At 42.1% G+C, this 142,985-nt stretch overlaps 11 protein-coding genes across 16 annotated transcripts in view; 8 read left to right on the top strand and 3 right to left on the bottom strand.

The window, feature by feature from the left end:
• The window catches only part of grb10a (growth factor receptor-bound protein 10a), a 148,868-nt gene extending 145,182 nt beyond the window's left edge, over positions 1–3,686 (top strand). For both annotated transcript variants that reach the window (XM_063185220.1, XM_063185221.1), the window contains 4 exons: positions 282–348; positions 668–755; positions 1,600–1,693; positions 2,006–3,686. In XM_063185220.1, the coding sequence (XP_063041290.1) occupies positions 282–348; positions 668–755; positions 1,600–1,693; positions 2,006–2,152 (396 nt within the window). In that variant the 3' untranslated portion in view covers positions 2,153–3,686. The remainder of the gene's footprint in view (positions 1–281; positions 349–667; positions 756–1,599; positions 1,694–2,005) is intronic.
• A 7,836-nt stretch (positions 3,687–11,522) lies between these two features.
• On the bottom strand, positions 11,523–14,991 carry LOC134435670 (uncharacterized). The gene is made up of 4 exons (XM_063184705.1): positions 14,878–14,991; positions 11,946–14,349; positions 11,768–11,828; positions 11,523–11,668 (listed from the first exon to the last, which is right to left on the bottom strand). Exons 2-4 carry the CDS (start codon positions 14,340–14,342, stop codon positions 11,562–11,564), a joined length of 2,565 nt encoding a protein of 854 aa, XP_063040775.1. The 5' UTR covers positions 14,343–14,349; positions 14,878–14,991; the 3' UTR covers positions 11,523–11,561.
• A 6,619-nt stretch (positions 14,992–21,610) lies between these two features.
• LOC134435668 (ladderlectin-like) lies at positions 21,611–24,012 on the top strand. Of its 2 annotated transcripts, XM_063184703.1 has the most exons (7): positions 21,611–21,749; positions 21,983–22,030; positions 22,274–22,318; positions 22,508–22,602; positions 22,864–22,998; positions 23,301–23,409; positions 23,731–24,012. In XM_063184703.1, the coding sequence occupies exons 1-7, from the start codon at positions 21,689–21,691 to the stop codon at positions 23,793–23,795; spliced, it is 558 nt and encodes a 185-aa protein (XP_063040773.1). In that variant the 5' UTR covers positions 21,611–21,688; the 3' UTR covers positions 23,796–24,012. The 2 variants fall into 2 exon arrangements, with proteins under 2 accessions (XP_063040773.1, XP_063040774.1); XM_063184704.1 differs by lacking the exon at positions 23,731–24,012 and having other exon boundaries at positions 23,237–23,386.
• Positions 24,013–44,880: 20,868 nt separating this feature from the next.
• LOC134435667 (ladderlectin-like) lies at positions 44,881–48,897 on the top strand. Its single transcript, XM_063184702.1, has 8 exons — positions 44,881–44,915; positions 45,162–45,226; positions 45,554–45,604; positions 47,422–47,472; positions 47,610–47,707; positions 47,932–48,066; positions 48,403–48,514; positions 48,757–48,897. Exons 1-8 carry the CDS (start codon positions 44,899–44,901, stop codon positions 48,825–48,827), a joined length of 600 nt encoding a protein of 199 aa, XP_063040772.1. The 5' UTR covers positions 44,881–44,898; the 3' UTR covers positions 48,828–48,897.
• A 4,182-nt stretch (positions 48,898–53,079) lies between these two features.
• Positions 53,080–57,234, top strand: LOC134435666 (galactose-specific lectin nattectin-like). The gene is made up of 8 exons (XM_063184701.1): positions 53,080–53,180; positions 53,364–53,414; positions 53,712–53,756; positions 53,976–54,026; positions 54,136–54,233; positions 54,349–54,483; positions 55,322–55,427; positions 56,866–57,234. The coding sequence occupies exons 1-8, from the start codon at positions 53,135–53,137 to the stop codon at positions 56,934–56,936; spliced, it is 603 nt and encodes a 200-aa protein (XP_063040771.1). The 5' UTR covers positions 53,080–53,134; the 3' UTR covers positions 56,937–57,234.
• Positions 57,235–59,439: 2,205 nt separating this feature from the next.
• Positions 59,440–66,438, top strand: LOC134436780 (ladderlectin-like). The gene is made up of 5 exons (XM_063186130.1): positions 59,440–59,524; positions 60,830–60,927; positions 61,085–61,219; positions 65,838–65,946; positions 66,074–66,438. Exons 1-5 carry the CDS (start codon positions 59,440–59,442, stop codon positions 66,142–66,144), a joined length of 498 nt encoding a protein of 165 aa, XP_063042200.1. The 3' UTR covers positions 66,145–66,438.
• A 3,282-nt stretch (positions 66,439–69,720) lies between these two features.
• On the bottom strand, positions 69,721–110,882 carry rfx5 (regulatory factor X, 5). 2 transcript variants are annotated; one of them, XM_063185217.1, is made up of 11 exons: positions 110,862–110,882; positions 108,231–108,412; positions 106,677–106,710; positions 106,401–106,483; positions 87,145–87,261; positions 85,674–85,790; positions 85,071–85,149; positions 84,181–84,379; positions 83,814–83,902; positions 77,755–78,007; positions 69,721–76,839 (listed from the first exon to the last, which is right to left on the bottom strand). In XM_063185217.1, the coding sequence occupies exons 2-11, from the start codon at positions 108,353–108,355 to the stop codon at positions 75,686–75,688; spliced, it is 2,250 nt and encodes a 749-aa protein (XP_063041287.1). In that variant the 5' UTR covers positions 108,356–108,412; positions 110,862–110,882; the 3' UTR covers positions 69,721–75,685. The 2 variants fall into 2 exon arrangements, with proteins under 2 accessions (XP_063041287.1, XP_063041288.1); XM_063185218.1 differs by having other exon boundaries at positions 69,721–76,836.
• LOC134436160 (probable ATP-dependent DNA helicase RecS) lies at positions 98,369–101,652 on the top strand. Its single transcript, XM_063185219.1, has 3 exons — positions 98,369–98,846; positions 99,158–99,237; positions 100,044–101,652. The coding sequence occupies exons 1-3, from the start codon at positions 98,371–98,373 to the stop codon at positions 101,216–101,218; spliced, it is 1,731 nt and encodes a 576-aa protein (XP_063041289.1). The 5' UTR covers positions 98,369–98,370; the 3' UTR covers positions 101,219–101,652.
• A 3,406-nt stretch (positions 110,883–114,288) lies between the features above and the next one.
• psmb4 (proteasome 20S subunit beta 4) lies at positions 114,289–118,478 on the top strand. The gene is made up of 7 exons (XM_063185216.1): positions 114,289–114,442; positions 115,535–115,741; positions 116,133–116,279; positions 117,030–117,111; positions 117,463–117,579; positions 117,951–118,039; positions 118,300–118,478. The coding sequence occupies exons 1-7, from the start codon at positions 114,321–114,323 to the stop codon at positions 118,310–118,312; spliced, it is 777 nt and encodes a 258-aa protein (XP_063041286.1). The 5' UTR covers positions 114,289–114,320; the 3' UTR covers positions 118,313–118,478.
• A 754-nt stretch (positions 118,479–119,232) lies between these two features.
• Positions 119,233–133,039, bottom strand: pogza (pogo transposable element derived with ZNF domain a). Of its 2 annotated transcripts, none has more exons than XM_063185211.1 (16): positions 132,925–133,039; positions 132,400–132,481; positions 131,690–131,998; positions 129,951–130,460; positions 129,636–129,724; positions 128,488–128,948; positions 127,429–127,580; positions 126,709–126,809; positions 126,119–126,265; positions 125,414–125,548; positions 124,325–124,695; positions 123,370–123,510; positions 123,066–123,131; positions 122,736–122,848; positions 121,720–121,747; positions 119,233–121,612 (listed from the first exon to the last, which is right to left on the bottom strand). In XM_063185211.1, the coding sequence occupies exons 1-16, from the start codon at positions 133,021–133,023 to the stop codon at positions 120,112–120,114; spliced, it is 4,305 nt and encodes a 1,434-aa protein (XP_063041281.1). In that variant the 5' UTR covers positions 133,024–133,039; the 3' UTR covers positions 119,233–120,111. The 2 variants fall into 2 exon arrangements, with proteins under 2 accessions (XP_063041281.1, XP_063041282.1); XM_063185212.1 differs by having other exon boundaries at positions 121,720–121,744.
• A 5,949-nt stretch (positions 133,040–138,988) lies between these two features.
• zgc:153441 (retinol-DH_like_SDR_c domain-containing protein) overlaps positions 138,989–142,985 on the top strand; it is a 6,123-nt gene continuing 2,126 nt past the window's right edge. For both annotated transcript variants that reach the window (XM_063185213.1, XM_063185214.1), the window contains exons 1-5: positions 138,989–139,227; positions 140,306–140,440; positions 140,774–140,965; positions 141,589–141,750; positions 142,221–142,340. In XM_063185213.1, the coding sequence (XP_063041283.1) occupies positions 139,134–139,227; positions 140,306–140,440; positions 140,774–140,965; positions 141,589–141,750; positions 142,221–142,340 (703 nt within the window). In that variant the 5' untranslated portion in view covers positions 138,989–139,133. The remainder of the gene's footprint in view (positions 139,228–140,305; positions 140,441–140,773; positions 140,966–141,588; positions 141,751–142,220; positions 142,341–142,985) is intronic.

Below are 142,985 nucleotides of genomic sequence, written 5' to 3'. Positions count from 1 at the left end.
ACACACACACACACACAGAGTCATAGACACCCACACAAAACACACACACACACAGAGTCATAGACACACACACACGCATTGTTGTAGACACGGACACAAAACACATTTTTACACACACACACACACATATACACACAGACAAATACACACGCACACACACATACACACACACACACTGAGACACACACACACACAAAATACCTTCCTGTACATACACACGCACGCACATATTTACATTGATATCCTTCTTTATTTTGTGGTGTGTCTTCTTTTGTTTGCAGAAGCGGAGTCAGAGGATGAATGTCTTAGGAAGTCCCAGCCCCCTTCACCCTTCCTCATTAAGCTCAGGTACCTCTCCAGCATCCACACTGCTTAGAATGTGTGTGTGTGTGTGTGTGTGTGTGTGTGTGTGTGTGTGTGTGTGTGTGTGTGTGTGTGTGTGTGTGTGTGTGTGTGTGTGTGTGTGTGTGTGTGTGTGTGTGTGTGTGTTTGAGTGTGGGTGTGTTTGAGTGTGGGTGTGTTTGAGTGTGGGTGTGTGTGTTCATCTCAGCCGTGTGTCTGAGTGCGTTTTTTTTTTTTAGCACATATGGTTTAAGTTGGCATTATTGTTTGCACATGTCTGTATATCATGTAATTTGTGTGCGTGCGTGCATGTGTGTGTGTGCAGTAATCCACCGGACCCAGCTGTGGTTCCACGGCCGCATCATGAGGGACGAATCCCACAAGATGATCATGCAGCAGGGCCAAGTGGACGGGTAGGTCTACCCCCCTACACATACACACTAGCCAGAGAGACTGGAGAAGATCTTATGATACTCTTACGCTACATGCATGCACACCAACGGCGCGGACAGCCACAGTACGTCCACAGAACGTGTCCGTTATCAGTCAGAAACGGTTAGAATGCATGAAAACAAATCATGCCTTGCACACAGGAACCCGGTGTAAGAGCAGCGCATGACCGTCCTGACCGGACTTGTCCGCGTTGCTCCTTGAAAATAGAACTCAAGTCTATTTTCCTTCACGGACGTCCGCGTTCAATGCGCGGCTCCCATTGAAAATGAATGGCTGCTGCCCGCGGATAGAACGTGGACGTTGACTGTGCAGTGTGAAAGGCAGCCCGCGAACCTCTCGGACTCGCACTGCTCACAGAGACGTTAAAGAAAGGTGCCGTCCCTGTGTGCATGTACCGTACCATACTCTCTGCACTAGCTATGCAGTGTAGAGGCAGCAGGGTCAAGTGGACAGGTAGGTCTTAAAACACTAAATGAATCCCACACTGCTCTCCCCCCTCAGATCCCTACCAGGAGACTCATTTGACATTGCGCAACGACAACTACATGTGCAGCAGTGTATTCATGGCTGGAAATGTTGCATGCCGGTGGCCTTGTTCTCTAGCTTCATTGTACAGGGAGATGTATTAAGTCTTGAGTCTTCATCGTTCATAATGACACCAAGAAGCCGGAGATTAACTCATGGTGCTTTTTGTTTCTTTGTTACTCCTCTCTTCTCTTCTCTTCTCTTCTCTTCTCTTCTCTTCTCTTCTCTTCTCTTCTCTTCTCTTCTCTTCTCTTCTCTTCTCTTCTCTTCTCTTCTCAGGTTGTTCCTGATACGAGACAGTCAGAGCAATCCCAAAGCTTTCGTTCTCACACTGTGCCATCACCAGAAAATCAAACATTTCCAGATCTTACCTGTGAGTCCTTTTTTTGATTGACTGTTTCTAGTAGTAGTGGTAGTGGTACTAGTCGTCATAATTATTAGAACTAGCATTAGTTGTAATGGTAGTAGTAAGTAGTGTTTCTACTTTACCTGGCTGTGTTACTGCCAATGAATGTAAAATTTGTTTATATCATCTATCTCTTTCTGCCCATTTCTCCTTATTTTGTTCTCCTCTTTCACCATCTCGGTCTCCATCTTTTCTCTCTTTTTCTCACTGTCGTTCTTTTTTTCGCCTCTTTCTCCACATCTCTCTCTCTCTCCCTCTCTCTCTCTCTCTCCACTCCAGTTTGAAGAGGACGGCCAGATCTTCTTCAGCCTTGACGACGGTGCCACCAAGTTCAGTGACCTGATCCACCTGGTGGAGTTCTACCAGCTCAACAGAGGCGTGCTGCCGTGCAAACTCAAGCACCCCTGCACCGTGGTGGCCTTATGACCCGCACACACACCCCACCCTGTGCTCTCTCCCCCGTGTAGCCCCCGCCACGATCACCCACGTCTCACCTCTCTTTACCTCCCCTCGTGACCTTTGAACCCCCCTTTGCATAAACAGACAGGCAGACCGACAGGACAGCCACGCTACGCCACACCACACCACACCACGCACGGCTCCCCGACGCCTTGGTGATCTTCCACCTCCACATAACCTCCCTGACTGCAAATGATACTAATCCCAGGCCAACGCTTAGCCTGGTAGGCCAAAATGCAGCCCAGCCCAGTCCAGCCCAGCCCAGGCCAACGCTTAACCCTGTGGGCCAACATGCAGCCCAGCACAGGCCAACGCTTAGACCAGGGGACAGGATTCCTGTCTATTATAGACACACACATACTCTCGCGGACATACACTCACTGATTGACACTCACACACACACACACACACACACACACCATAGATGGAGCCTTCATGGATGAGGTGTGTGTCTTTCCCAACCATCCTTCCCTCTCTTCCAACCACCCTCCTTCTCCTCCATCCATTGCTCGGACACATGGTTCATCCTCCTCTTCATCCTGGACACTGTGCCGCCCCCACCCCTAGGACATCAGATCCTGACCCCAGGACATCAGATCTGGACCCCAGGACATCAGGTCTGGACCCCAGGACATCAGGTCTGGACCCCAGGACCCCCCAGGTCACCAGATCCCCGATAGGAACCCCACAGTCACTCTGGCTGTCTGTCTGTCTTTTATCATCATCAGCCTGGATTGGACCTTCTACACCATACATTTTTTTTGTTCGTTTATTTTTTGTTTTCTGTGTTTGTTTGTTTATTTTTGTTTAAATTTTTCACTTGTAAAGTGTTGCTTTACTTGACGACATTTTATTTTATTTACAGTTCGTTACATAGCTGAACTATATTTACATATATATTAAAAAATTATATATATAAATATATATATATACGGTATATATATATTTTTTGCACTCCAGAGTTGACAACAGGTTTTCCCCACTCGACAGAAAAACACTGTGCTCTCGTCACTCCCCCTCCTCTTCCTCCTCCTCCTCCTCTCCCTCCTCAGGTTCTTCTGCCTGAGGCGTTTTTGGGCGAGAGCTGATGTGAAGATTGATGATTGAACAAACGTTTCCCCCAAAACAGTAACAGCTGAGAGGGGTAAAGAGAAAAATGTAAAATCTTTATATCCCCACTCCCCCTTAGCAGAGGTTTGATTCCCTTCTTCAGAAAGTCATTAGAAACCTCTGCCACAAAATTGATTTGATCTGGCCAGCTCTGAATCAGCCAATCGTAATGATTGAATACTCAAGGCAAGGTAGAGTAGACTTACTGTAGTTGTTACTCAGTGGAGTTCCATGCGTGCTGGAAGGAAGTTGTTGTAGGGGTTTGAAGCGTCTGTACTGGGCATCAGAGGCCTCTGCCCCTGAGAGGGCATCTTTGGAAGTGCAGATGGGAAGTGGAGAGACTGATCTTGTTATGCAGGGAGGGGGGAAGGGGTGCCAGATATCAAGATGGGGCCAGGGGGCTGTTGGCATAAGGAGTGATGTTGGAGTTTGGAGTTTGAGGATGAGGCTGAAACAAGACGGGCTAATACAGGATGGATTGGTGTGCTTTGGTGCGTGCGTGCACTTGCGTACGTGTGTGTGTCTGTGTGTGCGTATTAAGGAATGGCCATTGGCTTGAGTGAACTCAGGTGTTGGTTACTGTGTGAGATCCACACACAACAGGGGACACGGTGGCTACTCATAACACACACACAGACACACACACACACAAACACACACTGACAAACCCATCTTATATTCTGCCCCCTAATATACACATGCTGTACACTACTACACACGCACACAGACACGCATACACATGAAGATATACACACTTTGTACCTCCAAACACATACCACAACAGCAACTAGAAACTCACATCAGTTGCCTTTGGGCTACGCAGAGGGGAATAGGAAGGTGTAGAAGGGGTGGAGACCTGGTGCAAAAGAAGAGGAGAGGTCAGGGGATGGAGCCAGAGAGATAAATACACAGTAAGGAAGCCTTGAAAGAGTGTGAAAGAGAGTGAGAGTGTGTGAGAGAGAGAGTGAGAGTGTGTGAGAGAGAGAGAGAGAGAGAGAGAATCTGTGCGTTCAGGTTTTTAAGGGGCAGGGGTATGGGGCTGGGGGTGGTAAAGATAAGAGCCGTCTCTTCTTTTCTCTGCAGTGTTGAAACCTGCTCTCCCTTGAACAACAACAACAAACCCATCCAGTAAGACTCTATATCTTTAAGTATGTGAAGCTATGGAAAAATAAAGATGTAGAAGTATCTAACACTGTATTTTAGATGGGAAATCACTATGTACAGGGTGGGGGATAACCCCCTCATCCCACCGCAGATCATGATGATGATTGGTTGAGTTGACTGATTGATAGATTGATTGATTGATTGCTTTTTTTCTCTTTGTGCATATTCTTTGTTTTCCAGTGCTCTGATTCAGTGTGCATATTGAGTTATCTGTTTTTTTTGTTTGTATGTATGTCACAAAAAAATACATTTTTTAAGAGTATATTACAGTATTAAATTAAGCTTATTTTTAGCTTCTGAAACTGGACTAACAGCATGTCTCTGTATCAGATTCATGGGATCCCTTCATGAGGAAAAAAAAACTATGTCTGGATTTATAAGCTCAAACGGTTTATCTTTTTAAAGACTTCATGAAAGAAGATTGTGATGTGGCCAGAACTCTAAGCTGAAACCCAGTCAAGCCTTGAAGCTCTCTCTCTCTCTCTCTGCCCTGTGCTTAACTCCCTCCTGCCACACACACACACACACACAACAGTACACTACGCGCTGCACACTTGTAAAAGCTTTCTATGTCAGGGCGGTGTAGACCTGGTCCAGAGGGGTCCCGCTGCTTTCAGGTGTCTATTGGCAGGCCCCTCGTGCACATTAGCAAGCCCCAACCAACCGCCCCCTCAGAAGAACCCTGATCTCAGGAATGTCCAGCTCTGGCCCCAAGCGAGGGCCAAATGTGGCCCACATTGTCATTACATTAGGCCCACAAGATGATTTCAAATGTGTATGACAGTTGGCCCATATATACATCATTGATATATATATATATATATATATATATATATATCGTAATATGACTTGAAAACACGTTTGTTTGTGTGTTACGGAAATTCTGGGTGGTCCTAGGTTGCAGCCACATTGGCACTACCATATCACTACCATATCACCAATCAGCATGTGTTGGTGAAATTTGCCGACCTTTTAAGTATTGTGTTCGTGTATGCACAATTTTAGTCCTTTTTTTAATCAATTTTGAGTTGGCCCACAACTGAACTGCCAGATTTCCACTCTGGCCCTCAGTCAGTTTGAGTTTGACAGCCCAGCTGTAACTGCACAAACACAGTGCAACGAGCTACAGCTACAAAACCACCTCAAGTCATTGATTTTGTATTGAGCAGGCACAATACATTTAGCCGGATTAAATCAACACTTTGAGAGTAGCAGCAAATACGCTCCATAAAGGGTTGCTTTTCATCAAGTTATGTTTGAGTGTTGCGTTACACATTACATTACACTCAGCTGACACTTTTGTCCAAAGTGATTTAGTTCTTTACAGGGTATTGGTTACAGTCCCTGGAGCAGGATGGGGTTAGGTGCCTTTCTCAAGGGCACCTCAGCAGGGAGAGGAATGGTGGGATTTTTGAACCTGCAACCCTCTGATCTCAAACCCATCTCGTTAATCGTCAGGCCATGACTGCCCATGAGTGTTATTTTAACAGAGTTGAATTCAACACTGTCCTACACATTTGGGAGTGTGATTTGGTTCCACTCTGTAGGGGTTGAATTGGGTTTGGGGGTGGGTGACTGAGAGTAGGTGGTTGTGTTGATGGCATGGTGGTATTGCTGGGTGGGTGGGGGTGTGGGTGCTGGGGAGTTGGTGTGTGGTTGTGGGGGTATTGCTGGGTGTGGGAGGAGGGTGTGAGGGCCTGCGGGTGGGTGTGTTGAGGGCCTTAGTTGGGGCATAGAGGGGGTTCTCTGCTGCCCATGACGTGAATGTATATCAGCTGCTCAGGGGGTCCATGAGGGACTGTCGGATGCTACGCCACACTATACGCTGGTCTTCTGATCAGACTTGTGGTAGTCCAGGACCCGCACTTAACTCAAGTGTCTTAGAAACAAAAGAAAAAGCTACGTGCCGGACTTAAGTGCCCCCCCCCACCCACCCCTCCTTTTCTTCTTTCTCTCTCTCTATATATATATATCTCTCTCTCACTCTCGCTCGCTCTCTCACGTGGGCACCTGGACCACTGCTTTTCAGACAGACTTTTGTGATGTAGGTGGGAAGAGAGGGGGGGAGGGGGTGTTTGTCATCAATGCAACGCCACTCAAGACCAGACCAGCTCCACAGGTGCCACCTAGTGCAATAGTGCTCAGAGGCAAAGTGCAGTAACTACATATTTTCTCAAATTGAGTTTAGACTGAAAATGGTCTTCATTACATATCCTTTCTTTTGTGACAAAGCCTTATGATCCAAATGTGTCTCCTTTTAGAAATAATGCTATGTCAAATTTGCTGTAAGTACAATATCCAACCTAATACCAAGGCTTTGAAGGCATTCATCTCAATTTCAATGTTTGCATAGTTACTGCACTTTGCCTTTGTAGGGCCAAGCTGAGAGTAGAACACTTATCATCCTCCTTACTGGCTTTCTGTCAACAGACACTTACACACACGCACACACAGTTCGTTTCTCCCTCATTACCATCTCCACTACTGTGCGGAAGGCATGTCTTATTTATAGTATTATACTGAGTAAGTATACTATACTATACTATGCTGAGTATGCATACTATAAGTAGTTTGAGTACAATGCCAAGCCTGCGTGTGGATCACTCAACACCACCCCTTCCCCCCCCCTCCCCTTCCCCCCCCCCCTCATAACTTAGCTGCCAAGGTTTACTCACACTAGAAACCAGCTTTGGATTCCTTGAGGAAAAAGAAGAAAAAATACACATACACACACACAAAAGAATTTGGAGAGGACAAAAGAACATGGTGTATCAGGGAAAACTACATGACCGTTCATTTGTTGTTTTTTATTTTTGTTTTTGTTTTTTTGTTTTTTTTTCCTCAAACAAAAAGAAAAAGAAACCGCTCCTGTGTGCAGCACGCTTTGCTTGGTTTGGTAAATGGCTGACTGGTTTTCCCAATCACTAGTATCACTCTCGGGTATTTTTGTACAAATAAGGGACTGATATATTCTGTTTTATTGTAAGTAGAATAAAAAAACATTGATATAAACACTAACATGACATTCTGCTGTTGTCATTTTTCTCCAATTATGAGCGCAGCGCAGATACATGCACAGACCATTCTGGTTTCAAACGGAATATTCCCAGTATTTGGTTTAAAACGAGTCACGGAATATTCCTTTTACAAGTGTGGAGCAGCATTCTGTAACTGGATTGTTGCACAAATACGGCCACATTCAGAACGAATGAAGACTATACATGACCACCATGCTGTTTAAAATCGAAATATTCCTCACTCTCTTCCTTCTCTAACTTATTACAATTTACACGTATTTACATCTACATCTCCAGTAACAATTGGATATGCACTCCAGCTGCTGCTTCATTTGGGTATCACCTCAACAATAAAGACAGTTGTCCACTCCCACACACACCTGCACGTGTGTTAGCTACCAATGTCACTAACTGTCAACCAGCTTATCTCTGCCAGGTAACTGCCTGATTGTGATAATTCACTAATACCTTTATTATGGTAATATACTTTTTACAGTATGTGTGATTTTAAGGAAGTAGGTGACCTAGTTTATCCAGACATGGTTCATGCAGAGCTTCTCTCATGGTGCATCTTATTATTTATTGTGTCTTTTATCTCATTATTTGACATAATTGATGTAATATATGAAGAAAAGGGCGTAGAGCTTAAAATGAAACATGGTAGGGAGGGATAGAGCCCTTATGTGGGGCTGTATTAGTGCTGCTGGTGTTTGAGAACTGTTTTTATTAATATACGGATGTAGGCTATTGGTCCACAAATTGCAAAGATATCACCATCACTCCATGCCTTTCATTGGCTATGTTTACATGAGACATTTAATTCAGAATTAACTCACTTTAATTCTGAATAAAGCTTAATTCCGCTTTGAAAACATCAGTAAACACTTCACAATTCGGAATTTAAAAAAATATGTTAAAGTAGGTAAATGTACGATGTCTCATTGTATTCACGCAATAATAATTAATACAAATAAAAATAATTATCTCATAATTATGAGAACCTAATGATATCTGCATTGACTTATGGCATATCATACCACTTTCTTTACTAGATATAGCATGTAGGTTGGTCAGTGGAGCACTGGTGGCTTTGGTCGACATGCCACCTGTGGTAGCGTTAAGTGAACTGTGACAGCAAAACCCACATCGGGCAATTGGTGGATTTTAGTTGGCAATCCGTGCTGCTAGAGCGCGAGATTTTCTGTAGTGTCCAAGCGGTGGTATGGATGTCATCCTAGCACCACTGGAGGACCACTTATCACTTGGAGGCAGCAAACAATATATGATATGAATCAAAAGAACAACACGGTAAGCTAGATGGCTTGAAATGGCTTCATTTTCTTTAAAAACATTCTCTTCATATTTTCTGTTATGGCATATGTTGTTGTTTGTTAGTTTCTGACTGTATGTTAGCTAAATTGGTTTGTTTATGGATGGTTATTAGAGTCCGAATTACAGCCAGTGAGCTCATACTCATAATCAATGATTTTATTAACCAATACAACTTGTCAAACTGTTTGGATGTTCACAATATGGTTGCGCATCCAAGCAGAGTTATTCTTACTAAGCTAACATACAATCAGAAACTAACTAAACTAACTACACAATATTATTAAACATATTATCTCTTAATTTTGAGATAATTATCTCATAATTATGAGATAACCTGGTGAAATGTTTATTATTGAGTGAATGTAATGAGCCATCGTATAAATGTGGGTAATTCTGTTGCCATGATAATGACTGGCTGGTAAGGCTGGTAAGTCAAGGACAAGGCTGGTAAGGTTGGTAGTATTGATAATTATAGACCAATAGCCCTTGCCAGCATTATCTCAAAAGTTTTGAAAGTTTAATTCTTGACAAATAAGTTTCCACCACTGATAATCAGTTTGGCTTTAAGCCCAAACATAGCACCGACCAATGTATCTATGCACTGAAAGAGGTTGTTGAGGCATATAGAAGTCAGGGCTCTACTATGCTCCAAGGCGTTTGACCGCATTAATCATTTTAAATTGTTCAATAAACTTTTAAAACACCTTTTCATGTTAATAATGGGGTACGGCAGGGGGGAATTTGATCTCCAGCCTTATTTAATGCCTACATGGATGACCTATCATGGCAGTTAGGGACATGCCAAACAGGTTGTATGGTTGGCGAAATGCTGATTAATCACTCATCCAGGTGGCTGTGGCTGAAGCGGAGTGATCGTTGGCAAAGCCAGGCGGGCAGAGAGGAAGGGAGCTGGTTCTACTATCAAGCCCCACTGAAAACACAATGATGTTAACAGGTCCTTGCCGTGCAGCTCTGCCCCAATGGAAGACATCTGAGGGGAGCGACTTCAATGCTAGCCACCCCACAGAGGGAGCAGGACTCAACTTCTGCCAGGTGTGGTGGCTGCGTAATACTCTACCGTTTAAAGACACTCCACTACTATTATGATATGAAGCTAGGGCATTGGACAGGGGCCAGCGATTCAATTCTTTTCTATATGTAAGAATGCCCCCTGATATGATTCGATTTGATTAAATCACTGGCTGATACATCGATGCATCGATACATTTCGATTATTATTTTCACCCCTAGTCGACTGATTCAGGGGTTGTACGTCAACAGGGCCTTAGAGGGCTTGCGTATGCCTCTTTTCCACTTCCCGTTTTCTGGTCGGGCTACAGCTCAACACAGCCCTACTCAGCCGCCACTTTTTGCTCTTCGATTGAGCTGTGTCGTGCCCAATCGAAAAGCAAATCGTGGTGGCCGAGTCCCGCTGTGTCGAGCTGTAGGCCTTTCAGAAAACTGACAGCGGAAAAGAGGCAATACGGTAGTCGTCGGTCCATAATGCATAAGTGCCCTGGCCTAAGGCATGAAATATATTTCAAATATTCGATACAATTTTCAAAAGCAAACTAAGAAACTTGAGTGCCATTTAAAAATTCACTAACTTAACAGAGAATATTGGTTTTTTTTTCATCATCTGTCTCAGTATGAAATCTGAATTGTTTTGCTTCAAAGGCACAAGACAATCAATGTGTGTTTTATTGGTTTTATTGATATTTATGGGTTGATTTTTTTATTTTTATTTTTATTTTTTTATTGTGTTTAGTGTGTGTGTGTGTGTGTGTGTGTGTGTGTGTGTGTGTGTGTGTGTGTGTGTGTGTGTGTGTGTGTGTGTGTGTGTCACACTCAGAAATAAAGGTACAGAACTCGTCGCTGTGGCAGTACCCTCAAGCGGGGTACCATTGCATTGCTTGGGTGGTATCCCAAAAAAGAGGTTGATTCAATTTGTTGTAACATCGACCGATGTTGAGGCCAGGTTCTGATTCACAGATTGATTGGGATGGGGCTGCTTGTTGCCGGCCAGAGAATCACAAGTATTTCAGTCCTTCACCATTTCATCACTTTTGGTGTGACATTGTGTGTACAGACAAACCTTAGATCATCCCAAACAAGTTAAATGAAAGAAAGGTAATCATATGAAGAGCTCTTTTCCAAAACGCTATATCCACCATTTTTGACTTTTTGCATTTTAATGTTGGAGTTGACTGTTAAGAAGTCCTATCATCCATATGTGAATTGTTGCCATTCAAATGTTTTGAGAACATACTTTTAAACCTCTTTAAAAATGAGTTTTGCAATGCATTTCAATGGAATGCCCAACACAAAAATGTCAATTTCCCAACATTCTATAAAATGGATATATCTAATTTTGGAAAAGAGCTCTTCATATTGAATTAACAAATGTGCTTGACGTTAAACGTACATGATTAAATCTCCTGGAAATAATTTGCACAAATTTCTTAGGTTGATCCAACAAATCCTTGTATACATTTGATTTCTTTCAATGTCCACATCCGCATGCAGACAGCAATGCACTGCGTACTTTGCAACATCGGTCGCCGTAGCAAGAAATTGAATGCACCTCTTTGTTTGAGGTACCACCCAAGCGACACAATGGTACCCCCCTTGAGGGTACTGCCACAGCGACGAGTTCTATACCTTTATTTCTGTGTGTGTGTGTGTGTGTGTGTGTGTGTGTGTGTGTGTGTGTGTGTGTGTGTGTGTGTGTGTGTGTGTGTGTGGTTCAGGATTCAGGATTCCTCTGAGCATTTGAAGCAGCTCGTGAACCATCCGATGAACATTGAGCGCTGACGAGGCTTCTGGACAAGCACAGCTGCATCAGCGTTATTGCTCTTCTCTGTTGAAGAAGGGCAAACATCAGTACATCAATCAAGGGCATCAACAATACAGGCACCAACATGAAAAACAAAATGGTAAAATATTAGATGACACCTACTTGTGTCAGGAGGAATGACAGCAGAGGGAGCCACTCTGTTCTTGCTGTGTCTCTTTAGGATCTGGAGAAGGAAAACACACACGATTAGTATGCCTGGTAACTGCTGCCATTAAAAACAATATTGACAGAGTTACTTGTCAATGAATAAATGAATGAGTAACTTATAATGTTCATTAACCTTGAAGCTGAACCACCTCCTGCGTGTCTTGCTGCCTGTACTCCCTGCCTGAGGCTCAGGTGAGGGTGGGACACCAGGGGCTGATGGAGCACCTGGGGCTGATGGAATGGCTGTCACTTCCGCATCACATTGGCTCAGCAGCTCTTTGGTCAATGCTGACATCAAGAGATCATCAAATGAAGAATCCTTAATCTCGGAGACGGAGATTCTGGACGTAGCAACATCTCGATTAGCATTCCATTCCACCAGTGAGGGAAGGTAGGGCTGCAGCATTCCCTTGATGGCCTGCTCAGTGAAAGAGCACACTTCCTGAGTGGCACTCGATGCCTTCTGGGGAGCCGCCTTTGGACTCTCTGACCCAGGGGTACCTCTTCCATCCACAGTAGTGGGGGTTGGGCTTCTCTCCTCCTGAACAGCCTGAATTTGATGCACAAGGTCCTTGGCAATGTTGTTGATATTGTCTCTGCATAGGAGTCTCTCCAGTGTCCTTGCCATACAGGTCAGGTCACGGGATTCACTTGTATATTCTGCGGCCATAGGGTACTGGGTAGGTGCATCGGCGGAGTGAGATGGCTGCTGTGCCACAGATTTTTTTAGGTTTCCAAGAGCACTTTTTAGCTTGAGGAAAATCTCCCTCCCAGGTCTTCTTGGGGTGATTTCAGATGGAATCACTGTAACTTCCGCATCACATTGGCTCAGCAGCTCTTTGGTTAATGCTGACATTAATAGGTCATCAAATGAAGAATCCTTAGCATCGGCTGGTTTCTGCAGGATAGCCTTGGGTCCAAAGTTCTTCAGCAGGAGTGTGTTCAGGGTGTGGTAGAGTGTCTGCAGTTTGATGTTATTCTGATACTCCTTGAAGTCCAGATTGCCTGACGCGTTGGTGAACTCACGCAAGAGTTGTTCCAGTAGCTTCCTTGTTTCCGTTTTAGCATTCTCAGGCCCGGTCTGCTGATCTTGCATCTTGGTCAGCAGACGCAGCAACAGTGATGTGACCAGACAGCCATTGTCATTGGTGACCCCAGGATGCTTGGCTACCTGACAACTGCAGTCAGGCTTATCCAGTCCAAGCAGTGATTTCTCTGCAGAATGGTTGGCTGGTGTGCTTCCGATCCCGGAGACAAAGATTCCAGTCGTAGCAACATCTCGAACATTCCATTCCACCAGCGGGAGAAGGTAGGGCAGCAGCATTTCCTTGATGGCCTGCTCGATGAAAGAGCACACTTCCTGAGTGGCACTCTGTGTCTTCTGGGGAGCCGTCTTTGGACTCTCAGACCCAGGGGTACCTCTTCCATCCACAGAAGTAATGGGGATTGGACTTCTCTCCTGCTGAACTGCCTGAATTTGATCCACAAGGCCCTTGGCAATGTTGTTGATATTGTCTCTGGAAAGGAGTCTCTCCAGTGTCCTTGCCATACAGGTCAGGTCATGGGATTCACTTGTATATTCTGCCGCCATAGGGCACTGGGCAGGTGCATCGGCGTAGTGAGATGGCTGCTGTGCCACAGATTTTTGCAGGTTTCCATGAGCACTTTTTAGCTTGAGGAAAATCTCCCTCCCAGGTCTTCTTGGGGTGATTTCAGATGGAATCGCTGTAACTTCCGCATCACATTGGCTCAGCAGCTCTTTGGTTAATGCTGACATCAATAGGTCATCAAATGAAGCGTCCTTAGCATCGGCTGGTTTCTGCAGGATAGCCTTGGGTCCAAAGTTCTTCAGCAGGAGTGTGTTCAGGGTGTGGTAGAGTGTCTGCAGTTTGATGTTATTCTGATACTCCTTGAAGTCCAGGGTGCCTGACGCATTGGTGAACTCACGCAAGAGTTGTTCCGGTAGCTTCTGAGTTTTCATTTTAGCATTCTCAGGTCCGGTCTGCTGATCTTGCATCTTGGTCAGCAGACGCAGCAACAGTGATGTGACCAGACAGCCATTGTCATTGGTGTCCCCAGGATGCTTGGCTACCTGACAACTGCAGTCAGGCTTATCCAGTCCAAGCAGTGATTTCTCTGCAGAATGGTTGGCTGGTGTGCTTCCGATCCCGGAGACGGAGATTCCAGTCGTAGCAACATCTCGAAAATTCCATTCCACCAGCTGGAGAAGGTAGGGCAGTAGCATTCCCTTGATGGCCTGCTCGGTGAGAGAGCACACTTCCTGAGTGGCACTCAGTGTCTTTGAACTGTCAGACCTAGGGGTACGTCTTCCATCCACAGTTGTGGCACTTGGGCTTCTCTCCTGCCGAACAGCCTGAATTTGATCCACAAGGCCCCTGGCAATGTTGTTGATATTGTCTCTGGAAAGGAGTCTCTCCAGTGTCCTTGCCATACAGGTCAGGTCATGGCATTCACTTGTATATTCTGCCACCATAGGTGCATCAGCTGAGTGAGATGGCTGCCATGCCATCCACTCTCTGCAGAAAAAGACAAGACATTACTGTATTAACATTATCTTTTGTAAAAACCTTTTAAAAATAACTTTAATGTTATGTCAACCTTTTAATATGATCTTCGCCTCGCCTTCACCTCCGCCAAGGTCAGGGCCATAAACAGACATTTTCAAATACCGAGGTCAAATACTGCGTGCTGAACTGCATACTGTACATTTAGAATGCTTCAAACACTTCAGTCAATCTCTTAAGTTTGTTTTCATTAATCACCTTGAGGATAAATGGGGTGGCGTATATAGACTGAATTCATCACTGTTGATCATATATCGGTTTTCATCAATAGATACATTTAACATGAATGAAAAAATACTGAGGACATGACCTCTGTGTCCTCAATGGTAGTTACAGCCATGGCCAAGACAGCTCAGATCGTCACCAAAAAAATAATCAGCTAGATCCTTCCATTTTCCAGAATAACATTCATGTATTTTCTGAAGTAATTACACAGTAATATGGAATGTGCCGTATCTTCATGATGAAAAAAAACCTTACTTGTCAGAGAGGTTTAGGATATATTCCTGTAGATCAGCGAAAGAGGGCTCCTCCTGAGACAGGCCTGGAGCAGGCCCTGGCCTTGAGCCATCAGAGGATCCTGATGAGCTAGGGTCAGGCCCAGGATGACCTTCAGAGGATCCTGATGAGCTAGGGTCAGGCCCAGGATGACCTTCAGAGGATCCTGATGAGCTAGGGTCAGGCCCAGGGGGACCTTCAGAGGATCCTGATGAGCTAGGGTCAGGCCCAGGGGGACCTTCAGAGGATCCTGATGAGCTAGGGTCAGGCCCAGGGGGACCTTCAGAGGGTCCTGATGAGCTAGGGTCAGGCCCAGGATGACCTTCAGAGGATCCTGATGAGCTAGGGTCAGGCCCAGGATGACCTTCAGAGGGTCCTGATGAGCTAGGGTCAGGCCCAGGGGGACCTTCAGAGGGTCCTGATGGGTCAGGGTCAGGCCCAGGGGGGCCTTCAGAGTCTACAAAAACAACAAGCACATTTCTTTAAAATTCAACTTTCAATTCATTTTTATAGACATTTTTAGTAGTATTTCCCAAGTTTAAGCTGCCCATTATCTTTACCATGAATATTTACCACTTTTCATACATTAATACGTTTGTTTGCAGTTTATCATTCCGAGTATGATTGGGATATTGAAGTATCCCAAAGTTATGTTTGAGCATACAGTATAAACACCTTTTCCCGACTTCAGTATCCAAGTTAAGCTCTTATTTAGGATTTGAGAAATTGGGATATGCTAGGTGGAGTATTCAGAAAGAAACCGGGATATTGGCGCATGGAAAACACCTTATCCCAGCTAGCAAGGCTTCCCATAGAACACTGTTGCTGGTATCCAGGCTACATGCATTTGAGGAGAATTCTATAACGGCCAAGAATGTAAAAAGGGATAGGCCTATAAATAGCACTTTGTACTTATATGGTGAGAACATATCCCCTTGGGGACAATAAAAGTCTATCTATCTATCTAAAGTCTATCTATCTTATATAAAGACCTTATCTAAGCCTCCTATTCAGGATACTGAATTCCATATAAACGGCAACGCACTCATTTTTTTGTTTATACTGTATGAGTTTAAAAAATGATCACAAAATGTTTGCATAATAGTCTGTCGCACACATTCTAGTCAGTCAAACTTACTTTAAAAATCTAATACTGCTGACATCTTCCAATGATCACTTCCTAATTAGAATCTTAATTGGATGTATTTTGTTCAGATTGGGGTGTTTGTACAATCCGATTAACTAGTTATTCCAATTTTAATATGATCAAAAAGGTCCACGTAAACATAGGTACTGACAACCTGTAACAACCAATAGGGGTGGCCCAAGCAACTACATTACATTACATTGCTGTACATTGCACTTAGCTGACGCTTTCATTTTATTCAAAGCGACTTAGTTATTTTTATATTTTTTTTTCAGGGTATTGGTTACAGTCTCTGGAGCAATGTGGGGTTAGGTGTCTTGTTCAAGGGCACTTCAGTCATGGATGGAGATGTAGGGAGAGGTTAGGGGGGATTTGAACCTGCAACCCCTAGATTGAAAGACCAACTCTCTAACCACTAGGCCACAGCTGCCCAGTAGGCAACCAATGTAATTGCCATAGCAAGCATCTTAGCAACCTTAGCAAAACTTGACTGAAAAAATAATTGTAGGATTTGGTCCAAATAGTGAATATTAGTTTATTAGGTCTACTTGTATAAATAAAACAGGCCTATTACAAATATTAAGGGAAATGTCACATTTGTGAATGGAAAGCACATGTTTTGAAAATAGGCTAAATAACTTAAATTACACACTGGACCTTTGAAATCTAATTAAAAAAAGGAGTTCATTGTGAAAATTTAAATATGAAATACAGGTATATAGACCTATCGAATGAATTAAATTCAAGTACTGACCTTTCTTCATCTTCTGTGAGAAATGTTGTTATTGTAAAGCACTGACATCTGTTACAGAAAGAATAATATTTTATCAATAAAATAATGCAGACAATGTGATTTGACTGCACTAGGCTATCACAAGCTGAAATACATTTGCAGGCCACTACATTCTACTTTAATCATGGAGCTAAATGATGTCATAAGTGATGCCATAACATCGCCATAACAACCTGATTTAGGATTTTTCACAGTCCCTCCCAAACAATCATCAACATTCTAAAGGTGTCTGTTACTGTACCTACCAAAGATTCTCTGTTCTCAGAGCCATACAGAGGGTAGAGTCGGGCAATCTCCGCCGTGTGCTTAGGCCGACTTCCTCTTTAGCAAAATTAGCTGTTTTAGCTTCTCAGTACTGCTCAGCGTTGCGAATGTTAGTTCCTAGCAGTGGGCGTAGCACATAGCAAATGCAATGCAGGGAATATGACAAGACTTGCTGTTCATAGTAATAACTTCAGATAAACATCACAGATGGTAAACTTTTCTGATTATCACCACCGAGACAGTTGTTGGTTTACATATTTGTGGTGATTACCCCGCAGTATAGTTCGTTAGTCCTTATTTTTGGCTGTTAATGTGGTGGTTCTATGTTGAGTCTATGGAAAGACAGCCGCTTTAGGAACACCCTTATCTCGCTGAAAGGCGGAGCTGCCATTTAATTCCTGGTCCTCCAATTGCGTAACTCTACCCTCTGTATGGCTCTGTCTGTTCTAAAAAGCTGGTGACGTCAACAATAGGATGGAATGTTTCACCAACCAAGTACTTCTGGTCTCCTAAAAAGGCGTGGCCAAACTGTCAATCATCGAACACCAGCGCAGAATCAACCAATCACGTTTCCTAAATTCATTTGCTACGCTGGCGCCGGGAGAACTCCGGTCAGAGAAACAGCCAGGCAACGTTTAACAGCAGCATCACGCACTATTTTACAAAACCGACCGCCCTGGGCAACTTAATATGATAACTTTATGTTGCCGTGGTCTCTGCACTAAATCAAAATGCGTTTGATATTTTAGATGGCATAGACGTGAGAAATACAGCCACTGTGAACAAAATCAAGTGCCTGCAGACAGAGCCACCTGATTCATGCAAGGTTGAACGACATGACAAGACGGCACAATGATTAAAACTTGTGTGGCTGGCTTAGGTTTTTTTTTTTAATTTTTTTTAATTGTAACCTATGTCCAACCAAATTATTTAGGCTACATTCACTATGAAAGACGTGCTGCTTGAGTTTATACATGACCTCGTGTATAATTTTAAATTAAATGTAATCAAGTTCATGCAATCGTGGTCATGACTTCGTATGAAATATAGCCTATTGTGCTACACAACTACACGGACGTTTTTTTGTGTTCATATCGTGCTTAGAAAGGAGAGGATCATAACTGGACCACACTGAAGTCTGCACTGGAGACAGAGCCGACATATAGGCCTAGGCTGATGCAGAAGCATGACGTGCTTCAGATAGCCTAAACAGACAATTAGGTTATTTAAATCCATGATGTCTAGCAGCGCGTAATGTAACCATATTCACCTACAATCCTCAGCTGTCATTATTCCCGTCTATGGCATGTTGTTCTAGACACATTTGTGCGTTCATATCGTGCCTTCAGAGGATCCAAGTGCACGGAACTGTAGGCCTACCAAATTTTGACTAAAACATTGCGCTGCACATGCATGTCTAAAAATCGCTCAATAGCCTGATAAAAACCGAGAATATCCAGAGAGCGGCTATGCAGTGCCAAACTCGAACATTTGGAGAGAGAACCTACAGCTATCAAACTCGTATCATGCATCTCGTTAGTGCATCGTTGAGCCTATCCTCTATTTTCTCATGTCAAGATTCACGGTTTTTAATCCAATATTTGCGGGATAGTACAGGATTTTTGTTCTTTCTGCTGCGCTGAAGGTGAAAGTTTTGGCTCTTGCGTCTGTTAACTTAGCGTCTCGAAGGACATAGGCCTATTGGAGGCTGCTGGTGAGGCTCAGTTGCAGAAGTAGTATAGCCTAGTTCAGATACACCGCGTTGTTCCGTGTGGTGCGTCTCCAGTTGAATAACTTAGAAGGTGAGAAAGTGGATCGCACTTCTGGTTCTTCTTTTCATCTTTTTATTTTTTACATAGCAGCAGAAGTGGAGACACTGACGAAGGCAGCAGCCAAAACGTTTGTCTACACTCTTGCTGCTATGTAAAAAAAAAGAAGAAGAAGAAGAAAAGAAGAACCCGAGTGCGATCCACTTTCTCACCTTTATTCAACTGGAGACGCACCACAGGGAAGAGCGCGGTGTATCTGAACTAGGCTACTAATACAATATTTGCGAAATTAATAGGCTAATGTCCGAGTTAACCAGCCATCTCTGCTAACTTTTGCCCTGCCTGGCGCAGCCTGCATTTCGTTTAACAGTTGATTGGATGATGCTGACGTGTCGTGCAAGACAGACTGCTGCAAAGAGTAGCCTATTGAATGAAGTCGATAAAGCAGTAGCCCAATGTATGCATTTGCCATCCAACTGTTGTCATTTATTTGCAGTCATGGTATTGTGTCTCACTAGATTTAGGCTATAAACCCGTGGACAGACTGGGAAGCGGCGAAAACAGGCTACTTATGGACAGCACTGAAACGGAAACGTGCAGAAATGAACATCAAGCTTTTAATAATTTGTCGAAATTAGGCTACTAGCCCATTTCACAACAGACGTGCAAAGTAGACGTGAACTAGGGCCTACGATGTAACAACAAAACAACAAAACAAAAATAAACGTCAATTAATGCAGGGCTCCTTATCAACCGCTCCTGTTTTCACGCAAAGCAAATATTCTGCACCGCTTGTCAATCATTCTTGGCATTCCATGGCAGTGGCTCGCACTAGACGGGACACGCGTCAAACAAAGTCGATTTTCTCTGTGAAAAAATAATTCTGAGATGTCATTTAAATTTTCAGAATGTAAAGAAGGCATGTGGCTCGCAAGATATACAATTTTTAAATCCATCGCTCCGCCCATGAATTAAGGCATTGGTCGTATCCGTGGAAAAGTCAGATTCGCCCATAGGCGCCCATTATAAAAGTCTCCTATCAGGTCTCCTAAAGGGGCGTGGCCGACGTCATAAGTGAAACAGGAAGGAACGTCGAGTTGGCCGTCTCTGCATTAAGAACGTCTCTGGTACCTACTACCTAGGCCTACACACTGTTCTATAGATTGATCAGTTAGAAATGTTGCAATTTTCCATTTACATAAACTCATAATATAACCTGCTTGTAAGTAAGATATTTAGTTAGTTCAGTGTGTGTGTGTGTGTGTGTGTGTGTGTGTGTGTGTGTGTGTGTGTGTGTGTGTGTGTGTGTGTGTGTGTGTGTGTGCGCATAAGCCACAAGCATACTAATAGCATCGTCTCTGCGGAAATAATGATAATAATAATAATAATACATTTTATTTTGAGCGCCTTTCAAAATACCCAAGGACACTTTACAATCAAAAACAAATAGCCTACATAACAATAGGGAAAGTATAACAGAGCTTCAGTGAATTAACAATAGGATAGTAATGAGAGTAATTAAAATGCAAAAATAAAAATAAAAAGTACAATAAAAATAAATGTTTTAAAATAACAAAGTAGAATGCAAATTGAAAATAAAATAAAAATGAGGGGGAAAAAAATAAAATAGATAAAATAAGTAAAATAGAAAATAAACTGATAATTAAAATGAAGTGGAGGTGCCTGTCAGTGAAATTGAAAAGCAGAAGTGAAAAGGTGTGTCTTTAGCTGAGATTTGAAAGTGGACAGTGAAGAACACTGTCGAAGTGACAGTGGGAGAGAATTCCAGAGGTTGGGGCCAACAACACGAAATGCCCTGTCGCCCATGGTGTGCAGGTGTGTGGAGGGAACTGTAAGGAGGAGTGAAATGCAGTCTAGTTTGTGGTTGTTGCTGTATAAAATGTGTATAGGCCTATATAATTGTGTGATGTATTTCTTAATTATATGTGTATTGCATTGCCTCTTGTGGGCCTTGAACCTGTAATAAATTTTATATAGGGCCTATATACTGTATGTAAATACACACCTATGGCCACTGCTGATTTTCTGAAGATGTGAGAGAGTGATTTGGTGGTTAAGTATGACACCTGATCTGAACTTTTTGCACCATTGTAATTTCACAGAAAAAGAAAAATATGTTATTTAAGTTGTATTATTAAATTATTAGGCTAGGTTTTGAGTATAATTATAGCAGTGGTTCTGAACCAGCGGTGTGCCAGAGATTCCAGGGGGTGCATAGAATTTTGTTTGTGTTAAGGTTGAGACCAAAATTCTATAGCGAACATTATAATAAGGCCAAATTAAAACCAAACTAGAACATGTTTTGGTCCCCATGTAAAGTCATTAAGGCATAGACCAGCCAAATGAATCGGGCTCCATGTTGACATGATGTGGATAAGATAGAATATTCCATTGGGTTAATTCCTGTAAATGAGGTGTGTGTGTGTCTGTGTGTGTGTGTGTGTGTGTGTGTGTGTGTGTGTGTGTGTGTGTGTGTGTGTGTGTGTGTGTGTGTGTGAGCGTGCGTGCGTGCGTGTGTGTGTCGGTGGGGAGAGGGGGGGGTTGCTTCCCCATTACAGGTAATATTTAAACGTATCAGTTTTTTTTTCTGTAAAAGAATGATAACACTTATCTGCAAAGCAGTCTGAAGTCTTGATTTTCTGTATAAAAGTACTTGGCTTCATAGTAAGTGGGTGTAGTTTGAAATCCTTGAGATTATGTTTGTTTTTCAGAGCATTTACTTCCTCCCTACTGCAATATAAATGATGCTCCTGACTGCCTCATCACTCTAATACAGTGATTTACGCATGAGACAGCAACATGAAGACTATGACGACCCTCATCCTGCTTCTCTCCCTGGGTTTCCTGTGTTCTGCCACAGGTACATTCATCGTTGTATTAGTTGTAAATTCTGTATGGCCTGCAAAAAATATCTATTTTATCTTATTTTCCAAGAAAATGTTAATGTATGTCAGCCGATGTACTGTATGCCTATTGGAATTGATTCATTTGGATGTACAATTTTGAATTAATGAGGGATCTTAAGTTGTATTTTGTAAAATGTAAAATGTGTTACAATGTGATGATTTAACCACAATATGATTTTCATTCCAGAACTTATCCATTCTGACAATATTACAAATGATTCTTCCTTCAGTGAAGGTAAGAATGGGTTCAGTTGCTTCCGCCAGCTTCTGCAATGTGGTTTAGTATCCAAATGCATATTGCAGTGTACAGTGTGCAGTCATGCTGTACACATACTGTAAAACTCCATTGTAATTGATACACGTGAGCATTTTAACATACATTTGCGCAAAAATTGACAACAAAATTCTAACTTTTGTTGATTTTTGTTAATAAATTGCTATTATGCTTCTGACTCACTGAACATGATTCTTATTCAAGAATTCCAGTCCATGAATATGACAGATGATTCTTCCTTCAGTGATGGTAAAAAATTACATAATCATCAATGCCATTTTTTAGACTTTTGTGTTAGGCCTACATGACATAGTTGTTGCAGTTTTTAAAAACAAGGCCTTGTACTATTCAACTCAAAGAAAACCAGAGCCGCCTTCATTGCAGAAGGTAATATTGATAATTCTGCCATTTTACCTGTTCTAACTCCTTCATCAACAGTGAACTCAAGAGCACTCTGCCCTGGTGGATGGAGGCAGTTTAATGGACGCTGCTATAGTTTTATCAGCACTGCAAGAACATGGGCAGAAGCAGAGGTAAGCTAGGATCACATATACAACTTGTAGGCTGACATTGTGCACAATCCTCGGCGCGGAATGTTCTTTTATGCTGTTTACTTATTCATTGGCCAGAGATAAGGAAGGCCATTAGGTCAGGCGAGCTCATTTTTTTCAAAGGATCACAATTAAACCTTGCCATAATCACATGAATGGCTGTCAGCAAACAAAAAATAAAGATAATAATTGAAAAGTTCAATTGATGTCATATTTGTCAATGTATTCATTTATTTTCTCAAGCGCTTCTGTTTACTACTGGGTGGCAATCTGGCGTCTGTGCACAGCGTTGCAGAGTACCACTACATCCAAGGACTCATAGTGACACACACACATGGTTCACCTCGCACTTGGCTTGGTGGAACAGATGCCCAGCAGGTAAGGATTATGATTGAAAATAGAGACTAAAAGTACTACTACTTTATTAAAAGGGAGCAAAAACTACTGTTTGGAACCAACAGGCTAACATGAAAACATAGTCTGACATAACACCTTTGGAAAAGCTGGAGATGGTGTAAATTGGTTTAAATTGCCTAGAGGTATGTCTAGTTTAAAAAGCTACTAAATATAGGCCTATTATTAGACTACCCTCTGATGCATGTATGATTTTCAATAGGTCTCGCATAATGATTCACCAGCAGGTAGCAGTGATGAGATGTGACCTGCTTTTCTTCTGTTAGAATGGAATCTGGTTTTGGAGTGATGGATCCAGATTTACGTTCCATCTTTGGAACCCAGGTGAACCCAATAACTTAAATAATGAAGCCTGTCTACAAATGAACCATGGAGGTTAGTCACCACATGATGTTTACACTTATAATAATAACACATTGATATGGCATTTTCAAATAATGTTTATTGATTGATTCATTGATTGATTTTATTTATTGACATTGTACAAAACATTAAAAGGGTATTCAAATAAATGAGTCAATAAATATGTCTTGAAAACCTAACATGTCAAATGGATAACACAAAAAAGCTTAGGGAGCTTGTCTCCATTTTAGTCCTTGATATCTAAATGTCATCTAAATGATAGCAGGTTTCTGTTGTGTCAAATGTCATGGTGGTGATGGTTGGGTCTCATTGCATGTCTTTCCTACTCTGCAGGAGGACTGCTCTGGAATGCTTGTGCAAATCTATATCCATCTGTCTGTGCAAGAGGACTCATTTAAGCACATCACTGAGCTTGCTGTAGCAGGAGTCCCTGCCCTATACGGCAGCTTCTGCTCCAGCTTATCTGAAGGCTACACTAAAGCCTTTTGTTTCTATAAGGAAGTTGCCATTCTGCCAGTACCAACCGTCTAGCATTGGTCTCTACTCACACATGGCGAACACAGTCTACGCAGCTGTCTGTCATTGTTCCTCAGTGGGTAGGGTCATCCCTCTCAACTTTCAAGCTTGTGAATGGTAGTCATCTCTTCAGAGAGCTTCCCCACATAACAAACCTGTACTCATCCATAACCCTGTGCAGAGTAGAGTAGAGTACCTGTATTAACCCTGAAGGAAATTAAGGAGCATACAAATCTATAAATACACAGGTACACAGAATATAATACAGAGGCCATTTGCACAAAATACTGTATGTGACCAGCCACAGGAAAGTGCTCTGCAAGTCTTGGGAACATATTGAGTTATCCATAGACTCTGAAACTGATTCTAAGCTTTACAAGTCAAGTTTATTGTCAATTTCTTTACATGCACTGGTCATACAAAGAATTTGAAATTGCGTTTCTTGCTCTCCCATGCAGACATAGACTAATCTAGGTAAGGACATAGACAGTATAGACATAGACAGTACTCATACATGGACATAGACAGTATGGACGTAGACATTGCTCATACAGACATTTAAAGTGCAAGACTGGACAACAGAAGACTTGTAGAGAACATACATTAAGAGGAGGTATTTTGTTGTGCTTTTTCTAAAAGTCCTTTATAGCGTTCTGACATAGTAATAGTAGCATTTGAAGAAATAAATAATTAAAAAAGGTTTTTATTAAATACACCAGCAGCAGTATGTGTGTGTGTGTGTGTGTGTTTGTATGTGTTTTGTGTGCGTGCGTGTGTGTGTGTGTGTGTGTGTGTGTGTGTGTGTGTGTGTGTGTGTGTGTGTGTGTGTGTGTGTGTTTAGTGCAGGTAGAAAGTGCGGTGTGCGTCTGTGTGTGTGTACCTGTGTGTGTGTGTGTGTGTGTGTGTATGTGTGTGAGTATGAGTTGTGTGTCAGTGTGTGTATGTTTGGGTTTAGTGCAGAAAGTGCAGTGTGCTTGTGTGTGTGTGTGTGTGTGTGTGTGTGTGTGTGTGTGTGTGTGTGTGTGTGTGTGTGTGTGTGTGTGTGTGTGTGTGTGTGTGTGTGTGCATGTGTATATTTTGAGTTAGTGCAGGTTGAAAGTTCAGTCACAGATGTAGTAGTGCAGGTGGAATGTTCAGTCGCAGATATGGTGGTGGGGATGAGGGGGGGGAGCGTTGTCAGTGGCCTGGCTGGCTAGAGGCTGACAGTGAAGGGAGAGTGGGTTGAGTGTTCAGTATCTTGATTGCTTGATGCATCGTGCTGCTTGCAAGCCTGGTGGTACGGGAACGGAGGCGCCTGTACCTCTTTCCAGAGGGCAGGAGGCTGAACAGTTTGTGTGCAGGGTGGCTTGTGTCTTTGATGATCATCAGTGCTTTTCGGGTGAGGCGTGCGGTGTAAATGTCCTGCAGGGAGGGGAGTGGTACTCCAATGATCTTCTTCGCTGTGTTCACAACACGCTGGAGTGTCTTCCTGTTTTTCTCCGTGCGGCTTCCTCCCCACACTGTGATGCAGCTGGACACGACGCTCTCTATGGTTCCTCTGTAGAATGTTGTCATGATGGAGGGTGTAGCACTTGCCTTCTTTAGTTTGCGCAAGAAGTAGAGACGCTGATGGGCCTTCTTCGCCAGTGATGTAGTGTTGGTGGTCCAAGAGAGGTCGTCGCTGATGTGCACTCCAAGGAACTTGGTGCTGCTCACTCTCTCCACAGCATAACCGTCGATGGTCAGTGGTGGCAGTTGTTTTTGGACCCTCTGAAAGTTGACAACAATCTCCTTGGTCTTGTTGACATTCAGCAGGAGGTTGTTGTCTTTGCACCATCTGGCCAGCAGGTCTACTTCTTCTCTGTAGTGGGTCTCATCGCCCTTAGTGATGAGGCCCACCAGTGTTGTATCATCCGCAAACTTCACTAGATGGTTAGTGCTGTGGGTCGTTGTGCAGTCATGTGACAGCAGCGTGAACAGCAGGGGGCTGAGAACACAACCTTGCGGAGCCCCCGTGCTCAGGGTCAGGGTGCTTGAGGTGTTATTCCCTACCCGTACTGCTTGTGGTCTCTGCATCAGGAAGTCCAGCAGCCAGTTGCAGAGGGAGGTGCTGAAACCTAGTTTGTCCAGTTTTCTGATGAGTTGTTGTGGTATTATGGTATTGAATGCTGAACTGAAGTCAATGAACAGCATTCTCACATATGAGTCTTTATTGTCCAAGTGGGTGAGGGCTGGATGGAGGGCAGAGCAGATTGCATCCTCCGTGGATCGCTTGGCTCGGTATGCGAACTGGTAGGGGTCCAGGGTGGGGGGTAGGGTGGCTTTGATGTGTGACAGGACTAGCCGTTCGAAGCACTTCATGATTATGGGCGTCAGTGCTACAGGACGGTAGTCATTGAAGCATGATGGTGATGATTTCTTCGGCACGGGTATGATGGTAGCAGCTTTGAAAAGTGATGGGATGACTGCTTGCTCCAGAGAGATGTTAAATATGTCTGTGAAGACATCCTTCAGCTCTTCTGCACAATCCTTCAACACTCGGCCTGGTATGTTGTCTGGGCCAGCTGCTTTGCGTGGGTTGATGGTGGCCAGTGTCCTCTTCACACTGGCAGAGGACAGGTACAGGGGTTGGTCATGAGGGGGAGGGGGAGTTTTCTGTGGATGAGTGTCATTTTGTGCTTCAAAACGGGCAAAGAAGTTACAGTGATACCTTACACATGGGATCATGGCAGCAGGTCGTAAGCCTGTCCTTAGCTTCACTTGGGGGGGACCCTTTTTCTCCATGCTGATCAACCTTGTTTCACCATTTGTAATTGAAAGCTTAATAATGTTGAAAATAAATAAATGAATGTCTGATGAATGTGTGGCATTTTGAATGTGTTCACTTCTGAAAGTAGAAAACAAAGAAATCAGGGACCTCATTTATAACACTTTGCATGAAACTCCCCCTAAAGATTGCGTACGAACAAACCTTCCTTATGTAGCAGGGGGAGGAGTTTGTAGTGACTATGCCACCTAGAGGCAGGGTAATTTTACCTCCAGGAAAGACCTAAACCTTAAATTAGCACAAGTTCGAAACACACAGGACAGAGACGGGATCCCAAATATAATTCTCTTTTATTGTTGTACACATGTGTCAGACAAGAATATTAAAACAATGTGCAAGATCGCAAAAAGCCTGTTCGGGCACAGTACACGGTAGCAGGGAGAGAGAGAGAGAGAGAGAGAGAGAGAGAGAGAGAGAGAGAGAGAGAGAGATAGAGAGAGAGAGAGAGAGAGATGAACCTGGTCATGCAGCCTGGGGCACCACTGAGATCACTAAACCTATAAGGATCTGTAGTACTACTTATCTTTCACTGTGTGCACACACCAGGCTGCCGACGCACTACACTCAATGGGTTCCACTGCACTAAAAAGGGAATACAAGTAAGGAATTTCTCTTTCACACACATACACACCCACACACTCACACACCCTAGGCACTACCCAAACTGCTGAGGGAGGTAGCAGTTACCGGAAGTTCCCTGATCCCACCCTAACCCAAAATAACCACAATAAATGCAAAATAAAGTAAATTAAACACACAGATAACGCACACAGTAAATGAACTGAAAAGAAGGATAAACAAGCAAAATAAGCACTGCACACATATAACCCTTAACAACAGGGCTAGCTATAGCTACTGGCACACAAATAGTTAAAGCAAGCAGCAGAGCACGCAGGCATGCGGGAGCAGGGCAAGCAAGATGGGAGCATGCAGCAAACAAAATACAGAAAACCAAAATAAACATGCAAAAGCAAAATAACAAAACGTGCAAAAGTAAATCAAATGAAAATGAAAGAAATAATAACTTGGCGAGTAAGCAGGCAAGGGCCCTGAAACTGCGCACACTCAGACAAACATACAAGCAGGGCAAAGGGGTAAGCGTGGCCAACAAGTGGGGTACTTCCCCAAACCCAGCAGAACAAAGCACAGCCAAGCAGCCGGTGAAGCAGGGGCGAAACAGATTCTAACCAAATTCTCCAGCGAAACAGCAGCCGAAGGACATGTAGGCGCACCACACTGGCTGGCTCTTGCCGGAGGGGCCACCGATGAAAGCTTAAAACAAGCGAGTCACCGGCACAGTGTTTCCAAGGATCGCCACACCACACCAATTACCTCGAGCAGGCTAACTGGCCTATCAGCCAGCTCCTAGCTCCTAAGCGCCACGTACTGTAGGTTACAGTGCGCTCCGAACGATCACAAGTGCAGGTGAGTAACGCCGCTCTTCGCAGTTCATCAGCGGCCCCTCTGCAACCAACGCAGCCCAGGCTCACGCCAAAACAATGAGTGGCGGAAACGAGACAGGAAGCAAGGGTCCATTCATATAAATAGATTATGTCCGCCCACTGCTGTCAATCAGCAGCTGTCAATCACACACACTAACATGATGGCAGGGCCAACCTGCTACACTTACACAAAAAATTCCAACGCACAAATATATTCAGATTTGTGAAACGATATACGTAACCTGGTTTTACCTGACCACATGAATGACTTTGTCATTCATTTTTGGTGTGGATCCTCGATGCCCTGGAGCACTTGGGTGGGAGAAGTGTTTTGTCATATTCTGACCAAAGAGGGTGGAGTAATAAAGAGGCTTCGAAACCCGCCCACCCAATGCAAAAGTGTGTGCTCAAGTTGGGTCTCCTAAGGGGGCGTTGTCCCCTCCTTCTTCTTCTATTTTTGAGTGTTTGCATGAGAAGTGCACTACCGCCATCTACAGTGCTAAAGGGGCGTTCACCCGACAGAAAGTGGATACCAGAAATGAACTAGAATGACTAATCTCTGTCTAGAGTATCTCTGTTCTGACCATCCAAAAGCAGCATGTCATTTTTCTCCCATGGGCTCATTAATTACTGCCTCTGGTGGTGTGAGGGTAGTACTGCATGGGTTCATTACCACAGATGACTTCCTGTTGCCTTCCGTGCTCTGAATCCAGACTGCTTCATTCATGAGATGCTGTATGTTTTACTTTACCACCACAGTCACTAAAACTCATATTCTTTGATAAAAGTTTCTATTGACTGTAATTAAATGCATTATGAAGTAAAGCACAGCCTACAAACTCTTTCAGAAGCTAAGCGCGTGATGGCTAAGGCGTTGTGCAAAACTGGGATCTTTTTTTTAAAGAATGGAAATTCTATAAGCTCTGACTTTGGAATGTTTCAACTGCACTTTCCGACCTGCTGCACAACATTTTATTATGTAAAGTTAGACCCAGCTCTGAAAGTTCCTCTTCAGTTCTTCTCCATAGAAAAGACCACAAAAAATGGGGGGACGAAATCATTAGCAATTTTCTCAGTTTCATCTGGGCCTACTTGTGGCCTGTTTTGTTGTGGCTAGTCACATATTCACATGCATTGATGATGGCTTAAGGGCCGAAACGCGTCTGCTTGTGGACATAGTGGTACAATAAATAAGACTCAGCTAGTGAGTGGTTTTTCAGCTATTTTAAGTTTATAGTTGCATATTAAACACAGCACACACTCACATACTACTACATTCAGCCATTGGTCAGTTCCTACACTCACACACAGACACACTCACAGACAGACACAACATGCACTATATTACCAACCATATTTGGTAATCAAGTTCATCCATACCATTCTCTGTCATCCATGTCTGTATGGACCTTGCTTTGTGCACTGGTGCACAGTCATGTTGGAAGAGGAAGGGGCGCACTCCAGCTTGTTCCTAAATTAAACACTTTCAATTTGATTTGACAGTATGACCAGGGCTAGACTGGTCATCTGGCATATAGGGCATAATCCCAGTGGGCCAACAGTCCTCAGGTGCAGATGCTCTTGGAGTTCTTTTTGTTTGTTTGTTAATTTTTTTATTTTTCCCTCAGCTTACCCGTTTGAGACCATCTCATATCCATCTTAGAAGTGATGTTTTGGAAAATCACAAGGCCCACAAGGACATTGTGATGGGACAATGGGACTTCAGGAATACAATTCAAAGATGAGACTTAATATGAATATTTCATATGAAAATGCTAGAACACAAAATGTCAGGTGACAGAACCCAAAACGTAGGCTAATAACTGCCCATAACGTAATAACTGCCCATAACGTAATAATTTGGGCGTAATAAAACCCATAACGTAATAGAGTTCTTCAGCGGAAGCGGAAGCATGTAGTAGATTGTAGTCTTTCATGTTAGCATTTAAGGACGTCCTGGTTCCTATCGGCTTCCGGCCTCCATTGGGAATGAATAGGGGTAAATTTCAAATAAGCTCCGAGTGCAAGCACGCGCTTAGCGAACCCCCGCAAACTGTCGAGGGTGTTAAAAATAGGCTGTAGGTATGACATGGTTGATCATTTTGTGTCAAACTTCGACATAAATACGATGTTGCGTCCATATGCTAAACCCGGAAGCTTTTGGCGACTACAGAAACGGCGCCAGTATCTAACGGCATGTACGTGTGGAAGGTTGTACCCATGGCAACCAAAGGGAAGTATGTAGTTCGGAAGTTTTAATGATCAGAAAGGGGTTAGCAATATTGAATTATAATCGTCATGATTTAACATGTGAATACACCAACATGATGATACGATCCGTTCCACTAATGAGAAAGGGATGCGGGGACACGCTAATGTTCGTTGTTGCCGTGCAACTTATATTTTTGCCAAACCTGAATCTCTATGGCGTTTTGCAATGTAAAAAATCGCCAGGGAACCGGTAGTCCAAACGCCGCATACAAGTTGACGTCAACGCTGAAGAGCTCTATAACTTGCCCATAACGTAATAAAAATTCCTTACCCATAACGTAATAACGTTCTGCCCATAACGTAATAAGTTATTACGTTATGGGCAGATTATTACATTATGGGCCTTACTCTAAAAAAAAGTGTTGATAATGTAATAACGATGCCCATAACGTAATAACTGCCAGTAATGTAATCATTTGGGCCCATTTGAAACATAAAAAAGCCAATAGCGTCAAATAGCAACAATGGTAAATGTGTAGCCAAGTGTTTTAAGTTAACATTAGCTAAGGTTGGTTGACAGGTATTGCTAACCATGCTAATAATACTAAATTGTTAACTATCTACATTTTATTCAGTAAGTAATATGTAACTAGAAGCACTCAGAGAGCACAGACTTCCGCCAAGGATGCTGCTTGATACATTTGACCATGTTACACCCTAAATCTTTCTGCCTTGTTTTAGTGCTGTTCTCGCAATTCAATTTCTGGTCACTAGGGGGCGTCTAGATAGTGAAGAATCTTTTGAAAAGTCCTGGTTCCGGTTCGTGATCCGGATCACCACCAGAATTTAATCACTTGTTCCTTGGGTCATTACTAATAGCTCCACAAAGTTTCGTCCAAATCACTTGATTCGTTTTTGAGCTATCCTCCTGACAGTATCTTTTAAAAAATCCTGGTTCCGGTTCGTGATCCGGATCACCCCCAGAATTTAATCACTTCTTCCTTGGGTCATTATCAACAAACCCACAAAGTTTTGTCCAAAAATGTTTAGTTTTTGAGTTATGCTGCTGACAAACAGACAGAAAAACAGACAGACAAACCAACGCGATCGAAAACATTACCTCCTTGGTGGAGGTAATTATATCCCTGAAACACGGAGCGTCGGGGATGTAATGGTTTTGCGTGCGCCGCCGCGTCCGCCGCGTCCGTCGCCGCATGCGGTTCATGAACTGATTCCAGTTTGATTGATTGACTGATTCAACACTTTCAAGATGGCTGAATTCAAGATGGCCGAATTTTTGTTTGGCCCATAACTTCTGACTGGGTGGATGGATTTCTCCCAGATTTCGTGTGTTAATGCTCTAGGGTAGGTTCATGAACTTAATTGAGTTTGGAGGCCAACACTTTCAAGATGGCTGAATTCAAGATGGCCGAATTTTTGTTTGGCTCATAACTTCTGACCAGTCGGATGGATTTGTCCCAGATTTGGTGTGTTAATGCTCTAGGGTAGGTTCATGAACTGATTTGAGTTTGGAGGTCAACAGTTTCAAAATGGCGGAATTTTTATTTGGCCCATAACTTCTGACTGGGTGGATTGATTTGCCCGGTACTACCTTATTTTAACAGTTCACCATTTCAGTGAATCTACCATATTATTTAGGTACAGTTCAACAATATTTAATACCATGTAATACTAGTGTAATACCAGTGTAACAATATGCAATACCAGGTACAGTGTAATAACCAATGTACAATATTTAATACCATGTAATACTAGTGTAATACCAGTGTAACAATATACAATACCATGTAATACCACTTACACAAAAATACATGATGTAGTACAAAATTGGTACATGGTGTTACACTGGTATTACATGGTATTAAATATTGTTACAATGGTTATTACACTGTACCTAATGTGGTATATTCACTGTAATAGTGAACCATTAAAACAGTGTTACCATTTGCCCCATTTTTTGCTTCATTTTCACAATAGTCATTTGGTTTTAAGCCTATGCACGTCATTGATCTATGTATAGATATTAAATATATTTCTTTAATATTTTGTATTTATCATATACGTTTATGAAAAGGTGGACGGGAGTGGTAGGAATGATGGGGGACTGGAAGCGTTGCATTTCGGGGATATACCTTAAGCAGTCGAAGGCGACTGCACAGGCAGTCTAGTTTACATTTGAGATTGAAGTGGATTAAGAGAATAGATTCATTAGAATAGAGGGGGCTGTTTTCCAGCAGGGGCCATTTTACTATTTTGCTTGAAAATAAAAATAGAACACACTGAAAAGAGTCCTCACAGGAAGCACAAGAGTCCTCATCGGAAGCACAAGTCCCTTTTCAGTTTGTGTGGGTATATCAAACAGTTTGGTCCGGTTCGACCTATTCAGACCTGAAGGTCTTGGCCTTAGCTGAAGCTGCCTCCTTGTCTGATGGTGACCCTGCCTCTGTCCCTGATGGTAACCCTGCCTCTGCCCCTGATGGTGACCCTGCCTCTGTTCCTGATGGTGACCCTGCCTCTACTCCGGATGTTGATCCTGCCTCTGTTCCTGATGGTGACCCTGCCTCTGTCCCTGATGGTGACCCTGTCTCTGTCTCTGATGTTGATGATGCCTCTGCCCCTGGTACTGAAAAACCCATATGTCATGGAGCTCCCTATTAACCTTCAGAGGTTTTACAGAAAAGTATTGATTTTGTCCTTGAACAAGATATGGCCATGCTTGGGGCATTTAAAGTGATGGTTCGGAGTAGTTTTCTGCCATGGTGCTGAAGCTGCCTCCTTGTCTGATGGCGACTCAGTCTATGTCCCTGATGTTGATCCTGCCTCTGCCCCTGATGGCAAAGCTTTAGCAGGACAGAATCTATTCAACTTGAGTTGATAATAATAAACTCCAGCACTATTTCCAAACTTCCAAATGCTTAGTTTGGTGAATAGAGACCATATTTGTACTACTGTAGAAGTTTGGTGTCATGACATGTTAATTTTCTGAGGTAGGTTTGGAGATGTATGTGAATGCCCAATAGCACTTAAGCCAAGCTATTCGGAATAGCCATACAATAACTCGGTAACTCTGCTAATGTTCGCCCAAGCCAGAAAACACTTTGGGTGGACTACTGGATGGATGTCACGGTTCAAATGGCATTAGGGTGAATCTACTCTGAACCATCGCTTTAGTGTCACACCTGATCCGTCAGCTGTGCACCATGTTTAATCAAAAAAAAAAATGAGATGCTCTTGTGGAGAGCCTACTTGAAGGCGACTGTGGAGGTGACATATCAATAAGCATCATGAAGCTGTACACGACTGAAAGGCTTATTATGCGAGGACAGCCAATGGATGAAAGCGTGGATACTTCTTAGTCATGTAGGCTACGGAATTTACAAGATCAAGGACATTTACTGGAAAAAGTAACGTCAGTATTACAGTATGTGGATGTTATTCTACCTAGGGATGCAGGATGTCAAAAATTCCGGCCGATACCGATATCCGATATTGATATTGCGGTTATGGCCGATAACCGATATTTACCGATACCGATGTTTTTTTTTTTTTTAAGAGATGACAATGATGCAAACAAACTGAATTTTTGAATGTCCTCTTATTTCCAAAAACACTTTTTAACCCCCTGTGATGAAATTAGATAAAAAAGTAGAGACAAACTAGAACACAAACAATGAAAGTCACTGTCAAGTCCAATTTTTTAGAACCGTAACATACAAAAAAAAACATCGGCGTTAATATCGGCCCAGTTTTACCCATCGAACCTAAGTCCGATGTGTTGAGAAATGTCAAATATCGGCCAATACCGATACATCTGGCCGATACATCGTGCATCCCTAATTCTACCTTATGTTTATGTTGAGTATGCATATTTTTTTGTTTACATTTTTTACATTTAAAAGTTTGAGTCAGAACAAAGCAAGATCACAGCACACTCCAACACTTCAGCCATGATATTTATGGAAAGTAATGCCAATTTTATGTTGAACTCATTTTACCTAATGTTTATGTTGAGGATGCTACAGTATGTGTGTGTGTTTTACATTTCAATATGATGAAAAGTATTCTGGTAAAATAGAATTTTATACAGAATAGCAGTCTGTCATTTTAATTAACATTATTTTTTGTATAACAAACAAAAGACATTTAATTTCACTATTTGTGTAGTTCATGTATGAAATTTGCAGTTCAAATGTTTGCATTAAAGGAATTGAAATTTTGAATACTGTAGGCTATGTATTTGTCATTATTATAATAGCTAAAAACTTCATAGTTAGACAAATGGATTGAACACATAGGAAATGCAGAGGATAAGGATAGATTGCATTTTCACAGAAAATGCTGGAAGCGGGCTTGCCTTTTGGGGCAGAGATGAAACAAAGTACTATTGAGAAAACAAAGCTAAAAGAAATGTTGGAAAAAATCCATCCACCCAGTCAGAAGTTATGGGCCAAACAATTCAGCTATCTTGGATTCAGCCATCTTGAAAGTGTTTGGGGATATACTAAATGACATACATGGTATTTTAAGTTGGCTAAGGAACACTGCATATGATATAATTTTGAAAATCAACATGGGTCCGAGTGGGATTCGAACTCACAACCTCCATATCTGTAATCCAGGACCTTTGCCATTGATACTAAATGGCATACATGGTATTTGAAGTTGGCTAAGGAACACTGCATATATAATTTTAAAAATCAACATGGGTTCGCGTGGGATTCGAACTCCCAACCTCCATATCTCTAATCCACCACCTTTGTCATTGATACTAAATGACATACATGGTGTTTTTTAAATTGGATAAGGATATAATTGATATAATTTTGAAAATCAACATGAGTCCGAGTGGGATTCAAGCTTCCAACCTCCATATTGCAGGACTATTACCATTGGGCCAAGCAGCTACCTATGAAAAGCATTACAGCAAGACAATATTACATTGCATTGAAGAGCTGAACAATAGACTTCTAGAACTACAGAGCAGTTGCTCGTTAAGAATAGAATGTTGAGAGAAAGTGACAGTTGAGATGAAACCCTATATAGTCTAGGCAGAATTTCAGAAAATGTTCTTATTTAAGGTCCTGAAGGCAAATCATGTTAATTTTTGGTATACAACTGATTTAGGGGTATTCAAGGGTGCTGAATCCAAATCTGCTGTATACCGGGCGCAAAATTGTATGGAAATGCCTCAAACGGGCAAAATCCAATATGGCCGCCGACACCAGGTTAAAATCTCGCAATCCTTTTCTTTTTGGCTAAACAAGGTATGAATATGAAAATAAGACTTATTTTTAAGTGTTCATATATGGGGAACCCCATTCTGTCATCAGATTTAAGGTCAGATTTGAAGAAAATGCTTATATAATTGACTGGCAGCTTTTTTAAAACAGGGAGTCTCATATTGTCAACGATTTTTAGCATTATGATCAAACTTTCAAGATCCACAGAAAATAATGTCTGATGTCTTTGTGAACACAAATACTGCCAAAAACTGCACTGAACTGTCTACTTTCACCTGAAAAAAGAAGTTTGTGTCTACCTATTTCCATTCTTTAGTTACTGGCAGTAGAACATGGGATGACACCACCAAAAAAGCACTGTTTTTTGACCCAAAAATGCTACACTTCTGTGTCCATATTTTTGCTTGCAGGATAAAGTGTCTTTTTAGTGTTCGTGTTTGGTTTACAGCATTTCCATGAGTTTTGAAAGATGCTTAACTTAAATCTGCTGTATACCAGGCTCAAAAAATCCCATAGTACCTCAAAATGAAGGAATCCAATATGGCCGCCATCACCAGAGATATACAGTACATGTCTGTGATTAAACAAGGTCATCTCTTAAATATATTATGCCAGCTATAGGTTTTCATACATGGGGAATTCATTGCTGTGCTCGGGTTTAAGATATGGATGAAAAGACATGATTTAGACCTGCATACATGTTTAAGACTGTTAATAAATTGATCATTTATATTGGAATATTTCCCCTATTTCAATTTAATCCGGCATTAATTAAATGTATTGGTCTTAGAGTCCATTACAATACGAACACTGTCACTGAAAAGACAGCACTTACTACCCACATACACTACATTCACTCCCTCATCCCCACCCTGTCGCCACTCTTAATGTAAATAACAATCAAGCATAACATTGCAATGTTTGGACGGACCACACATTGAGAGAGTACATACACACACACAAGTGTGGCAGAGAAGACATTCTTATTGGAACACCAACGTACACATACGTACGTATACAGGCGCTTTAATATACACTCAGGCAGATTTCAATTCAATAATTGAGGCATTATACCATGATGAAATTTTTCCATCTCAAACCACGTCCCATGCTCCCATCTTTTCAACCATAAAAGTAAGTGCACACACGAGTCTGCCTAAATAATTATTTTTATACAACTTTACAATGGAAATCACTGTTTGCCAATTTTATTGATGTGCTCATTCAATCTATGAATAAAGGAGGATTGAGTGGTGAGCTGATGTGTAGAATAGAATAGAATAGATTGGAATAGAATAGAATAGAATAGAATGGTGTTTGTCACTATGCACATGTTCAATGAGATTGAAAGCAACACACTTCAGAGCACACATTTAATTCACAAAACAGTTTTGGTGAGCAGAATATACAATTAGTAGTGCCAAAAAAACCATGAACAGAGCAGGGAGTGCGCGTGTGCGCGCGCGTGTGTGTGTGTGTGTGTGTGTGTGTGTGTGTGTGTGTGTGTGAGAATATATACACAGAGGACATACTCATGTATTGGTACTCATGTCATACTCATTGGTATCCAAGAGTTATTGCATCGATTGTCTTGCTCAATGTAGATATCCTCCTGACTACCAGCAGTTCATTTTTGTCCTCTCTAGAGGACATTTGTAAACTGCAATATCTCCCACCCCATACACACTACTGTGCTAACTCCCAATGGTCTTTGAAGAGGACATTCAGAGCTTTCCAATGATACCATGTGTGTAGGGGTGGGGTTTTGGGAACTTTATATTTCTTTGCAAGGAAAATGGTGTCCATTAAAAATAGGCAGCTTTTGGCTAAAGGGAAAGTAAATGCATAATACTTTAAAGTGGGCAATTATTGTCTTAAAACATCATCTTTATATGTTATTTCAATCTCTTCAGAGCACAATTAAACCATTTCTAAATTAATGTAACATTATTTAATTCCCATATTTAGGCATTAAAGAAATGTCCTCTAAAATGGACATTGGTAGTGACATCTTCCATTTTGTTGGTATTTTTCTAGTCAGAAAGTCAGTATCAGAATCAGAAGGAGAGACACTTTACAGCACATTATTGATAAATAATCCTAGATGTGATGTTTGAGGAAGATGCTGAAGATTCAGAGACCTCTTAGGATTCATTTCAAGCAGGAAAAGTAGAATCAGAACAAGCAGAACGTTTCCTATTGATGCATTTGTCGCCCCATGTGGAGCATGACTCTGATGTATGTCTGAACTTTGCAGGACAATATTTCAACCAAAAATTAAATTAAGACTAAATTAATCCTATAGACATGAACACATGTTTGTTCCAGAGATAATAACCCATATTTCACACATCAGAACTATAAAATTAGTCAACTCTGGTGAAAGTTCTCAGTTGAGGGACCACATGTCATTCAAGCTTCAACTGCAAGTCCAGTTGCTTAAAACAAAATTGCTTTGACTTGAGATGACCTGCATGAATGATAATGGTCACAGACACATCCAGTTTCCACCTCATACCAATAAAACACTCATTGTAAACTCATAAATGCTGAAATTTACTAATTATTAAACTGATTGTTATGCTTTCTCATCCAGATTGATTGATAGCAATTAAGGTACATTTTCAATGTACGGCCTTCCAATGTCCACTGTAATGGACACATTAAATCTTTAAAATAAAAAATAAAAATTCGAAAAAAATGTTGTCAATCTCATTTTTTGCCTTCAAACAATTGGGGGAGTAAAAAAAAACAAAGATTTTTATCCTTTTTTTCCCCTGGTAGTCAGGAGGATATTACAGTAGCGGTGGCCCACTCTGCAAACACAACTATTTTACATTGTGCTGTATCAATTAGTCTACTGCAGAACACCAGATGGATGGAAAGAGATCATTGGATTGAGGGATACCAATGAATGGTCATTCTGTGCATGTGCGTGTGAAATGTGGTTATGGCCCTTTGTTGAGTTGTTTGGTCCTTGCTTTGACACACCTGTACCAAGAGGACAGCAAGGCAAAGAGCTGAGGACCCGGTTGGAGGCTGTCCTAGATAATGTTTTAGCTCTGTTGATGCAGCAGGAGAATTAGAGAGGGGCTAACTTTTTTCCTCTTGTAGGTGTGCCTCCTGAAGGCCGCAATTATCTCTTTGGTTTTCTTTGCATTCAAAGATACAGAAATTATTCTCTGTATACCAGACTACCACCTTTTGCTGGCCACAGCAACTTCCATCTGGAGCTACGCCATAGGCATAGAGGTCCAAAAGAGTGGAGTTATTTAAAGAAATCCTTGCACTTATGACACATTTTGTGTCACATTTGTCTGAGCTGCGCTTTAACTATTCACAGATTCGAAAAGTGACTCATTGGAGCAGTCATTGTTGCTGAAAGAACTACTTTTTTCACTTATTTAACTTCTCACCACCATACATTTTGACTGTCACATCTCTGAAAAATTAGTGATCCTGATTGGTTCTACAGTATTGTGGTTTGCGATCAGGGCGAATCCGAAGGATTATAGGTTATCTACTGTACGTGATGGAGTTGTAATCCCATGTAAGGGATCCAAGTGATAGGTGAAGCTTAGATGATGGAGCACACTGGATGAGAGAAGCACAGTTGTGTGAGGGACACCATGGGGGTGAAGTGCAAGTAAGGGGAAGGCAGCGTGATATTGACCATCACTAGGGTTGTGGGTGTGCTCTGACTGACCCACTTATGATCCAAGCCCTTTGGAGTAGAAGTCAGAGCCCTAGGTTAACTTATTCTCAATTACCTCTCCTCCTCTCCAGTGATTTTGAAGGAGTTGTTCGCTTAAATGCGACAGCTATGTATGCCCAAGACAAATTTATCTTATTTGCAGCAACTGAATGACTCCATGTACTCCATGCCTCTTCTTGCAGATCCAGAGGGGGATGAGGCACTCCTTAGGGCGAGCACAAGTTGTGATGTCTTTTCATGCTTCGTGAATGGCAGATACAGGAGTAGTGGGATTAATGCCCCATTCAATTTCATCCATCCCGTTTCAGTGACTGACAGGAGGACAGGGTGGAGTAGTATGTGATCCTGCCTCAGTACATTGGCTTGATAATGTGGGGGCACAATATGTCATTGTGTGGCTTCTGATGTAGATAGCAAAGACTCTATGACTAGGACTAATCACTGCAAAACAACTCCATTGCTTTCGCTACATCTGCAGCAAAAGTACAATGTAGTGCCTGGTGTTATGTAGTGTCTAAACATGTAGTGGCCAAATCACTGAGTAGGAGGAGCTTGATAATGATTGGAGATAGCCTAACTATCAAGAAAGTAAATATTTCACAATGACATCAACCTGTCTTTTGTTCCACCTTTCACCTTTCTACCGTTCAAGGATTTAATCTAAACAAGGCAATAAAATCAGCAGACAATAACTTCCCAAAACTAGATATTCATATTAGATGAAGGTACATTCAGGCATACAGACTTATCTGTGTATAGTTTTGTCATAATGGAAGAGGTGGGCTGAGGTGAACACATTTCATTGTGCATAAGCAATTGAAATAAGACAAAACATTTCAATAGAAATAAGCCTGTCAGTTAATTGGCATGAAAAACAATGGTTGTAAACATGAATTCAGACTACACTGAACTGCCTGACTACACTTTGATTATAATTTTAAATTTGATTACATACATTATTTCCCCATGTATGAAAAGAAAACATATAGCTACATAATGTTTTTAAGAGTTCACCTTGTTTAATCAAAGATCTCTGGTGACGGCGGCCATATTGGATTCCTTCATTTTGAGGCATTATAGGATTTTTTTGAGCCTGGTATACGACAGATTTGAATTGAGCATATTTCAAAACCCATGGAAATGCTGTATACCAAACATGAACACTATAAAAAGGCACTTTGTCCTGAAAGAAAAAATATGGACACAGAAGTGTACTATTTTTGGGTCAGAATCAGTGCTTTTTTAGAGGCGTCATCCCATGTTCTACTGCCAGTAACTAAAGAATGGAAATTGGTAGACACAAACTTCTTTTTTCAGGTGAAAGTAGACAGTTCAGTGCAGTTTGTGGTAGTATTGGTGTTCACAAAGACATCAGACATTATTTTCTGTGGATCTTGAAAGTTTGATCATAATGCTAAAAATCGTTGACAATATGAGGCTCCCTGTTTTAAAAAAGCTGCCAGCCAATTATATAAGCATTTTCTTCAAATCTGACCTTAAATATGATGACAGAATGGGGTTCCCCATATATGAAAACATAAAAATAAGTCTTATTTTCACATTCATACCTTGTTTAGTCAAAAAGAAAAGGGATTGCGAGATTTTAACCTGGTGTCGGCGGCCATATTGGATTTTGCCCGTTTGAGGCATTTCCGTACATTTTTGCGCCCGGTATACAACAGATTTGGATTCAGCACCCTTGAATACCCCTTAATCAGTTGTATACCAAAAATTAACACGATTTGCCTTCAGGGTTCATCTTTTGGGAAAATTGACCCTGACTAATATTGGCTGCACCTGTTCTGATTGACTGAATGGCAGTTAGTATGGTGCTCTAAGGCAGAGGGCAGAATCAGAAACAGTTTTTTTGTCTTTAGCTTGATGTTGCTAAAAAAACTAAAAGGAATTGGCGCGTGTCCTGCTTACAGATCGGAGTCATACGTGTGATCTCTCTAACAGTCTCTGAATTAAGTTTATAGGTTAAACGGTTCAGTCACAAATAGACCTCTTGTGGGACATACGCTGACCTCTTGAAAAAGGCACTTCAAGCCTCAATGGGAAAACCAATGTAAAAGCCCTGTCGTTTTTACACACCTGCCATTTAAAAAGTAATGGGAGTTGGGAGATAAAACTTTGAAAATTTGGAGACATCCCATAGAGCTCACTAACAATGTGTCAACTAAACTTCTAGGTGAAAGTGTTGATGTTTTATGAACGAAAAAGCCTCCTACACTCTGATCTTTAGAGTGGCGGAACCTTGGTTCATGAAGGTTCTACCATTGTTTTCAATGGGGACCCAAACTTGCACAAAATCGCCAAAAAGCGGAAAAACGACAAGAGACACGGACACGCTATAACAGAACAAATGATCTCCAAGCCGAGCCGGTCGTTTTAGTGTTTGAACGGTGTCTCTATCTGGAAAGGCCTAGGAGGAGATCCATTTTTTATTTTTACCGCCCTGCACAAGAGAATAAAGCAAGCAAGTAAGGCAAGGCAAGGCAAGTTTATTTATATAGCGCATTTCATACACAGGTGCAACTCAATGTGCTTCACAAAGTTAACAAATGTAAATGAACGGAAACAGGGAAGAAAGAAGGAAATGAATTAGAGTCAAAAAGCATTTAAAAACATTAAGATAAAACATAAGGTAAAAATAATAATAAAATAAAATAAAATAAAACAAATTAAATAAAAAATAAAAATAATAAGAATAAGTAATTTAAGCTAGGGGAAAGCATCTGAGAACAGCTTTGTCTTGAGTCTAGATTTAAAGCTATCAATAGTGGGTGCATTTTTTATGTCATCTGGAAGCTGGTTCCAAAGCTTTGAAGCATAGAAGCTAAAGGCTGCCTCTCCACACTTTGTTTTGACTTTTGGAATCACCAGCAAATTCTTCTCCGTTGACCTTAGTGACCTAGTTGGTGCATACAGCTGAAACATATCCAGTAGATATGTGGGTCCCATTCCATTTAGTGATTTAAACACAAGTAGCATAGCCTTAAAATCAATTCTGTAGCTTACTGGGAGCCAATGCAGCGATCTTAAAATTGGAGTAATGTGGTCGAACTTCCTTGTCTTTGTAAGAACCCTTGCAGCTGCGTTTTGTACAAGTTGAAGCTGTTTAATGGTTTTATTGGGGAGGCCAGTAAAAAGACTGTTACAGTAATCAACTTTACTAGAAATAAAGGCATGTATTAGCTTCTCCAGATCATGTTTAGACATCAGGCCCCTAAATTTAGAGACGTTTTTTATGTGATAAAATGCAGACTTAGTAATAGCTTTCATGTGACTGTTGAAGTTTAGGTCACTGTCAATGAGGACCCCAAGATTTTTAACTGTTTCCCTTGCTTTCAGTCCCTTCGTTTCAAGGATAGTAGCAATCTTTTGTCTCTCCTCTCTTTTCCCAAATATAATTACTTCAGTTTTATCTGTGTTCAGCTGGAGGAAATTGTGAGACATCCATTTGTTAATTTGGTCCATGCAATGATAGAGTGATTCAAGGGGGGTATAGTCATTTGGGGACATAGATAAGTAGAGCTGGGTATCATCCGCATAGCTATGGTAATTTATGGAGTTATTCTCGATAATGTGTCCCAGTGGCAACATATACAGATTGAACAGTAGTGGTCCCAGAATGGAGCCCTGGGGGACCCCACAATCCAGAGACATTGGTGATGAAGTATGTCTTCCAATGGCGACAAAAAAACTTCTTTGTTGTAAGTACGATTTTAACCAGTCGATCACTATGCCCGTAAAGCCAACCCAGTGTTCCAGTCTATGTAGTAGTATAGAATGATTAACTGTATCGAAAGCAGCACTCAAATCAAGAAGTACCAAGACGGATGATTTGCCAGCATCAGAATTCAATCTTATGTCATTCATAACTTTAATAAGAGCTGTTTCAGTGCTGTGGTAGGCACGGAAACCTGATTGAAACTTATCAAAATAGCTATTAGACATTAGAAAAGCAGTTAATTGGTTAAAAACAATTTTCTCTATTATTTTACCCATGAATGGTAAATTGGATATGGGCCTATAGTTGTTTAGTACCAGTGCATCCAGGTTGTTCTTTTTCAGTAAGGGTTTCACAACTGCTTCTTTCAGACAGCCTGGGAATATGCCTGTTTGTAGTGAGGTGTTGATGATCTGAAGTACATCTGATGATATTAGATTTAAGATGGATTTGAAGAAGGCTGTTGGTAAAATATCTAAGTCAGATGTAGAGGAGCTAAGACTTTGTACCGTTCTATTAAGAATGTCCACATCAACTAAATGAAAATTTCTCATGAGGTTAGGATTTAACTTCACCATAGCAAGCTGGTCTGAATCTTGGGTCGGTTGCACATGTGTGAGTATGTTTGCACGTATTTTTTCAATCTTTCCTTTGAAAAAGGATGCGAACTCATTGCATTTGCTGACTGAGAGGAACTCAGAGGGCATTAGATTTGGGGGCCTTGCTAGCTTTTCCACAGTGCCAAACAGGACACGTGCATTATTAATATTTCTGTTAATTATGTCAGAGAAAAAAGATTGTCTAGCTTTAGAAATTTCTTGGTTGTATTTCGAGAGTGTGTGTTTATAGATTTGGTAGTGGACTTCAAGTTTGGATTTACGCCACTGTCTTTCAGCCCTCCTGCATTCTTGCTTTAGCAATATAACTGTGGGATTCTTTCTCCAAGGTGCTTTTTCACGTCCCACTGTTTTGATTTTTTCGGGGGCAATAACATCCATAATACGGGTCATCCTTGAATTAAAATTAACCATGAGATCATCTGCACTCTCTGAGGTTTGACTTTGGATCTCTGAAAGTGCTTGCTGAAAGAGTGAGGCTGTCTCACAGTTGATTATACGTTTTTTGACTGTAACAGATTCCCTTTGAACATGAGGGTACATAGAAACATCAGAAAAAATGCAGTAATGGTCAGAAAAGCCATAGTCTTTGACACTAGCACAAGCATTAAGGCCTTTTGTTATTATTAGGTCTAAAGTGTGACCTTGGTTGTGTGTTGGTCCTGTTACATGCTGTGTGAGGCTAAAAATGTCAATAAGACTTAAAAATTCCTTAGCATAGACATTCTCATTCAAGCAAGCATAAACTTTACTTAGAGATTACTACAATCTGGCCTTGCTCTGCAAGCCCACTTAAATATCCAGTCACTGTTATTTGCTGCAACAATAGAGGTCAGACGAAATATGAACAGTACAATAGTAAAGTGCATTGCAAATACTGAAGTCATCTGTGCGTTACTGGCAGTTATTACGTTATGGGCATCGTTATTACATTATCAAAGCTTTTTTTTAGTGTAAGGCCCATAACGTAATAACATGCCCATAACGTAATAACTTATTACGTTATGGGCAGAACGTTATTACGTTATGGGTAAGGAATTTATATTACGTTATGGGCAAGTTATTACGTTATGGGTTTTATTACGCCCAAATTATTACGTTATGGGCAGTTATTACGTTATGGGCAGTTATTACGTTTTGGGTTCTTACACACCAGCGGCACCTTGAAGTCACCATCAACTTTCCGTAAATTCTTAAAGGATGTTTCCTTATTACAGGTAATGATTGAATTCATCCAAACACACGTATAACATCCTGACATGGAGAGATGAACACAGACGTAATGAGCCATATCTGTTATCTATTTTATTGTCAGAGGACACCTCGAGCACTAAAGGCATACTGAGTGTTTAAGGTTTTTAACCCTTGAGTTGTTTTATATAAATAGGCCCTGGCTGCAGGAACACTTTAATCTAAACTGCACCTCTCACTGTTTCTAACACTGTCCTTTCTGACCGAGCCAGAAACATGAAGTCTATGATGGCTGTCATCCTGCTCCTCTGCATGGGTTTCATGTGTTCTGTTTCAGGTAAAATCATCTTTGTTGTTTGTATCAAATTCGGTCTGCATTTTCTTTTTACTCTTTGGGTTGTAAATAAATAATTATGTTTCCTAAGCTATTTCAAACAGGCAACTATATGAAGTTTATCGCTATTGCACTAGTATTACAATACGCTACTGCAGACTTATTTGCTTATTTTTGTTTTGCTATTACCAAGATGGCCAAGTCATAATGTATTGAAGAGTCTGTGTGATGTCTTAGTAGTATGATGGGAGTGAAGTCTTTTCAATGACTAGTACAGTGTTCCACTGGCGTAGTGGTGCTCAGTATATTAACATGTCCATCTTATTCCAGGAGTTGTTATCCAATCTGAGAACATTACAAATGATTCCCCCTTCAGTGAAGGTAAAAAAAAAATGTCTGTTTACTTCTTTGTATCTTTGGAGTTACTTGTATACAAGACCTTCAATGACAATTCCATAGCTGTTACAGTATATCACGAAAGTGAATACACCCCTCACAGTTTTTCAGATTTTTGAGTATATCTTTTCATAGGAAAGCATTACAGAAATTTCACTTTGACACAATGATTAATGACCTTTTAACAACTTATGTAACCGCTTAAATTTCTTTTTCACTCAGAAAAAAACAAAATACAGCCATTAATGTTTGAACATGTACTCACAAAAGTGAGTACACCCCAGATTAAAATCCGGTAGAGAAGGGGCTGTGTTGGCTCGAATCGTCTCGAAATGAAACGAAATGAAAAGGGATGAAAAGGGAGGTCATCAGTGTGCGTTTCAACCTTTCTTTGCATTGAACTTTTACATTTTGAGTCTGCATCTGGCTTAAATACATTGGTGTGAGATTTGAATGCAATCCTATGGAGAATATCTTGATCTGCTTCAGTAGTCACAGTGCATGTTGACATGCATGTTTCTTTTAGGTGTATTTCAGATTGCCAATGTTGACAGCATTCATGCATCCCCAAACCATGTCAGTCCCACTACCATGCTTGGCTATTGAGAGGATACACTTTTTTGTAAAAAATTACTTGTTTACCACCACACATGCTTGACACCATCTAAAGCAAATTTGTTTATCTTGGTCTCAAGAGAGATGAACAGACCAAGGATATGGATCACTGGAACCATGTCGTGTGATCTGAAGAGACCAAGATAAACAAATATACTTTAGATGGTGTCAAGCATTTGTGGTGGTAAACAAGTGAGTTTTACAAAACAAGTGTATCCTATCAAAATCCAAGCATGGTAGTGGGACTGACATGGTTTAGGGATGCATGGATGCTGTCAACATTAGTAATCTGAAATACGCCTAAAAGAAACATGCATGTCAACATGCACTGTGACTACTGAAGCAGATCATGATATTCTCCATAGGATTGCATTCAAATCTCACACCAATGTATTTAAGCCAGATGCAGACTCAAAATGTTAAAATTCAATGCGAAGAAAGGTTGAAACGTACACTGATGACCTCCCTTTTCATCCCTTTTCATTTTGTTTCATTTCGAGACGATTCGAGCCAACACAGCCCCTTCTCTACCGGATTTTAATCTGGGGTGTACTCACTTTTGTGAGTACATGTTCAAACATTAATGGCTGTATTTTGTTTTTTTCTGAGTGAAAAAGAAATTTAAGCGGTTAAATAAGTTGTTAAAAGGTCACTAATCATTGTGTCAAAGTGACATTTCTGTAATGCTTTCCTATGAAAAGATATACTCAAAAATCTGAAAAACTGTGAGGGGTGTATTCACTTTCGTGATATACTGTTACTTACAAAACTTAGTCACAAAAGCAAGCCTCAGCACTATTTCAAGCCAAGGTAACACAAAAAATAAAAATCACAATCTTCAAATGTTATCATACATTGCCGTGAGCTGTATGTTTTAATTTGAACTGTTGTCCCAGAACTTCAAATCAAACCTGATAACCCATCTCATTCAGTAAATTAAACTAAAATATGAATAAGTTTGATTACAGACTGAGCTAAGATAATTGAAGTAGGCTAATCAAAATTCCATTTTTAAATGATATGCCAATTATGTGTACAGTAGTTTGTGTGCATAGTGCATACTGTATGAAACAGATGTTGCTAACAATAAGGACTTACGGCCTACATTTTGAAAATATAGCCAAGTGAAACTAGAAGCAAAAATAAGACCGTAACCTGAGATTTCATTTTTTTCTATTCTTCTCTAGGACTTGTTGTCCGATCTCAGAGCAGCACAAACGCGTCATCCTGCAGTGGAGGTGAAATTTTAGAGAAAATTTAAAAGCGATTTTTCCTATGGCCTCATCACTATTCAAAAGCCAACCAAAATATTTGGCTTCCTTTACAAAACAAGTTGACAATACAGTTATTTCAGCAAAGTCTTTTTCATCTAAAGGAAGCTTACCAACGTTACCATGTCCTGATGGATGGGAGCAGTATGGAGAACGATGCTACAAGTTTATCAGCACTGCTAGATCCTGGGCAGAAGCAGAGGTAGGATAGAGCCAGGAGAATTGCATGCACTGTGTACCTTATAGGTTAGGTTATACATAGTCTTGCAAGTTGACACAATACACGTAAGAAAGAAACTGAAATAAAATAAAGTGTAAAGGAAAGAAAGAGATGAAGATTGAAGACTGTTTATATGAAATTGCCATATTACATTGTGTTTGAAAAGCTGACTGATCCATGCTCTACATTTTCTTTATCTCCTGCAGCGCTTCTGTGTGCTGCTGGGTGGTAACCTGGCTTCTGTGCACAGTATTGCTGAGTACCATTACATCCAAGGACTCATCGTGACAGCAACGCATGGTGCACCACTCACTTGGCTTGGTGGAACAGATGCCCAACAGGTAAGACCTGGATACCAGGAGCATGTTGCTCAATAAAGTGATTTTCATCTCCTTTTTTCTGTAAAGATTTTTGGAAATCTTTACAGAAAAAACTATTGGACGGTTAGAGTGCAAACAGGAACCTGGGTGCCAATGGGCAATGCAAGTAACTTGTAAATGATCATGTGCTTTCGCCCTGCTCGACAGCACTCCCATATCTTATGTCTCGTATAAACTTCATACTACAATCTTTGCTTACTGTCTATTGTATGGTGTTTTTTGCCTCACCTGATTCAGGTGATTCTGTGATTCAGGAGGCACTGATAAGGTCAGATCTGGTTTCCTTTTTCCCTTCAGGAGAGCATTTGGCTTTGGAGTGATGGATCCAGATTAACGTTTCTTCACTGGCACCCTGGCCAACCAGACAATTACAGAGGTGTTGAACACTGTTTGCAGATCAACTTTGGAGGTTTGTTAAGTTAGCTTTTTGTTATTGTGATAGTGTGCGTGTGTGCACCCAATAGAAAGGGAAGCACAGAATATTACAGTACTAATTGCTCCTTTTCTGTGAGAATGCAGTCAAGTTACAATATGTTAATTACATTTTCTTGGTCACAAACAATGTACAAGCTCAATTCCCAAAAGTCTGTGAGTGCAGCCCAAATGTTAGTGTGCTGTTTATTCTCATTGTATGCCTTGTCCACTCTGCAGGTGGCCTCCTGTGGAGCGACTTGGTTTGTTCAACTCTACTTCCATCTGTTTGTGCAAGAAACCTTGATTAAGCATGATAATAATTTCACTGAGTTGATAGTGGTTGTAGTGGTTGACAATGATGTAGGCTGTACAGTAGTACACAATTTTATATTATGCATATTATATAACATATATAACATAACATATTATGCACCTTCGTAATTTAAATAATTGATCATAAATGTGTCTTCATGTTAACCCATACAGTAAAATGTTTTCTTTAATAGCCTAGTTGGTGTTTTCTTTTACGGAAACACAGCATATTTGTGATCAAGGCCTAAGGCTATAGGATTCTGTAGTGCAACAAGGAGACCCCATATACTTTTAATAGTATTATGTCACTAAATACATTTTTTATGGGGTCCAAGATTTGTAACAGTGCCCCTGTACAGTAGACCATAATCAGGGATTAGAATGTTATCACAATTCTCACCCGCTTTCCAGGCCAGATATAGAAATAAATTATATCGATTCACCAGTCTTGTAACAAAGTTGTTGTTTGTTTGGGTTTTTTTTTTTTCAATTAAAGACATTATGACCACTTATGTCTTTTGAAGGTTTTGCTGAATTATCACATCTCATATCTCATACTATCTAAATTGTTGAGGTAATGGTCATAATATAATCCAAAGACACAAATTAAGATTCACAATACTCACAAATTCAAATTCACTGATTGTTCACTATTGCTCATGAATGATTGGATGGGGCATCAGTTATGGAAACTCATATACAGTGCCTTGCATATGCATACCGGTACCCCTTGAAAATGTAAACATTTTGCCACACCATGACCACAAACATACAGTGGGAGGAGAATGTTTGTACACCCGTTGGAATTTTGTAATCTACGTTACATTAATGCATCAGTAGGTTATAAAATATGGTCTGATGATCTTCACTAAAATCACAAGAATGAATAAACAGTGTCTTTACAGTGTAATTTAACTAATAGGCCTACCACTAATACCATCAAATAAACATGCTATCGGTAATAAGTAAGTACACCCCAAGCTAAATTGGGCGTAGCCCCTTTATGCACGCCATACCTCTGATTGCACGCTGTAATAGACATTTAGTAATGCCTTTAGTAATGCACTAAGACTTGGTCGCTGCCATTCTGCTAATGGCAAATTTATTACGGCGGGCCTAATGGGTTAAGTATCCTCCAAGAGCTCCAAAGTGCACACTAATCGTGCGTGTAAACGGGCATTATTTTGAGACAGGTTAGAGACAGAGGGACAGGAAATAAGTGGGTAGAGAGAGACAGGGAAGGACTGGCAAATGACCCCGGCTGAAATCGAACCTAGATCGCCAACGTAATAAGCTAGTAGGACTACCCTACAGTTAGGCCACGGTAGGGCCAGATATACACCTCTTTTTTTTCAAAATTTCTCCCATGTAAATGAAACATTACAATGTTGAAATATGATCTACAAGCCTTTTACCGTAACGGATATGGCCAACATCAGTTGAATTGAAATTCATAACCAGGTTTTTGTGTAATAATTTAATCAAAATGAGTATCACTGTCTGATGAATTTAAAAAGTAAGACAGTAAGTTTGATGGCCTTGGTTTAGTCAGCAGCTAAACAAGCTATAGTTAAATTGTTCAAGGTTCAAGGTTACGCCTGTAAATTCAAGGTTACGCCTCCAGATATGTTGGCCAAGAAAGCCGTCATTCATCTTAAACTTTTTAGATCAACGGATGTCACTGTCCAGGGCTAGACTTTGATTGAAAAACAGGCCGGGCATTTTTGGCATTGATCAGCTGTAGATTACAGATCACTATGATCACTTGCCCACTATTATCCTTCGATCACTCTGGACAAGCAATTACTAATGAAAGCACACGGTCACAGCTCATCTACAGTATGACAACATCTGCATTCGATTTCCATTGATGAAATGAAACGAATATCCGCTGTGTCAGCCTGTGTGTAATATTTGGATGCATTGTAGCAATGATATCGCTCTACTAATAGCTGCCATTCACTCCAATTCAGTCGTGTCTTTTCCCCTCCACATACTCCTATTCATTTTGGGTGGTTGGACAAGATGTGCCAACTGAATATATGCAAATGGTGGGCCAGTCTTTTAAAGGTACACTGTTTAAGATATTAAGTTGTTTATTTACAGAATTCATATATCCATTCACTAATGTTACTTTTTTCATGAATACTTACCACCACCATCAAATTCTAAGTATTCATCATGACATGACTGGAAAAATTGTACTTTTCATACATGAAAAAGAGGATCTTCTCCATGGTCCACCATATTGAATTTCCAGAAATAGCCATTTTTAGCTGCAAAAATGACTGTACATGGACCATACTAGAAAACATTAGTTTAGTACTTTGTAAAGTTTAATGAAAATATCAAATTTGGCCATTAGGCAACCCAGTTTGAATAAGCAGCATAGTTGCAGTACCTTTTTTGGCCATTTCCTGCACAGTGTACCTTTAAAGGTGCACTGTGTAGGATGATGGCCAGATTAGGTAGGCCTATTGCAACTATGCTGCTCATTGAAACTGTGTTGTCTACTGTCATTTTGATATTTTCATGAATATTTAGATAATGAACTAACATTTAGTATGAGTACTAGTGTCAGACATGTGGGGATTTTACCTTTTTAATTTTGTTTGCTGTGCTTTTTAATATAGTGTGTTTTAGATGTGCAGTGGTTTTATAGTGCATGTTTTACTTGGTTTGCTGTGTTCACTTAATTGTTTGCTGTGTTTTACCATGTGCACCTAATTGACTTTTTATTGCTTTGAGATGGACGGCTGCCTGAACAATTATTGTCTAGCCAATCGGTGCGCTGGAATGATTATGGGGAGGGGTATAAAGAGGCATGGTTTTAGAGGCTCCTGGCATTTGGCGGGGGGATCGGACTGGAGGCAGCAGCAGACCAGGAGAGGAGAGACGACGACGACGGTGAATGAACAGAACAGAACGACCGAACGAAGCCATCCGAACGAAACCGAAGCTGAGCTGGACGACGGCCGCGGCCAAAGGAACGCGAGCAACCCCTTGGAATGTGTACCCAGCAGTCCTCCTGTGCCCCATTCTATTATATTGGTGCTGCATTAATTCCAGTTCAGAGACTAACACTTGTTCTTTGCTACCGAGGTGTGCTGGATCCAGATTGAGCCACGAACTTCACTGGAGACCCCCCTCGGCCACCTGGATGTGACTACACCCAACACGGTTTGGGATTCAACTTGGACTGTGATGCTGGTGTGAAACCTGAACCCTGAACGAAGACCACCTGGACCTTAGAGACACTGCAGCAGTGCTGCTTTTAGAGGACACTTTAGTTTTAATTCATTAGTAAAATAAAAGGGATATTTTTTTAACCTTTGTCTGTCTTCTGTGTACTGGGCATTTTCGAACCTTTTTAATGGTTTTCAACAAGGGCCATTTGTCCGACACTAGTACTAGTATAAGTAGGCTACAGTACGTTTTGCAGCTAAAATTGTCTATTTCTGGAAATTAGAAAGTCAAAGAATGCGCGCACATCAGTGGCACAGGTGCTGGACCAAACGTAAGATAACTGAAAAGAAAATAAAGGTCCGCAAACCCGCTTTATTTCTGGAAATTCAAATGAAAAGTTCAATTTTCCCAGTCATAATGAATGCTTAGAATTTTATGGTGGTGGTAAGTATTCATTTGTGAATGGGCAGCATGAATTTTGGAAATAACCTGTTAAAAATATTTCACACAATACATGTTTATGGGAAAACCCAAAAAAACAGCATCAGCCCCTAAGGACTGTTGGCCCACCGCCGGTAAAATACCAAATTTCCAATCCAACCCTACCACCGTCCCTCGTAAATCCATTTTAGAAGTGATGTTTTTGAAATCACATGCTTTGTCACGAGACAAGGATATTACAATGGGACATTGGGACTAACTATAAATAAAAAGATCCGACTCATGGAACACGAAACATCAGGTGACACCAGTGGCACCTTGGGTTTACCATCAACTTTCCGTAAATTCTCATAGGATGTTTCCTTATTACAGGTAATGATTGAATTTATCCAAACTGCACATTATAAACCCTGATCTGAAAAAGTTACCACTGACCTGATAAGCCATATCTGCTATCTATTTTATTGTTCATCTAAAGACACCCACAACATTAAATAGCCTACTTCATTTCACAACTGCTATAAAGGTGTGTACGGTTGGAGATTATGGTTGGACTTCACCTTCATACATACTTTCTTTTGAAATACAGTATAAGTATGACTCTTGCCTGCAGTGCAAGTCATAACTGAACTGAACCACTGTTTCTAACACTGTGCTTTTGGACCAAGGCAGCAATATGAAGATTACTGTCACTCTGCTGAGTTTACTGTGTTCTGCTTCAGGTAATCTCACATCACTTGTAAATACAGTCTACATTTTCTGTTTTCCTCTTTTCCTATGCTTTTTGAGTCGTAAAGAATTTGTGTTATTATGTTTAATTTGAAATGGCCAAGATAAAGGTGGATCCTTTGTTGTGTTACCTTACCACAGTACACTGCTAAAGACTAATGGCCTTCTCATTCCAGGACTTGTTATCCCATCTGCAGACACAACAAATGATTCCACCTTCAGTGAAGGTACGTAAACGAAAACTGAATTCTTTACATCAGTTCACTTTACCCAGCTTTTTACACTGATTCAGTCATTCGCCCTGAGTCATTATAGTAGGCTACATATAGTACAGTCTGTTTTAAACTATTCTTTGCATCTTACAGGTTAGTGCCAGAAATGAATTAGTCCTTCAAGTTTTTTAAACAAGCCCCATTTAAAGGAAAGTCACAATCTAGCTGTTTTATGGTAGACCCAAAGATTCTTGTTTTATCTCTACATTATGTTGGTTGTGTGTTTTATCCTGCACTTACTTCCTATTACAGAGCTCACATCTGAGAGCACAGCAAACGAACCTGCTTTTAGTGATGGTAAAACATGATTTTGATTTTGTATTTGTTCTAGTGTAAGGCCATTTAAGTATCAAATGCGCCTTTTAAAAAGATTGTAATGTCATTGTGTTGTTGTGCCCTGGCTGAAACAGTTGTTGACAAAACATTATCCTTCTACAGTTTTGTGACTCAAAGCAAAAGTAGCATTCATCACCAATGATATGCTGTTTTATCCATTTAATTTTCACTCCTCTCCAGGACTTGTTGCTCAATCACAGAGTAGCACAAACACATCTACCTTCAGTGCAGGTAAACAAAAGTATCTTCACTATTCAAAATGTACCAAAAAGCTTTTGGCTTCTTCGCAAGAGTTGACAGTACAGCTATTTTGACTGACTTTATTTAATGTACTCTATAGCAAGCCTAACAAGTTCAACATGCCCAGCTGGATGGGAGAAGTATGGAGAACGATGCTACAAGTTTGTCAGCACTCTTTCAACATGGGCAGAAGCAGAGGTAGGATCATACATACTACATACATAGTACTGTATATGCTGATGCATGATACATTCACGCCATTGTGTTGGAAAAGCTGACTTCATACTGCTTCATGGCCATTTATCTCCTGCAGCGCTTCTGTTTGCTGCTGGGTGGTAACCTGGCTTCTGTGCACAGCATTGCTGATTACCATTACATCCAAGGACTCATCGTGACAGCAACGCATGGTGCACCACTCACTTGGCTTGGAGGTTCAGATGCTCAACAGGTAAAGATAATTGTGACGATACTATTTTTTATATATGGCTACAGTATTTATTCCTTTGTTGTATTTGACATTATGACATTACTCTGTTTGATCCTACATTTTACCTTCAAGTGGAATTAAACCATCTCATGCACACTCATTCGCCTCCACAATGACTCTAGATTTCACTGGCATGGCCATACTATCTTTCCTGCTACTCTTTATATCCATTTTAGGATTATAATCTCACTCATCCAGCTCATGTTATCCAAAATAGTGAGCAACTGGACTTCTTGGAGCTTGAAATAGGCCTACCACTTGATCCTCATTCAAGGAATTTAAGGAACGAGTCAACTGACGAACTTCCAAAGATGAGAAAGAAGAAGTCTTTCAAGCTCCAAGAAGAAGTCCAGTTGTTTATACAGTATATTGTCAACTCTCACAAAGTCACACATTTGTTCAAGACTCATCACAGAGCGGCCTTGTTCTGCATGAATGTCCTTAAAGGAGAATTCCTGCCAATTTCAACATACAGTCTTATTGTTCACACTAACCTATGGCTTTTTAAAAACATGTCAAATCTGCATGTTTTTTTTTCCAGCCCTTTCTAAAATCTTGACCATTCTAATGGGGGCATGGATATATCCAAACATCCTGCAACAATATATCCCAGAGGCAATATCAGCTGGCACCTTACAACACAGCTACAGGTTTTGAAATGATATTTCTAGATTATGAAGCCCTGCCCTCATTAGATTGTCCAGGATGTTGGAAAGGGCTGAACAAATAAATTCATCATTGGGTACTGGCAAGGCAAGGGTCACAGGAACAATCTTCCCTTATTTCCTTTCCTACACAGGATGGAGTCTGGCTTTGGAGTGACGGATCCAGATTTTCTTTTCTTCACTGGAGTCCTGGTCAAGGCGGTGTCAGTAGTGAAGCCTGTCTACAGATGAACTATGGAGGTTGGTAACAGTAATGTCTTTAAATGATGAATTCATCAGCAACAAGAGCCAGGCTTGAACATAGAGGTAGGACATTAGACTAGAGGTGACACGGCAATTCGCAACAGCACTGGGAAACAGCACATGCAACCCCCCATTTTGTGTAGGTAGTGGAGTAGTCCGGGAGCCGAAAGCCAAATACCAGCTGAACCTGGCTTCGTCTGATAAAGTTTGTTTTGTTTTGCAATTTGTTGTTGCCCAAGGTGTACCTAGTAAGATTCCAGACAATGCCAGGCGATATCCCTTGAGCATTTCAAGATTTTGAGCCTTTTATGTTGGATGTGCTGCAGCAGGTTACAACAGGTTTCTGCCCCTCTTAATGTCATGCTGATCAAATGCCCTATACCATACTAATTTTTGTGTTAGTTGTCATGGTATGTTGTTTACAAGAACTGGTGGTGCTCCGTGATATCCCAGAGGATGCTCCTTGATATCCCTTGAGCATTTCCAGATATTAAGCCTTTTATATTGGATATGCTGCAGCCATATGTTTCAAGAGTTTTGTCAAATGTCAAATGTCAGGCTAGTCGATTAAATTAATTAGCCTATGCAGATATTTAGCAACACACTTCAAGCATTGTCTTTGTATAGTGTGTTGATGGACAATTTCACATTATTAAGCCATATTTTGACAGAGGTGAGCCCCCTTCTCCATTCATTTCCATTTCTCAGGTCAACATCCAAAAAAGGGCTGCCACCGATTGCCTTGAAAAGGGGGGCAGGGTCACAGTCTAATGTTCTTCTACCTCTGTTAGCTTGAAAAATAATAATAATTATAATTAGTAGTAGTAGTAATAGTGGTAGTATTGTTGTTGTCGCTGTTGTTGCCGTTGTTGCTGGTGTGCGAGAACAACTTGGGGTCTGATTAACTTGGGATGGCATGATAAACAGCTGTTCATGTCAGCTAAACGACACATGGTGCATCTTCAATTTTACACATTGGAAATTAGTACACTGCACTACACTTTTACGAGACGAGCTTCCTGTCGCACTACATTAACCACGCATGCACTTTTTGTGTTGTGTTATGGAGCTATAGTGCCATACAGGCGGAGTGATCTACACTAGTAGCGCACTATAGTGCATTCAGACAGGAAATGCATCAAGTAAACCAACGTAAACACTTCTGAGACTCATTCTTGTGCGTGAGTGTAGGCCTATTCTAAAACACTTCAGGTTGTGCGATGTGTTTCAAATCAAGTCAATTTGTGAGTGCGCTGAGCACTCCGAGAAGTTCTAGGTGACCATCCCAAGTTAATCGGACCCCACATTGATCTCTCGCACACCGTAGTAGTAGGCTAGTTGTTGTTGTTGCTGCTGCTGCTGTTTATAATTTGCACCCACAGTTATCAATGATTTTGCTGTTGGGTCTCACTTGTGTGTCTTGCCCACTTTGCAGGAGGACTGCTCTGGAATGACATTGCCTGTTCAGTGAAATCGCCATCTGTCTGTGCAAGAAGACCCATCTAAGGACTTGTGTTTCACTGACTTTATGGCATAGTATCATGCGACTGATACAAGGACAAAGGCAGTCCGCCTACACAAATGCATTCATAATTACGTGTTAATTCAAGACCGTTTCCATGTATTATCATGTTGCAGTAAAGTTTCTTTATTGTCTTGACTTTTGGCTTATGGAAGATGGATTATAGGCCTACTACGTCTTGTTTCATTGATTATACCACTAATCTGTATTGGGCTTCGCCTATTTTGCATTTTAAATGATGCTTGGCAATGGGCTTCAATAATAAAATCAGTATGGGAACATTGAAAATGTTGAGTTTGGTGTGTTTTCATGCTTGATGTCATGGGGGGAGGGCTGTAGTGGATGAGGGGGCAGGGAGGGGAGACAGGGTGGATGGAGGCTGGCGGGGTGACATGGGTGGGCATTGGGCAGGGTGACAGGATGTGAGGGATGACATGTACAACAGATAGAAATAGGCTCCATTACGAGTAACGCTTTCTTTCATCAAAATATAATCTAAGGGACATAGAACCCAATTATAACCCCTTCCAGACTTGAGCTGTGTTCAGGTCCTGGGCTCAAGACTAGGTCTGGACTGGAACCTCTATAGTGTAGTAGTGATTCTCAACCTTTAAACAAAATAAATGCCTCCTACTGATGCAAGTCAGGAGCAATACAAATATAGTTTCTGAGCTCTGGAGAAATCAGGAATCAGAAGCAATCAACTTTGAGCAACTCCAACGGCCCTGGGTAGAAGCATGTTCAAGGCACTGACGTCGTTTAAGCACAGATGTTCTATTGGGACTAAGACAATGTTTGGTTTAAACTTTGGCACAGCCTTTTCTGGCCTTGACCAGTAGCAAACCGAGGGAGGGGGGTTAACCAGGCCACTTGGGAAACATTATTTGTTATCTTCTTGGTCAGACCAACATCTCAGTACGAGATTTGAAAATCGATGATAATCAGGCAACATGGGCTTCATTATAAGCCTGCCTCCTTCTAAAAACGGTGTCTGCCACTCTCTGAGGCCGACAATTATGGGTTTCCCACCAAAATGTATGTACTCCAGTGAAGGCCACGTGCTTACAACATTTTTTTTTTTAAAGGGTAAAGTCGCTCTCCCAGCTGTGATTCCCATCATTCACTTCTTGGAGCCCTTCAAAAGAATCCATTGGTCACAACACTAATCAGCAATCATATGAAACAAGGTTTGTACAGGTAGCTGTTAATACCTGCTGGGCATTGCTGCCTGTCGCACCTCCTCCGGTGCACATGGGTCAGCGAGAGAAAATAAGACACAAACATCTTTATTGTATCAATTAACAGGCAAACATAGTAAATACACATTCATAAAGTACAGGAGGTGCCTTCCTCAACCACCTTCGCAGGTAGCTGTAGCCTTACGCCAGAAGCAGATGTCATCAGGTGGTGTCCAGCCTTCTCTGGGTGTTTCAGCCCTGAACCACAACACCCGCTCCAGCTGGTGGGCCCACAGTGAGACGCCAGTCTCACAGCCCATCTGCTCCTGGCGTACAGCTTTCCTCCTCTCTCTTACACCAATAACAATCCGGGGGTGCTGTGGCACAGCGCGCTAAGCCCCCCACATTTGGGCTTGCATGCCCACCCACGGGGACCTTGCTTCAAGTCCGGTCGGGGTCATTTCCCGATCCTCTCCTGTCTCTCTGTCCCATTCGCTTCCTGTCACCATCTTCCGCTGTCCTGTAAAATAAAGGCATAAAAGCCCCTAAAAATGTTTTTTTACAAAAAAAGTAAAAAAAATAACACATACGTTCCATACATTTGATGAGCATTAATAATAATGACAATAATAATAATAATAACAATAATACTAACAACAACAATAATAATATACCTGACAGTTGAGACAGATGCTTTCCGACGAGTTGTTTGTGTAAAACAAAGTTTTAGTGAGATTACATCAGCCACCACTGGGGAGGAAAAGTGTCAGTGGAATGGAGCCAACAACTAAAGGAGCTGGATTTTTAATACTGATGCTCAACTCATTGTGCATTGAGACAGAAAAAACAAACAGAAAATTAATGTCAAAACATTATCCAGTGACAAACTATGACAGAGGTTGTGAACTGACCTTGTGTCACTGTAAACTGAACTCATTCCCATCTGAATTGCATTGAAAGAGGACTGTTTGACCACAAAATCACTCAGCCATGTGACCCACGAACACATTGTCACTCACGGGACATTCAAACGTCATGATCATGAGATATATTTCAAAGACAAGTCAAGGCCAAATATCCATAAATTCTTAGGATGTTTCCTTATTGTAGGTAATGATTGAATTTGTTGGGACACTTACTTAACATCCGGACCTGAAAAGGTATACACAGGCCCAATGACCAATATCTGCTATTTTACTGTCAAAGTTCATCAAACATCAAACACTAAAGGCGTCATGTTTACTGGGAGTGTTTTAACTACTGTGATTTAGACATTGCAGTAGGCAGTTGTCATGCTGCAGGCAACACTATGATTTTGGACCGAGCCAACAACATGAAGACAATGAAGAACGTCATCCTGCTTCTCTGCCTGGGTTTCACTTGCTCTGTTTCAGGTAACATTACATGTAGCGTAGGATATGTCTGTATATTGTTTATCATTTGTAAATATATGAGTTTTCTTTTTATCCACACTGCATGGGTTAGTAAATTATATTGGCTCTATGTTTCATGAAGAGGCCTACTTGACTGTATTTAAAAGCCTACAATATGGCTCTTTATGTTGTGATGTCATGATATCCAGGACTTGTTATCCAACCTGAGAAAGTTACAAAGGACTTTGCATCTCACTGCTAACATACAGTACAAAACGTTTTTTTGTGCCATTGTTGTAGTTGTAGTCTAAAGCATAAGATGACATGTGCAATCTTTATGCTGTTTGAAATGGTAGACTGAGACATTTTGGGGTAGGCCTAGTTAAGCTGCACTTGATGCTCTTGATTGTTATTCCAGAAAAAGTCTTTGAGAACACAACAAATAATTCTCCATTTACTGAAGGTTAGACACATTATTAGTTTGCTTCTTGAACCTTGTAGATTTACTAGTGGTGTGGATTGGCACTGCCTTCACGATCCGATTCGATCACGATTCGGGAGGTAGCAATTCGATTCGATTCGATTCGATTCTATGTGATCCGATCCGATTTGATTCTACAATGCATTGCAATGCATTACATTTCTACGAAAATGTTTAATCAGTCATGATGAGGCAATAGTACAAGTAGTCAGATACTGAGCAACAATTTATTGGCTGTTTTCAGGATCAGTCTGTATCAGTCTGTATCAGTCTTGCAATTTTTTGAAGTGCTTTTATTTAATTCAACATTCATTTGCTCCCAAAATATCCATGGAAGTAATTGAAACTTAAAAAAATTGCCAGATCGATTCTGGAACTTGCCGGATCGACTCTGGATCGTTCATGCCCCGCATTGGATTGCATCGCCGAATAAATCATTGTTGACACCACTAGATTTACATCAAGTCACCACCTTCTTAAAGATGTCATACAGTTTTTTAGAGTTGTTGTCGCATGATGAAATCCCAGTTTCTGACAAAAACTTCTCAGTCCCTATATTTGTTTACAAGAAGGCCCAGTACTATTCAAAGTAATCAAATCCCTAACCCCTGTAAAGGTACGACTGTGTTCAAACCTGTGCTTAATTTTTTACATGTCACTTTTTTACTCGTCACTATTCACTCTTCACTCTTACTTTTCACTCTTAACTTCTGCAGGACTTATCTGGTCTGAGAGCAGTGGAAATGTTTCCTCTTTCAGTGAAGGTGAAAATAAAATCAATACCAAAGCCTTTTGTCCTCTCAACATCTCAAATTAATAATACAGATTCTGTTTTTTCTATATAGCAAGCCTAACAAGTTCAACATGCCAAACTGGATGGGAGCAGTATGGAGAACGATGCTACAAGTTTATCAGCACTCTTACAACATGGGCAGAAGCAGAGGTAGGATCACAATAAGCCTTTTTAATCAACACGAGGCTGCTTAGCTGCTCACCAAACAAGAAAGAAAGAAAGAAAGAAAGAAAGAAAGAATCACAATTATTTTTTACTAGATCTTGCTTAATATTTTATGATCTGATATTTTGTTTACCTCCTACAGCGCTTCTGTTTGCTGTTGGGTGGTAATCTGGCATCTGTGCACAGTGTTGAAGAGTACCACTTCATCCAAGGACTCATAGTGATGCAAGCACATGGTGGAACGGTCACTTGGCTCGGTGGTTCAGATGCTCAGCAAGTAAGAGTAATTCTTAATAAATGACAATAGGAGATCCCGCTTGAGAGACAGCATATTTCAACATTACTCATTAGGCCAACAGGGACCCAGGTGACTTTTTTTAAAAAGTCTTTAAAAACACTAAATGACGCGCGAAAATGTATTTTTAGTTAAGTCAGCATTTTGTTTTGGGAGCTATTCCATTCCATTGTGCCTCTGGTTTGCTTGACAGCCAACATCATTTAGGCCTCCCAGAATGGTTCACCAGCAGATGGTGTCTCTTTTTGATTTTATCATTTGCAGAGATGATTTGAGATGACTTATATCCACACGCTCGAAACTTGGACTCCATCGTGCTCATGTTGCGTAGTTAAACCATGTTGAAATCCATAGTTAAACCATGGGCAAGTCATAGTCAAACCATGGTTGAATCATAGTCAATCAATGGTTAAACCATAGTCACAAAACGTGCTCAAAAAAACGTGACAACTGTGAGTAACTAAAAACCATGATTCAGTTCTCAACAGTAAAACCTTGGTCCATTTTCGTAAAGGTCACCCTGGGTACAACCAGCATGAGAGATCTGAAGGCCGTCTAGGCTTGGCTATATTGTTCAATTAATTCTGCATGACACGAATGCATGGATTAATTTCTCCAAATCATGTTTAGACCCACTATTCCTAATCTTAGCAATGTTCCGATGCCAGAAAGTAATGTATTTAATATGATCAATGAAATTAAGATCACTATCCAACATCATACCAGGACTTGACTTATGTGATCTGGATTCAGGGCATTCTATTTCAGTTTTCCCTCCTTGTAAAGAATAGAAAAAAAGACACAGGTCGGATTTATTGCGTTACAGGCCAAAGAAAAAAGAAGAACACACCATTATATTCTCTACATGTTATTCAAAATGTTCTGAGCGACTGAACCGTTTAACCGACACTGGTACATAGGCCTACTGAAATCAGAAAGGGGTGGTAACCTTGAACGTTTACTATCTCAGAGAGAAAATTATTATATTCATTTTCTTAGGACATTGGTTCCTTTTGGTCTACATGTGGAATTTGAATTGAAATGTTTTCTCTAATTAGACTCAATGTTACTTTGCAGTTCTGACCTTTGTTGATGGGTGTCAAGATGAGACAATACTTTTCATGACGGCCTCTAGTGACCTGATTTAAACATTGCAAGTGTTATTCTCATTTGGCCTTCCCATAATGTGATTATGTATATAGACCACTTGGTATTTGGATCTCTTGCACTCAGGGGCTGGTGTATCACTATGTTTTTTATTTTTATTTTAATATTTATAAATTGTCTAAATCTGTTACCTGTCCTTTTGACATTATTGCTTTGTAATGGAAACATGATGTGATTACAGTTTTTCTCAATTGGTTTTGTACATTTCTCACAACAGAATAATGATTCTCAAAAGTCTTTGTTCAATTGTGACTTCCTGGTGTTACCTCTGCACAAGGTCAAATCAGTTTCTCATAGTTTTCGGCATATAGCAAATGCTCTCGTCCACCATGCCACTGCTGTGTACCATTCTCAGTGATTTTGTACATTATTGCTTTTGTCATATCACTCAAAAAGCTTTGTCACTGAATGCATGAAACTATCTCACCCCCCAAAACATTTAGGCCCTATATCATGCAAAATGATTTACCAAGCTGTCATAATGTGATAAGCACTGTATAATTTCCATTGGATTTTTATCTATAAATGTGATCTGAATTGGTAAATTGCTCACAGGTAAATATTGACTCTCTCTAATCAAAGGCAATAGAAGGGATAGAGAAAACAGGCATGCAATACAACAATAGGCACTGTACTGCATTATATTACTCAATGCCTCATGTGCCCTTTATAATTACGCTCCACACAAAATTACAATATTTCCCTAGAATTTCACAAGACAGTAAGTGCACATTATACAGTATCAGTGTATTGTTTCAAAATGTATTTTGCTTTACAGTTCTAGATTGTTTTCCACATGGGCTTGCAAGACAAGTACAAACCCCAACTCCGATGAAGTTGGGACGTTTGGTAAACAGTGAATAAAATCAAAATGCTATAATTTTCAAAACATTCAATCTATTCATTAGATGGAGAATAGTGAAAAGGCAACACATTAAGTGTTGAAACCGAGAAAATATATTGTTTTGGGGGACATATGTACTCATTTCTAATTTGATAAATCCAACACGTCTCAAAAGAGTTGGGACGGGGACAATAAATGGCAGCAAATGTCGAGGAACACTAAAAACAAAACAAAAGACAACACTTAACAGTTAAATACATTAACCGATGAGATGATTTTATATAAAAAATCAGTGTTAATTCCCATCTTGGACATGATTTCACCAGCTTAAATGGTGAGTGTATTCCTTGTCATGATTTGCAATGTTTTCCTTTCTGTAGTGCTTATAGTGTGACAGGTCTTGACCAAAAACCCACCATTTTATCACCTGCTGGTCCTTATGATGGGAGCCAAACTGTTAAAACATAGTAGAGAATGCAATTTGACCTTACTATGTGGCAGTAATCGAAGATCTCCCTTCAAAATATAATGCATGGGTGGCTTTTCATGCTGTTTAAAACCCATTTATACCATTCAGCACTGTATTTAACTCTACAGATGAGTGAGAACATCTTAACCAATGCACTACTGCACCCGCATGCCATCATGGAGGCTGACTTTTGAAGATAGCACTAACACAAGTTGGATGGTCCATTTTCACTGTAGCACAGGATGTGCAATGCTCTATTATTGTCAAAAAGAATGGACTTCTACAACTTCTGCTGACTTCTGTAAGCAAAGGACAGTTTCCCATGTCTTCTGGGTCTATTTCAAGTGAGCTCAGGTGCTTAGGAGAATGTTACACCCCTGTATCATTTTCATGCATTAAGCATTCTTAATATGGTCAATTTTCAATAGCTCTAGCACTCCAGGAATTAGAGTGAGACTACAGACAATATATGTTTCATGATGTCCTGAACCTATACAATGATTTTATTAACAAAAATATGTCTTATATACACTCAATCGTGGTAAATCAAAGGGAATTCAAAAATGTATGTAATAACTATGGTAATGATTCCCTTTGCATCTTTAATTCTGAGTGACTCAGCCTCTCTGTGATGATCTTATACCTGGACACCTTTATTGTCCATCAGTACAATTAATTTTGAAATGTTCTTCTTTGTTGTTTTATCTTATTTGGATGTTTACTAAATTTCACTGATCCCCGTCCCAACTCTTTTGAGACGTGTTGGATTTATCAAATTAGAAATGAGTACATATGTCCTCCAAAACAATATTTTTTCTCGGTTTTAACACTTAATATGTTGTCTTTTCACTATTCTCCATCTAATGAATAGATTGAATGTTTTGAAAATGATAGCATTTTGATTTTATTCACTGTTTACCAAACGTCCCAACTTCATCGGAGTTGGGGTTTGTAAAAAGGGATGGTATACGGCCTAGAGGGCGCATTTTGACACCTCAACCAGAGTTTGCTATTTTTCCTATTTTGCAATGAGAAAACCTGTCAATAAATAGTCATAGTCTAAATGTATATCTAGGACAATCTTATCTGATCAATGTAATATAAAGTCGAATTTACAACATTTCCCATCCAATCTAAATAACATTTTGTTTCAGAAAAGATCCTCAAGAGTGTACTATTCAATTGACATGACAAAATCAAAGTGACTATAGTATATATAACTATATATTGTCCATGCACGGACCAAACTATGACACAATGACTAACGTACCATTCTGCTGGCACTGATACGTTCATTGACACAAAAACTTGGGTTTTGAGCAAGAGACTTGGTTTTGCAGGTCATCCACAGTGTTTTGCCATTTGTTAAAGCTGTTTTGAGAATGAATATTATGTTTTGCAAATTGCGAGAGAGATTTGAGAAATGTACAAAACCAATTGAGAAATACTGTAACATGCTACACTCATGCTTTTATTGTACTAAATTGAACCACTTTTTCACCTGGGTAGTGGAGGAGATTAGCCTAGTGTAGCCTAGTGAGTTTTGTTATGCCGGGAAGCTCCCTCCGATGAAATGAGTCTTCACAAGCTTTTTGAAGGTTGAGAGGTATGACCCTGCTCTTGTAATAGCTAGCTGGTAGCTTATTCCACCATTGAGAGACGATGACAGAAAACCGTTTGGACTGGGTAAGTCCAAGTGTGATTAGAGGGCAAGGCTTTTTTTTTGTCTTTTATTTATTTATTTATTTATTTTCAAGATAGGACAGGTTGACAGGTGAACAAGCGTCACTGGTGTAGCAGTCCATTGCCCAGTTGTTTGAGCCATGGCTGGGCCAGTAGGCTATAAGTGGTTAGTAGGCCTACTGGAGGAACGCAACCCTGGAAGGACATATGGCTTTAGCATAGCCTTCAGGTAAGCCGGAGTAGAACCTGCTGTAGCGTTGTAGGCAAGGATCAGGGCCTTTAATTCGAGTGGACAACGGTAGCCAATGTAGGTTGACAAAAAATGACGTGACATTCACCCATTTATGTTGAATGATGACTATGTATGGTATTTCTTTTACACACATTGACCGACTGTGTATGATAATGTGTTATATAAATACATTTATTCCCTACAGGAGGGAATCTGGTTTTGGAGTGACGGATCCAGATTTACTTTTTTTCACTGGGGCCCTGGTGAGCCAAATAACCTAAATAATGAGGACTGTCTTCACATGAACTATGGTGGTAAGTTACTATACCATAATAATGTATTGATGTGTCTTATTCAAGTATCTCAGTCCATGGTTTCTGTTGTGTCAAATGTCATGGTGGTGATGGTTAAGTCTCATTGCATGTCTTGTCTACTCTGCAGGAGGACTGCTCTGGAACGACATTCCCTGCACAGGTCTATATCCATCTGTCTGTGCAAGAGAACTCATTTAAGCACATCACTGAGTTTGACGCAGCCGTAGCAGGAGTCAATGTACCATAACTTAACATTCATCTTCTTAGTAACTCAGGACTGATTTTCTTTATGTTCTATCCTTAGCATTCACATGCTAAACCACTGGTAACACTATCATAATGGTTGCAAAATCATAGACATAAAGACTTACATAATTAACCAAATGATGAACCAAACATTAACAAATGTTTTTTTTTTATTATTTACTAAGTTTAATGAATGCTTCATAAAATATCAACAAATAATATGGTCAAGATTTTACAAACCTTTGAACAGAGCATTTTTATTCATTTACAAAAATATTGTAGATGTTTGATTAAAAAACTATCGTTTTTTTCTTTTTATCATCTGGATGACTCGAACTTAACTCTATACTATGCTACTTCCTCTTAGGGCAATAGAATTTGATCAGTTTCAGTAATGTGCAACAGCACCTACTTGTAAACCTGTAAAAATGATGTTTGGCAATGTGCTGCGAGATAATAGAATATGCTGACAATTGAAAGTTCAGGTTTGGTTTGTTCATTGCTTGCCATATAGGATTTATGGATTTATATATCTTTGATCTCAAGGCTTGTCCCAATCTATAAATGATTTTTAATTTGATTTAGGCTAACTGTCTCAGTAGGACATCCTCTCACGTCAGCTCGAGGCTTGTTCTTTTGGATAATGAGCACCTGATGTTTCATTTAACCATTGCAGGGAATTTGGTCAAAATGGCAGCCAAACAGATAGTTCCAAATACAACATATGGGTCATTCTACCTTTCCAGTGCGCTTTTGGCAAACGCAAAATGTCAATTATCAGTATTTTTTTTTCAAATAAATGACCTAGATGTTTCCATAGTGTATATATTTAAGTTTCCAAACAAACAAAATGCCAAGCTCAATCTTAAATCATTTGATAAATACTCTAATGAAAGCAAACCTTTGCTTGATTATTTTGTCAACAGTGTTATGGACAAATACTATGTCATTTCAAACATATATAAAAATACTAGAGTTGAAACAACATACGTTTGAAAGTGCTTATGTCCTTAGCAATAATGTTGTCATTAATCTCTGCAACTGATATAGAAAATGTGATGGTTGAGCTTCATAAGTGGGATTTTATGATTCACTATGATACAGACACATTTTTCATTATAAATCCCTGTAACGTCTGATTTGAATTTAGTCACACTCCTTACACAAGACTTCCCTCTCCAGAGATAATCCCTACTGTCTGTTCATAGGATTTTTCAACACATAAGGGATCAATAGCACAAAAACATTTTCAAAACAGTCAACCGAGTTACTCAACTGTGTACGGTAAACAATGCAGGGGAACAAGTCGGCACTTTTTTAGGAGAAAAAAACAGAGCAGACAAACCCATCTCCCTAGAACACAAATTATTTTGTTTGTTTGTCTGTCTATATGGAGATAAATTGGTAAAAACATACTCCTCCTCAACTGTCATAGCTGATGCGTAACACCATTGACGGTAACACGGCTTGACATGTCAGCCCTTTTTATGGTGTTGTGCTAACTGAGGACCTCAGAAGTTCCACCTAGTGATGGGATTTTCGGCTCTTCTTTGAGATGTGGTTCTATTGGCTCTTCTTACAAATTTGCTTTAGATGGTGTTAAGCATGTGTGGTGGTAAACAAGTGAGTTTTACAAAAAAGTGTATCCTCTCAATAGCCAAGCATGGTAGTGGGACTGACATGGTTTGGGGATGCATGAATGCTGTCAACATTGCCAATCTGAAATGCACCTAAAAGAAACATGCATGTCAACATGCACTGTGACTACTGAAGCAGATCATGATATTCTCAATAGGATTGCATTCAAATCTCACACCAATCTATTTAAGCCAGATGCAGACTCAAAATGTAAAAGTTCAATGCAAAGAAAGGTTGAAACACACACTGATGACCTCCCTTTTCATCCCTTTTCATTTCGTTTCATTTCGAGACGATTCGAGCCAGCACAGCCCCTTCTCTACCGGATTTTCATCTGGGGTGTACTCACTTTTGTGAGTACATGTTCAAACATTAATGGCTGTATTTTGTTTTTTTTCTGAGTGAACAAGAAATTTAAGCGGTTAAATAAGTTGTTAAAAGGTCACTAATCATTGTGTCTAAGTGGAATTTCTGTAATGCTTTCCTATGAAAAGATATACTCAAAAATCTGCAAAAACTGTGAGGGGTGTATTCACTTTCGTGATATACTGTAGAGCTGATTCACCTATTCATAGGAGAGAGAATGAGAGAGAAAAAATGAGAGAGAGAGAGAGAGAGAGAGAGAGAGAGAGAGAGGGAGAGAGGGAGAGAGGGAGAGAGAGATTGAGAGAGAGAGAGAGAGAGAGAGATTGAGAGAGAAACTTGCTTCACAGGCCCGTCACTAGGTTTGAGAGACAGGGGTGGCTTAGCCCCAGAGGAAGAAAATGGTTTTATGGCTCAATGTATCTGTTTTTGTGGAATATTCAGGTTTAAATGAAAAAAAAAAAATATTTTTACAAATATGTAACACTGTGTATTGTAGGTAACATCAATGACAAAAAGAAAAACCAACAGATGCATTCTTTAATGAAATGTATTTGAAAAAAGAGCCCTACATTAAGCTGGCCATGGTGTGGATTAACCAAGTTAAGAAGTTATATGTTGATACTAAAGAAGTTTTAAATGTTTTAGAAGGAATACATTTCAGTGGAAATGTGTTTCCCAAATTCAACCTTTTCTGTAGAATGACCTGACTAATGTTTCCTTATTACAAGTGATGGGTGAATTTATCAGGGTGCACACACAGTAGAAGTGAGGAAGCTGACAGGAACAGGCATTGTACGGGTGATCAGTCATCCAACAATTTCTGTGGAAAGAGATATCTGTTATCTATGTATCTGTTATCTATATGTATGTATTTAATTGTGCAGCCATTGAGACCTCAATAACAAGAGGTCATGGTATCTAAGGTCTATAAAGTTTTTTTTACATTTCCACTTCCTTTCTGGCATTCAGGCCTGAGGAAGATCCTACTGGTGGATTGAAACATTGCCATTTGTATACAGAAATAAAGTTTATATTTTTGGAGCTCATTGTCAGTGTGCAGACCACTTCATCACACAGGCACTAATACAAGGACAGGAGTCAGTGTGTCGTCATTTAAACAATTAAGTATGTCTTCATGTTAAACTTGTGTTCCCATAATGCTCCAGTCTATCAAATATTTTTCTTCCATTGTCTTGGATTATGAAATTATTGATTATACTATCTCTCCTTTCATTGGCTATCTTGCAGTTCCCCATTGGTCCACATTCCATCTGTTTCAAGTAATATGTATATAACCCCTTCACAAATCCCACTTCAAATGATGTTTGACAATGTAACAATAAAATGAGTTTGCAGACAATAGAGAGTGTTGAGATTTGATGTGTGCATATAGTAATGGATTCCATGGATTCAAGTGACTTAAACCTCAAGTGACTCTGGCCAAAACCCTAATAATTGGGCTGTCGTCAAAATCACACACACACACACACGCACGCACACACGTAAAGGACCAGAGATTTCAAATGGTCTTTCACAACATTTAATGCAATGTAGGAAAAAATATAGGCTATTCACACTAATTGGGCAATGTTTTGTAATTTCCTTTTTTATTATTTTATTTCTTCTTTTGAAAGGAAGCATAGATGTCCAGTATCACATAACTCTGGTACAATGAAGAAGTACAAAATCAAACCGGTAACATTTTTACACAGCTGCACATAGGCTACAACATGACGAAACATAAGGTGCTTTATTCATAAAAACAAATCCAAATGTTTTTTTTTCTTATGTTTCATGTGCACATTGTTAGAAACATAAAGTGCATGAGACATAAATGACGGGCTTATAAAAAGAAGAAGAAAAAGACTGAAGAAACAGAACACACAGTTAATTAATAATAAATAGCCTAAGTAGAAAGACCAGTGGTAGATGTAACACAATGTTCCCATGCACTGTTTGAAGCCCAGAGCCAAGTCAGTCACTATGCATCATTGCCAATGAATATTTGGGAGGTAGGCAGTATCAGCAACATCTCAACAAATCCCCCCTCTAATTTTTCTGATATAGGGCCTACTATATAAACTTCTTTCAGAACGCAATTATTAAGATAGTAAATAATTCAGCAAGTCCACAAAACAGTTCTGCTGGCTGCTGAGCTGTAACAATGCTGATTTTGGTGGGGGTAAAGTGTGATTTTAATTGATTAATTAAAAGACTATTAATAAAAGGATAGGTGTTAAAAAGAAAGACTGGCCCTCAGGAGATTCAATTTGGCATGACATCTGTTATGTCCACAACTGGTCATCTACTGTATAGGCCCACTATGGCCTACTCAAACTCCACTCCATAAAAAAAAGAAAAGAAAGAAAAGAAAAAAGACAAAAAGCAACAATCTAAATCAATACGCCACTCATTAAAAACATGCAGTGGTTCGGTATTAACCCAATAGAGCCTATGTCTAAAAAAAAAGCACTTCAAAACGATTGTTTTTTTTTTCTTTCTTTCTTAAAAAATTGGCAACATGAGTGTGATCATTGTGACACTAGATGCATCGAGATGACAAGACTTTTGAATCTCGTAAAATAGCGAGCAGTTATAATATATAATATTCTGGTGTGTTCTCCGTTAAAAAAACACATGGGAATACAAATGGATCCCAGGGGGGTATTCCAAGAAGCTTGGGAAGTGATAATCCAGGCTAACATTGGTGTGCACAGATAGGGACGAAGTGGTGCTGAAGCACCTGCCCCTTTACCCTACTGGACCCAAAATGCCCTTTTTGAAAGGTCTTTTGTCACAATGTACTGTAGTCCATGTTGACATGGTCATCTACAAATTATGACCAAAAGTATGTGATAATCATGTCCTGATATATTGCCTCCATAGCCCCCCCTTGAGCAACGACCCCCCTAAATGTCCTACAGGAAGTGGTAAACCTGCTAATAGATAGCCCACAAGTGTCATTCAGTTAAGAAAATGAGGACTCCATGAGGGTCTTATAGTAAATGAATTGCCACTACATCAAGATTAACTTAACCTGGCTTATTATTGAACCATGTTCTTGGAGTACCCCCCAGCTCAGAGTAGTAGCATCAGTCACATCGTTTAGCACCACAAACACATAAACGCACATAAAAACAGACTGGAACGCGGTCTGGCCTGCATGTTAGTCAGACTACAATACCGCTACCCGGATCACGATCATAATCTTTGATAATGCGACCCGTTTTTTGTTTATTTTTTGTTTGTTTTTCTTTTTCATTTTTGATATTCATGCAAGCCTCCAAAAAGGCTTCCACAGTGTCATTTCCGTTACTTTTTCACAAAGCCATATTCTCGTACATCCACACATCCGTCCCACACGCAAATACACACTAAAACTCTCCCAACTCAAAGCTTTGCTCATAAATATCTCTTCGCCTCTCTCCTGCTAACCCACATTGCTTATAGCCCCGCTTCAGATAAATACATCTATTAAAATTCATATGGAGTATGTCTCTATGATAATTGCATGTATTTCCCAATAAATAGAAACTCCACTATTTAGGCTTACTATTAGTGCATTTACTTTGATTTGTTTCTCGATAAGTAATCTGTTCAAATTATTCATATTTTTCTAATACTTCTACATTTTGACATACAAATTTGTATTTATCACCATATTTTGTGCAAATTTGCATAAGGTTTATTCCACAGAAATGTCTAATTAACTTAAACTATTCGTTCACTTGAGAGACTCTCAAACACATTTCCCTTTTACTTTGCATACAAACTTTCCCCTCGCCCTTCTCATAAATGTGTTCAACAACCCAAAACATCAACGTCCTTCCGCTTCCCTTCTTTGAAGACTTTAACATTGAACATCTTATCACCTGCTATCTCCTTAATACGCCCACCTTCCTGAGGTCTACAAGCTTGCACCGTTATCTTTTTTTTGGCCATGTAATGATATATTACACAACATATGAACACACAAACTCAAAAACAGTCCATTCTGCAAAGTTAAAAGTCAGCTGCTTGGTGCTAATTGTGATGGTGTGCCACCCTCAACCCCTTAGCTGCACACCTGGGAACTACTGGCATTTGGCAACAACTCCACCTGAACTACTCTTAGGCCGCCCCCTGGCCAATTATCCTTATCTTACTCAGTCACTAGTAGTGCAGTATGAGGCAAATAACCCAAAGAAGGCCCAACAACATACACAAATCTATAGTGAACGACTGAACACTTCCAAACTTATCAGGCCTTTGTCTCTTAATATAGTTGGCATTATACTAACATGGCCAAGATCTCACCTAGATCAACTGCATTCTATCAGGCTTTCTCTCCTGATATGATGACATTTGTACAACACTTGACAATTGGCAGGCCGACCAGGCCACCTAAGACCAAACACCCAATAACACAGTTCGGTTGACTCATTGATGTTGTCATGACACTATCAGGTTGCCACAATTGGTTGTCATGTCACTCTCAGGTTGACACAATTATGTATCCTGTGGTTTGAATAATAAAACAGCCAAGAAGGAGACTGCATCATAAATAAAATAATTTAAAAATGACAAATAAAATGACTTAACAGTCCTGTCTGATTGTATATTTTAGTGTATATCTACATAGCGATTGTATCCCTGTGGCAGAGATAACATCACCAGCCTTATGTACAAAGTTGCCCGATAAGAGAGCGAATATTCAGTCTAATTGGACACAAGTAAATCTAGGTCAAACATTTTCAATAAACCACAACCCTGGAGAAGACACACAGGGCCATTCTTTTCACGTCAGCTATGTCAAGAGAGTGTGCCTTCCAGCACCAATTACTGTATACAATTCTTTAAAGGCTCAGTGTGTTATGTTGTAGTTATGTTGTTAGTTTATTTGTGCCGCCCATTCACAAATGTTGATGTTTTTCATGAATATTGGTCTGGTCTGGTCTGAACAGAGCAGATTTTGCAGCCTAAGACTGGTAATTGAAAACTGTACATTTGCTTGGTGGAGATCCACCTACTGACACATGAAAAGTGTTAACTTCCAGGTCATAATGAAATATTTCTATTGAAATTGATAGTGATAATACATATTCAAGATAAAAAAGCTAAACGTGGTTAATTGGCAGCATACATTCAGGAAATAAACTACTAAAAAAATACACACTCTACCTTTAGCTTCCTCATGAGAGAGATTTTTTAAATAGTTCTGCTTAGAACCAACTTGTGAAAAGAATTGTTTTTATTTGGCATGTGACTATTTCCGAATGGAACAATGACTATACAATGTAGTCTTCAAGAGAAGGTGTGTCAACAAAACACTTCAGCACCGATATCCCTCAAATCAAAACGTCCTCTTAAAGGTTGCCACTTCACTGAGCATGACTTTTTCCCCCTAAAACGTGTCTTCATCTAGTATGTTCAAGGTCACAGAGGCGTTGTGCTTTGATAACATTTTCCTCCAGTGTGTCAATCAAATTACGCATAAATAAACTAGAAACTAGGGCTAGAAACCTCACAGGCAACTTAAAGTATAATCTCTCAAATGCGACACAGTGGCTGGACGGAATCACACATCTACAGCATGCCCAGTTTAAGTGCTGATGTTGGGGTTCAGTTGGTGATTAGATGATGTCCGGATTGATATCCAACACAGATATGAACTCTAGATGCCGTGTTCAGCCTTTTAGTGTGTCCCACCCATTGGTTCCAATACAAAAGGAGTGGTCAACATGGCATCTAGTGATCATCTATGGATGCCCAATCTTCCCAGAGTGCAACCAAAGAGAGGATTGAGAGGGACAATAACCCTTTGAGGAGTGACTTAGTATTTGTTACGGCAATGGTTGTTCTTTAGCGTTAACATTTTGATCATCAAGAAAAATTATGGCCATAACACAAAGAGTGGCATCCCTTACAACTTAACATTGGGTAAAAAAAAGCGAGATGCGAAAGATGCTAGCAAGATGCTAACAGTGTCTAAAGTGAGGAGGAGGGAGGGACAGGAGAAGCACTTGGAGCCCTGAGAGGTTCAGACCCGTATACTGTATCATCCCTCATCATCCTCCTATTGTATATGTCTCCTCATACCACCTCAGACTAGACGCTCAAGCACACACCATACCACCCATCCTAGCGGCTAACACTCTTGGCCACGTGGCTACGCATGCGGACACAATCGCGTCTTTGCTAACCTTGCACTCACACACACACAAATGCATACACGGATACACTACACTCCTACTCTTACACTCATGTACATTCACACACACGTACGCACACACACACACACACACACACACACACACACACACACACACACACACACACACACACACACACACACACACACACACACACACACACACACACACACAGGCATAACTTCCTCTGTAGATACTGAGTGTAAGCACAGATGGAGTTGATGAGTGGTCTCTATTATTGAGTCGTTTTGGCTTCATCGATCCCGCTGGCTGCCTTGTTCCATTTCTTTCAATTTCTTTTCATTTTTTTTATCACTACAAAGGCACCAGTTAGGGACTTCCGCCATTCCTATGCATGGAAGTACAAAGGCGGTCAATTGGACAGAATAAGAATAGAATAGAATAGAATAGAATAGAATAGAATAGAATACGAACGTGATGGGGAGATCACAGTATAGCAATGCGTTTAGCAGAACGCTCCCTCAGGGTTTAAAACCCTTCCTCAGGTGCGTGTTGCAGTCAGTCGTGATTGAACGCTACGCAACACCACTGATCATTAATCACTTGTCTTGCCTACGACAAAACACACTCTTAGTTAGCAGTGCAGCATAGCTTTCGATGGATGTAACAGTCTGGTAGTACAGGCGATATCAGGGGTGAAGGTGGCGGTATGGTGGTCTGGCATTTGGGGACACCACCAACAAACTACACCACCACCACCACCACCCAAAAACCGCTGAGTTAATTAAACACAAACAAAATCTACTTTACCAAACCAGAAGTGTTCAATCTGACTCTTTAAGTGTAATTAATTCTGTATTAAAATTGACTGTACACTGAATTGACTGTGTACACTGACCCTCAGAAGCCAACATCCCAGCTTCAAAATGTTAAAAAGTCTTGCCACATATTCATTACAGATAATTCACCGAAGCAGCTGATCCCCTCAGTGAATAAACTGGCTAATTAGCTAGTGAAACCACCTGTGTTGCTGAATCACCTGTGTTGCCAAAATAGTGAAAATCACCTGTGTTGCAAAATCGCATGTTGCCGGGAGGAGGGAATGCACTGGAAAAAAGAGGATTTAGTACTGTCTGAACCTGGGACATCCACCTCTGGTCACAGGGGAGGTCAAACACAGGTGAAGCCACACGTTACCTCATCGGCCTGGCTCAAAGTAATTGGTATGGTAATTAGGACCAGCTGATTCGTTGAATTGGGCTGTAACAAACAAGTATGTCGTAGCATGACGTTCTGAACCCGGGACGTCTATGTCTGGTCACGGGGCTGGACCTGGGCTAGGGGTCGTCACTTTGGGACCTGTCCCCCTGCGACTGGCTTCCAGCAGCACCTGGAGATGCAGAGGAGGACTCTGCAGGGACCACCGGCCATGATGATGACGTCTCCACAGGCGTGAGGGTGATCTCCACTTGCTCTTCGTCCTCTTTCATGGTTGCTGGAGGCAGGGACGGAGGCACGAGGTCCGAGACCGAGACAGAGACCGAGATGGGTGGGCGGTTCTTGGCAGGTGGTGGCGAAGGAAGAAGAGCAGGAGAGAGAGGAAGATGATGATGAGCAGGAGGAGGGGGTGGAGGAGGCGGGGGTTGGACAGGGGGCAGGTGACCTCCCGGTGCTCTCTGGATCACCATGGAGCGAGCCGGAGTTACTGAGGCTGAGGTGGATACGGAGGCAGCTGTGCTGGTGCTCACCAAAACTGGGCGCACCAGAAGCGGGCGCGCCTCGGGTACTACTGCTGGCTGGCACTGCACCACCACGCCCGTCCGCTGGTCTTGGGCAGTGCCCCCCACCACTGCGGCAGCTGTGACAGCAGCGTCATGGAGGGAGGAGGAGGAGGAGGAGGAGGCTAGCTGCAGATGATGGTCCTGGATGACAATCTCCACCACATGAGAAGAGGAGGAGGAGGAGGAGGACGGCGTGGCGGAGAAGGTGGACGAAGAGGAGGAGGATGCCGGTCCCTTGTGAATCACCCCGCCCGTGGCCTGACCCAGCGGCAAGCTGCCCGGAGTCGGAAGCGGGTGAGACAGCTGTGCAAGAGGAGGAGGAGAGGAAATGATTGGCTGCTGCTGCGGAGGTTGCTGGGCAATAGCATCTTCTGGTCGTGGCTTCCTGGGTCGGCCCCTCTTGCGCTTGGGAGGCGCGTCCGTGCCGGCGACACCACCCGGCGGGTGATCGGAGGAGGAGGAGGCAGCGGGGCGCTTGGTGCCCGCTTGGCTGCTGCCACGCGCCCTCTGGACCACCGGGGTGGGTGCGGCTGAGGACGTGGCCATTGTCACAGCTGCCGTGGTGGTGGTGGGCTTGTCACGCTCTCCGCTGCCGCCACCGTACGCCAGACTCATGGTAGAGGGCAGGATCATGAGGGGGAAGGACGCCCCCTTCTGCTGTGGAAGAGTCGTCACTGTGACGGTGGGCAGCAGGTGCGGAGATGACCCTGCTGCCCCCCATGAAGGAAGAGAAAGAGACAAGTCAAATTCATGCCATATACGTACGTACAGGGTGTCTCCAACATGTATCTTTTCAAAACGTTAGAAATGTTTGGTGCTCAAAAGGCGTATCCTGTCTATTTTGGATAGTATTCTTCAGATTTTACAAGATTTAAAGGGACACTGTGTGAGATTTTTAGTTGTTTATTTCCAGAATTCATGCTACCCATTCTCTAATGTTACCTTTTTCTTGAATACTTACCACCACCATCAAATTCAAAGTATTCATTATGACTGGAAAAATTGCACTTTTCATACATGAAAAGGGGGATCTTCTCCATGATCCGCCATTTTGAATTTCCAAATATAGCCATTTTTAGCTGCAAAAATGACTCTACTTAGATCATACTAGAAAATATTTGTTTATTACTTAGTAAACTTTAATGTAAAGATCAAATTTGGCATTATGCAGCCCAGTTTCAATGAGCAGCATAGTTGCAGTACCTTTTTTGACCATTTCCTGCACAGTGTCCCTTTAAGATTACTATCGATACGATCAATATTTTTGTTTTGCCTCTAATGTAAAATGTCAAATGGCACTATACGCCCCTCTGGTTCCAACCCCCTCAATGTGTTCATTTTCGAAGTATAAGAGTTTACAGACATAATAGACATACAGACATAATTTTTATTGTTTTGTCACCACCTATTCTAAAACATCCAGTCTAGCAAATAATCAGGGGCGTAGCACCAAATTCCAGGCTCTATTCCAGGCTCTACCCCCAATTACACAATGTTAATGTAAAAACAAAAATCTGACTCCCTCTCTGGATTGGGAACCCTGATGTGTGGGGCCCTGGTGAATCAGTCCCACTTATCCCTTATTTTGAACACGCCTGTTCTAAATATATTCTCAGCAAACCCACCTGCCGAGGCAGAGTCCTTGGACGCCAGCAAGGTGGCGGAGGACGGGTGGTGCAAGGAGAGCGGAGACTTGTTGTCGGGTACAGGGACGGGGAGGGAGCCGCGTGGCAGCAGCTTGGGGAGGCTCTTGATGAGGTTCTGCACCTGCTGGTTGCGGCCCTCCGCCTCCCCCGCCTTGCCAGTTTTTTCACTGCCGCTACCACCACTGCCGCCGATTGGGGGAGCCTTCTGCTCTCCCTCCGCTTTGTCTTTCAACTGTAGAGAGACACAGGCAAACGCACACACACACACGCGCACACACACACACATCAGTCTTACTGTTTTCATACCAACCAGAAAGGGTCCTGGTGACCATTCCTGCACCAGTTACTACGTTCAAAACGAAAGTGCTTAACTGCGAACGACCCACACTTAGACCGGGTTCTGAACTTTTCCGGATGTGAACATTTGTTACTCGGATGAACCTGCTGATGTCCCCATTGTTGTCAGACTTTGCGGAGAAAAAAACAAGTATTTTTCAGTTTGTGTCGCAAACCAACTTTTCGGTACCCGAACGATCAGACTTTCAGCGTGAACACGCCAGTTGTTTCGAGATTAGGTGAGGGAACAGGCACTGGCATGTTTCTCTGTACGCACCTTTTGAGAGTTCATTTCTGACCTTGCGATCACACCGCTGGCGTTGAAAGAGCTACAACGCTGCTGACTCATGCCTGGAAAGCACATGCCAACGATTCAACCTGAAGCGTTACACCATGAATCTCGACCAACCGAAGCTCGAGTTTAGAAAATGTGAACATTCCATTGGCTGACGCCTGCTGGCGTCGAGCTCATTACATATTTTTAGATGAAGTGCAACTTTTGACGCCCTCGGCTTTTGACGCTTTTGACGCCCTCGGCTCTAGCAACGCTTTTGCGGCTGTTAACGCTTCTGCCGCCTGCTCTCCCATACAAAGTCAATTCCTTCTGCATCTTTCTACGCGTTCAATGCCGGCGGTGTGATCGCACGGCAAGAGTTCATTTCTGAGATCCATCAAAAGTCAAGAAAAGAAAATGACTTCAGGCTCCCCTGTTCGATTGATCACAACTTCAAAGATAGTACAGTAGTTGAACACTGTAATAGTCAGGGAAAAACTTTACAGCCATAGTACTACACCATTATGACGTGCACATGGCCTTTCTGGTAACCGCTAGTTTGTAGCGTAACCTGTGTCTTACTGGGTTACCCCATCTTTATAATAACACAGAACGAACGTAATACTGTACATCTATAAACTCAACCTGGTTGACTACTGAACCAGCTTCTTGGCATACCCTCCCGATATTTAGCACATCTAGCCCCCTTTTCTGTCTGCAATTCAGTACCACTGATTTTTTACTGTTTACTGCTACAGTATCTCTATTTGGCAAATTTGGATTTATCTGTACCTCAGCAAGGCTAGCTATGGATATTCTCAATCCTTTACTTTTCAAATATGTATTTGTAATGGCTTGAGTCTAGTGCACAGCACTTTGGACTAACCAAAACATCCAAATGTTGCGAGTGTCTTTTTCTTTATCTTGTTTTTTTATCGGACTGTTCTGAAATGGCTTCAACTGAAGGTTGAGAAATTCCCCTCTGATCTAGACAGGCGCAACATTTTATATGAGATGATATGAGAACAGGAAAGAGGATGATATAGGTCAGATAATGGCCTGATTTTGCAGCAAAGGGGAGCAGCAAGAGAAACGGCTGTAGCTGACTTCTAAACTCTGATGAATGTGTAAACTGAAATGCTGGCTTTAGAAAAAATATTGTATGGCAGTTACGAGTATGCCAATGGATTTCAGTGGTTATACCTTTATTTTCATTGCTTCTGCTGTGAACCACCCAACAACAATGTCTCATTCAGGGTTTGGGTACACATGTACAGATATTATTATATACTATATAGTGCTCTGCAATAATGCATACACCTCGGAAAAGTTACTTGAAAAATAACAATTTGAACGATATTCTAATAAGCATGTTATTTCCAAAATGTGCATAGAGTAAGAGTGCATAGATCAACATCTGTTGATCTTATAACAGAAAAGCAAGGTTATTTGTATGATTTAAATGACATATTTTTCCATTTTTGTGAAATAATGCTGGTGAAAAGGTGAGTACACCCCAATGTTAAACTCCCATATAGAGGATCATGATTTTTTTCAGTAGTAGTCACAGTACAGTACCTGTTGACATGCATGTTTCTCACGCACTGAAACATAGTGCCCTAAGTGTAAAAGTGCACGATATGAGACACAGCACTGGTTTACTACTTAACTTATTCTTGGAATATTCCCCTGGTCTTACTCTTTTGTTGATTGACAATAATAATAATAATAAAAACACAAAATCAAACGGAGTCAAAGCTGTTACAGCTCTGTGTGTCTTGTGATTGTACTGTATGTTTCCAGTGTGCTCCCTTGTGTCTCTAATTAACTGTATCTAGGTGTCCATTGAAGTGGCTTAATTGACAGCACCTGGTCCTTCAATCAAGCTGACTTTACTGTAAAAGCAGCAAGCACAGCTGCCTCTCCAGCCCGGGATTTCTGTTTGTCATAATGATTTGGCCATAGGTGCAGTAGGTAGGATGGTGGCCAGAGTAGGTATTGCAGCTATTGCATTGCAATTGTGTTGCATATTCCCAAATCTGATCTTTTCAAGTACAGTTTGTTTTGAAGTTAAAAATGACAATTACTGGAAATTCAAAACATGGAGAAGATCTACCTTGTCATATATGAAAAACTGCCTTTTTACCAGTAATATTGAATACTTTGATGGTGGTGGGAAGTATTCATGAAAAAAGTAGCATTTGTGAATGAGCAGCATGAATTCTGGAAATAAACTACTAAAAATATTACATACCACACCTTTAATGTTAACTTTGGTTAATGTCCTGTCTTGATGTTTAATTGTAATAAATCCCACTGGTTTGGTGAAAATTGTAAGGTGTTTGGCTTTCTTTAAGGTTAAAGCTGGGTTTGTTGTGAGCCCCAGTTGGGGGGGTGGGGGCTGGCCGAGATGCAGTGATAACCCACAGCAGTTATTAGTTTGTGTGAGGCTGACCACTATAAAAAAGGGAGCGTTCACCACTGTGTGCATCTGTGTGTCTGTGTGTAAGAGAGAAAGAAGGCCAGTCGTAACATGGGTGTGCAAAAAATCTTCCCAGAGTTTCTGCTGTGGTTCCTCATCGTGGGTGCTGAATGTCATCAGTCAACACCTCCAGCACTACCGTTTGAGTCCTTGGTGATTGCTGAGGTTGGCAAAGAGGCTAAATTTCCCACATCATTGTTGGAGCCTGCAGAGATGTACATACTGTACAAGTTATCTGAAGATGGAAAGAAGCTAGATTTGTACATCACTTCAACAGATCCGGATGGACGGTATGCGGATCAATATAAAAGTCAATATCAGTTCAGATATGACAATGGTTTTATATTAAATGCCGTAAACTTCTCTCACAGTGGAGAGTACTTTGTGGGTGGCTGGATTGGTAGGAACCAAACAGTGGAGAAGAAGTACAACCTCGTTGTGTGTTCTGCTGAGGAACGCTCTCTCTCCGCACCCATTGGCGGACATCTGTGCGGAACAGACTCAGGGGATCCAGAGCCAGCAGTGTTTCACCTTTACCGGGACTTCATCGCATGCACCAGAAGCCTTTGGCAGGACTCCCAAACACAGCTGGTGTTGGACACAGGCTCCACTGACACAGTGGACACACTCCCTGAAGACCTGGAGGGCCGACTGATGGTTGACGTCAACAGTTCATCGGTAACCCTCAAGAATCTATCAGAGGATGACTTTTGTCAATTTTACTGGTGCCTTATTTGGCAAAGACATCAATGCCAGAAAGCAATGATAACAGGTCTTGCTTATTCAAGGTCAGCAATCTATACAAGAAAGGGGAGTTGGCTGACTCTTCCATGTAATGTCTCAACCACATCTCAGTCTCAGGTCTACTGGAAAACGACAATCAGCAGCAACATCACCATTCTGTCTGAGAACGTCTCTCTGGTGACACTCAATGACACTGAGCAGCGGGAGAAGATGTACATGCTGAATGGCACTCAGACAGGAGACTTCTCCCTCGTCATCCCTTCAGCTCAAAGTACAGGTGAATATGTCTGTGCTCAGCACCTACATGGCAAAACTTACTATAAAGAGAGCTATGTCACATTTTTTTGTAGCAGCAATATCAGCACTGTTGTTATATATTATACTAGCAATGACCCTGTTACACTCAGCTGCTGGTACGCAAGGAGCCCTGAGGGGTTTCACTACCAGTGGTTGCGTCAGAAGCCTGTACATGGTGAAGAGTTGCTTGTCGACTCCATTAACGTGATTACTTTACCTGACAACCTGAAAGGCAGGGTGAATGGCACAGTTCCGGGTTTCCTCATCATATCCAAGCCAACCGCCGAAGACCACGGGACATACACGTGCAGAATGATTCTACAAGATTTTTGCGTTGATTACACCTTTCGTCTGGTGTACAATCGTTGCACTGACAATCTCTTCTACAAAGTGCATGCTTTGCTGATAGGCTGTAGTCTGCTGTTGGGTTTGTCTGGGGTGATCTCGGTGTGCGTGAGGAGGAAGAGAGCAGGGGACCAGGCTTCCACGGGAAGGCAGGGTAGAGACACTGACATGCCAAGACAGCAGAGCAGTGTGAGCAATGACAGGGGAGAGGGAGCACTTCCTGGTGACTTGGAGATGGATCATCTCAATGTCTAAACCCAACACTGAGACACTTCTGCCTTTTTCTAGCAATGTAGACATTTCAGATTTAAATAAATAAATATTTTGCTGTAAAAAAAACCCCAAAAAATGTTTTTCCTTTTTAACTGTATTTCAAAAACATTTGCTTATTATACATAATGATATTAATGTATACCGGTATTATCATATATTTTATATATTATATATTTTATGTAATATTTGTATTATATTTTTTATTACTACATAAACTGTAATTATGCTAATCAAACACGTCTTCATCTTCTGATCAACAGCCGACAGTGTTTCTAGAAGTAATCATTTTCTGTACATATACAGCTCTTAAGTCAACACATTACTATTATGTTGTTTTAAAGTGAATTTCATCATGTTTTCTTCTGGATTTTTTGAGGTCTAAAAACATTGCATCTTTTTGTTATCGGAGCTGTCAGTCAATCTGGCACGAGCCACAACAGGGAAAAATGTTTACTGACGTAATGAGAGCAACTTGGAGCTGTAGTCCGTTTCCGACAAGATTGGCACAATTTCCATTTTTTCTTAACAAGGCAAAATTTTACACAAGACTTTCACAATTACTGTAGTAGTTATCATCATATTGTGAAGGCTGAAACATGTGTCTTGTGTAGAAGTTTGGTGTCTTTGTGGGATTTAAAAAAACAAGTCCGACAGGTGGACAACAGATGCGTCCGTCTATGCCAGTGGTTCTCAACTTTTTTTTACTCAACGTGTCACGGAGGGACAGACGGACCAACGGACGGACAAAGCCTCTTATAGAGATGCGTGAGACGCATCTAAAAAAACTTGTCTATGGGGATTTCAATAGGATCACCTTGGGGTTAGGAACGAAACCACTAGGATTGCTGTTTTCCACTTTCCCTCCCTACTTATATTCACAGTCTTTGTATTCATGGCTCATTCACTTCCTATTGTCATTGCAAAGTAATTAATCATATTGTAATATTAAAATCTTTTACTGTGTATGAGTAGTGTGACGCAATCTATTTGGAATGGTGATTATTGCAAGAGCAGTCTATACACACATGCACATACCATTCTGATCAGTTAAATTCTGAGGGCTTGGTGCAGTCTATGTAAGATTGGCACAATGATAAATAAATTTACAAGTGGAATTTCCCCAGTAACATCCCTTAAAAACAATATATTATGCTATGGACTGGTGGACTTATTTTGTGTTAATTTGGTGGATTGGTGGACAAGTAAACGTCATCATATTACAGTACCTGTGCATTGTCTAGGAATAATATACTATACAGTGTATACACATAGTACATGGTACTTTACCTTGCCATCCCTTCCACTGCCCTCTCCCTCCACAGCTCTGGGTGGGGCAGGGTTCTTCTTGATGACTTTATGAGGCTTTGCTGGCCCACCTGGAAAAGAGAGAGAGAGAGAGAGAGAGAGAGAGAGAGAGAGAGAGAGAGAGAGAGAGAGAGAGAGAGAGAGAGAACCTGCTTCATATACCAAATCTCGGGTGACCAATGTGGCTATTATGTGAAGGTGGTAGTTAATTAATTGTACAACTTATTTCATTTACATGGGATGAATGTTTGGTAAAAACAATAACGGTGCAATGGCGCAAACATTTGTAAGATTGTCCAGTGGGCCCCAAGTTGGACAAGGTTGGGAACCCCTAGTCTGCTCCACATACCAGCGAGGTCTGCAGAGGTGACGAGTTCAGCCTGGCTGCAGCGTGGGTTGACAATGTGCTCCTGCACCAGGAACTTGGCAATCTCCACCACCGTGTCGAAGGAGCGCTTCAGAATCTTCTGCGCCCAATCACAGATCAGCTGGCAGGCCGCCTCCGTCACCTCTTGCTTGTACGTCTGCACCAACTCTGTCAGCTCAGACTGCAAACAACAAAACAGCAAAATGCATTTATCATAGAAAATAAACCGGAATTCAGAGTGCTTCGGGGTGTTTATTTTCATCAAAGTACAGTACTATAAAAATAAAAGTATAAAATAAATAAACTGTATAAAATTGCATCCTTGAATACATGCATTTTTCTACATTTGATTTCAAGATAAAGTTAAGAAGTGAGAGGGATACATATGACTAACCTCAACAAAAGGTTATGGTGGATGTTTTTAAAAAATGTTGTCTCAACATGTGATGGGCTCTTATCCATAACACAATTTTCAAAAATATTCCAAATTCAGTGCTTTTAATAGAATTAATATTTGTATCAGACAGTCAATATCATTTAGTCTGATTGTTCTGATGATTTGATTTTTTTATGTAAATATCAGATAATATTACCCCAAATAAAATTGCCCTGAGGTTAGCAAAAAAAAAGGCCTTCATAGGACTCTTCATATAAAGAGAAAAATAGCTATAGAATTAGGACTACTCTACGCATCATCTCTCAGCTTGCAGGTGCATCACAGTGGGACAAACAACACTAAAGAAGGTGTAGCAACACCAAAACGTTAGTCAAGTGTTTTGCACATAATGAAGTCATAAAAACTACACTGCAGTGTGCTTCCTCCTTTTCAGGGAAATAGCTACTGTATATCAGATAAATGAGACTGCTCTTACTGGGTCGTTCTTCAGATCCAGGCTAGGCAAGAGAGGCATGTTCAAGATTGTCTTCCTGCGGATACCACTGTAGCAATATGTGAAGCACTCAGGATAAGGACACAATATACCATTTTTACAAAGAAAAAAATACTTAATAAACATTCATTTTGCATTTTGCATTCAACTCCTCTTGAGCACTTCCATTTGATAGACATTGCTTTTACACTATTATACGTAAACACACCTCTGCTTATCCTCACTGACGTTAACAAGGATAGGCAGAAGAACAGACAAATAGGCAGTAGGCTGAAAGACACGGTAGCCATAGCAGGTGCAAGTCAAAATAACTTATCCTGTCTTTCCCTGGTCCTCCCGTCCTCTTGCCTCAACTGCCCTACCTCTGAGGAGAACAAAATTTCCCCTGTTGTCAACCAGCACAGGGCGACATTTTAGAGGGCTTTCTTCCATGTGAATTGGAAATGAAAAGCTGACCTTTTTGCAAGATATTGCTGAATAAGAAGTTTGATCAATGCCATTAAGTCTCGTGTCCGTGAGGCAGGAGGCCACAGTAAAGGAGAGGAGGAAGTAATGTGACTTGCATACAAGCTGCAGTAAGGATATTTTGACTGGCCCCTCCCTCCCAGTCTCCTGGCTTTGATGTTGGGGAAAATGTCCCGGATGATCTTGCCGAAGTTCGCTGCACTCAGGGGCCTCTGCTGTAAGTTGTCACAGTACCTCCTAGACGGAGAAAGAAGATTACCTTAGATGAGTGGAAAATATACAGCATAGAATTTCTATAGTATCTGCCTACCTATCTACAGTATGAAGAGCTGTGGCTCTTTCAAGAACTTTAAATTACAACTTAAATATGCTCTTAAAGAGACCCAAACCTGTAACCATTGACACAAAATGATACAAATGTCTTATGGGAAATGTTTTTATTTTTTATTATTAAAATATTTGTATATTTTGTTTGGGTGGGTGCGGGTGGGGGTGGGGGGATACAGGGGACATGAGTGATTTGTTTATTGTTTTTATCTGTATTTTCATTTTGTTTTTGACTGCTTCTTTACTGTATTATTCTATTGTATACTATTTCATTTTTAATCTCAAGGACTACTGATGAAAACTAGCCCAAGGCTAAATCTGGAGTGATGCATGAAATGGAAACATTTATGTTTTAATTGCACATTGTCCTAATAAACCTGCTTGATTGATTGATTGATTGATTAATTGATTGATTGATTGATTGATTGATTGATCTCAAACATGTACATATTCTGTGAATGAATGCATTGCTGTACGTATTTCCTGTCAATTTTACGCACAGCAAGTCACATGAACGTATATCCAAACAAGTGCTCAATATTAAGTTTGGTGACTTTGTCCTGGAAAGTTTTGAGGAGAACCTCATTGGCTGTCTGCTCCTTACACAACACCGCCGATATTGTGCTCAGACAGTTCTGCAAGTTTGTGCACTCGCCCTTGTACACGTTAAACGTGTAAGCTATCACATAGCAAGCATATTCCTGCCCTAACAAAGCTCTGCTGCTAGTCTGCCACGCATGACTCAAACCCGCAACCCCCCCATCACAGCAACTGTTCAGTGTAGGAGGTTCTGGTACGATACCACTGAGCATAGGTCTAGGGCTAGGCCAATAGCTCAGTGCTAATACATTTATATGAGGCTTCTGGACAATCGGGAGGGAGGTTAACTAATGTTCTACTGCTAAACTCTGCTAGTTGGTGTCTGTTGTATCTATCTACAGGGATTGGACAAAATAACTGAAACACCTGTCATTTTAGTGTGGGAAGTTTCATGGCTCAAGTGGACTGCCTGTTGGTTAATCTTCATTAATTGCACATTGCACTAATAAGGTGAAGTGTGAAGATTCAATTAGCAGGGCAAGAGCACATCTATCTATCTATCTATCTAACATTAATCTTATCATTTCTTTCAGTTGAATTAAGTTGTTGACCGAAATGTAGACTAGATAAATAAGTTGCGAAGGTGCACATTTTTTCTAGTTACTGGTCAACACAATGCTGCCCCTGTCGGTGGTGGTTAAGGTGATCCTCTTAAGTAGCTCACTTGTAGGTCTCGTAGACGTCCTGCTTGGGCAGGCAGGTGTCGGCGTGCTCCTCCAGGTGACTGCGGATCCAGTTGCAGGTATGGAGCTGGTCAGCCATGTTCAGGGAGCTTGTATCACTGCAGACACACACACAGACGCAAACACACACACACACACACTGTTATATGGATTATAGATATTGTACAGTAGTAGAAACTAGCTTTTAGATAACTAGAGATACTTTTGGTTTGTTAGTTGATTTTAATAAGAATGTTTGATAATAAAGATTGCTAATAAGATTGTTTGCTAATAAAGATGGCAACGATGACTAAATATGATTTAATTGCAGACTATGGCGACTTGGAAGAATCCATGGAACTGACTAAATTGATTTTATCTCTGCCCCCAGACGGATGACTTCAGGCATCGGGCAAGCCAACAGGTTTCAAAAGCAATTAACTTCTCGTTTTAGAGCAATCATGGAAATGGCTTCAAGACGGGCACGGACAGGAGGCCAGTTGGAATACTCTCACCTCCAACGATAGGTGGAGGAACATACTAACGACCAATTTCTTTCTCAGTAGGCTCTCAACGTTCCACCAATCACTCCCAGCTTGAAACTGGTTGGAGATGGCACCAGACAGGGTCTGGGAAGGCCACAGAGATGGCACCTTAACAACTGCCTTTTGTTCAGCAGGTAATCCTGATGTTCCCAGGACGGCCCAGCCCCACCCAGGGTCATAATCCCTATATAAATGGTTGATGTTTGGAGATGGGGGATTATGCCCACTTGTTCTCAGGTTAACCCTATCCAGACTGGGTGGGGGGGGGGTAAAAGTGCCCCCACCAACTTTGATTCGTTGACTACGAAACTTTGTGACTTTTCCTAACATTTAGTTGGCTACAGTTAGGTACCGAAAGATTAGGTTTTCTGACAGGTATGTCTGACCAAAAATCACTGTACCATATCTATGACGCCATATATTTTCATATGTTTTTGTTATTTCCATTAGCATCAGATAACTTTGTGAGCATTTAAGTGGTTTGAAGCTTAAAATCATTAAAATTTAAGTGCATTACCTAAATTTGTTGGAAAATCCATCATGGCGAGATTTTGGGCATAATAAGATAATGATGTCATAATGACGTCATAATACCAGATGATTACACAAAAATGATGTCATTCATAGATGTAGATCATCTCCCCCAACTTTCATAGTCATACTGTATTCCGTTCATGAGTTATGAGGGGGGTGGGGTCAAAAGAGCCCCCCCCCCAGGCCCAGGAATGCCAAAAAAGCCCAGTCTGGATAGGGTTAAAGGGGGACACAGAGGAAGACCACAGGATGAAGATGGCCAATCCAGAACAAGGGGTCAAGATGGCCGAACCGGAACCACACGACATCCCAGAATAGGCTCATCTGCACATAGACAGACACCCACGACCGCACCCATCCACTGACCAAACACACACACATATCCAAAGTATAAATACACAAACAGGGAAATGGAGGGCAGTTTTTTACCTAACTTCTTCTAACTGCAATAACTCTTGTTATCGGTCAGGGGTACTTAGGTTAGGAAATCTCCAGAGCTCTGAATGCTTGTGTAACTTGTGTTTTTGTGTAGTATCCAGTGTTCTAGATAGCATCGTTTACTACTACTGCTGTAATATACTTTTTGGAGACAATAAATCCTTGGATTTTGTTGGGGACATAATTCGGACTGTTTGCCTTTTTCCTTTTTGAATTCAACGAACATGTAATATGGCGGAGCCCATATATTCAACAACACACACCGACACACACAAACACACACCGACACACACAGGATGCCATGGTCAACCAGAGCATTGAAAATGGCTTATTTGATAGGGACCATACATATTGAAGAACATTTGCAAATGAAAATACAGTACATTATGTAAATATGCCAGGTAGCTACTTCTCATCTGTAGACCTCAACATTTTAAAGCGTCCCTAAGCATTTGATAAAATGAAGGGTGTAGAAGCCAAGGGAGGTCTGTACACGGTGGTTCTTTCTCAATGCCCATTGTTCCTGCCTTGCTAGGACCTGAAGCGCCCACTGATTGGATACTCCGCGGAGGTCACCATAGAGTATCCAATCACTGAGCGTTTCACGTCCTAGCAAGGCTAGAACACTGGGCATTGAGAAAGGGCCTGTGTATGGGTGAATTGATGTGAAAACACCAAAGGGAAAGGGTCAGAGCCATAGAGGAGGAGAGTTGCGCAAATGGAGGACCAGGAAATATATTGCAGCCCCGCCTTTCAACAAGATCGAAGTCGTGCCTAAAGCGGCTGTCTTTCCATAGACTCAACATAGAACCACCACATAAAAAGCCAAAAATAAGGACTAACGAACTATACTGCGTGGTAATCACCACAAATATGTATACGGTCAACTGTCTCAGTAATGATAATCCATTGAGAGTAAATAGAATGGAGGCCAAAATTCTATTTCATTGTTGAAGCCAAGTTGGAGCCAAGGTTGGACCCAAAAAGACCAAAAAATGGCCAAATCCCATTCATTCCTATGAGAGACATAAAACCCTGTATCTCCCTTAAATGCCACTCCAGGGGGATCATTTTTCGCTCAACTAGTAGGTCCCCTTGCTCTCCAACTTACCAGGGTGGTGATTTTTTGTGGTGATGTTTTATTTTAGAGATATATTAAAAGTTAAATTGACCAATGAGCATCAGAACATGGTTTGATTGACCGTTAGAAGTCTTGTTGTTGTCCAATCAGCACCTGCGTTTGGCGTTGCTAAGGTGGAATGTAAGTTGGAATGTTCCCAAATCTGGCTTCAAACCGTTGAATGGCAAATAGCGTTGATTTGGCGTCCATTCTATTTACTGTCAATGTGATAATCACAACAGTTTTACCATCTGTGATGTTTATCTGAAGTTATTACTACGAACAGCAGTCTTGTCATATTCCCTGCATTGCATTGCATTGCATTTGCTGTGTGCTATGCCCACTTCTAGGAACTAACATTCGCAACGCTGAGCAGTTCTGAGACGCTAAACAGTTAATTTTGCTAATGCTAAAGTGGGTGGATTACCCGACTCTGTTTCTATATGGCTCTGGAAATGATAATTGATCAAAGCAAAGGTGAAACAGTGCCCCCTAGGGGATAGGGTAGCCATAACACAACACATGACAATTAATGATATTAGAGCAGCGTTTCCCAACGAGGGGTACGTGTACCACTAGGGGTACGCGCCAAGCACACTGCAGGGGGCACTTGGAAAAATGTAATTTTAACAAATGCATGGAGCATAGACACACTGCAATAGAAAAATGGATGTAAAACATGAGTTAGAGGGTACTCGTGGCACAATAAAAAGGCTTAGGGGGTACATGACACAAAAAAGGTTGGGAAACACTGTATTAGATCAGTAGTTCTGAAAATTGGGTCCGAGACGTCTGGGGGTTCATGGCATATTGCCAGGAGGGCTGCGTGTGAAAAGTTTGTGTGAATTCAATCATTGAAAATGGTACAGCAGACTGGGTTTAAACAGATATTTCTGGTACGATGAGGGTGTAATTGGACATTTTTCTGCTCCATTAGGCGCCCCCAAACAGAAAAAGGTTGAGAACCCCTGCACTATAACTTATTACATAAAAATACACATAGCTGATGCTTTTGTCCAAAATGACTGAATGTTATTACAGGGTCTTGGTTAGCCTACAGTCCCTGGTTAAAAGTGGGGGTACGGTGCCTTGCTCAAAAACTCTTCAACTTTACCTGCTGGATAAGATGGGATTAAACTAACAAACCTCTGATCCGAAAACCAACTAACGGCATCCCCATAACTCTAGGTTTATTGCCTTTGTCAGACACCAACAAGTTGCTTTTCTAATATGGCTTGTGTTCTTTCGTTAACACTAAATCATAACTGTTACGATACAGGCAGAGAGAAAATAATAAGTGATCAGTGGTTTCAAACTATTCATATCAATAGTAAACCTGAGGTTGAGAAGCTCCCTGAGGGTATATGTCATTAAAATATGTCATTAATTCTTTTTTAATGAACTGTTTATTAACTTTAGTTATAACTGTAGTTATTTTGACTAAAGAGGGATTGGTAGATTTAAAGTGTTTATGAAACGAAAACAAAGTAAAGGAATTTGACCATTTCCGGGACAGATTCTGAAAGTTCTAAGCCTTGTGAATAAAATGGGATATTGTCTGGGTGATATTTTGTCCTAAAAGTCATGTTAAAACGTTCCCAAAAAGTGTTATGTTCGTTTTTTTGGTGACATGCAAATTTTATGCAAATGATATGCGTGACATAAAAGGGGGGAGTTCACCTCATGCCACCTTGTTCAGATCAATGGTGGCTAGTACCAAACCAAAGCGCAGTGTCAAGCAGTGTGTTGCTGGAGGGCCGAACGGTGCCAGCTGCAAAAATGGCTACTTGACAGAAGGAATATCTTTGCACAAGTTCCCTTCTGTGAAGAATGATGGAACTGTGGCCAACTGTGGAGAAGGCTAAAACAAGGGCTCTGTGGATCCAATTCGTACGCAGGCACCGGTGTGGCAGCTTTTGTGATATGCACCGGATTCTCATCCGCCCTGTAGGCTATCTGCTTGTAGGATAGACTGAGTAAAGTTAAGTATAGAGTACAGTTGGGCTAAATCAAATATGCCTGTGTAACAATCTCTGATCTCTCTCTGACATGACTCTGATCTCTCTGTAGACATAACATAAATGACAGCCCCAAAACATTTGCTGACCATATCGAAGATTGTGTAATCTCTGTTTATGTTGACATTCGCTTCCTGCCATACATTTGTCCCACATCGCTTGCCATAGCCTCGTACAAGCAGATGTACATGTGGATGAGAATTCCGGTGCATATCACAAAAGCTGCCACACCGGCGTGGTTTTGAAGCAAGCTCATGGTCACTGTTGTGCTCGGCACATTTCCACCCCTCGTGCTTCACCACAAATGTGGAGATCACGGGCATGGTTGGACTGAAGAGAATGCTATTGTCTCAAGCAGTTCCAACAATTGACATCGCCGGCGTGCAGACTGAAACTGCCCCTGTAACTGCTCGTGCACTGCTTTGCTTTAGGCTACGTTTTACCTTGTCCATCTGCTTTGTATGTTGTTTTCAGGAAAGGGTAATGCACATTACATGCCAAACCGGTGCAAATGCTCTCGGGATATGCACTTTTTGTTGATTGCCATTCAACTGGTCAATAAATTGGTTTTGGGATATCCGCGCTTCAGCCTCCGTGGTGCTCTCGGTCGAGGACAGCCAACTCACAGACTGGGCTACTGCTTAGCGAATAAACGGAGATGCATATAGAGTAGGCCTACTTTTTTTCTCTCTTCTTCTTTTTTAGGATTTCGGGGTTGCTCCAACAGCCTATTACCTCCGTTTTTTCTCTAGTTGATAATATTTTTGCATGTACATGCATTTCAATCACACTATATCGCGCAATTGAATCAAAATGCCCCCCATTTGTCAACAAATACACACGCCATGTCATCTTTGGGTCATGGCAAAGCGCCCTTAGCAACTGTAACCATAAAGAAAACAAACTGTCAGGCTAGGTCAACAATCGTCACTTCGCCTGTCAGACATGTCACTTTCTGCAGATGTATCAGTGCCTCTGAAATAGATTTGTGCTGCTGTTTTTTTTTCTCGTTGTGGTGTTAACCAATGTGTTTATGTGTTTGACTTGCCATGTGTTATACCGATTATTACCACTAGGGGGAACTCTGGTCCCAGGGTATATAAGCCACGTCCTCGTATGTGAACGTCAGTCTACAGTCTACTACAGTTACAGTGATACAGTTGAATACAGTTGATACTTGAATCGTACTCCAGTTGTCCAGTGTTTTATTAATGTGTTTTATTAAACCACACAACATGGTGTCAGAAGTGTAGTTCACGACCTGCGGACAAGAGACAGCGTGAATGACAGGAGGATCCAGTTCCAGAAGACGACGGAGACGACATCAAGCAAGGATGAGCGAGCGAGACCAACCGCAGGCGAACGTTGAGGCGCCAACGGTCCACGAGGATGCTAACGTTACGGACCAGCATGTGGCTAACGTACCGGAACGCCAAGAGGTGGCTAACGCGCCAAGTGGACAAGGTCAGGCTATCCCGAGTGCTACGTTTACCATTAAGCCACCGGAACCGTTTGACTTTTCCAAACCGCACGAGTGGGAAAAATGGATTCGTCGCTTTGAAAGATTCAGACTGGCAAGTAACTTGAACAATTCTTCTGAGGCAAACCAAGTGAACACGCTAGTTTACTGCATGGGTGATGAGGCAGATGACGTGCTAAGAGGGCTAGTGCTAACCCAGCAGCAGCGTTTGCAGTACGGTGCAGTAAAGGCGGGATTTGATGGCTACTTCGTGCCTAAGAAAAACGTGATTTACGAGCGGGCTAAATTTAATCAAAGAGTGCAGCAGCCATCAGAATCTGTCGATGCATTCATCACGGCACTCTATGCTTTAGCAGAAAGCTGCAATTACGGTCAGTTACACGATGAACTGTTACGAGACCGATTAGTAGTGGGCATCAGAGACACGGCACTGTCTCAGAAAATGCAGCTAGATAGCCAACTCACCCTCACCAAGGCGATCACCATGGCCAGGCAGTCGGAGGAAGTTCGGCGCCAACAAACGGACCTGAGGGGGGAGACGGGCGCTGCTGGCAAAGTGGCTGTGGATGCGCTGCACAGAAGCAAAGGAAAGCCGCGGAATTCTACACAATTCAAGGCAAAAGGGCAAACACAGGGACATGCAAAGACGAGGACATCGACGCACACGGCGACGGCACACAAGGCATGTCACAAATGTGGAAAAGCACCATCTCATCCGGCGGTCCAGTGTCCTGCACGGAACGACGAATGTCACAGCTGCGGCAAAAGAGGGCACTATGGCAAGGTATGTAGACTCGCCAGCACTGTAAATGAGTTAGCCGAGGACACTGATGGACTGTTCTTAGGTGAAGTGTCCTCGGGAGAAGATCCATGGATGGCTGAGATAGGCTTACAGGGCAGCAAAGTGACTTTTAAGATCGACACAGGCGCCGATGTAACAGCCATACCAGAGACTGTGTATAAAAGTGTCATGCCCGGTGCCAAGGACATTAAAGCTGCCATGAAACAGCTGTATGGCCCTGGTGGTGCAAAGCTGAACGTGCTGGGGTCAGTCACCGAAACACTCACCTACAAAGACAGGAGCATCACAGAGAGGATCTACATCGTCCGAGACCTGCACGTCGGTCTACTGAGCAGGCCAGCTTCAGTGAGGCTCAAACTGGTTGCTCGGATGGACATGATCGACCGGGAGACGGTGAGGACGACGTACCCGAAGCTCTGCGACGGACTAGGGCTGGTCCAGAAGCCCTACACCATCAAACTCAAGCCGGACGCCAAACCCTTCTCTCTCAAAGTTCCACGGCGGGTACCACTACCACTCATGGGCAAGGTGAAGCGGGAGCTGGAGAGGATGGAGAGCCTGGGCGTCATCAGCCGCATCGAGGCGCCAACCGAGTGGTGTTGCGGCATGGTGGTGGCTCCGAAGAAGAATAACGAGGTGAGAATATGTGTGGACATGTCACCAGTGAACGAGTCAGTGTGCAGGGAAAAGTTCATCTTGCCATCTGTTGAACACACCCTAGGCATGCTGACCGGAGCCAAATACTTCTCCAAACTCGACGCAAACATGGGCTTTTGGCAGATACCACTCTCAAAAGACTCTGCTCTGTTCACCACCTTCATCACGCCATTCGGGCGGTACCACTTCAACAGGCTACCCTTCGGGATCAGCTCAGCATCGGAGCACTTCCAGAACAGGATGACATCAGAGGTCACGGCGGGCCTGGAAGGCGTCGTCTGCCACGTCGACGACATCCTCATCTGGGGGGACACGAAGGAGCAGCACGACAGCAGGGTACATGCAGTCCTGGAGCGGGCAGAGAAGGCAGGTGTGACGCTGAACATGGCAAAGTGCGAGTTCGGGAGAGAAGAGGTAAAGTTCCTGGGGCACATCATCTCAGCAGAGGGGGTGAAACCAGACCCAGACAAGACCAAAGCCGTCCAAGACATGAGAGAGCCGACGAACATCAGCGAGCTTCGCAGCTTTCTGGGGATGGTGAACCAGCTTGGGAAGTTCATCCCCAACCTCTCTGAGAAGGACAAGCCACTGAGAGCACTCCTCTCAAAGAAGAACATGTGGTGCTGGGGGCACGACCAGCAACGTGCTTTCCGCAACCTCAAGCATGAACTCTCCTCAGCGCCAGTACTCCAGCTGTACGACCCAAACAGCCCACTCAAGATTTCAGCGGACGCCTCATCTTATGGGCTGGGGGCCGTGCTGCTACAGAAGAAGGCAGAAACGTGGCTACCGGTCGCGTATGCTTCCAGGTCGCTGACTGACACAGAACAGCGATACGCCCAGCTGGAGAAAGAGGCACTGGCACTGACATGGGCCTGTGAGAGGTTCAGTGACTTCATACTCGGAGTGCACTTTGAACTCGAAACAGACCACAAACCTCTCGTGAGCCTGCTGGGGGGCCAGGCTCTGGACGCACTGCCACCACGAATCCAGAGATTCAGGATGCGTCTGATGAGGTACTCCTACACCATCTTCCACACACTTGGGAAAAGCCTCACCTCAGCTGACACACTCTCACGCGCCCCACTGACGAATGCAGTGACAAGCAGCGACAAGGACCTGATGGAGGACACCAACATCTACGTCGAAGTGGTGATGGAGCATCTCCCGACCAGCGACAGGTACCTCACAGAGCTCCGCGAACAGCTGCAGGGCGACAGCGTCTGCGCGCAGGTGATGAAGTACTGCGTGGAGGGCTGGCCAGACAGGAACCAGCTCCAGGGGCCCGCCAAGCACTACTGGCACGAGAGAGCGTTCCTGACTGTGCAAAATGGACTACTCCTGAAGGGCACAAGGTTAGTCATTCCAGCCACAATGAGAGACACTGTGTTAGACAAAATACACGAGGGGCACCAGGGCATAGTGAAGTGTAGAGAGAGGGCTACCCAAGCAGTATGGTGGCCTGGGCTGAGCAACCAGATTAGAGAGCTGGTACACAAATGCAGAGAATGCATCAAGGAGAGGGCCAACCCGAAAGAGCCCCTGATGCCAACCCAACTACCTGATAGGCCATGGCAGAAAGTAGGTGCAGACCTTTTCATGCTGAATGACAAAACCTACCTGTTAGTAGTTGATTATTTCTCTCGTTATGTTGAGATTGCCCAACTCAGCCACACACGATCTGCAAACGTTATCACACACCTCAAATCAATGTTTGCACGTCACGGCATCGCAGAGACTCTAATTAGTGACAATGGACCCCAATTTTCTGGGCATGAAATGAAAGCCTTTGCCAGTGACTATTGTTTTGAGCATGTAACCAGCAGCCCAAAGTACCCCCAGAGCAACGGCGAGGCGGAACGGGCCGTCCAAACCGTGAAGGGCCTGCTTAAGAAAGCCGACGATCCCTACCGCGCTCTGTTGGCCTACAGAGCGACACCCCTGAGCAACGGCTACAGCCCTGCCGAGCTGCTCATGGGACGGCGCCTGCGCACCACTCTGCCGGTCCTGCCAGAGAGACTACAGCCGGCACTTCCAGACCTTCGCGATCTTCGGCGGAAGGAGAGGGAGAAGAGGCGAGCAGACGCACAACGCTACAACAGCAGACACCGCACACGAGACCTGGGTAAGCTGTCGCCAGGAGACGACGTCTGGATCACAGATACAGCCGAGCCAGGTCAGGTAACATCCGCACACAACACCCCACGATCCTACCTGGTCGCTGGACCACAGGGGACACTGCGGCGGAACCGTGCTCACCTGATTCCTATGCCAGAGCAGGGGTCAAAGAGCGAGCAGCAGCCACGCAAGGTGGACAGAGGTGAAGAGACTCCTTCAACAGTCACGCCGACTGTGAGCTCACCTCACATCACAAGAACCAGGTCTGGCAGGGAAATAAAGAAACCAGACAGACTTGACCTGTGAAAATAATAAATGTGAAATGTTTATCTGTGACATTTGAAAAGAGAATGAAATGCTTACCTGTATAACACAATCAAAAAGATACATCTGAGAAAAGAGAAACACTTACCTGCAACAAAAAAAAAAGGAGAAACCAAAAGACAGGTGGAAAAAAAAAAAGGAAAAAAAAAAATAACGTTGACAAAGAAATATGATTAACATGTTTGATGTAAAACACACTGTTTATGTGATGACAGTAATGTGGCAAAATGTTAAATGTTTGTTGTAATGAAATGTTTGAAATGAAATGAAACTTTTATCTTGAAAAGTTATAGAAAAGAAAATCTGGTAAGTTTAATGAAATGTTGGTTATAGTGATTTGATGTTGAATGCAAACTGTAAAAGAGTAATCATTTTCTCTTCAACTTCCAGTAAGGGGGATGTGGTGTTAACCAATGTGTTTATGTGTTTGACTTGCCATGTGTTATACCGATTATTACCACTAGGGGGAACTCTGGTCCCAGGGTATATAAGCCACGTCCTCGTATGTGAACGTCAGTCTACAGTCTACTACAGTTACAGTGATACAGTTGAATACAGTTGATACTTGAATCGTACTCCAGTTGTCCAGTGTTTTATTAATGTGTTTTATTAAACAACGCAACACTCATGAGGTTGGATGTGTGGTTTTTCGACACGCTGATGTTTGTATCAGAATTTTGGTTCCTTTATAAGATGTGGGTCCATCAAATGTGTGTTGTTTTCTCAGATCGCCATACTAGCAAACCAGGGACTCTCCTCTTTGATGTCACAGCCCAGCTCATTAGTCACACCAAATTTCACAGAATTCACACTTTGAGTTGCCATTTTCACAAGTTCCTCCAGGATGATTGGGTTCAAAGTCTCATCGATGCTATCAGAAAAAACAAGGCTTTAATGGGAATGACCGTTTGTTTTCGTTTCATAAACCCTTTAAAGACAATGTGCACAGCTTTTTAATACTATGTGACAATATTTTACATAATATTTTCCCCATTGATGATATGGAAATAAGTAAGATATGAAAAGCCCACAACTTTGTTAGGTCGAGGAATGTACACATTATTTAATTCTCTGGAACCAAGAACCAATCCAAAGAAACCTTCTTTGACCAATCAGGATCGCCGGAAGTAACTTTGTGTTAACTTATATGACGTATTCCTCATGCGACAACAACACAGTCAACAGTTGAATAATGGCGGCTTACGTACAGGAGTCTGAACTCCTCTTCGATTCTGCAATTTCAGCGGTGTTATCGAAACTAACACATACAGATTCTTTAAAAGACGAAGAGAAAACTGTTTTGAAGGAATTTATTGGTGGCAATGATGTTATCGCGCTTCTCCCGAACGGGTTTGGCAAGAACTTATCTCCATTGGCTCCCCTGGTCGTGAGAGAGATGGGACGGATACAGGACCCCATTGTGATAGTCTTATCTCCACTGCTTGATCTGATTGACTATAAAATTCGCCAGGCTGAACTTTTGGGGGTTTCAGCGGCGAAGCTGGGAGGAAAGGACGACAGCAATATCCTCAAAGGAAACTACCAGCTCGTGTTCGGCAGCCCCGAATCCTGGTTGAAGAAGAAATGGCTGGGCATGCTGTCTTCGCGTGTTTACCAGGCCAGGATAGTGGGGATTGTTGTCGACGAGGCTCATTTCGCCTATAAATGGTAAGCGAAAACCCGTTGGTGTTACTAACGTGTAATGGTATGTGAAACAATGTTTGCTGTACATTAATGGAAGCGCCCACGTTAGTAGTTCACAAATTGGAGCAGGCCTCCTTTTCATCATTTGCCCCGAGTGACTCGTACGATGAATCTTTGTTTGCCTTCACTCATCTGGCGAAGGTCAGATAGGCTAACTGTTGTTGTTAAGCTAAGGTGTCACATTCAGCCCGTTTGCTTCATGTTAACGTCGTGTTAACTCAAGTATCCTACAGTACAACTTCGAGATGCTCACTGCGATCTCTAATGCCTTTCAGGGGTCAAGGTGCGAACGGGAATCCAGCCTTGAGAGAGAGCTTTTATCGCATGGGAGAGCTCCGTTCAATTGTGAAAGAAGGTGAGTAAATGTAAATAAGAGAACATGAACATCGTAAACACCATCGTAGAACACGGCACTAAGTTTGTAAGAGGTCTGCAGCATTGCCTTTGGCCTCAGTGGGTAGGCGTAAACACCCATCCCCCAACACAGGGGTGAGGAACCTTTTTCATTCGAATGGCCACTTGAAGTCCTCCTAGGGTCGTACTATGAACACACACCATGATTTTCCCCTGCAGTTGAGGCCTACATTGGCGCAGCCACCTTTACAACAGACCCCACCTTACCTAGGTCCCCTGAAAATATAACTTTATTGTATTGCAAATGTAATTTCTAAGATTGCTTTACAAAACATATATTTCATGTGAAACTGCATAACATTAAAATTATATCAAAGGCCGGATAAGGCGGCCTCACAGGTCGTTAACTGCCCCTGGGTCATAGGTAGGGTGTGATTTGTTGAAGACCCAGAAGGGGGCGTAAGTTTCAGATTTTAATCATTATCAATAGAGTTAAATACCGCAAATATTAAACTCCTGTTAGAAAAGTGGAGGTATCAAAACCAGAAGGGGGGACAATCCCCTCTATCCCCCCCTACAAATCGCACCCTGGTCATAGGTAGGGCTGGGTTCAAAAGATCGAATCATGATCTAATATCGATTCGCGTTCAAAAAGTGTGATATCGATCATGTTTTTGAGATCGATTTTTTTTTGTGTCAGTGGGGAGAGGGTTTTGAATTTGATGAAACAAATATGATGCAACTGGCGTATAGTATAGTTGCCTATATTGAAAATTCCATATAAATATTCTCTGTGTTGTTCTTCAGGTACACCTGTCATGGCTTTGACAGCATCTGCTGAAACTGTCAACAGAAACCGGGTCAGCCACGTGCTAGACATGCACAGTGCAACTCGGGTAACTGTGAGCCCAAACAGGAACAACATCAGGCTTGGGCTGAAGCGTGTTCCTGAAGATGACCTGGATTGCATGGATTGGGTGGCAACGGAGGTCAGAGAGAAGGGACTGTCGATGTGTCCAATTATTATTTATTGCGCTGAACTGGTGGCAGTTGGAAAAGTGTTCTGCCACCTGAAAGCTGAACTTGGAGAGGATGCATGGGTGGACAAGGACCCTGAGCGCAAGGCTGCAAACCTGCTGATTGGGATGTACCACTGCAAGACATTGCCACAGTACAAAGAAAGAGTGCTTGCATCACTCAATGGTGAGGGTAGCTGCAGGGTAGTTGTTGCTACAACTGCATTGGGGATGGGCATGGGACACAACTTTCCTAGCGTGTCCCATGTGGTCATGTATGGAGCACCAGAGGATGTGGAAACCATAGTGCAGCAGGTTGGTCGGGCCGGTAGAAACGCTCTACCCTCACATGCAGTGCTATATGCAGTCAAAGGAACACCCAATGTTGACAAGACAGTGAGGTCAGTGATTAAGGCAGGGGCAACGGGCTGCCTTAGGAAAGCCCTATTTAGCCACTTCGAGGAGAACACCACAAGTTTGGAGCCCGGTCATCTGTGTTGCACCTACTGCCATTCCACTTGTTTGTGTTCAGCTGGGGCTTGTGTTGAGCCTGCTCCAAAATGTGAGTCTGCACAACCACATGTGCAAACTACCCCACTAAGATCTAGAGACGTGACTGAAGAGGACAGGGATCTTATGAGAGAATGCTTACATGATTACATGCATAGTTTAGTACCAAACGTGCCACTTTTCACAAGCAAGAGTCTCTGCACTGGGTTTGGGGAGGAGCTTATTGAGGAAGCAGTCAAGCACAGTCCCTACATCTTTGACATAAATTACATAACAAACAACCTACCGGTCTTTAGTTTACGACATGCTCAAGAAATTCTATTGATTGTGAGCGAGGTGTTTGGTGACTTTGAGTATACAGAGCAAACTCTTCCTGATGAGAAATTCGAAGAACCAGACCTGTATTTCACTGGCTATTTTGATGAACCAGATGATGAGGAGTTTGAAATTAACTAGCATACATTGGGAGTAGGGATGGGATATCAGTATTGGGTTGAGATATCAACATAATTCAGAGATCGGATTGGAATTTTCCCAAAGTTTCTGATACTGACATTGAGCCAGGTTTTAAATCATAACACTTGCATATTAGTTTTCAGGATGGGATCATTACTTTTTTTACTCGTTATTTTTTTACACAATTGGTTTCTTGCTCTTCTGACGTCCTTTTCTGACCAAATAGTTTACTTGGACCTACCTCAAACTGAAACCAATGCATATACTGTATGTGGATTTGGTATCAGATCTAGATACCCACATTTAGATATTGGATCGGAAGTGAAAAAAAATGTGTATCTGCGCATCCCTACTTGGGAGCAGGATAGTAGAGACATTAACCACAGTGCCTTTGAACAAGAAATTCTGTAAATAATGATGTACACAAGTAATTTGAACAAATGTAAATAAAATTTATTTGTAAAAAATCCTGGGTATTGTTTCATTGTGCAGTATCTAAAATGTATATAATGAAGACGGGTCATTTCACGTGAAATCAGACACTTTGGGACCCGACCGACCCGGATTTCGATCATACTTGGTGTGCCTTTTCAGTAGCAAGGTAGCACCCCAGAACTGCATTGGTTTGAATCTGACACTAATATTAAGGGAGAAACAGACTAGGAAAGGTTCACATGTGAGGGTAGGACACTATACATTCAGCCTTGAATATATCAGTCAGTGTTAGTCACAAAAAAATGCCTGTGGTGTTGTTTGAAAGCTCTTTTCTGGCTCTACATATTACACAATCACCTTGGAATACAACTACTCTCAGAATATGAATTATGATAAATTGAAAAATTAAAAATTGAATATCTAAAAAACTCATATTTTAAAATGGCCAGTTCCTTGTCCAAACGTAGCCGGCAATGTCATGAGCAGCACCTAAAATGCTGGTGTTCGGTTTGTTATTCATTTCAGAGAGAATTTGACTCACAAATATGGCATCATACAGACCACTTACTAATAATATGGTAATACCATAGTAGCATCACATGACAAAACAAAAACAAAACAAAAATGGTCAGTGTCCATGGTCCCAGGTTTCAGAAACTAAGGCAGATGTCCATTTATACACACCAAATGATGATATGTGAATGTTTGAACATTCCTTCTCTGTGTACCTGTGCCATCTTCCCTTTACCGTACTTTAAAGAGATAATCAATGGCTACACTCTCATTTTGTACTCTACCAGTGCATTTGAAGCAACAGCTGTGTCTTTTGTAGATAATGTATAAGTACGTCCCGTTGCAGTTACAGGTTCCACTACCAGAAGCACATCCTGATGATCCATGACAAGTCTATCTGGTCTGAAGGGAAAAGTGAAGGATGGAGATGGCCCATGAGGATGCAGGAAGTTCAGTTTCACCTCTCCAGTGCTCGGCATACATTCCTCAGCACATGCTAGCCACCAGTTGCCATCATATACAGCTACAACATACCCTTTGATGCTTGAAAATGTAACACATTCCTTTACTGAGCTCACTCTTTGAACTCTGCCTTCTCTGAATGCTGAAAATGGCCAAACTTCCACTGTGTCCATTGACAATGGGCAGAAGCTGTGTAGTTTTTGAGTACCTGGAATAGTTCTTGCAGATTCAAACCTTTTCAACAGGTTCTCAGCTTCATGATGGTACATCTCTGTTGTGGCAAACTGGCAATGGATGTTCTTGACATTATCCTTGACAAATTCAAACAGTTGGTATGGCGTTACAATTTAATTGTCAATAGGACGTTGCAGACTTCCTGCACAATATAAGAACCTTAAAAACACAACAAATTTGTGCCACCACGAGGCAGATTTTCACATACCTGCAGAGTGGCACTTTTTTTCCACATCACATGGCAAAGGTCCATGTGATGGCGTTGGAGGGACAGTTAAATGGCTTGCTGCACGAGCAAGTCTGCAACGTCCTATTGACAATTAAATTATAACGCCATACCAACTGTTTGAATTTGTCAAGGATAATGTCAAGAACATCCATTGCCAGTTTGCCACAACAGAGATGTACCATCATGAAGCTGAGAACCTGTTGAAAAGGTTTGAATCTGCAAGAACTATTGCAGGTACTCAAAAACTACACAGCTTCTGCCCATTGTCAATGGACACAGTGGAAGTTTGGCCATTTTCAGCATTCAGAGAAGGCAGAGTTGAAAGAGTGAGCTCAGTAAAGGAATGTGTTACATTTTCAAGCATCAAAGGGTATGTTGTAGCTGTATATGATGGCAACTGGTGGCTAGCATGTGCTGAGGAATGTATGCCGAGCACTGGAGAGGTGAAACTGAACTCCCTGCATCCTCATGGGCCATCTCCATCCTTCACTTTTCCCTTCAGACCAGATAGACTTGTCATGGATCATCAGGATGTGCTTCTGGTAGTGGAACCTGTAACTGCAACGGGACATACTTATACATTATCTACAAAAGACACAGCTGCTGCTTCAAATGCACTGGTAGAGTACACAATGAGAGTGTAGCCATTGATTGTCTCTTTAAAGTATGGTAAAGGGAAGATGGCACAGGTACACAGAGAAGGAATGTTCAAACATTCACATATCATCATTTGGTGTGTATAAATGGACATCTGCCTTAGTTTCTGAAACCTGGGACCATGGACACTGACCATTTTTGTTTTGTTTTTGTTTTGTCATTTGATGCTACTATGGTATTACCATATTATTAGTAAGTGGTCTGTATGATGCCATATTTGTGAGTCAAATTCTCTCTGAAATGAATAACAAACCGAACACCAGCATTTTAGGTGCTGCTCATGGCATTGCCGGCTACGTTTGGACAAGGAACTGGCCATTTTAAAATATGAGTTTTTTAGATATTCAATTTTTAATTTTTCAATTTATCATAATTCATATTCTGAGAGTAGTTGTATTCCAAGGTGATTGTGTAATATGTAGAGCCAGAAAAGAGCTTTCAAACAACACCACAGGCATCTTTTTGTGACTAACACTGACTGATATATTCAAGGCTGAATGTATAGTGTCCTACCCTCACATGTGAACCTTTCCTAGTCTGTTTCTCCCTTAATATTAGTGTCAGATTCAAACCAATGCAGTTCTGGGGTGCTACCTTGCTACTGAAAAGGCACACCAAGTATGATTGAAATCCGGGTCGGTCGGGTCCCAAAGTGTCTGATTTCACGTGAAATGACCCAGACCTAAATGAAATATTAATTTAAATATGTACAAACTAGCTAGACAAATAGACAAACAGTATTGCTTTCACTGTACAGCAATGAGAATAAAAGAAAATGCCGTCTAATCTTCAGATGATGTTTTGGACAGCATGAAACCTGTGAAGGGATTTCAGATCTTCTTGCACTCCTCCTCTATATGTGCAGGATGTGTTCCGTGAGTGGTCCTGACAATTGATGTCTTGTCAAATATGTTTGGCAGCCCAGTTCCAGTTTTCATTTGCCATGGCTTGTGCTAATCCAGCTGTGTCATCGCACCCCTTGACTTGGAAGGATCATGGAGAACTGCCTATAACACAAAACGAAATCATCTGCAGTCAGTTATCAGGTGTTCAAATGCATGGTAGTATTGATTTTATTTGTTGACAGTTTCGTTTTAGAAAGGGTACTGGCAGCTAATTTTATGGCCCAGGTGCTAAATATAAATAATCTTAGATTCACTGAAACATGACTCTAAAATAACACCAGCCGAATGCTGGAGAAAATTCACTTTGGCTGGAAAAGAAAACGTACTAGCCACTTTGACCCATTAATGAGTGTGTTGGCTAGTAAGATTAACATCTAACCATTTTGGCTGGTGATGAAAAAAGTTCATTTAGACCTACATGGAATAAACCTTAATGGGTCACATTTTTCACTTACCTCTGTAACAGTTTCTCGTGCTCTGCTTTTGGCGTTGTTAGTGGTTGACCTCTAATTTAGGAGCTGGAGGAGCAGTTGGTGTTGGGAGCGCAGCTTTGACGGAATTGGCGCCCCATCCTGTTTTTGAAAGTGGCCGTTGCACTCACTGATGTCTCTGTTTTTGCAGCTGGACAACTTGGCTCCACTTCAGCTTTTTTTTTTTAAATCAAATGATAGCACTTCGCACACACGACATGATCTTTTCTGAACGTTTTGCAACTTCAAACCAAGTTTGGCAAGACCTTCGCCGAAGAATTTTTTGTCAAGTCAACATTGTTGGGCTTTCAGCTCATAGAGGTAGAAAATAACACTAAAGGCGACCCCGCCCCCCTTCTGACGGCAATCTGTGGCGGCCATTATCTGTAGGTAGGTCTGATAAATGGAAATGAATGGACAAGGAGGCTCACCTCTGTCAAAAAATGGCTTAATAATGTGAAAATGTCCATGAACACACTCTACAAGGACAATAGTTGAAGTGTGTTGCTAAATATGTGCAGAATTAATATAATTCGATTTTTAGATGTATTTTATCGACTCATATGAATTAAGTAGATATTTATCCTGACATTTCAAATCTGGTCTTTGATTAATGGGTGACTTCATATTCACACAGTTTTAGTCCATTTTTTAACAGAGGTGGGCGTGTTCTCCATTGACTTGAATTGACTGAAGGTGCCTACACTACCTACAGACAATGGGAGGCGCCATGTGCCACTTCCCAGTGCTGTCGTGAATTGCCATGTCCACTCTAGTGTTATTTTCTACCTCTATGTTTCAGCTGCTCCGCTGTCAACATGCTGGCTGTTCCGTTTTTTTTTTTTTTTTTTTTAAATTTCACAGACCTAGGCTCCGTTGCTTTCATCCACGCCACAGGCTGCGATTGAACTAGCACATCCTTCAAAACATGTAGATACGTGATTTCTCCCGTCAAAAAAATCATACAACCACACCTTAGCAGACCTAGTCATATGGCATCGCTACAGATGGTTGTCGTGAAGCAAGGCAGAACCCAACCATCCGGCGAGAGTCAGGTTGGTGAGGCAGCACTCTCATGTGAACTCTGGACAACTGGTGGCTTCAGAGCTGGTGTGTGAATGTGCTAATGTGTATTTTATCTATTTGAAGGCACTTCTGAGTCAACTGTATTATTGAGAAATTGTGCTATATAAATACATCTTTGATTGATTGTGTGAACTGAACACTGAAGTGTGTGTGTGTGTGTGTGTAAATTTGTGTTTGTTTGCATTTCTGACCTCTTCTCGCCAGCAATGGGTCCAGATGGCAGCTGCAGGTACAGGTAGAGTTTGTCGTTGTCCGAGAAGCGCTTAACATCCTCCTGAAGAACAGTTCACAGAACAAAGGATCTCAGCGTTTGTGACGTTCGAGGGCAATGTGCGTTTGAGGGAATACACATTTTAAAATGTCAAAACCAGTGATATTTTTTTCTTTCATGGAACAAAGTAATTCTTCAAAAAAATGGTAAAAAGAAAATGTATATCTTAACAGCCCCAAATACTGTGCCCACTCACCAGAATGCTGTCAACCTTTCCTTGCACGTTCTTACTGTGGAGAGAAACAACAAAAATACAATTGTTACAATTGTGCCAGACAGGAACATCTCTGACTTATGTTTGGAGGTCAATGGTATTCAGCTTCTAAAGCCCTGCCATACAATGTGTCCATGATGTGGCGAAATGGGGTCTAACCTGATATTGATGTCTTGAGGCCTTTTTTCTACCGCCAAGGCGGTTATGTTTTCGATCCTGTTTGTCTGTTTGTTTGTTTGTCAGCAGGATGACTCAAAAACATATGAACGGATTTGGATGAAACTTTGTGGAGTTGTGGAGATGACCCAAGGAACAAGTAATTACACTCTGGTGGTGATCCAGATCACGAACCGGAACCAGGATTTTTTAAAAAAGATTCTTCACCATTACTAGCCTAGAAATCTAGACGCCCCTAGTGACCGTAAATTGAATTGTGGACAGGGCGAATTTTGACATTCCAGTTTCTAACTCCGTCTCCACAAAAAGAAGGCAGAAAGACTTAAATAAAAATAAAAATAGGATGTAACATAGTCAAATGTTCACTCAAACAACTTCCTTGTTGGAGGTCTGCATTCTCTGGGAGCATTTCTAGTTTAAATATATATAGGTATTTAGTACATGTCTTAAGCCAGGTAAACGGGAACATTAGTGAAATCATGTATGAGCACATATGACAAGGAACACATAACACGAGCAGATATTTCACTTTCTAAAACTGGTTTGTCCAATTCTATCCATATCTTCTTTAATGATTGGTATACCTGTACATCCTGAATTATGATGTTTTGCGACTGAGCTTCGTCTATTTTAGATACACAACACTTAATTCTGTAGACCCCTTTACTTTACTGTAGACCCCTTTACCATCTGGAGAAATTGTGAACATTTTATGACCAGACTGAGACACTCTCTTCTAGCCAGATGCAGAACTTGTTTTAAACTTGTGTGTAGCTGCTGTAGGGGCTTGCTATTGAGCACAGGCACTAGAGCCGTCCATGAAGAACAGGAGAATTTAAGTCTCAGCCCCTTTCGAGCAGCTCATAGGGTTTAGAATTGGAAAGTCAAAAAATGTGTCTGTTTCACGTCAAATACTTGAAGCGCATGTTTTAGTCTCTACCTAGTTTTGCAGACAAACTTAAAATAACCTTTCTTGCCTGCCAAAAATGAGTGGTCTTACTAATCCAATCCAAACCTTGAAAATTCACTGCTATATGTGAATTCCAGAGGACGTGCCAAACGGAACCAGGATTTACCTTGACTCACTCCACTCACCCCCATTCAATTTTTTGTGAGTTAAAGCTTTTTAGTTTCTCCACTAGCACGCTGGGCTCCATGTCTCCCTCTTGTTAATTGACGTCGTGCCAATAAACAACTGGGAGCATTAACAGTGTTGCGGACATCTATCATTTATTTCAGTTATTTTATTTTGTCCAGCACCTGTGCCACTGATGTGCGCACATTCTCTGCATTCTTCATGTCTCCCTCCCCTGTGTGTGTGGGTGTGTGTGTGTGCATGTGGGTGTGCGTGCATCTTACGAGATGTTGCTCTTCAGTTTTTGTAGCAGCATGCTAGGCTCCGTGTCTCCCTCCCCTGTGTCCAGCCGACCGCCTTTGGGGGCCTCCCCACCCCCGCCCCCTCCCCGCACTCGCTCGTCCGCCATGGGTTGCGCTCTCTGCGCTGGCCACCTGCATCCAGAACCCTCGGGGAGAACCAGAGTCTAGAAAAAGGGGAAGAAGAGGAAAAAAGTTAAGCAAGTGGGACTTGATGACACAATGATCTGGGCGATATTCCAAGAAGCTGGTTGAGTAGTAAACCAGTTTCAGTTTTGCCTTCATGGAGGTAATGGCATATCAGCTAATAATAGAGCCTGAAGTAAACGACACCTGTAGACTATCTGTAATTGTGTTTACTATTTATGCTTTCTCAAAGAGAACCTGAGGCTAGAAATGGAGGAAAAGGAAGATCCCATACCCTTTACTGCAGAGCCTTTTATTATAAAGTGTGTTGCTACCAAATGGTAATGACCAGGTCTTAATATGTTAATTATAACTTTTGGTAATGCCATTGCAATGTTATGATGTGCAATGTTATGAATTATGATGTATTCAAGTGTGTTTTTTAAGCAACGCACATGGGACTTTTTAGTTCATGATAGTTTATTATAACCAGAAAGTTCAGATTAAGTGGAATGACAATCTGACAGTTTGTATTTTGTAGTGGATAGGAAATCATGCAAATGTCATGTCACATAAAAAGTGTGCCCAAAATGTCATTGTTTGTAACATAATAACATTACTGTTCATCAAACTGGTTTAACAATTATCCCATGTCATGAATTGTGATGGAACATAATGTGCAAAGTAAGTAACACACCAAAATGTCAAGCTCAACTCTTTTTGATGTTTTAACGAGATTTAAATTCTGGCCTAATTTCGACTTTTGCCTGTAATATGGAACTTCTTCACCAAACCATACCAGCAAAAAAGTGTGGTAACATTTTAAATGCAAGTTTTAATAACTGTATAAGATTCCTTTTTTGTGTATCCACATTTTTTGTGTATCAACATAATATTGCAGTATACTGTATACTTACAAGAGAACATCTGCAATCTAACCATGAGTGCATAGGCTACTGTGACAGTCATATCGACCAAAAATACTGCAATATTTTCTACAGGACAGGGTTTGTAGAAATGTTTATGAGTTCAAATTCAGATAGGCAGGTAACATTTCTGTAATAGACTCATAAGTCTAGGTGATAAAAGTTAGATACCGTCTCAGAGACACTGTTGCTAGATCGTCTCTGGTAGAGACACCAGCCAAAGCTGTTGTTCTGCACCAACGACGTGATATTAATGTCAAGACATCGGCATTGTAATGTTATGATGTTGCAAGAATGTGCAAATAGATTTATTGACAATGAATTATGTGTATATATTTTAAAATCTTTTAAGGTTACTATTTCTGTCATGATCACGTAAGGAGACCAAAGGAGTGACACTCAAAGCTGTAGGAGACGTGCTATGGCTATGGGAAATATGCATCAGCCCCTCCACTGCGATAACAGAAATAGCACACGGTATCTGAACATGTATGTGTGGTGGTGAGTTATACATCTTGAAAAGCTAATGGTTTCTGTATTCAGAAACATTCTCATAGGCCACCAAGGTCACAAAATAAAAGAATGGGGTTCCAAAGGCGGATTCCACCGAAATAATCAATGAAGTAGTGACACTCCCACTACGGCAACACGCCGCCACACTGTCTGTACATTTGGCTACAAGATAACATAGGGTAAGCAATACCCGCACAAACCACACAATCCAGCATTCAGAAATTCCGACCAACACATAGTTTACGACTGTTACTACCCTTGTCCAGCAATGACGGCCAGAGGCAGTCAGACCTCTGTCACAGCTGAGCTGCTGTCAAACACATCTACCAGCTGTCAAAAGCTACCACAACGAAACCCAGCGGAGGGGAGCCAGCATGTTTTCGGAATGCACCTAGGAAGCTAACGTTAGCTTCATCATAGCCACCAGCCATTTCTTCACTACACCAACCTAGCTATCAGATACGACCCTTCCTTCCTTCCCCTTTCGCGGACGTTTTATGGTCGAATGTAGACACTTCTATCAAATCTGGCCGCAGTCAACACATGTAGTTGCAACTGCCTGTTACAACTGCCCACTCTGTTTACCGCACTGTTTACTACGGTCACGCGCTTACGATTCACATTCTTCCCGCTTTCTTCGTTTATGGACAAAACGACGCCGTGACATACTTGCTGGCTAGCTTGGCACATATCTAGCTAGTCAGCCTACACATCGATTTTTGAAACATCCATGTCAACTGCACACGTCCTTTCGGTCACTTCTGATGAACCGAAACAAACACATTAAACCACCTCCTCACATTACACAGAAGAAACAAAATATATTTTATTAAACTGACAAACACGACGAGCTAGCTGACATTAGTTACAGTCTGCCTAGCTATGGTGCTAACGTTGGCAAGCGGTGAACACATTGAAATACATTAGGCATTGGACAATAAAAACTAAGAGAACTATTTTTACAATCCACGTTTAAAATGCGTTAAACATTCTTTCATATTTTAAGTAAAATAAGAGTGGTGTTTATTTTGTAAAAAGAAAAAGAAAGTACCTGAGTCAAAGATACAGCAAAAATCCCCTGTCAGATTATTTTATGATTGGACAACTGTGTTATGTCTGCCTGACTACAAAGCAAACCTCAACGTAATTGGACGCCTTGCCCCACTCTACATGGATACCGTACATACCTTTATTTCCATTGGGTAAATAGTTTTATTTCATCCAGAAAGATTATTTTGATAGGAGCTGAAATGTTGCTCTACCCAGTTACAAATTTGATGGTTGGTTTGTTTTATTCTTCCTGGTAACCTCAATTTCATTGGTCAGCTTGTAATATTTGGTTGCACTTTCGATTCTTTAGGATCAAAAACACCATTCAATGAACGTGTACAAAGTCTCTCTGCCACTGGAGTTGTTCGAGTAATGCGTTTAGGGACATTAAACACAACTTGCTAGTGCATGCACACACTAATTTACTGTTGAGTGGCCATGATGAACAAATGGCTATCTCAGGGGTTCCCGAATCCCAAGCTTTATCGCTACCATGAGACGCCCCACATACAGATTTCAGCCAAGCCCCCCCCCCCCCCACCCCGTTTTATGTGCACCCCTTCAGAACCACTGCCTAGTTTATTCAGGCTTTACTTATCATCAACTACTTACTTAGGTATAGGCCTATAGAAATATGTTGGAGTAAAATGTATAATAAATCGTAAAGGTTTAGTTTAGTTTATTTGGTTTAGTTCAACAGGGACCATGCACAATACAACTTGATTACAGAAGTACAAAGATGGCTTGTGCCAGATTATAGCGCGCGCGCACACACATTAAAATGGCATACAGTGTGAGTCATATTTTTTTTAAAGAAAAGGTATTGAGGTAAAAGTGGAAGTAAGCGGAAAAATATCCAGATACTGCATTTTAGTATTTAGTGGGGTGAGGGCCCAGGGTTCTGCTGCATTGGTGGTGCTAGTGGGGGCACTATTATGACCTTTGCATGCCTTATGGGGGGCCCTATCAGTGTCTTAACCAGCGGCCAGTGTGCAATTGTTCTTACACTGATCAGTACTAATGTTAGCATACTGTTAATTATTCTTCATTAGCCTACTACAACTCTGCCTAAATATCTTAAATTGTCTTCATTGGTGCTGTCTTAATAAAGCTGCCATATTAATATTAACCATTTAAATACCTTTGTAAAAGCAGATTTATAAAAATCATATGCAGGAAGTGTTGTAATGCAAGAATATACCTACTCCTGCAGTCCCTGATGCTCTTCCCATAAGGGATTTATTTTTATTTTATTTTATTGTTGATATCTATCATTGAAGAAGGCAAGTGAAGTGACAGAAAATTAATGGGCTCTGCATTCAGCTGGGATATAGGTAGCAATAGCTTTACACCACACACTGGAACACCTGGAGAGTAGCAGAACGTATGTCAAAATGCTTTTCCTCTATTACAGTTCTATTACAATTCTGCCTTCAATACCATCCACCCTGGCAAGCTGATTGAGAAGATGACAGACCTTGGCCTCCCAACTCCCACCTGTAACTGGATTCTGGACTTCCATTCTGGACTTCTGGAGACCACAGGTGGTGAGAAGGGGGGAGACACAGACACAGCAGGCACAGCAGAGCGGACAGTATCCCTACGAAAAAGCAAGTTTTTTAAGCAGCTTCCACCCAGCTACAGTAGAAGAACATGACATACGACATTTTTGATTCTTTTAATTCCTTTGATTTTTTAATCACTTTTTAAAATGTCTTTTGTCTTTTTCCTTTTTCGATTTGATTTGATTTGATTGCTTTGAGTCTTTATTGTCCACAGGTGCATACGCATACAGTTATACATTACACAATTAAAGACATTGCACATTTAAGACATCCACTCCATTCCACGCAAAGATAATCAGGAATACCACCCCTGTAAATAAATTAAGTGACGTCTAAAAATGTAACAAAAAAAAAAAAAACACAAGTTATTACAAGGAATACTACATCTGCAAATAAATAAATGGATAACCACATACTACTACAATAAAAAGATGTTTACATAAAATACTAGTCATAATGACTCATCTAAGATATAAATCACACCTTGTTTATTATTTTAACTGCATTTGGGCCAAATGATTTCTGTGTAAGTTTCTGCACTAGAGTTCCTAGTCCCTGGGCTACTACCATGCACAAATGGCTGATAAAGAACTTTGACATTTTGAACTTTGATGTTGCAAAATAATGCCTCGTAGGTTACAAGTAGCCTACAGCAGAGCCGAACAGAGTCAGGCGATCTCCGCTGTGTGCTAGGGCCGACTTCCTCATTAGCAAAATTAGCTGTTTTAGCTTCTCAGTACTGCTCAGCGTTGCGAATGTTAGTTCCTAGTAGTGGGCGTAGCACACAGCAAATGCAATGCGATGCAATGCAGGGAATATGACAAGACTTGCTGTTCGTAGTAATAACTTCAGATAAACATCACAGGTGGTAAAACTGTTGTGATTATCACCACCGAGACAGTTGATAGTTTACATATTTGTGGTGATTACCCCGCAGTATAGTTCGTTAGTCCTTATTTTTGGCTGTTAATGTGGTGGTTTTATGTTGAGTCTATGGGAAGACAGCCGCTTTAGGAACAACCTCATCTCGTTGAAAGGCGGGCTGCAATTTAATTCCTGGTCCTCCAATCGCGCAACTCTGTTCTCTGTATGGCTCTGGCCTACAGTATATACCGTAGAGACTACCTCATTGCCCTAATGAAAAATGTTTTTATTTATTATACATTATACAAACTTTTAGTATTACTGCATTATGTAGGCTATTATTATTTACTGCAATTGTTGGCAGTGATAGGCCTATAAGAAAATGTTGTAAACATTGAAAAAAAAAACTAATGGAAAAAAATCAGTATACTGCAAAAATACAGATTTACACACTCATTTACACACAATGTTATGGATATTGTTTACACTCTTGTTAGGGTGTTGTCTAGGCCCCTATGTGTTGATTCGGTCTCAATATTGGTGGGGGCACAGCAATGTCAGAAAATATCAATATGGCATGTGGCACAGTGTGACAATGTGACTATGTTTCTTCATTCTATACACATTTTGGACTTCAAAGTACGCCACTGTAGAGTGAAGTCTCTTCTGAGTTACTGTTGTTTACTATCTATATCGGAATACATACATTTGTTGACGCTTCTGTGAGTATCCTGTCTTTTTGTTTCTTTGTTTCTTTGTAAACACACTCTCTTATTAGTAAAAGTGACGGGCATAAAGTGTCCTAAAATATCACAGCATGTTATTTACAGTAGGCCTACACCATATGAAACGGCTCTCAGACTGCAGTGCATGATGTTAGACACATGATGGCAGCATTGTCTGCGTTTATTTTTCAAGCTCAGGAGCGCCCAACACGAGCACTCGGCTCCTCCAGCATCCCACAATTCCATTCTTCATTGTGTAAAAACATCGAGACGATCGTCGTACGTCATTTCCTTCACAGTTTCAAAATGGATCCTAGCGTATTGAAGCTCAGCTTTTGGGAGAATGGACCAAAACCGGGCCAATTTTATTCTTTTCCTGGAAATAATAGTATCACAACTCCTGAATGTGGACCGGTTAGACATACACTGTAAGGACATTTATTTTTTTATAAGCAGATTTGTATTTAATTAGCTCCTAGTTACACTTTCGGTTTCCTCATCTTCCTGCTGTATCATGGTGCTGGTGGAACACTGGTTAGCTAACATTAGCATCAGAGCCTAGCTACTGATAAATATAAGATTATCTTACACTTTTACCTGAACGATTAACCCTAAAATAATTAGATTTACCAGCTACTCTCTCCGTGAAATTTGATGACCGCGATTATCTGGTAGTTTTTCATAATAACTTCTTTCTTTGGGAAGACAGCTGAACAAAGTACCACATGAACATCGTCGAATCATCATGCAACCGAAATGTCATTAAATTGCCACAACTCATCATCCAATGAATATCTGTTCAAATGTAGCGCATATCAAAACGGACAAGGCTAATGATTTGGTAGTTAGCTGATAGGGTTTGGGACGAACTTTTTGGTTCTAGTGTCTGTAGCTGATTGTTGACATCTTTCCTGTTGACTCCTGCCGTTTTTTCTTGTATTTTTCTTTCAATTTTGGCCTCGATGGTTATCGCAGATGTCATTTTAACAGAATACAATGGAGTGAGATGTCTTGGCTGATAAAATGGCTTAACTAGACCAAAGTGTAATTATACGTTCTCCAGCAACATTTGTATCTGTAATTTGTGTAATTGTGTCGTTCTTGCTCTAATGAGTTGGGAATTAAAGAAATAATCCATATATTAGACCTGTTTTTCCCTGTTCTGTCATCATCTCTAATTGAAGCAGCAGCTCATCCTCCCTAAAATCCCATTACTTATTACTACTTATTACATTCTCTTTTTTGCCAACTGGCACAATTGCCAAATAAATGATTCTGTAGGTGGGACTTGTGTTCTATAAAGTAATATTCACAAATAAGGTACTGGGAGTGCTTGGGCGTTAAAGTAATATGTGATGGAGATTCAATGTGGACACGGAGATCCAATGTATTTTCAAAGAAGAATAGCCAAAAATAAATAAAGTTTTTGGATAGTACTAACAATCCTATTGAGTGTATCAGGACCGTCTCTTCTTTACAAAGCAACATTGTTGTATGGAATGTTTCTGCTCCTCTGCTAGAAACCCCATGGTGACCGGCACGTCGGTCCTGGGCGTGAAGTTCACGGGCGGCGTGATCATCGCAGCGGACATGCTGGGCTCGTACGGCTCACTGGCGCGCTTCCGCAACATCTCCCGCCTCATGAAGGTCAACGACAGCACTATCCTGGGGGCCTCCGGCGACTACGCAGACTACCAGTACCTCAAACAGATCATCGAGCAGATGGTGTAAGTCTGCAGACTTTTTTTTGTTTATATGTCCTATTATGTACATACTAAGTCATGCTTTACCACAGTTTGAGCAAATCAGTTTTCTGATTTGTTGTGAACTTAAGCATTAACAGCTGATGAGTGTATTTGACAATGCAAGAACCTGTTTTCTATACTATACCTGTACTCTGAATATCCATGTGGATAACACATTTCAGGGCATCGTTTTCTGAAGTTTAAAACGAAAAAATCATTTGCACGCAAGGCAATAGTCCAACGGGGCAGAAAACTGTTGTAGGTGACTAGGTGTCCACTCCATAAATATTTATCTAACTGTATGATGACATTTTTGCCCAAAATATTCCTGGAGGACCAGTGCCTGTGATGACTGTGTGTGTGTTGTGTGCAGTATTGATGAGGAGCTGCTGGGCGATGGCCACAGTTACACCCCCAAGGCCATCCATTCCTGGCTCACGCGCGTCATGTACAACCGCCGCAGCAGAATGAATCCCCTCTGGAACACCGTCGTCATCGGGGGATTCTACAACGGCGAAAGGTGAGCGTAACTAACAATCAGAGGCACCAAATGCTGGGCCCTGTGGAGCCAGTTCTAATGGACCTTCCCCATTTATATGGTGTTTATATGGGTTGATGTCAAAACAAAATTCTGACTCCCTGTGAGGCTGTGATGACTCAGTCCCACTTTAATCCCCTATTTTCACACCCCTGCCCCCACATCCTACACCACACTCACCATACGCATTACTTTTTTAGTTCAAAACGTCTTGTTCTGCTACCCAAGTTATACTTTTTTGTTTGGTTTTTGACCACATGAATCTCAGATGATGGATTATGACGATCACACTCGGGTTCGGGATTTTAGTGACGATTTTGTACACTAATTGCCAATTATTGATCAATTTATGGGCATTAGCTGTGATTGTACCACCTGATGTCTGCTACTTAACAGAAACGATGATCCATAACTCTGGTGTGGGAGTGGGCGATATGGCAAAAGTGTCATAATCACGATTTTTTTTACATAAACTCTCGACTTGATCGTAAATATCCTGACCGCATGAGGATCTATACGATTTCCCTACTTTGGCAGATTCTAAATGATCTTGCACTCGATTTCTCGATTTAATATCGTCATATTGTCCACCCCTACTCTGGTGGGATGCGTCATTGGAGTAGAGATGGCAAACATAGCGACTTTAAATGATTGTCATTCTTTGTTAATAATTTATGATGTTGATTTTATGGAGGTATGTATTTATTTATTGGTGTTTTTTCCCCTCCTCAGCTTCCTGGGTTATGTTGACAAGTTGGGTGTGGCATACGAGGCGCCAACCGTGGCCACAGGATTCGGTGCCTACCTGGCTCAGGTGGGTAAACCAAGAGCCGGGGATCCAAGTCAAACTAATACCTCCCGTCCTTTTCTCTTGCTTTTGGCCTCTAGCCACACTCGTAACTATTTCTGGTGATTCTCCCTTTGTGTCATGTGCCTCTGTGTCTGTCCTTTGTTGTGGTCTTCTGTTGACCATGAATGAAGTGCAAAACAAACACACACAAAAAGAGGTGCTGGCACCCTGATGCAACACTTTAAAGAGGAGAGAGAGAAATGGCACACGTTCCTCAAATTGTAGTAGATTTAATGCTGCAAGAACGTTTCGGCCCAAATGGCCTCCCTCAGGTCACTCCTTTTAATGTGTGTGTGTGTGTGTGTGTGTGTGTAGCCGCTGATGCGAGAGGTGGTGGAGAACAAGGCGGAGATCACCAAGGATGAGGCCAGGCAGCTGATCGAGCGCTGCCTGAAGGTCCTGTACTATCGGGACGCTCGCTCCTACAATCGGGTGAGGACCTTCATCTCTCTTTACCATTTCCCCACGGCCTGCATTTGAAATGAAACGGCCCGTCTTTGTATTTTGCTATGAAACGTTTCATGGAGACAGCTCATTCATATGGGCTCAGCATTTAAACAAGAAATTCTTAGTTTCTGTTAGTTCTCTGTAGTCATTTGTCATTGCCAACTTGGGCATGGCATAACCCATAATGAAACATGATCAGTATGCAGTTTAATACAGTCCTCCAGGGGGCGTATGAAGCCATGTTATTCAGTCCTTCTGCTCAGTGAACATGCTTTTGAGTGGCCCTCCCCAATTATAAGATGTGTTGCCTGATGGTAATCAGGTGTTAATACTTCATATTGTTGTTTTTTTTGCAGTATGAGATTGCAATTGTGACACAGGATGGAGTAGAGATTGTTGGACCCTTGTCATCCGAGACAAACTGGGACATTGCACACATGGTCAGGTAGGCAATAAACTTGTGTGCATTTGTGCAGAATTATTTTATTCATATTTTAGTGAATGTGTAACAACATATAGGTAAATACTGTATATGCAATCAATTTTGAAAAGCAATGAAGTGGAAATCTGTTGTGAATTTACTCTCAATATTTGGGAATTTGCATGTAGTCGCTTATTTGTTTTCTTAACAATGCTACATGTTGGACTTAAATATGGAATAGTCTTGAAGTTAAATGTTAACAAAATTGTCTGTTTCTGTTGCAGTGGATTTGAATGAGTGGATTGCCTGGGGTCCATGGCGTTTGGAAGGGTTTGTCTGTTCCAGCCTCACAGAGTGCATCCTCCGTATAGTACTTCATCCGTATAGTACTTCTAGTGTAGAACGGCTATCACAGTTTCGCTTTCTCCTCTTTTTTTGTATTACAATAAATATGTAAACTTTGTCAAGTTTTCTTAATTGTCCTTTATTTCAAGAATTCAGGCCAATTTCAACTTGCAGCTGTGTAGCTGACACTACTCTTGACTTGTCAGCACTCATATTTTTGTTTTTGGTTCAGCCCTTTCCAAAATCTTGGTCATCTTATTGGGAGCTTAGTATAATAATACTTTCGTTTTATATAGCGCCTTTCAAAACACCCAAGGACATTTCACAGAGTGTTGTGTTGGGAAGTGTGAGTGTGTGTGCGCGTCAGTGTGTGAATGCATGTAAGTGAAAGTGCTTGTGGAACTAGCAGCTACTAAGTATGCTTACGTAGTGTTTGAAACCTCCGTTTCTACTCCAAAATAGTCACTACTGTGTTGTAAGGTGTCTGCTGCTGTTGCTTATATTTTGGCTTGGAGAAGTCTTTACTACAACTATGCCCCCAGTTAATTTCCCAGGATCTTGGTGGGCTGAACACACTGACCGTATTGATAAGTCAATAGTAGGAGTTCTACAATTGAATTTTGAAATTAGCTGCAATCCCCCTTACTGGCAATCTGATTCTCTTTGATGGCTCACACATGGTCTTATCCACTGAAGTGTTAATTGTGCCAGTATAATGTACATTTGGTATATTGCTACTGGAAGTTGCTACTTACATAGGATATAATAGTATGCAACATGCTTTAAGTCCATAGTGAAATCCTTTAGTGTTTCTGGCTCAAAGGAAATTAGATAACTCGAAGATTGCCACATTTTGACACACACACACAGTGTTTGTAAATGAAAAAAAAAATCTTTATTATATATCTTTTGACCACAAACTTGGGTCAGACATCACATGTAAAAGACAGAACATCACCCCTACATTCCTACAGGTATGAAAATGCATAGCTCTCATTCAACATCTTGCACCTCACATGATAAATGGGTGTGTAAAAGAATACTACGATTAATCTAACAGGTAATTATACCTATACATATCAACCATTTCTAAAGCAACATGATCATACAAGGCATGTTCCTGGTTAGATATAAATTTCATTGTTTAAAGTTTAGATACAGAAGATATCTTTTATAAAGCAGCTTTGTGGGAAAACAGTATATCAAAGCCTCCTAATCGAAGGACCACTAGAATTTCTAGCTTATTGTCAGTGATGTAGGTTTTCAAAAGTGTACATTGTGTTTTAGGTGTAGAAGGGAATACAACCACATCGAACAGCAGCTAAAGGGAGGTTCCCCTTCCAAGACCTGTTGATGCCCACAAATTTATGTAAAGTGTCAGTACATGAACTGCAAAAACGAGGGGGGAAAATAACTGGACTTGCAAATTTTGTAGGAGGGCGGCAAACAGCAATGTCTTATTTTCAGTAGTAAAGACAATGAGGTTCTGTGAGGTTTTAGATAGAAATCTAATAGGTGCCCTTTCTCCCATACCAACATCACTGATCTGACAGATGACTGAGACAGTAAGATTCCATGTCTCACTAATGGTACTTACCAGTACCACCCATCCTTAACGCTAAATATATCAATTATTGTAAGTAAGCCATAGTTTCTCCCTTGCACGACAGCCTCAGTTTCCCCATCTATGCCTCCTCGAAGCCATGGAAAGACCCCAGGCTGCTTCCTTTGTCAAACATCTGCTTCGGCGCTCAGTCGTCCTCTTCCATCCCATCGTCTCTATGGCCATCGGTCTCCAGCGGGTTGCTCTGCAGCAGGGCTGTGGTCAGCTCCTGTACCAGACCCTTGGTGGCCACATCCTGCCCATCCCAGGCCGCCGCCCCCTCCTCCACTGCTGGAGGCTCCATGACGGTCTTGAAGGACCTCTGCAGCAGGTCCGGCCGCGCCCCCAGCACCTGCAGCAGCTCCGCCAGCCAGCCAATCAGGAGCAGGGCCAGCTCGTCGGGCTGGGCTCCCACCAGGCTCTCGGGGGCCGAGCTCACCTGCTGGCTCCAGCAGGCCTGGAGGAACTCCCGGAGCACGGGGCCCGAGCACGCCTCCAGCGGCTGCAGGCAACAGGAGCAGGCTTTGGGTACCACGGCGGGTAGGGTGTTGGCGCTGTTGAGGGCGGCAAGGAAGTCATCCGCCAGGTGGCCGCGGTAGGGGTCCATGACCAGGAGGCCTTTACCGCCGCCGCTGGGGTTGATGTAGGGCCGCCAGACCTTGGACAGCCAGAGATTCAGCCGCTCCTCGTCCGAGAAGCCTTCAGGTTTGGCCTCCAGGAAGACGGAGGCGGGCACGGCGGCGGTGCAGGCCGGGGGTGTGCCCTTGAGGAACACCATGGCGGGCAGAAGGGTGCCGTCGGCCATGGCGGACAGGACCACATCCATGAGAGGGGTGCCCAGCTCGGTGAGGTGGAATGCAGAGGGCAGGGTGGCGATCCTCCCCAGCTGCTGGAGGTCGATGAACACCGCCACCTCGTCTACGGCTCCAACGTTGCTCTCGCCAAACCCACCAGCGCCCGTGCCCACCTGCTTCTTTATGAAGCGCGCAAATGAGCGCACTCCGTCCTGCACGCTCTGCGGCAGCATCCTGGCGCCCTCGGTGCCCACCGGCTGCACGCCCAGTTCGTGCTGCAGCAGGAAATCCACGGCCCAGTCCTGGCCCAGACCCGGATCGGTTCCGCCCACGCACTCCTTGGCCTTTGCGAAGAGTGTGTCCTCGTCCACGGCCAGCTGCTGCTCGCGCTGCGCCAGCACCCACTCGGCCAGCTTGTCAGCAGCGCGGGGCCCCAGCCCCCGCCGGCCCCCTTTGCTGGGGCCCTGGCTCTTGCGGTCCAGCAGCCAGGCCTGGATGAGGGCCGGCGCGGTTTGGAAGCGGGCGGCCGCCTGGGGAATGCCACAGCACAGCGCGTACAGCACCGTCTTCAACTGCTTTGACGACAGACATGCGCCCTCCGTCCTCGCTCCACCGGCAGTGGTGGTGGTGGATTCAGATCCGTTCAGCAGAACTTTCTTCGGGGTCATTTTCTCGGTCTTGATTGGCAGGCTTGAGCTCGAGAACAGTTTCTCCAGCTGCAAGGTGGCGGCGGAGGGGGTCATGTCTGGCGCAGCGCGAGCCACAGGGGTGGAACTGGTCTTGGGACTAACCATGCTGCTGCTGCTGCTGCCGCTCTGGGTTTTCCCAAAAGCTTTGCTTGGTACGTAGAGGAACCTGCAAAGAACCACACACATTTTTGAAATGGCCCCTCAAGAAATTCAAGAAAGTCATGAATACATCTATGAATGCGTTAATGAGATCAATGAATATCGCTTTTTTACCTTTTGTATCCTCCTGGGAATCCTGCTGCTGGAAAAATAAATGAAGAAAAAAAGAAATAATGGTCAACACTGTAATGCAAACAGAGAGGTGGCATGTAGGGATGGCACAAACCGCACCGAAAACCGAAACCGTACAATTCACACACATACCGAACCGAACCGTGCAATCCATCGCAAACCGCAATTCATGTACTGCCCAGAAAAATATGTAAAACAGACATTCTAGGAGTATCTTATCCAGTCTCTCTGATTAAAACATTAGCGTATAAGACCAAATCAGAGGATGACACAATTAAAATCACACTATTTTCACATTATAAGCCTATACAAACCATATGTAGGATATTTAGTGATAAGTCCGATTCTATTAGCCAGTGCACCATTTATCATGAACTAAAAAAAAAGAACCGAAAACCGTGACCTTGACACCGCGATATGAACCGAACCGTGAATTTTGTGAACCGTACCACCCCTAGTGGCATGGCTATATGTAACTTCTTTAACAATCCAAAACCAGTATAAAGACAATCTGTAATATGTAATGTAATGTAATAATGTAAATGCAAAAATACCATACAGAAGTCCTGGGTGTTTTGAAATGTAAAGCGCTTTGAGTGCTGAGTGCTCGAAGGAGTGTAAAGGCAGTATACGTATATACACGTCAATGCAGTCCATTTACCACTACATACAGTAGATGCTGCAGTCAGGCCTAAGGGCTTCCGCACACTGGCTCCGACAAAGTGCTGAGCACTCTGCACTGTTCGATTCCATTGTTATCAATAGAACCCCGCACACTGGCGCCCATGTCCACAGACATTCGCGGATGTCTGATAGCGATTAGAGACGAGCTCTATTTTGTCTGCGCTGCCCATTGACTATTAATGCTATGTTCGTGTGAATTGGGTTTTGGGGTTCGAATTATGTTGGAAGCGAAAGTGCTCCGCAGTGCTGTCGGAGCCAATGTGCGGCCGGCCTAAGGGTTGTGATGCACAGAGTGTTTTTGGTTCCAATCTCACCTGCAGATCTAGGGGAGCTTCCTTCGTGCTCTGGGTTCTCCACCAGGTGGTTGGCCATTGTGTCTCCCAGGTCCGTAGAGAACTCGCATGACAAACAGTACATCATGACTCCCCTAAAGCACAAAGCAAAGTTTTGTGAAGCTATGTTTAAAAAGTCCATAGACAGAAATTTTTGACACTATATAAAACAAATCCAAATAATAAAAAACATTGATATTCCTCGGCACAGTCTATAGTTCGACAATTTGTGCATTTGATGAAGTGTAAAGCAAAAAGCAATACACATTCAATTACGTAAAATAATCGATATTTATTTTGTGATGGACTTACTTTTGGCATCGCCTGAACATAGACAGGTACTTGCTGAATTGTCCGGTCTTCCGAGGAACATGGTTACTGTAATGATGATGGGGGGAGCGAGACAGAGAGCAAAAGGGAGACTGGTTTAATACATTGGATGTCTCTGTCTAAAGATAGTCAATCATAATCACAGGTACATTTTGCTCAAGGGCAACTAAATCGTGGTAGGGAGTAGAAGGGGTGGGATTTGAACCTGCAACCCTCTGATCTAAAGCTCATCTCCTTGACCGTTAAACCACGGCTGCCACACACACAAACGGCGGTCATGACTCACTTGATCATGTGATTGGCGTATGAGCGTGAGCAGCAGGTGCTGTATCTGCAGAGGTTGCAGTGGACGTAGGTAGGGTAATGCTGCACATAGTTGGGAATCTCAAAGGTGCACTCCACACAGCTAGCCGTCTCCAACGGGGACCTAGCGGAGTAGAGAGAGGGACTTTATTAATTCCCAAGAGAAAATTGCTTGCCACCTGGCCATCTATACAACATAATAGCAAATACAAGACAAACGTACAATAAAATGTTAAAAAACATAAGACATAGGAAACAGTCTCATAAAAGCACACAAAAATCACCACAATAATATAAAACGATTGTAAAAACAAGAATCATCACATTAAACTACAGGTAGTGCTCAGCAGCTGTTCTTTGGCTTTGACTCCTACCACTTTTATGTTTATAAACTCATAAACAATATTAATCCTGAAGGAAATTAAAGAGTCAGCTTAATTTGTAGCTGAACAGACGTACTACTTTGCTAGTTGGCGCACCAAAAAAAGTGTGACCTGTGGACACACGTTACAAAACAGGAAATGTTTTGTTTTGGGTGAAGGAGAAGCACTTTAGAACAGTGTCATTCTTCTGTACAAGAAAAGGGGTAACAAGTGTACTGATGCATCATGCAGAAACTTTAAATCAGCATGCACGTAAATTTGGCAAATTCGGTGAGGCAAACTTCGCCACTCATTCTTTTGATGGAGGGAAACAAGTGAACAGGAGTGAAGCGAAGCAAAAGTATTCGTCCAATTTTAAGATCATGGAAATGAGGAGGGAATTTCTCCTGGGGTGGACAGTCGGGTCAACAAAATACATATTTCATCCTCTTTGATTCACCGCGACGACCTGTTGACCCCTGAGCTGTCAGAATGGGACACTGCATTCCGCCTCTCTTCGATTCGCTCTTGTCACCGGCATGCGTCCCCCGTGTAATGCTCAACCCTGTGTCTCACCTCTGCTTCTCGAATTTAGCCATGATCTCTTGCTGGCTCACGCTGGGGATCTTGCGGGTGGGTAGAGGCATGGCCATGGGCATGGGCATGGGCATAGTGGTGGTGGGCATGGTGGGGGCAGCAGCAGTGGGCGTGGGGCTCACGGTGCTGTTGTAGGCCTCCTCGCGGTTGGGGGTGGCCAGCCTGGGGGAGACGTGCTTGGGGGACAGGGGGCCGGGGGAGATGGGGGTGACGGATCGTGTGGGCGTGGGCTGTCTGTCGGGGTAGATGGGCTCCAGCGCAGGAGGGGGCATGGACATGGTGTCCACCACCCTCTGCACAGGGGCACTGCTGGGGCCCGGGGGCAGGGCGGCGTAGGTACGGATGGTCACCTGAAAGGAGGACAGGACAGCGAGAGAGAGAGAGAGAGAGAGAGAGAGAGGGAGAGGGAGGATGAGTCAGGACTGATAAAAGAAACCCCTGACACTGAAACTTTGACTCTTTCTGAACTAAGAAAATCCTAATGACAACATTTTTTTCTTGCAGGCAAATTATGTCAAGCCTGAAATCAGGCACTGAGCCTGAATACGATCGGCCCTCGGTTGAGTAAATGAAAGCATGCTGCTCAGAAAGTTAAGATCTGCACAACACAACTCCAGATCAATCACACTTCTCCAGAGTCAGCATAATCTTATTCCACTGTGATTGATAAAGATGTTGAATGTGAACATGTCATTAGTTGGTAGGTAGGATGTATTATTAAGCTATATTCACACACTTTGCAACTAGTTACTCGTTTGTAGCTCACTAGTTTCCTTGCCACTCGTTCAAAGAGCAAGTGAGTAACTAGCGAGTAACTAGTAGCGATGTGTGTGGATGTAGTCACTGCTGATATACTGAACAGTATACGTTGGCCCTTCTAACTCCATACATGTTTGTGTGTGATGGAGGGTCAAGTTGAGGGTACTTTGGCTGTATGGTTCCTTCCCAATGTGTGTGCGTGCGTGTGTGACCCTTACCCTGGAGTGTGCGTGTGTGTGTTCCTTTTACACTGACATGTGCGTTTGAAACCCTTACCCTGGAGTGTATGTGTGTGCGTGTTCCCCTTACCCTGGTGCCAGGCTTCAGGCCCTCCAGCTGTTTTGGTGTGCGGTGCGTGATGTGGTGCGCTTGCTTGTGGTCACTCTTTTCCTTTGTGAACAGGAACTGCAGTCTGCACTTGTCACAATGCAACACCGACTTTTTCTGCACACACCCAAAAAGCAATTCTTTGATTATGTCCAGAAAACATTTCACGTACACATCTTCACCTTATGTTTGTACAAATTCTGAATGTTAGAGTTACAGGAGTCATCTTACAGTATGTAGGCCATTATCTAGTGGTTGATTTCCTCATCAAATACTGACAAGAATGCTAAACAAATAAGTTTTGAGTTCTCATAAACAATTGAGATCTTACAATTATGCTTAGCATGTAAAGCATTTACATGGCGTTTGTAGTAGACAATTGGCTAGTTTCACATAATATTATGGAAACACAAAGTGTTGAATGTTGAAATAATGTTGGTAGTTACTGGTAGCCACTGTGGTGATTTTTGTCATTATTTCCATCGCATGTTTGGTGCAGCGGGGTAGCTCAATGAGCTCAGACGTCGTATCATTATTCTGGCCCGAGGTCTTTTGCTGATCCTTCCCAATCTCTCTCTCCCCACTCGTTTCCTTTCTCACCATTAACGGTTCTATCCCAAATAAAGGCATAACAAGCCCAAAAATATATACAGTATAAAAAAAGAAATAAAACTCTTGTGTGGCTACCTGGTGTCGGCTGTAGTGCAGTTGGTAGCTGCTGCTGCACCTGAAGACCTTGAGGCAGTAGGGGCAGAGCAGGTTGGTGGTGTTGCTGTGCAGGTCTCGGAAGTGGAAGATCACGTCCAGGTAGAACGAGGAGCGGAAGCCGCACACCTGAGATGAGGACCCAGCGGGAGGAGCGGAGGAAGAACAAGAGCGGAGAGATGGCTCAGAACCATAGCTGGGCTTGGAGACGGGTCATTTTTGCAAAATCCGCACTTTGAGCAACATGCTTTGTATGAAATGTTGTAAACAAGTTATTATTGTGTTATTACAATAATATAACAATATTATTAGTATTTTTTTCACCATCTCACTCTCCAATATTCTTGTCAGGAGCTGTTCATGTAGTGCCTAAGTGCCAACATTTGGCATTGACAAGGAATATGCTCACATTAAGCGGTAAAGTCTTGGATTCAATGCAAGTATATTGCACAAATCACTTGCTGTCATTATATGACCTGCATGCTAAAATACTAATGACCACAATATGCAACATTACAGTGTACATGACTTTCGCATACAAGTTTTGTATAAAGTAGAGATAAGAGTCTTACTTGGCAGATGTAGGGCATCTCTCCGGGTTTGTGGGTGCTCTTCATGTGCTGCAGGAAGACGGGCTCGTTCTCGTAGGCCAGCTCACAGATACGACACTTGGCTGGAGAAGGACACAACCATGCCAGTTACATCCAGCTCGAGGAAGACACGTTCTGGAGTACTGCTGAGCTATTGCAATACATACATGTATTGTTTGCACTATAGTGTAATCATTATTAATGCACTGTAATATAATCATTATTAATACAATATTACATCATGATGCAGTAGGGACACTTACTGGGGGACTCTGCCTGGCTGTGCAGTGTGCACGCTCCTCAACCCTTACAATGCACATGCACTATAATATGCACTATGGTGATGCACAACGCACATATTGTATGTAGCATAGCCAACGTTACCAGGGCACTAAATTAATACCTGCCAACCGGCCAAAGGCTGGTGAAAATTCTTTCCAAACTTACTAGCCACTTTGACCCATTAGTAAGTGTTTGTTTGGCTTGTAATACTAACGCCAACTAGCCAGGACCCCGTTTCTCGAAAGCTTCGTTGCTAACCAGTTAGCAACTTAGTAGGTTGTTAATGGGAAATTGCATTGCAACCAGTAAGTTGCTAACTTTGTAAGCAACGATGCTCTCGAGAAACAGGGCCCAGTTTGTATGGTGATAGAAAAAACAAAGCTAATTCAGGGCCCTGAACGTTCCACCATCATTACTCACTGGAGGACTCTGCCTGGCTGTGCACACTCTCTACGTGGTACTGCAGGCTGAGGGGGGATGAGAAGCTGCGGAAGCAGTGCTGGCACGTGGTCTGGGTCTCCGCCTCGTACTGCTGGTCCATCTCCACGTGGTGCTTAGTGTGCACCATCATCCTGCAGGAACACACACAACACCATTTGTTAATATGTGTATGTTATGTTACGGTATTCATCGCTTAAAAGACATTTTATTCTAGCTTTCATGGGTTTATTTAGGACACAACCGTTAGAGATGGAGAGGAAACGTGTAGGGGGGGGGAGAGAGAGGGATGGGGGGAGGGATTGGGAAATTACCTCAGGTCAGACTTGAACCTAGGCCCCCGAATTTATGGCATGGCACCATAGCCCTCTGAGCCACGGCACCTCCACAGTATTCACATTTATATACTGCATCAATACACTAAAATACAACATCTCAACTCAAACTGTAGTGGTAAGAATGAAGGGACAAAACACCCTGCGTTATGTGTATTTTACATGCTATACGACTAACTGCTATAGTACACTAACACTGCAAATGTCAGACACTTGCAGCATCTTTTGACACACTTGATTTATATTGTCTACCAGTCTGTGACCGGATTGAACTCTCTGGCAGGCTGCAACCGGCCCCTGGGCTTTATGCTTGACGCTACGAAAATAGAGGCATCAGAAACAACGCTTTAGTATGGAGTTACACAGGAAAGGTGCAGCCTGCCCTGCACATCTCACATCTAGTTCCTGTGAGCTTATCAGCTGCCGTCCTGATCAAATGACAAAAAAGCCAATTGCTAACACTTGATTTTAGCGTCCGCGTTAGCCAGTAATACATGCCTAATAACTGTCTGCATAAGTGGAATGTATGCGTTCACGCGTAAAAAATGATTGATTTTGCGCCATATGTGCCTTGTAAGTTGCTCATCATGAGGACAGTTAGGCAGGTATTAGCGGCTAACGTGAACCTTAAAATGAACTGGTGTCCAAAAGACCAATCAGCAGCAGGCTAAGGATTCTTCAGTTGTATCAGTGTGCGCGCTCTTACTTGAGGTTGTTCTTGAGCCGCTTGTCGCACAGGTGACACTTGAAGGTGATGGCGTTGTCCGGCGTCCTCTTCTCGGAGTTGGCTCCACGGTAGACGCCGTAGTAGAAGTCCTCCACCAGGATGATCAGCTTGCCGGTCTCGTCCACCCCGCCCTCGCCCTCCACCATGTGTGCTTGGCTGTTCTTAGGGCGGCGGCGGCGTGGTGGTTTTTGTTTCTGTTGCTCTTCCTCCTCATCATCATCATCCGACTCTTCATCATCAGAGGAGCCCCCGCGGCGAGGTGGCTTGGCGTAACGCGAGGAGGAGGTGAAGGAGGGGGGGACTACCGGAGGAGGTTTCTTGGGGGACTTGAGGGAGCCTCCTCCGCTGCCCAGGAGCTCCTCGGGGTTCTTGGGGCGCTTGGGCTTCTTCTTCTTGGGCTCCGTGGCCTGGATGGCCTTCAGCAAGAGCTTGTTGCACATCTGAGGGGTCAGCGGGAGAGGACCACAATTAGAGCTAAACCATAACAAAACAATTGACAATAAGTTTAACCCTTTCCACAGAGACAGAATTTTAATGACAAGTCCTAATCTGTTATTTAAGGCTCTCAGAAATGTCATAGCAATGTTATGATCTAATAGTCTTTTCAGCAAAGACGGAACCACCAGCAGCATTAAGAGGCTACATGAATGTTTTGACTGTTGCGTGGTGGCTCAATGCGCTAAAGATGCCATACCATCACTCCGGTGAAAATATCTTAACCCGTTAAAACATGGCGTTGTAAATTTGCTGTTACCAGAATGGCAATAATGAAAGGCCCTCTCTTATGTCATATAGTAGTACTATGACAATTAACCGTTCAATTGACCTTGTTAGCATTTAACGCCATGACGGTTCCCAAGCATAGGGCATAATGAATGGTGTCCAGTCTCAAATAAGGTGTGATTGAAAACATGCAATTAGCGAAACCCCGCATTTAGATGTTAAAAATATACTGTAGGGATCATGTTAATCATTTTGAGTCAAAAGCCAACATAAGTACAATGCTGCTATCGACATGCTCAACCCTGATCAGTCAGGGGTGCAAACAGATCAGTCAAGAGGAGTACAGTCAAGAAAAAGTGAGATCGCACAAGCACACGCCCACCGGGCCTGAAGCCAATACTTACACACATGTATCCGCGCAGTGAGGCAATCATCTTATACGGGGATCCACATCGTTTACACGACTGGGATGCCTTGGAACGACTGGCTGGTGCTGAAAAACACATAGCACCTTTAAGTTAAATTTGACTCCAAGGTGTATGCATGTACGTGTGTGTTTGTATACAGCACAGGTATACATGGAAAACAACACATGATGGATCATGAAACCCTATGAAATCCTATGTATTGCCGTATGAAATCCTATGTATTATTACACAATGAACTGCATCGTTATCAAAGTGCGAGATAACTATTCAAAGTGGCCACAAAAAAGTTACCTCTGAGCTGGAAAGTGCTGGTGCTGGGAGGTGGAGGGGAGAGCGGAGGAGGGGGCGGAGGAGGAAGAGGTCTGCTCGCTGGAACCACCCTCACTTGGGCCACCTTGACTGATGGAGCGACTGGTGCAGGGGCGAAGGTTGGTGGTGCGATTGGTGCTGGAGCAATAGTTACTGGAGAGACGGGTGCGGGGGCAATCTTTATCGGGGCATATGTTCCCGTAGTAACGATGGGCATGCTGATGGTTGTGCTGTGCTGTGGGCTGGACTTCATCACCACAGGCGAGGGAAGGGCAGCTGGTGGCTTTGGCTGTGGAACCATGGGCGTGCTGATGGACATGCTGTGCTGTGGGCTGGACTTCATCACCACAGGCGAGGGAAGGGCAGCTGATGGCTTTGGCTGCGGAACCATGGGCGTGCTGATGGGCATGCTGGGCTGTGGGCTGGGCTTCATCACCACAGGTGAGGGAAGGGTAGCTGGCGGCTTTGGCTGAGGAACGGGCACACCTTCACCTGAAAGCAGAGGGAGAGTGGCAGGTGTGGGTCAGTGAATCACACCTGTTGTGAAGAGCATGGAGCCATGAGCGCTACGGGACGTCCATGTGGCACCCGAGCTCTCTCACGACACACCTACTTATGTTTATCTACCTATCAGAATGCTTCGCTGATATTTGGGTGAGTTGAGTGGATGACAATGAGACTGAGGGGAAAAAAACTGTTCAGCTTTGAAAAGAGAGTACAAAGTAAGTACAGGGAGTGAATATTCAAATATAACAGTTTTTTAAGTGTTTAAACTACTCTTTTCTCCTATTTCCATTTAGTATTTTATTCTTTCAGAGAGAAGGAATGAGGGAGAGGGGCAAAGAGGCATCTGAGCAAAAGCAGTCAGTTCATGCCAGCAAATGTGACATGAACCAGCAATACTTAAAAACTGCCGTTGAAGGAGAACCCTCAGCTGCATTTCTTAAAACTGCTATTGACATTGTAAATCTTAATATGTAACATTGTTAAGTACATACTTTTGTCCAAACAACGTACAAAGATGGGCATAATGAAAAGCATACAATAGCATACATTCCGTACTGAGTATACTGTACAGGCCACACAGGGTTAGTACAGTTAAGTCTTTTTAGAGCATAAGAGCAAAGTGTAAGTACATGAAACTTCAGTGTAGAAGTTTAGTGGTGAAGAGAAGCGTATTCATTAGCTTCTTGAAGGTTGAAAGACATGACCCTAGCCTTGTAGCCTATATATATGTATTAAATGTTAATACGACGAGTATCTATTCCGGTTACGATTATGGCTTATACAGTTAATACATAAACATCATGCAATAAATGGCATGCACAAGCAATGAAGATGCAATAGCTTACAAGTGTCTTGACTAACACAGAGTAGTGAAATCACCCGTCTCATTTCAACAAAGGGAGGGAATAAAGGCCAATTTATTGTCCAGGTAACAATGTCCATTGACAGATGGCACAACACTGAATGATGTGCTGCATAAACGCAAATCAGCCTTTTCCAGACACCCATGTCACAGTGCAGAGCCTTAAATCAGACAATGCAAACATATTTGCACCATGTGACAGAAGCCCTGTGCCATACAAAAAAGGCAAAAATGGTGTCTTGACCCGATATTTTGTCAATCGACACAAATCAACAGAACTGTAAATTGGCCTAAGAAAAAGGTCCTAATAAAGAAGCGCTACTATTACTACTAGCGTTGCTATGATCTCTACCTGACGCAGAGACTGTACTGGTCGGCGCGGGTACAGCCGGGGTTGGGGCTGGGGCTGGAGTGGTGGTGGCGGTGTTGTTGTTGTTGGTGGCAGCGGTGTTGTTGTTGTTGGTGGTGGTGGCGATGAGTGGGGCTGGGCTAAACTGGTTGAACTGGGAGAGCCCGGCGGTGGCCATGGCACTGACAGTCTGTATCCCTGAGGGCCCTGTCAGCGTGATGGTGACTGGCACCTGAACCGTAGGGCCCTGAGCTGGCGGGTACATCTTAGGCGTGACAAACGGTTGTGCTGCACCAGTGACAAACGGTTGTCCTGCACCGGAGACATTATCAAAATGTTAAAAAAATGTAGTAACATTAATATAGTATTTGAGTTCACATAAATGTCTACGTTTATTACACAGTAGATCCAAAACTTTAACATTTTTATTACTTTTGTGCGCTGTTCATAGTTGTCCAATGACAGAGCTGCACCTACAGCAGTACAGTTTCAGTTTTGAAAGTTGTTACTCCAGACTAATACCTCCATTTTCACCTGCATCACAGATATGCTAGTTTTGAAAAGCTTTTAATGGATGGAATCACCGTTGACTTCTTCTCTTACTTGTTTATTAAAAAATGGTACTTCATCCATTTAAGAGTTAAAACGTCATTACAATCAGAATCACACCAGAAAAACAAATGCTATTTCAAACTAAACATGCTCAGACTTACCACCAGTCAGGTAGGTGCGCCCGTTCAAGATGAATCCAACGGCTTTCTGCATGTTGGGAGCAACTGCGTTTACCGGAATATTCTGAAATGAATGATGCACACATGCATTGATCAAAATTGTAAGTACTGTCAGACATATCAAGATAATTAAGTCCAAACTTTCAAGAAAAAGTGTGAAAAGACTCCTAATGTGTGCCATTTACATAGAGGGCATGTTGAAAATGTTAATACCTTTCAATATCGGACTCTGATCTAGTATACAAAATCTTAAACTGTCCAACACCATTTTTTAAAGGCTGAAGCACTTGTACATGTCTATGTCTGCCCTATGCCTTGTCAATTCATACACCCACAAAAACATATCTACAGAAGCTTATCTACAGCTAGCAAGCAAGCAATGCTCATGAGAAAAGTACGCTAATGTACCAATTACGCAGGTGTGTTGTAAACGTATAAAAACCCAGGTTGTCCAAAGGCTGAAATATGCCTGTGCCATGTTTATGCCTGCCAGATGCCCATTCCTACCTGCGAGATAACAAGGGGTTGTGTGGTGCCAACGGTTGGCAGGATGGGCTGTGATGATGATGACACCACCTGGAGTTGTTGCAGGATCTGGGGGATCATCGTTGGGTTAATGGGAACACCTATGAATCAAAAATCAAAACAAAAATTATTTCAACTTTTTCAATAGCTGTGACAAGTCATCAGGTAACCCCATCATCCTGTGTGTTATGAAACGTGATGACCAGGTAGAGGGACTGCTCACCTGTTGCGCTGACGGTGGGCAGGGCAGCAGTCTTGTCCATGGTTGGTACTTCAGCGGCAGTAGCTGCAGTTGGAGTAACGGCAGGTGCAGCTAGAGATAAGTGAACAGACTTTCGGTCAAATCTTACACCCACACTGTAATACGGTGTGCTCTCTGGCACTTGTAAGTAGTAACTAAATAAACTCAGCTCAACGGCATATTGGTTATTGAATGTTCACCGAACAATGACAATTATGAAAAATGAAACAAACTTCTTTTTGGAGACTGACTAAAAGTGAATTGGAAATAAAATACTGTTCAAACTCAGTTGAGATAGTCAGGTACTTTAAAACTAAGCGCTTATAAATAATGATAATCTACACAGCTACATGTTACTCATGGCAAACTCACCAGTGCTGGACTTGCTGCCTTCGCTCTTAGCGTCATCATTGGCTTCATTCTGACACATGTCCACAGACTCCTCTTCACACTGCATCATCAGCTCCGACGATTCAGACATGGTTTCTGTTTCAGGCAAGCTCATTCCTGACAAATGACCAACACCATCAATTACAGTACATTTGCATTAATCAATAACTACACACAATACTACCACCTGATAGGCGTGCTTGCTAATTGTAGGTAGACACAGACAGACCTGTGATATCAGTTATAATAATAAGCCACACATAATATCCAGTCGTCAGAAATGACAAATTATGTTAATGTACATTAGCCTACTTCCCTGTAAGGCGGACCACGTCCAATGAAATTATAAACAACTATTCCCGTGTGACCATAGACAATATTATCATTTTCAAATCATATTGGCAATGCATTAAATAAAACAATAATACACTTCATTTTGTATTTCAAAAACATCAGTAACCGTAATAACACTGAAATGTAACATGCATTAGAATGGTATGGGTGTTTTGGAACGTTCTGGTTGAATAGTTGCATGGCAAATGCATAAATAACTCATAAATTATAATGACAAATAAAACAATAATCACTACCTCAAATTCCAAACACTGTTGCAATTGACCTGTAGTGAATAGCAGGCTGTTATTCCGCGCTTTATTTACAATTCTCGACAGAACTGTAGTAACCTGCTAACTAGCAAAATGGCTAACTCATCCGAACTCGAAGGCCACCCCTCCCCTCCCCTCAAGTGAGCGTTGCTACATGTGAGTTCCTGAGTTTGCTACTCTGTAGCCACTGGTTAGCTTACCATGTAGCAACATTACAACAACTGTTTTGCAGGCGCGTGTCTTCTTTTCCAGATGCAATCTATGCCGGTCTTCAAACTTACTTGACGAAAGACAAAATGATAATCTTACCATTAACAATTGATTGCAACAGAGCGACAGGGTTTCCTGGCTCCGCCATGTAGAGAGAGAAAAAAACAATTGTCTGCAACTAATGGCAGTGGACGATTCTCCGTCCAAGGCAAGCTTGTTGCGAAGCTAACGCTGGTGTGTGAGAGCGGGAACTGAAGATTGGCGGAACGTCACTTCCCCAACAAAGAATTCCAAACTCTGATTGGCCCAGTCGTCGTAAGCAAGGCGGGGCGAACAGGAGGGAGACACCGCCCACAATCAAATCCTGCAAAACATTTTGTTAGTGGACGAGTTAAACATTAATATCAATCCATTTCGCCTTCGTCATGTGCATCATATAAGTGCTTCCATATGAACTATAAGTGTTTTAGTTTGTAATGCATCCTACCCCACCAAAAAAGAGAAACTGTCCCCACAAAGCACTAACCAGACCCGCTTGGACATTTTGGGATATTTGCTAACACCACTACTAGTGTTTAGAGAAATAATCGCGGTTAAAATATTAACCTCGAAGGAATCGCTGTATCTAGGTACATCTCCAAACTACTTGTGTTTATATTTCCTACATGACAAACGAATCCTGCCCTATCGTTCTGCCAAGCCCGAAAACCTGTTAGCAACACAACTAGCACATCACCGTTAGCATGCATGCATAATGTCAGCATGAGGGGAGTTTCTTCTTGTGCATCCCCTTTGAGTTTACCTTTTGTGCATGTCACATTGACTTCTTAAATCTCCCAAGTTTATCAAATGAGCATTAACCCTACATCCAATCTTAAAGTACGCTCGTGTAAAAAGACCTCACTGTATTTAGGTCACTCACCACACTCGATGTTTTTTAGTGTGTGCCGTCTGCTGTTGGCACCATGCACTGAGTTTCGAGCTACAGAGGGAACTAGCCAGTTTAGTAATAGCAATAGACTCCAGCTAAATGTCGGTCTAGCTATCTGGTCTGTTTTATGAGGGGCTTATTAATCAAAGACAAGTATCAGATCAGATTATATTAGCCAATTGTAATATGTTGAATGACTTGTAGAAAATGTACGAAAAAGTCGAGCCTTAAATAGTTACTATCAAAGCTACATTGTATTTTCGCACAATGTTAACAAAGGTTTCCAATTAAAATTGTTAACCAGCTTGCAACCGATTCGTATTTTAGGTCTTATTGCATGTAGACTTCAAGTATAGGATGGAAATATGTGTCATCTGTCAATATCTTCAGCACACTGACGTTTCAAAACAACATCATCCACGTCAGGTAAATCATCCAGGTAGCAACATCACAACATTGACCATTTCGAATCCCATCCCATGACTTCCGAGTTCGAATTTATTTCTGCTTTGATTCCATGACCTGGAATTCTAATTCAGCGACTGCCGGCGGGAAATCAGATAAATGGTTTTCATGTTAAGATTCGTACTGGGTGTTCTTTTGACCGTAGGCTACATGATGAAGACCGATGGACCAAATGATTGCCACTCAGATACAACGATAATGGATGTCCCATGATCGAGTTCGACAGTAAATTGTCTGGTATTTAATCTCAACATCGTTTTATCCTACGCTCTGGTAGCCTACAACCCTCGACGACATTCATTAAGTAAAGTAGCCTATTAAAGTGCTCGGAGTTATTTGTGATGGGTTGCCCAACAGTCCATTCATTTTTGATGCCCCGACCCACAGGTTTGGTTTTGAAAGTGGTGGGGATATTGTGGCAAGGGCAACTTGTCCGGGTTGCCTATTCTTGCATTATATTTGTCCAAAAAAAGTGGAGGGCATAAGTTAGGTATGGACATCCCCACCATCCACGAAAATTACACCCATAACCTGCCAAATATTTTGGTTGCGGTTAAAAAAAATGTTTACTTCCACTCAATCATATCTCCCAGACACAAAAGAAAATCCTGGTTGTTATTAAAATATTACACAAAGTAACCTGCTACGACATCTGAGAAAGAGGAAAGACTGCATCTGCCTTAAAACACTGATGTTGCATGATCAAAAGGGCTATGGCATGGCATTAGAAAACTATGCATGGAATTAAATCAGAAGCATAAAATGAAACCCCTCAAATGTGACCATTACAATCTTTTAGCCATAGCTAAGCTGAGCAGCTACCCCTAGTACATATACCAACTAATCGTATTTTTTCCTACACGACAAATGAATCCATCGTGTTCTGCCAAACCTGTTAGCAACACAACTAGCACAACACCGTTAGCATGCATGCATATGTCAGCATGAGTTTCTTCTTCAGCATCTTCTTTGAATTTACCTTCCGTGCATGTCACAATGGCTTCTTAAACCTCCCGAGTTTATCAAATGAGCATTTACCCTACATTAAATCTCGATGACTCCCACACGTAAGGACTTCACTGTATTTAGCGTACCACACTCGATGGTTTTAGTGCATGCCGTCTACTGCTGTTGACACCATGCACTGAACTTCGAGCTAAAGGAACTAGCCGGTTATAGTAGTAGGCTAATAGCTAGTAATGTCTACCTAGTTAGCTCTCTGGGCTGTGGTATTATGGTATTTCTTTATGTCAAAGCCTATTTAATCAAATACAAATATCTGATCAGATTACATTTAGCCAAATATAACACGTTGAATGGCTTGAGGAAAATGTACGAAGTAGTCTAGCCTGATGGTTACTGTCAAAGCCTAATTGCACTTTCGCACAAGGTTAACAAGTTAAGGCTGCCAATCAAACATGTTAACCAGCTTGCAAGCGATCCGTATTTTAGGTTTTATTAGTTGTAGTATACATGTTGTAGACTTCAAGTATGGGATGGAACGGAATGTGTCAGGCTCTGAGGGAGACTAGAAACATTGTATCAACAATTCGAATCCTATCGCATCCCATGACTTCCGAGTTCGAATTGGCTGGATTCGAATTGACTGATAGAGGGAAATAAGAGAGCTTTATGGAAATAGATGGTTTTCATGTTTAGTTATCATTCGTACTGGGGGTCCTTTTGACCGTATGATGAAGACCGATGGATCTGTTCTGTCATCAGATACAATGGCCAGCCAAACATCGAAAATATAGGCTAGGCTAGATCGATTTCGATAGGTTTTCCTAGGTCTGCTGTTTAAAATAACCCAACATTTTTATCCTTCAAATGGCGCTTCACTCTCAACACTCTCGAGGACATTAAACAAATTAAGTATTCGATGGTTTGCCAAAACGTAACAATATTTCACGATTTATTGCGGTTGTGTTATGATTACATTTATGCCTACTTCCACTGCTCAATCAATTCCTAACTAGTTGTATTAACATTGGTAACCTGCCACAGAACATCTGGGAAAGAGGGAGATTAACATTGCCCGCCTTTACCACTGAACAACTGATGATGGCCGTGTTGCTAGAGATAATTAATCTAAATGGGATGCATGGCATTACGAAACAATGTTTGAAATTATATTAGAATGCTTGAAACCCATCCAAGATGACCATTACAATCTTCCGGTAAGTTTAGCTGAGCTATCACTGTGCATGTCTAGCTAAGCTAATCGGCCCAGTGGTCCAAACTAACGCAGTGTATTCACTTGCTCACCTGGGTGGGCTGATCTTGCCAAACCTCCTACCACACCCCGAACATTTCTTGACCAAAGTTGAACAGAATATTACCAATCGTTGTCAAAAAGTGACACCCTCTTCTATGTGAGAGGCTTGGGTTCAATTCTGACAAAGATCAATATGCTTGGATTTGAGTAGCCTATGCCATGTCACGAGGCATTCATATATTTACATCCCTGTAATGCTAGTAGGAATAGTTTTCTTTGACAGTGAAAGGATGCTTTGAGACCAGAAAAGAAATGTACTTCCTAGCTCTAAATTTACACACTCAGATTAAGCCTTTGTGGCTCTTCGACGCGGGTTAGTAGGCCTACCACGTAACCTATGTTAGTTCATCATTAGGATCAAGATCACGAGGTCAAGAATGTTTTCGACCAGGGCCCGATCGATCTATGATGACCGTGTGTATAGCCTCTGTCTATTGGATGGCCACCTCTTTGTTGCACGGTGATACTAAAAGGGAGATAAATTCATCTTGCGTAGGCTTCAGTTAATTTTATTGTGCATGGTGTTATGATGTTCTTGTAAGTTTATTTTCAGGGTATGATCCCCTACTGATAAATAAATTATAGCGTAGCTTGCCTACCTGTGCCTAAATTTTCTTTTGGGAATAATCAGAGAGCCTTTGTGAATAGCCAGAGCCTGCTGCGATTTGCCAAAGCGAAGGAGTGATAGAAAAAGGGCTGTGATAGTAACCTTGTAGCTCCCTCTAGTGTCGATGTCGTAACTCCAGGAGTGCAGAATGACTTTTGTATTCTCTCTCTCTCTCTCTCTCTCTCTCTCTCTCTCTCTCTCTCTCTCTCTCTCTCTCTCTCTCTCTCTCTCACACACACACACACACACACACACACACACACACACACACTGGTCAGTCTCAGATCCTCTTATCCGGTTATGAAACCTACATGGAGCGCAGCCGTAGGTTCCCAGGGCGCACGTCTGTTGCGATAGCAGGTAGCAAGTCGTAGGCTATAATAAACAGATAGTGACGGATTTTTTTAGCAATAGACTATTTAGTTGTGTCGGTGTGGTGAGGGGTATTATCGCGACTGGAAGTTATGATCACTTCAGTTCCAGTTCAAGAAGTATGGAACGAGCTGAAAACCAACCCGCTCGCGAAGTATGGTGCGGTGACTGCTGTGACAGCTATCAGTAAGTAGTGAAGAAAACTTGTCTTTCAGTTCGCATCCACCTACCTGTACCCATACAAGACGCAAAACATGGCTCACGCAAAATTATTTTCCATAGGCTATTTGACGCCATCACCTTATTCAAGGGAATTTGACAACTGCTGTTTGTGCTGTTTTAGGACAGATTTAATAGCAGTGCTCATTGGGCTCGTAAAATTCCGTAGCAGGTCTATGCAGGACACGTTTGCTTTCAACAGTTGAATGAAACACTTTATGTGCTGCTCTTGTCCAGACCAGCCTATGCTTAAACCAGATCTCATAAGATTACATGGTCTTAGTTAGGATCAATTCAGGCAACCAACTGTACTGATTACCTACTGTTTACTACTCCACCTCAAACTTATTCCAAGTCTCCCCAATGATGAAATTAGTTTATTTTGCCCTATTGTTATTGAAGGACCAATTTTTATTGTGACATCCTAAGATTAATGTCGTAATAAATTAGTCCTTCATGCTATGCGTTATAACAAAATTGCCTTCCTGAGAATACAACTCAGCAAAGTAGTTGTTTAAAAGTATCACAAGTGAGACATTTTACGCATTTCAGCTTTTAATGACAACACCATGCATGACAGGTCATCAACAAGTCCAACCTCACTTCCAATCAAAGGGAATGTCTAACTCCCCTCACCCAACCATAATGACTCTACTGAGGTCACCAGATTGTGCTTAGGCATCTGAAACAATGTTGGAAATCACATGTTAGGCTATACGGGGGAAATTGGGTGATATGTCAGCTGTGGAGAGTAGGGTAGGGCCTATTGGAAAAAAAAATGACATTACCTCACAGGTGTGTGGGTTATATGGATTTGACTACATTTGTTCAGGAAAAATTATGAAAAAAACATTGCTAGAATTCTAGATAAAATTTGTATGCTCCCTATCCCCCTTCCTCACACAAACACACACACACACACACACACACACACATACACACACACACACACACATCATAAATATAATATATACAGTCCTATGCCTATACCCATTTTTGTAGTTTAGACAGACACACGTTTGATGTTCTGGTACTCTTCTGCCAGGTCTGGTGTGCCTGAGGAAGTGGATTGCAGGTGGAGTGTGCAGGAGTCAAGTGCAACTGACTGGAAAAACAGTGGTCATCACAGGGGCCAACACTGGCATTGGGAAGGAGACCGCCATGGACTTGGCACGAAGAGGTTGTTGCACGTTATTAATATTATCATTTACTCGTCATGCATCTGTTTGTATACTTGTTTGTGCTTGTAATAGTAGTACTAATTTTACTGTCCCTGTAGTTTCAATTGTTTTGCAGTGGTAGTACACATCACACATACCTACAGATAAATACACACCCTAAATATTTCCATGTAGGCCTACTACATTTTGATTATTGCAACAAAAAAATCTAAATTATGTATATGGTGTACACCAGAGCTACCACAATGATAATTCTGTAGTAGTGCTTTTGACGTACAAAGCACAATTAGTTGATCTTGCATATCCGCTTTAATTGTTTGATTGACCGACAGGAGCACGTGTGGTCATGGCCTGTCGAGACACACGGCGGGGGGAGGTGGCGGCCTCGGAGGTTCGCCAGACTACAGGAAACGGCAATGTGGTGGTGCGACAGCTGGACCTGTCCTCCCTCGCCTCCGTACGACAGTTCACAAACAAGCTGAATGCCACTGAGGAGCGCCTGGACATCCTCATCAACAACGCAGGTGGGAGACCCTCAGCTGAAGCCATCCACTGGGGACAGTCATGGGCAAACAGTTATTAAGTCGGCCTTGTAGCTCAAGGGTGTCCGATTCCATTCCTGAAACCAGTGTGTCGGGAGAGTAAATAACCGGTGCCCTGCCCCATCGCGCTCCATAAGGTATCTGTAGGAGAGGGTACCCTCCCTCCACACTTCCCCCTTGCATGGGTGAGGCATAGATGCAATGTTGTTGTGTGCACTAATAGCTGAGTCACAATGGCAATGAGGACAATTAGGGGTGTGACAATATTATCGAACCGAGAAATCATGATACACAGCAACGATATGGTAGCACTTTATAATACAGACTCCTTGTTAAGCATTAGTTATGCATTTGTTAAGCATTATTCAAACCTTATATAACCCTTTCTAAAACATTGTAACCATTATCTCTTTATTATCTCCATTACATAATCATTAACATACACTGTTAATGGTTTTTGATACTGATACATGTGTGTGAGAGAGTCAGGGAAGGATTGGCAAATGATATGGAAACCATTCATCATTTGTCAATCCTTCCCCACCTCCACCAGGTGTGATTTATTCTTTGAACACCAATCTCCTGTTTGCCTGGTCCTCCACCAGGTGTGATGATGTGCCCCAAGAGTCTGACGGAGGATGGCTTTGAGACCCAGCTGGGTGTTAATCATCTGGGTCACTTTCTCCTCACCATCTTGCTGCTGGATAAGATTAAAAGCTCTGCGCCCAGTCGCATCGTCAACGTGGCCAGTATCGCTCATGTTGGAGGTAAGAGGACCAAATTTGTACATGCCTAATATCTTGACCTGGAGCCTTGGATCTGCAGGTTGTGGATTTGAATGCCTGATTGCTCCAGAGGTTGTTACCCATACCGTTTACCCAAATAACTGTAAGCCTCTTTGCATAAAAGCACCAGCTAAGTATAATCTAATATAAAATAAATTTGGGGGGTTTCAGCATTGCACCTCCCTAATGCTTAAACAGTTGTTGCATATGTCATTGAGTCTGCAAAAAAACATCCTCAAAACCGACAGTTACAGTGTCCCGTACTGACTTAGCCCTTCAGAAGAAAAATAGTCACAAAATTGTGAATAGCTTTTTGGTGCTGGTTAATTGCTGGTCATGCCACTCGCTGTTTATTGAAAACAACTCCACTACTTCATAATAACAAAATTGCTAGGATATAACTGAGTGAAAGGGTGGAATCCGTAGTGATGTTGGGGTTCTGTTGCTTTCAGGGAAAATCCACTTTGATGACCTCTTCTTCAACAAGACTCCATACGATTCACTTGTGAGCTACAGGCAGAGCAAGCTGGCCAACTTACTGTTCACCAGGGAGCTGTCACGTCGCACACGAGGTAAGCTGATCAGGCAGCCTGGCGAGCCAGGCTAAAACATGAAAACATGAGCCAGCCTTGGCTCCGACAGCTGGGCACTGGACTGCTACACCGGCGACCCGGGTTCGTTTCCGGCCCGGGTCCTTTGCCGATCCTCCCCCTGTCTCTCTCCCCACTCGCTTCCTGTTTCTCTTCCACTGTCCTTTCTCAAAAAGAAATCAATATTAAAAAAACACATGAAAATATTCATCTGGGATAGCTTGGTTTAGATAGTTGAGGGCTACCTGGTACCAATTGCCTCTGCACTGCCTTGCTATGACCAATCATATGGCCGCTTTTCATTAGTCAAAGCCATTCTGTTGTCTCAACCATCCTGGTAAAACCTGCCCTAAACATTAAAACGGAGGTGGAAAACGGCCCTGCTGTGGCCAACCGGTAGGGCGCTCACCTGCCATGTGGCTGAGCCGGGTTCGATTCCCGGCCCGGGTCCTTTGCCAACCCCTCCCTGTCTCTCTCCCAATTCGCTTCCAGTCCACTTCTCACACTGTCTTGTCAAATAAAGTTGTAAAAGACACAAAAAAACAGAGGTGGAAAACAACTGTCATAGTGAATAGTGGGCCCAGGCTGGTAGTAGATTTGGTGATCTTATAAGGACCAGTGCTAGAC

Source organism: Engraulis encrasicolus, chromosome 20 (assembly GCF_034702125.1).
Source record: "Engraulis encrasicolus isolate BLACKSEA-1 chromosome 20, IST_EnEncr_1.0, whole genome shotgun sequence".
NCBI classification, from domain to species: domain Eukaryota; kingdom Metazoa; phylum Chordata; class Actinopteri; order Clupeiformes; family Engraulidae; genus Engraulis; species Engraulis encrasicolus.
Note: the sequence above shows the minus strand (reverse complement) of the source record. Positions and strands in the feature narration are given on the sequence as shown.

Coding starts and splice junctions, on each gene's coding strand:
- LOC134435670 (XM_063184705.1), bottom strand. CDS start 14,342: ATGGCATGGCAGCCATCTCACTCAGCTGATGCACCTATGGTGGCAGAA. Junction 11,829..11,945: donor GGAGGTGGTTCAGCTTCAAG/GTTAATGAACAT, acceptor TTCCTTCTCCAG/ATCCTAAAGAGACACAGCAA. Junction 11,669..11,767: donor TGTCATTCCTCCTGACACAA/GTAGGTGTCATC, acceptor CTTCTTCAACAG/AGAAGAGCAATAACGCTGAT.
- LOC134435668 (XM_063184703.1), top strand. CDS start 21,689: ATGAAGACTATGACGACCCTCATCCTGCTTCTCTCCCTGGGTTTCCTG. Junction 21,750..21,982: donor TTTCCTGTGTTCTGCCACAG/GTACATTCATCG, acceptor TTTTCATTCCAG/AACTTATCCATTCTGACAAT. Junction 23,410..23,730: donor TCTACAAATGAACCATGGAG/GTTAGTCACCAC, acceptor CCTACTCTGCAG/GAGGACTGCTCTGGAATGCT.
- LOC134435667 (XM_063184702.1), top strand. Junction 45,227..45,553: donor TTTCATGTGTTCTGTTTCAG/GTAAAATCATCT, acceptor ATCTTATTCCAG/GAGTTGTTATCCAATCTGAG. Junction 45,605..47,421: donor TGATTCCCCCTTCAGTGAAG/GTAAAAAAAAAA, acceptor ATTCTTCTCTAG/GACTTGTTGTCCGATCTCAG.
- LOC134435666 (XM_063184701.1), top strand. CDS start 53,135: ATGAAGATTACTGTCACTCTGCTGAGTTTACTGTGTTCTGCTTCAG. Junction 53,757..53,975: donor CGAACCTGCTTTTAGTGATG/GTAAAACATGAT, acceptor ACTCCTCTCCAG/GACTTGTTGCTCAATCACAG. Junction 54,234..54,348: donor CAACATGGGCAGAAGCAGAG/GTAGGATCATAC, acceptor TATCTCCTGCAG/CGCTTCTGTTTGCTGCTGGG.
- LOC134436780 (XM_063186130.1), top strand. CDS start 59,440: ATGATTTTGGACCGAGCCAACAACATGAAGACAATGAAGAACGTCATC. Junction 61,220..65,837: donor GTGGTTCAGATGCTCAGCAA/GTAAGAGTAATT, acceptor TATTCCCTACAG/GAGGGAATCTGGTTTTGGAG. Junction 65,947..66,073: donor TCTTCACATGAACTATGGTG/GTAAGTTACTAT, acceptor TCTACTCTGCAG/GAGGACTGCTCTGGAACGAC.
- LOC134436160 (XM_063185219.1), top strand. CDS start 98,371: ATGGCGGCTTACGTACAGGAGTCTGAACTCCTCTTCGATTCTGCAATT. Junction 98,847..99,157: donor GCTCATTTCGCCTATAAATG/GTAAGCGAAAAC, acceptor AATGCCTTTCAG/GGGTCAAGGTGCGAACGGGA. Junction 99,238..100,043: donor CCGTTCAATTGTGAAAGAAG/GTGAGTAAATGT, acceptor GTTGTTCTTCAG/GTACACCTGTCATGGCTTTG.
- rfx5 (XM_063185217.1), bottom strand. CDS start 108,355: ATGGCGGACGAGCGAGTGCGGGGAGGGGGCGGGGGTGGGGAGGCCCCC. Junction 106,711..108,230: donor AAACTGAAGAGCAACATCTC/GTAAGATGCACG, acceptor TTCTCTCCACAG/TAAGAACGTGCAAGGAAAGG. Junction 78,008..83,813: donor GCAGTGGAAGGGATGGCAAG/GTAAAGTACCAT, acceptor GTCTCTCTACAG/TTGAAAGACAAAGCGGAGGG.
- psmb4 (XM_063185216.1), top strand. CDS start 114,321: ATGGATCCTAGCGTATTGAAGCTCAGCTTTTGGGAGAATGGACCAAAA. Junction 114,443..115,534: donor GGACCGGTTAGACATACACT/GTAAGGACATTT, acceptor CTCCTCTGCTAG/AAACCCCATGGTGACCGGCA. Junction 117,112..117,462: donor TCGGTGCCTACCTGGCTCAG/GTGGGTAAACCA, acceptor GTGTGTGTGTAG/CCGCTGATGCGAGAGGTGGT.
- pogza (XM_063185211.1), bottom strand. CDS start 133,023: ATGATCCCCCAGATCCTGCAACAACTCCAGGTGGTGTCATCATCATCA. Junction 129,725..129,950: donor CAGCACTTTCCAGCTCAGAG/GTAACTTTTTTG, acceptor TGTGTTTTTCAG/CACCAGCCAGTCGTTCCAAG. Junction 126,810..127,428: donor CAGCCAGGCAGAGTCCTCCA/GTGAGTAATGAT, acceptor GTCCTTCTCCAG/CCAAGTGTCGTATCTGTGAG.